The 144,179-nt window shown below is 46.9% G+C and overlaps 2 protein-coding genes across 4 annotated transcripts in view; one reads left to right on the top strand and one right to left on the bottom strand.

The window, feature by feature from the left end:
• Positions 1 to 2,801, top strand: part of LOC139060416 (uncharacterized) — a 15,967-nt gene extending 13,166 nt beyond the window's left edge. The window contains exon 2 of one of the 2 annotated variants that reach the window (XR_011514795.1): positions 1,193 to 2,801. Coding sequence is in view for 1 of the 2 variants with exons in the window: in XM_070539537.1 (XP_070395638.1) it covers positions 1,193 to 1,664 (472 nt within the window). In the remaining variant the exon portion in view is untranslated. The remainder of the gene's footprint in view (positions 1 to 1,192) is intronic. The other variant, XM_070539537.1, reaches the window with a different exon arrangement.
• Positions 2,802 to 24,540: 21,739 nt separating this feature from the next.
• On the bottom strand, positions 24,541 to 113,995 carry LOC135913847 (uncharacterized). 2 transcript variants are annotated; one of them, XM_065446547.2, is made up of 11 exons: positions 113,545 to 113,993; positions 92,592 to 92,762; positions 89,005 to 89,206; positions 71,809 to 71,912; positions 60,335 to 60,537; positions 57,110 to 57,278; positions 51,079 to 51,216; positions 36,390 to 36,518; positions 32,779 to 32,923; positions 30,845 to 31,096; positions 24,541 to 24,962 (listed from the first exon to the last, which is right to left on the bottom strand). In XM_065446547.2, the coding sequence occupies exons 1-11, from the start codon at positions 113,545 to 113,547 to the stop codon at positions 24,829 to 24,831; spliced, it is 1,650 nt and encodes a 549-aa protein (XP_065302619.1). In that variant the 5' UTR covers positions 113,548 to 113,993; the 3' UTR covers positions 24,541 to 24,828. The 2 variants fall into 2 exon arrangements, with proteins under 2 accessions (XP_065302619.1, XP_065302620.1); XM_065446548.2 differs by having other exon boundaries at positions 24,824 to 24,962; positions 30,845 to 31,013; positions 113,545 to 113,995.
• Between the last annotated feature and the right edge of the window lie 30,184 nt (positions 113,996 to 144,179).

The raw sequence follows: 144,179 nt of genomic DNA, 5'->3' as shown, positions 1-144,179 counted from the left end.
CGGCCTGCAGCAAGAGGCACGCCACGCAGCTTTCGCCTTGCATTTTTTTAAGTTTATCCAGCAAGAAACGGTCAGATTTATCTTAAAAGAACTTCCTGTTGGGCTAGTTTGTAGCTGTTCATTATAAAATATAAAGTTGCCAAATAAACGGACACAACGCGGTGCCCTATCCCGTTCTCTTCTCTTGTGTGTCCGTTTATTTGGCGTCCTTAGATATTATAATGGTCAGATTTTTTTTCACGGTTATCGGCGCGCTGGATTCCTCGATAGAATTGTTATGTGGTTCAAGATTACCTACACTCCAAAGTAGAGGAAAACTGCCTCACTGTAGTTTTTACGTGCGTTAGCGCACAATTACTTTAATATATACATCATAGATACGTTGAAACGAAGTAAACAACACACACACGTCACGCTCATGATCTCACACTTCATGAACGTTCGTGCAGCAACACATTATTCTTTTTTCCGAGGTGCATGCCAGAATGAAATGGTGTCGACCGGCTAATAGCAAAAGAACATAGAATAGGTGACTTTCTACAGCTAGTGCAAAGAAGAGTTTAGTTTGTACTTACTGATGAGCTTGTAAGCATAAGGGATCTATTTTTCCTATCTTGGTATATGATTATGTTCCTAATGGCATGCTTCACATTCTTGTATTTCTGCTTACTGTTGTATTTATATCCTAACTTAGAAAGTTGCTTATGCCTATATTATGCGAACTATACTACGCTTACACTAGTACTATGCATAGCGCATGCCTTCTCTTCCTTTTGTTTTGTTTGCATTTCGGCCAAGTGGTTTCTCCCTGCTGCCTATTATAGTTCTTTATGGGTATGCTGTGTTGAAAACCGTCCTCCTGTAATCACCCTGTCAAATGGTTGACAGTATGAAGAAATAAAATAAAGAAATAAAAAAGAACGTAAGGAAAGGTAGGAGCAACTTTAGTGGTTGAATAATGTAACCATATAACCTGCTAATACGGTATGGACAAGCACACGCATACGTAAATAGAAGCACAGACCCACGGAGGTGCCGACGCTGACGGTGACGACCACGGTGAAAAAGGGCTCGGAGTGTCCGTACATTTTCTAAGGCAATAACACACTAAGGAAAGACAATTTTTCGTAAGTGTACTTACAATTTCTACAAGACCAGTCAGCATTAATTATACATTTCGATTGGCTTGCAGGCAACGGCCCCACCTTCCCGACCCATCGAGGTCCAGGCTTTCCAGCTTCCCATTCCAGTACGCCGCATTCATCGGGCACGCATCGCGCAGTGCCCGAACGTGTAGCGAGACTTACGGCCGCTGTCGTTTGAGACCAGGAGAGTTGATCGAGATGTACGCCGCTAGGGGGCAACCGAAACTTAGTGTCCAAGGTTCCAGTGCTGCGCTGTCGATCCTGCCGGCTAGCGCTCCTCTTGGCACAGCAACCAGCGCGCCAAGCATTCTGGGAGCCAGGGACAGCGCGAAGAAAAACGCAGTGAATGTTGCCATGGCGTCACCGTACCATGGCTTCAACAAAGGATCATCGGGATATGACATGCTCAAGAATATGCTCAAGGATGTTCTGATGGGCCGGAAATCCTTCAAGCGGCCGACCTCAGCTCAAGACGACGAGAGTAGGGCACTAATCACAATTCAGTTCTCTGGTCGGTAAATAGCCATGGCTAGACATTTCGAACGCACACGTGGATGTGGTGGTGTTTAAATGCAGAAAAGTTCATGGAGTGCAAACTTCATTGTGGAGCTCGAAAAGGTCATGTACCTTTTGATAAGGTAGACATCTCATCGGTGCTAGAGTTCCAATACCTCAATCTAGTTATCTCGTAGTTCCTCTAAATCCTAATTACGAGCGTGTACTGCTTGTTCTATACTCCGTGATTGTGCGCAGTTATTTCACAGAATGACTGAGGGGGAAAATAAGTGATGCATTGGTCGCGGTACTTTTACTTGAACAGCAATTACAGGACGTTACAGGACTACCTGAGCCATACCCGCCGCCATGCTATCCCTGGTTGGACGACGCTTTCACGGCCAATCACGTTGAGTGGTTGAGGTGGCAGGAACGGCAGGCAGGTACTACGATCAGTATATGACCCCGACAGCATGAGCAAGAAGCTTAGGCGCTGGTGAATCGGCGAGCGCAGTGTTCCAGCGAGCCGGATGTGCGAGCTGACGTGTTCTACGGACTATCGTGGGCACGGCTCCGTGAAGAAGCGACATGAACTTTATCAAGGAACATTCGCTTTCGGACGAGCACGCGTGCTGCCCGCCGGCGGCGTTCTGGCCAAGAGTGGTAGCGTGGTGTTCTAGTAAACTTAGTTTACGTTTGTCTTTGGGTGGGCGACGGCCCGCATGTTTAGTCAGTGCCTTTGTGGGAGTTGGAGAGCAAAATTTTTAGGGAATGCACTGCATCAGGACGGTGGTCAGGGTTTATGGATAGAAATGGCCTTCCGCGAAAAACCGAAGGATAATAATAGTAGTACACGAAGGAAAAACCCACCAACAAATCAAGTTTCTTTCAACATAGTAGCTTCTTTCTTACGGCAAATTAGGATAATAAATATATTGTAAATGTGGAATCGTAAACTGCGTGCTGTCAGAATGGTTTAACGAACGTTACGATACGCAGAATGGCGCTTTTCGTTACACGGAGTTAACGCTTCAACGAAGAGACGAGTTTTTCAAGCCAGCAGCTCCTTTCCCTAGAACCTTTTACCAGCTCGCTATGCCCCACTTGAAGTGCTCAGGGAGAATAATCAGCTGCGAAGTAAGGTAAGTCGAACTGCTGAAAAAAGGCTGCCCATGAGTTTACCTCAAAGGATGTTCCTTGTGAGATCGTTGCGTCTGTTTCTGCTTGATTGTAACCTAAGAATGCAGGCTAAACCGGACGCTTGACCTTCAACACTTATGCAGTGATTTTCGTGCATTAGAACTTCAACATTGTTCATATGAAGTCCAAATGCATGCAAGTTCTGAATGAAGGGCACGAACAAAAATTCTGAAGTTGCAGAGCACCTAATTATATCAAGAAGCCTGAGCGCACGCGCCAGTGAGATATGTAAAGTGATATACAATATTTGATAAAAATCTGCCTCATTGAGCGTAAAACATTATTCTCAAGTGTCTCACTTTTATGCAGTTTTCTAAGCAGTTAATCGTGCACACTCGACGCACTATTTTACCATACGTTGGCTGAAGGAGCGCATCCCACCGTTCAATTCAAAGCTACATATCTGTTGTGGCTACTCACAAGGACATATATAGCGTACAATATGGGAATCTGAAGCACGCGGGTAAGGTTTTCGCCTCTCACTCCATTTATTTGGTGAGCACGAGATTACAGGTGCGGCGCTAGTTGGAGACGATGTGTTCCTTGCCATGCTTTTTTTTAATGGGTTCCTCTCAAGTGCTGTCACGTGCAGTATTTATGATTGGGGAAACCATTTCCCTTTTAAGGAAATAGCGCAAAAGACGGAACAAGGGGACTGGCAAAGATGCAGAGCATTGCCACTCGCGTTGTGCCATCTTGTGCGCTGTTTCGTTCAAAGGTATATCCTTACCAATAATATCAGGTTTAGACCATAGTGCAGAGCACTAGGTCACGACGATAGTGACACGTGGTTCGGAAGCTACGTGGAAGAGGATGATTTCTGCCCGGCGCTTTGGCTGACTTGCTTGTCGATAGATGATTTGGATAGCAAGTACGGCTTGATAACTTTTCCATTTATTTTGCTGCAGAGTAATTGCAAATGGAGTTGACTGCCAGACATATGATGTGTTCCGGTTCGGTCACAGTGCAATGTGTTGAACTTTTGTTACCTTTTTCAGGAAGATGGACTTTTTTGTAGTAATTTACGTCATGCAAGGCCTGGCTGGGTTGTCCAGCATTTCATTCTGTAATTTTTTTGCGCTAAGATTGACCACCTAACTGAATGCATTTCTCATCTGTTATTATTGTGGCTAGCGTCATGAGAAATGAATTTATGTTTATGTTTATGTTTTCGAGCTGTATCATATTGAAGAAGTGGGCTAGTTGAAAGGTATCCGCGATAGAACTGTGCTTCAGCGTGCTTTTCCACATTAGAAAGGAGGCATCATTAGAAACCAGAGCTCCGAGAGAAGAAAATTCAATTCGGTTCGGGCTAAGGAGCAACGCGCTCCAATATTGTTCCAGTTCTTTTCCTGTTTGCAGAATGAAAAAAAAAAACTACACTATGGCTGTTCGGGACTCCGTTGGCAGCAACAGTACATCATCCTGAGCATTTTAGGTTGTTTCGGGAATATACGGCAGACAAAGGCTGTTGAATTACACAAGTGCCAAAATGTTTGTTTGAAACTGCAAAGATAGACACAGCGGCCTCGGTGGGACAAAAGCTGATGTTTTTTGGATCAATATTTACAAATAAATTCAAGGTTATGTAGGTAAAATTTACACAAACAAACTGTTATGCTAGGTAGCGGAATCGCTTCATCATCGGGACAACGAGAGCGCTCACTGATTCGTGCACCACAGTAGGCGCGGCTCACAATCTCGATTTAAAAAAAAAAAAACTTTTGATTTAGTGATTGTGGCACTTTTTCAACCACACGTAATTATGTTGTTTAAGCTATGCCTATTTCGAAGGTTTAGGTCGTATTGTGGCGTATTTCAACGAGAAACAGATATGAATGCCACGAAGTCCATTATATTGAAGGATTTTTATTACAGCTTTTGGCTTCAGTTCTCAAAGACAGACCGTGTTTCGCACGTAAACCCTTGAAAACTGGCCCATGCTGCTAAAGCAACAGAGCCTCCATTATCAAACTGCAGAAACTGAACACTAAGCCAACTGGTCCGACTCAAGTTCTTGTTAATTGTAGACACGTTTCATGTAGAGGCTTAGATGAAATGACGTGGTGTTCCACACAATTTATACCCTTGGACAGCATTCTGGGCCAATGAAGTAAGGAGAAACTATCGAGACGAATAGTGCGCGTGTGCGAATGCTCCTGAAACACCTCAGTCTCTTTCGAGTTTTTTTCAGGCAGGGGGTACACACAACATATACGTCTTATTTACAAAAGGAAACGAAGAAATGCCGGCTGCGGCGGCTGCATTCCGATGGGGTTGAAATGCAAAAAACACCTGTGTCTTGTGCATATGGGGCACGTTAAACAACCCCAGATGGTAAAAATTACTCCAGAGTCACCCATAACGACGTGCCATATAATCATATCATGGTTTCGGCAAGTAAAATACCAGAATTTAACTCATTAAATTATTTTAAATGAGGCGAGTCACACAAATAAGTGGTAAAATTGAGTTGTTAAGGCGAAAGCCCTAAATGTCTCGTTGCAATGGCTCATACCCGAAAGAAGCGGCGTCTGGTCCAGTGATACCACAAAAATAGAGGAGTGGTACAAACAATATAATCATCACCAATGGCTCGTAGCCGAAAAAATACAATCTGGAACGGTGCATACCCCGTAAACAAGCAAAGATGCAATGGCTCAATATGAAAGAAAAAAACAAAAGAATGAAAGAAAGAAGAAAAAGAAAAACAAAAGGCCGAAAGAAAGAACAAACGAAAAAACAAAAAGCGAGAACAAGGAAAGGAAGGAAGGAAGAATGAAAGAAAGAACAACACGAGAGAACAAAGACAGGAAGGAAGGAAGGAAGAATGGAAGAAACAAAAAGACAGAAAGAAAGAGAGAACGGAAGAAAGAATGAAAGGATCCTTGGATGGTGCATCATGTTTTCGCATGTGTCGTTGATGAGATCCCCCTGCAATGCAATATGTTTACTTCACACTACAGCTCGTTATATCTTGCAAGAAGTGTAACCCTTCCGATCTAATAACTTAATGGATTACCACGTGTGCAGCAGGATGTCCCTTTCATGAATTACAGGACCGTAACATGCTGCGAATTTGTCGCTGCTGTTCTGTTCCGGTATCGGGAAAATGTGCAACCGTCATGAGTAGAAGCCAGGCTGATTCTCTATGTATTGCGACAAACCAAAAGTGTTGTCAAGCAGGGCTGTAATACTTGTTGCTATAACACATGGGCAGAAGCTCCGACCCTGTAGCTTTCTCTTTAGTGGCACGGAAGCTTGTCCGTGAGTATAGCAAACCACAAAATTGCTGCCAGCAGTTGAGGTTCATGCGAACGCGACTCCATCTGTCCCTTGGGCGTGGCCTCGGATAGCAGAAGGCCAAACAATCTGTCTCGAGAGTCTAATTTCGGCTGCTATGACAGAGGCTCGTCCGCTGCGGCTGTACGCATGCCACGGGACTGCAATTGAGATGGCAGCCAAAACTGTTGTCTATATCAACCTAGTATTATGCCTGATTTGTGATACGCACGTTTTTAGGTGCTTTGGTACGCATCCTGCACGACATAGAGATTCGGTGATGTTTTATTTTTATTTCTCCTTCTTGTTCCTTGAAGCAAATGCTTATAGTAAAACAAATACAGTCGTAAAGCAATCAGGTTGTTTTGCATTTCGATTTAGGTCATAAAAATTGTATTAAAAATTGACCAAAATTGGAAATCTTCCGAAAACGAAGCTATCAAGTTTACAATTCTGTAACTCAACAATGAAAAAAAGACACCAGAATTCTGTGAATTGCATTTAATAGTACATCTAAAGTGGACAAAATTGATATGTTACTCATCAATCTAAAATAAAATTAGTAATATGAAGATACAGCTTTTGCAGAACCTCTGTACACTACCTAGCAAGTTTACACAAGATATAAAGTTACATGTTGCGTTTGTCCGCTTTCAAGGATCTAATGGGTGCCGTTTACAGAATCGCGATATATGTTCTTGATGCAGAGCTAATAATTTGCAAACTTTGTGCTTCTATTACTTTATATTTTACATTTTTAAGAATTATCTTGGGAAAATGGAGCCAATAAATTGAAAATACGCTTGCAGTGGTCACTAGAATATAACTTTATCTCTCTAATGCGACCAATTTCATTAATGTCGGTGAAGGGGTTATCTGAGAAAAACGTTTTGTTTTACGTTTCATCTCTATTTGAACAGGCCGCGTCGGAGTTGGGCCCGAAGTAAAAAGTATCATTACGTCTGTCTCCAGCGTCGTCGTCTTTTGCAGAGCCCCCGTGGTCGTCGTCACCATTCTTTAATGAATTGAGAAACGCAATGATGTAACCAATTTTACAGCTGTATTTTTACGGGCTAGTACCCCGATGATCCTCTTCGTATGTAGATACAAATCTTCCCATACGTTAGCCGATCCCGAAAACAGTTCAATGCCGGGCCAATTCACGGCGGAGTTGAAGCAAGCATTAAACACTCCCCCCACGTGGGCCGATCCCGGAGATAGTGCGATGCCGGGACGACACGCGGTGGAGCTGCAATTCGTGGTTAAGGGTTCCACATACACAGCTTCGCTGGTCATCCGTTTACACAAAGTTGAAGGGCACTGATAACTCTGAAAAAAATTTATCAGAGGTTTTTCATTATCATGATCATTATCATCATCAGCCTATTTATTTCCAATGCCGGAAACACGCCTCTCCCAGCGATCTCACCCAACCATCCCAGCGAATTATCGGTGCCTAGTGCCAGCTGGCCCCATCTTATGCCTGCAAATTTCCTCTGAGGTGTATGGAACTTCTTTAATGTAGGGCATTGGGAGTGCCTTCGCTACTGCCGAGGATTTCTGTTTCTGTGTGGCACTCGTGAGTTCTAGGCACGTGTACATTCCTCTCCAGTGCTATGAACTAATAGACACGAAGGAAACAGTGTACCTTTTACCGAAAAATATACGCACGCACACACGCCCGCAAATTCATCGATCGCACTGAAGTATCATTATCTTGACCATAATGAATGCTTAATGAATTGAAGAGAAGGCGTAGATTACTGCATATGAGACGCATACAGTGTGGCAAAAGGTAACGCAAATATTTTGTTAAGGACTAAACTTCCAGATGGATCATTCATAAAAAAATGTGCTTGATGTCAGCGGTGCCACGAAATACTTACTGTGAAACAAGGTAGGCAATGCCCTGCTTACCTCAAGAATGAAATACCATCTAGCCCAGCAAACCGTCCTTGTGAAAATATTACGCATCATGAACTGCAGTCACACCTTCCAATACTGGTAAAGAGCTGTGGTTCCTTTCTCGAGAACTCGAGAATGGTTGGTTGCCGACCATCTTCAGAGGTGCTGACTTTAATGGCGACATATCGGCCTTCCAGTCTGTCGTGCGGTATTTCCGCTACCACCCGACCAGCCACACCACATTCGTTACAGAAAAAAATATATAATTGATCATGGTTACATTTGCTTCATTGCTGCTAAATGGTACCAACTAAGGTAACTGCGAGACTTACTGATACGTTAAAATTACTCTAATAATGAAAAACAGCATGTGGAGAAAAAGGAAGGTCATATTTGTGAAAGGGCTTTTTTATATAAAAGCAACGTGGAAAACGTCTAAGCGCAGTTCAAGGACGTCCCGTTTTACTAATATTCAGGCTCTGGCAAGCGCCAAATACCCTAGATGAAGAGACGGCTTAATTGTCTCCGTGTGGAATCTTTGCCATGAGTGAGTTAGGAGGTTGTTTTAGAAACTGTGAGAAGCTACCTCAGGTACATATATTTTTTCGTCACTGGTTAAGGAGGCAAAAACCAGAATGAACAAATTATGATCCAGTCAAGTGACCATTCGCCATTAACGTATGTTTCACCGTGCTTAAAAGATATGGTATCAATTCCGCGAATTATGTAAACAGCGTATTTATTTCACAACCTAATTACTGACTTGACAAATAGCGCATATGTACAACAAATAATTTCAGGAAACACTTGCTTAGATTCACAACTTGATTTCCAGCAGGAGCGCTTCGCAATCAATGAATATGTTCACATGAGTTGGTTTGTTCGTAGTGCATGCTACAATGGAGAGCTCAAAAAGGTAAAGAAAACATTCTGCAGATCTCACGCATTGTGGAAATCGACGTAAGCGAAGCTTTGTATGCTGTTCACTTGGAGTGACGACGATTAGGGGTGCTGTTGGCTGTGAATTTATGATTTCTTCAGCGTTTAGTCCAATACGAAATTGGCGAGTTGATGTTAAACGTTACCTTTCGTGCACCACTGCTTGCCTGCGTAGTCCACAGAACTCACAGGGCGACAGGTTTGCTTTAAGCGTTGTTGTGCGTCTTGGTTCATTATCTTTGAGGGGTTTCAGCATTATCATTGCCTCACATGGCTTGTCACATCGTAGTAGAAGCGTTAAAGTTTATTTGAATAATGAGGCTGTACGTTATTTAGTCAACTATTCAAAGTGTATGTATGCATTGCGCACACACATTCGTGGTCTACAGCAGGTTTCCCTGCGTAGCGAAGGCATTCCTGTTCCGCGCGATGCTTATTTCGGGCCTGGGTGCCCTCGAAGCTGAGAGCACGCGTTGGAGCAATCTTGCTGGCGCATGCTTACGTGCTCGTTTGCATAAGTGGCCAGCATGCTCTTGAGACGCCAGATCTAAGCACGGTCTTCAGGCTGTGGATGATTGTAGTGTTTGGACTATCACAGCCAAGCATGTGACCTAAACAGCCTAGCACCAGCCTAGCACCAAGCACAACACGTCCCGTACGTCCAAAACTAGAAAACGCTGCCGCGGCGGCACCGGCTGGGATGGATGGATGAATGCTACGAGCAACCCCATTGGAACGCGGTGAGGGGTTGCGCCACCAAACTCATAAGGATGAATGAATGGATGGATGTTATGAGCGTCCCTTTTAGAACGGGACGGTGGATTGCGCTACGAAGCTCTTGCTGGTATACTGCCTAATTTCCTCCCTAGGTAAAAAATAATGAAGAAAAAGAAAAAAAACAAGCACGATGAATTCCCTCAACCAAATTTTCCGACCCCCTATTGTGAACTTTGTTGTTGTCCGTCTCTGTTTTTTGTCGTTTCCCTACTTCCACCAATCTTTCAATCGCCTCTTACTAATCTCTATTGCGGACACGTTTGCTTTCCTCCAGCCCTCGCTGAACCCAAGGGCTTCAAAGAGTCCAGTGGTGCCTAAATACACCGCTTGTCAGATATCTTCACATTCTAATAAAGCATAATGTGAATTGTTTGATCCCCAAGATGCACAAAGTCACTCTTGGTGTTCCAATTATACCATCCACACAGAGGGTGATGGCCACAGCCACACTAAATACCCTTCAAGAATTACCCGAAGCACATCTAACATCGCAATACCACAGACTCACTACCGCTGAAGCTGGGCGTGAGATCCTGAGATAACTTCATCATGCTCCACCATTCAACGAGACCAAGTGACATCAACTTACTCCGATCATACACGGCCAATACCACATCCAGCTCCTACCCAGAGACATGCACCCCGAATTTCACGTCAAACGCCGCAAAACTTCGTGCTAAGGCGCTACAACGCAGCTATGGACAGGCTGAAGGAGTCTACTATGTGGACGCTGCAGCCTATACCACTAGGCATCGTTATTCTCTAGCGGTTGTACACAACCAGGCCAACACTGTTTGTTCAGCATGAGTCAAGACCCCCCTGGCGGGTGACGCGGAAGAGGCCGCCAATTGTATTCGCATCGGGCTACCCGAGTGCGACGTCATCATTAATGACTCTAAGACTGCTATCTGGAACTTCAGTAACGGCTACATTAACAACCTCGCGCACTCTCTACTTGTCGCTCACCCACCAGAAAACGACATCACTCTCGTATGGACTCCAGCCCATCAAGGACTCCAAGGCAACGAAATGGCTCATGCCGCTGCTTGAGGATTCACGGATCGAGTGGCCGCAAATTTGGGCTGAACTCTAGAACTCAATGAATCCCAACAACACACCAATAAACACATGCTCGTCACATTCCATGAAATACGCACACATTACAGACACCAATGCTTAATGTATCCACTTTACTCTGTGCGTAGAACGCGCCAGAGAGAAATACGGTGGCGCCAACTACAACCTCGCATTTTCTTAGCCCCCGCAATTTGCAGTTATTCTTTCCCGTCACAAACCCGACACCGAAGTGTCACTTTTGCCCTGTCCCGACAGCAGATCTGTCCTATATCATGTGGCAATGCCCCATCAAAAATCCCCCCCCACACGCTCAAACCATTAATTAGTAGCGAGCAGCTGTGGGAGACTGCCCTGCCCAGCTCCGATCCCACCCTACAGGACCGAGACCTCCTTCTCCCCCCACGTCTCTTCCACTCTTAAAAGGGAAATAAATTTCATTCATTCATTCTCCATCCTTTCACTAGCTCTACCGCAACAAGAACATGATTCTTCTTCGCCGTTATATCTCGCTTTTTAGGTGCGTGTTCTAAGGCATCCTGACCTTGCTTCGAAATGTGATGAGCTTCCGTTTGAGTTATCATAAATTGTTTCTTTTCTGATTTCGTTTTTTTCTCTTAAGTAGTTACTCATCGCAGGCTTTTTTTGTTCATTGCTGCCAACCATGAGATTATTTCCGTCTCTCTGACTTTCCGCTTGACGTTACTTATTGCTGTGTTGCTCACCATACAGGCCGCATACTTGCTGGTAAGTTTCCTAATGCTTTTCCTCTAGTGTCAATGAATGTTTTTTCTGTGGAAATACCTCAACACTCTCCCAGCCCATTTATTTCTTCCATATTGTTCAGTAGTTCTTCATAATCAATTTTAGTGTGAGCTTGTCTCACTTCAAAACTTATCCAGCCCATATCACCCTGCACAGCTTCATCTGTAGTCTTCCCGTGAGCGCCCAGTGCGATGCGTCCCATTGACCTTTGGTAGCCATCGAGTCCTGATTGTAACCCTGATGTAAAACAAACAACAGCATTTCCAAAAGTAAGTCCTGGAACCATTACACCTTCCCATATACACCGGACCTTCTCGTACCTATTTTATCCCCAGAGCACTGTGTGCTTCAATATGGCTGCATTTAGCTTCCCCTTTACTGTTATTGTTTTTTTCCTGTATTTCCATATATCTACTGCCTAGGTTCCTCCATATAACAAAATATTTATTTTTACCCGAGGCCCTTCCGGGGCTGTATTTCCACTGTCTTTCCACAGTTTTCATTCAATACCATAACACCTGATTTCCTAAACCTAAATTTCAAACCGAAATTCTCGCTTCCTGTTCACACATATTAGCCAGACTTTGCAAATCCCTTTGCTTGTGAGCTAGCAACAATATGTCGTCCACATAAAATAAACCTGGAAGCTGCTGTTCTACTTCTGTGCCCACCTGTTTGTATAAGAGATTAAACTCTATATTACTTCCTCCCAGCGCCCTCTCCATCCTAACAATGTATGTACAGTCGCGGACAGAATATTACGGACAATGAAATTTAAGAAAAAGCTGAATATGTCCGCAACCTCACAACGCAATCTGGTAGTTGCATTTTGGACCTCGACTAGAATTTGCTAACAACGTTGTCGTGGGCAGTTTTACTGGTTACTGCTACAGGCTGCTCTGGAATTTGAACGTTTTCGGAGATACCGTGGTCCATTTTATTCTGTCCGCGACTGTACATCATAAAGAGCAGTGGGGATGAAGGGCACCCCTGCCTCAGTCCCTTGTTGATATCAAGTTTCTCCTCGCTCGTCATGCCTTCCCATTCAACGCAAAAGGTATATTCTAGTTAAATATCTCTCAAAAGCTGTAGACAATCATCACCTAAGCCTTCGCCTTCCAGATATACCACGAAATGGTGCGGTCTACGTTTTCATAGGCTCCTGTAATGTCTAAAAAGGCGACATATAACGGCCTGCTTTCTACTCTTGATATTTCAATACACTGAGTAAGAAGAAATAAGTTGTCACCCAAACGCCTACCTATTCTGAAGCCATTCTGAAGTTCTCGCAAAATGCCTTTATTCTCCCCATCTTTGCAGCTTTAATTTGATTGCCTACGTTGCTAGCCTGTATATTACCGATGTAATGGTCAACGGTCTATACGAGTGAATTCTTTCTCCGCCTTACGTTTGTAAATTAAGTTCGTTCTACTTCGTCGCCAATTGTCTGTTATTCATCCATTTTTTCAAGTTTTTTCCACAGTTTTCAGCAGAGTTTCCTTACATTTAGGTCCTAGTTCAATAATCAGCCCAACGGGAACCTCGTCTAGCCATGTGGCGGTGCACTTAGGAATTTTCTCTTCGGCTTTCTTCCAGTTGAAATTTGTCAGCACAAGCTCCTTTTCCACCTGTGTCTCGTCATTTCCTTGGAAAGATTAGGCTGTTATTTTTCTGTTGTAATTGAATGCCGCTTCCCCTTCCAGTTCGTTTCCATCTTCGTCTAGCATATGTTGTATTCTTGTTGACTTCTTGCGTAATAATTTTATGTTCCAATATATGCTAGGTGTGGCCTTCTTTTTCGCACGTATTTCTGTCAACCAGCGTTCACTTTCACCTTTTATCTTTGCTTGCACCAGTATTCGAACCATCGACTTTTCTCCCGGTATATTTCCTATTTACTGGCCACTTCATCCTCCGGCAATTGTGCCTTCTTCACCTGCCTGTGCTCTCGGGATCCTTTCTATCAGTCGGCGATCTCTTCTCGCATCTCCCTGTTCTACCAGCTTTTCGGTTTCTCTTTCCGTATTTCTGTCGTTGTTACACTTGGAAGATTACTATATTCTCACTATTTACCTGGCCGTTTGGAAAGTTCTTCCTCGACAGTTGTGACTATATTTGTTATTCGTTCAACGTTCAAATTTGCACTGGCCATTTTGCTGTCCTTGGTCTCTTTCCGAACTACATATCCCATTTTCAAAATGACGTGTTTATGGTCACTCCCTATGCTGCTCTCCCCTTCTCGTCGATGACCATATCTCTCAACTTATCATGAATTCCTCTTATCATCAGACAGTAATCAATGGTCGATTGCCCGGTTCCCACTTCCCGCGTGATCTGTCCGTCACACTTAGGCCCTGTATGGACGATAACGAGGTCATGTTTCTCACAAAGATGTAGCACTGACTTCCCGTTGTTGTCGGTATAGCCATCTAGATCCTGTATGTGGGCATTCATGTCACCTAATAGGGTTATCTAGGCATCGTTCCCGAAACTCTTAATAACAGCACTTATGTATTCCACTAACTCTTGATTCTTCTCTGCAATTACTTCCAGTCCACTAATACGTTGCGCCCAGCGAAGTTTTTTTTTTCACTCATTGTACATGATAACAAAAGATGCTCTTCACATTTGTAATTTACTCTTTTTCATTTGGCTCCCTGATGAATGAGCATTCCGATTCCCACTCCCTTTCCTTCCGACTTAGTTCTGTTGAAGAAGCATATTTAATTTTCTGATGCGCTGCTATATTGCATGGTACACAAACTATTGTAATCCCGCACTGCTCAGGAAGTAAAGTTCTGGTTTTAAGGATGCGCGGAAGCTGAGCGCAATCTGGTGGTGTAGAAAAAAGACCCAGTGGCGCACAAGCAAGACCACACCAGTAGCACCAGCAGCGCTCGTAAAGTGCGGAAGAGAGGCAAATGACGCTTTGTTTAAAAAGATAACCCGAACACTAGCTGTTGAAACTGAATCGAGAAGTTTTAAGAGGACAAATAGCGTTAAAGCATGCCTCGTCGATCAACTTCCAATTGTCTTTTACGTTACGGCTACAGCAGCTCAAACCTCGCAGTTGCTTTGCAGTATCTGAGTGTATGTCCACTTACGCTGATGTCGACTGCATCAACGCATCGGCATCGTCAAGGTACCTCATGATCGGCAGCGTCTTTCTCGCCATAAATTGAAGAAAGAAGCTTTGCGCACCAGCATCACTGGAAGTCAAGTTCTTACACTTGCGGTAAAATGCGTTTTGAACAGGACGTGCTAAACCCTTGCCTGCAGGTAAATTTCTTAGATTGGTATTATTTTTTATTTCCAGGCCTGCTGCATTAAAGCATAGTAAACAAAGTATTGCAATCCCGCACTATTCTGGAAGTCCAGTATGGCCAGGTAGTGACATTCATCTGAACGATGCTTGCTGAAGTCATTATGCCGGTCACGCGAGAGGCCAAGCCGTCTGAGCAAGAAATCCCGGATGGGTCGTGAGCCTGAGAGTCCACAGTAGGCGGCACACATGAGTTTCTTGCGCCAGTTTCGCAGATTTCCGGCAATGTTCCTCGTCCTTGACGAAACAGCCACAACTCGCAGGTGACGGCAGTGTTGAGTTGTGCCTGAGCTCACATTCTCCTTGAAGAGAGAGATTCTTAAGAAAAAAATTTTGTCGAGATGGTGTAGCTTGACTATCTTGAAATGTAACGGAATAAACAGAGCAGAAGGGAAGAGTATGCACACAAGGGTTGTGAGTGTTGCAACCGTGTGTGTGCTTCTTTTGTGGTCCATTTTTTTCCACTGGAGTGGAAAATGATGAAAGAGATTCTTGTTGTTGGGGAAGAAAAAATGGGCAGATACAGTGCAGTAACAATCTCTCAGGTGAGAGGGCTGAGGAAAGTTTCCTTGAGGTGTCTTTTGGATTGAGCCACCTTTTGAACAAACCTTCATTCAGTCTTGTGAGGTTCCGGGAAAAAGTGTGGGCCCATGGGGGCATAGATGCAGGTGTGTGGTGTTCGAGGGCATTTTTGGAAGCCAAGAATAATGGAAGAAGAGCCCCGCGCAAGAAGTGTCTGTCGATGTGTGTTCTTGGTGCTGTATTGTGCTTTGCTGGTGTGTGAGGAATTTCTTGCATCAGACCTAGCTGGGAGAGTGGCGGAGTCTATACTTATATACCCGTGAGCAAAAGTGCATAGACCAGGCGTAGTGCGATAACATTAATTTTCTCCTCTGTCTGTGAATGCAACTTGAAATTAAGATCGCACTACAAACTTGGCATTACGATTTTTCGAGTGCACTCGTAAGTTTCCGTTAACGCTTGTTAATAACAAAGAAATTCTGTTTTTTCGGCGACCCTGTGGTCCGTATACTTTTTCTCATGGGTGTACTTCTGAGGACAAAACCGGCAATATTGTAGAAAAGAAGGGTGTCACGTGCATTCCAAATAAGTCCTTAAACATCAGCGGATCTCCGTTGTGAGAGCCTACAGATATTGCTCTAAATAAGGTATAACGAGATTCTGAAAAGAACGGGCACAACATATTTCCTGCCAAGTTGGATGTAGAATTAGCAGACGTACATGATGTCAAAGCACGAGTATTTGCCGCAGTCTGCTGGTATATATATTTTTTTTACGCAAGGGAGAAATCTCTGCGGTGCCCATGCTCCTGCCTATGGGAAACAGGACAATTGAGCCTCGGGCCTGGCTTCCCCACATGATAGCTGCCAAATTTACACAAATTCCCTAGATAGCAGTGACCAAAATGAAGAGCCTTGAATCCTTTGTGCTTCACATTTTTTTTAAATATTCATTAGTCAGGTGTTCAGTGCGCGAGTCAGACTTCTATTGGACTGACAGAAAACGAGATTCCTTATTTAACATGTTCGTGACTGTGTGAGTGACGCCGTTTATTGCATTGATGCCTATTCGTGTATTTCAGAAGTATCGTGTATGGCTTATTTCATGTGGGTTGTTTTTTCAGTCAATGTTATCGACTGCCCCATAATAAATGTTCCTTGGTTCTCTCAGTGCCATGTCATTTTCATTTCTCGCTTATTGTGTACGTTATATCGGACCTTTCTCGAAGTAAAAGAAAAGAACCAACGTGAAAAGTTCAGCCAGTAGTAAACATTATGGCGAGAGTGCCTCACGAAGGCTTCGACGAAAACCAGTGCCTTTGTTGAATCTGACTCTAGTTTTCGTTCGTTCGCCCACAGTAGTGCATCAATGCCTGTCTGGGTGCTTTGGTCCAACTTGGCATTACGTTAAGCAGTCAGCCCCTAGAAAACCAGCTTATTCTTTCAGTAAATATTTGTGCTTCTTCCATTATTACTTTATGCATGTAATTCTGTCCCTGCGTCACAGAGCTCACTAGGACTCATTTTTGTATGTGCCTTGGAAATCTACAGTGCCCTTACTCCATAAATGAGAGCTAGTCTCAGTATAGCCTGCCGCAGAGACGTAAACATAAATTGAACCGCAGGTAATTGGGTTATGTGGCTAGCTAACTCCTACACAGTGGGAAATTGAAAAAAAAATGATAAAAGACGCAGGACTCTCCAGTAGCACAGTTGTCTGAATAACTGGGGAAACAACGGTCATTTAAAGCTGTTGCATAAAAAAAAACATAGCAAATAATATTGTAAAGTAAGCAAACGTCCCGCAAACACGCAAACAACGAACATGTTATATCGATTAGAAAGGGACACTATAGCTGGGGCACCATTTTGGCCTTAGTGCATAATTTCAGATTAAAAATACTCATGGAATCGCCGATACGTTCATTTCATTATCATTAAACTGCTGTTTGCAACTGCTGATTGACGTAGTTTTGAAAATTTTGCGAATGTGTTAGTATAGTCTTATGATACACTACACATTTACAATGTACTCTTTCCATTTGCGAGGGGTGTAACAAGCTACGTGACGCATACTTTTTATGTATTTAGTTAAGATGGTCTCCCGCTGATCTGACACCTAACACTATGTGCTTAAAGTCATCTGTTCATCTTAATATGTGATAAAGAAAGTGAGTAAATTAAATTGTGCAATATTGTTTATTTGAGCCCAGTCGTGATGTTGGTGACCTTGCAATCCATAGCCAGTGTAGGTTCAGAGCACTGTCGTCGGCGTGATTGTAACAGCGACATGAATTACTCTGACGTATTGCAAACCTCCTTAAATGTTCATCGTATGTACTTGTACTTTTCCTACAGAAAGGAAACTTTTTGGTGATCAGTTACATATGAGCTGACTAAGAGGAGGAAAGAAGTAACTAGACCCAAGATGCAAACATTCGCCCTCTTGGACGAATAGAGGTCCTTAATTAGGTGTAAAGCACAGCGCCGTCATGCTTGCATACGCTTTATCGTCAATGTGGCTTAGGCCAGTTTTATTCACGACGCATGCGACGGCTATGGATATGAAAACTTGAAGGTCAGTGATACTGCCAACCACAAGAATTATTCACGTATTACGAGATGTTTCATGCTGACCGCTCGCAGAAGGACGTCCTCGCTTTATACATCGCCCAGTAGTCCCTCAGCATTGGGCGCAAATGTCTTTTTCGATCTTCGAGGTCCAATACTCACCATCTGTCTGCAGGGTCAGGAATCTTTTTTGAAAGCTACAGTTCATAAACACGTGCACCTGTTTGTCATATGAGGCACTGCGTCCAGGTAAATAACCATAAAGGTTCGTGCAAAATTAATGTGAGTGGTCTTTATTATCGTGGCACTTATATGTTCGAAGAGAAATGCGGGCGAGCTATTTAGTTCTCTAGCCCGAAGAGCGTCTCATTAACACACTTGAAAACAAAATGTAAATGAACTGCAGGGCAAGTAGAGGTTCTCAGAAGATCTCGAAAGAATGACGAAATAGAACCAAACTGATCAAACATGTTTGAGAATAATCAATTTTAAGGTTGATTGCTTGTACGATTTCAGAACGAGACGCCTAAAAAGCCACCAGATATGTTTAACCAGAGCGAATTAAGCTTCGCAGAGGAAGCGAAACGCCTTTTAGATATATATTCGTCCATTTCTCATTGACAATATGGTAAAGCTGTTGTGACGTTTATACTTGAACCAAAATCAATCATTTGTTTTTGCAATCACCCAGGACAGCTCGCTGTGTGTTGAAGCCGCCGTACAATACAAGCTTCGACGCTGGATATGTACTTATTGAGAGCGGGAATGAGTCCTAGTAAGGCGTAGCGATGCATTTCAGCCGATGCTCGCGTGTGCCTGCTGCACTTTGTGGCTGGGTGGCTTGGGCAGAGCAGAGACGCCATGGTGACCATATACTGACATCATACCTTGCTGGTGAAGCAGCGCACTGACATGGACACAGTGAAGACAAACAGGAAAAGACGACACTCGCTGCACTCGCAGCTATCTTATTTCAGAACACATACTTCATATTTATATACCTGCGCACCCTCAGGCGTCAAACACAATTTCTCTTTGACGCCTGAGGGTGAGCAGGTAAATAAATATGAAGTATGTGCTCTGAAATAAAATAGTTGCGAGTGTCGTCTTTTCCTGTTTGTCTTCACTGTGTCCGTGTCAGTGCGCTGCTTCACCAGCAAGGTATGATGATCACTCACCAACTAGCCCAACTTTCCACAATATACTGACATGCTCGGCAAATATCTGCAACGGTCAGGCCGATATCCTTATGCAGCTGGGAGTGGATTCTGTGTGCATTGAGTTCATTGTTAAAATTATGACGGAGAGCATTAGTTGCCTTATTGCACTGACATCAAGGTTATAGAGCTAAGTATTCCTCGGGATAACAAGATATCCGTTGGCAAAAGATGTCGAGGGATCTCACGTTTCCCCTGTGTTTTCGGTTTGGAAACCTGAAGCTAGTGACAAAACTTCTGCATACCCCACACATTATGGTACCACTAGTACTGCTAGGTTGATCATTAGAAAACGGAGAAGACTTTCCGGACTCTATTGCATGGACTCATCATGCCTTTATTCACAATGCTGTCACATCCACCATTGAAATGCTGCAGGAGAGTTTGGAAGCACTTCACCCTGCGCCTGTCTGGAGATAAGCGCCATTTTATATTGACACGTGTACTTATCTTTATCGGGCGACACGTTTTAGTGGGCCACGGAAGTTCGACCCTTCTTCCACCCCGAGAATTGGTCGGCGTTGTGCTCTCGAGTGTTTCGACGGGCTTTCAAGCGCGGGCTCCTTTCCCAAGCTCATTTCACCCCTGCGGAAGCCAAGTGCCAAGGCCGGGGGACGCTTGTTGCCATTGCGGTGAACCGGTGGGTCACCGGCGGCCGCGAGATTCGAACCCGCGACCTCCCGCCGACATGCTAGCAATGCACGTCGACGTCGAGCACAAGACGTGGGACGCGGTCCTGCCGTACGTGACCTTTGCATACTACACGGTGGTGCAAGAAACAACACAGATAACGCCATTTAAGCTGGTTTACGGCGGGCTTTCAGGCGCGGGCTCCTTTCCCAAGCTTAATTCACCCCTGAGGAAGCCAAGTGCCAAGGCCGGGGGAGGCTTGTTCCCATTGCGGCGAACCGGTGGGTCACCGGCGGCCGCGAGTTTCGAACCCGCAACCTCCCTCGCCGACATGCTAGCAATGTACGTCGACGTCGAGCACAAGACGTGGGACGCGGTCCTGCCGTACGTGACCTTTGCATACAACACGGCGGTGCAAGAAACAACACAGATAACGCCATTTAAGCTGGTTTACGGCAGGAACCCGACGACGACGCCCGACGCCATGCTGCCGCACGTAACTGACCAAGAGAATGTTGATGTCGCTAGCTATCTCCAGCGCACCGAAGAAGCCCGACAGCTCGCCCGCCTGCGGATCAAGAGCCAGCAGAGGACCGACAGCCGACACTACAACCTCCGAGGACGCTTCGTCGAGTACCAGCCTGGCGACCGTGTTTGGGTATGGAACCCGATACGCCGACGAGGACTCAGTGAGAAACTACTCCGACGCTATTTCGGACCCTACAAGGTCATCCGACGTATTGGCGCTCTGGACTATGAGGTCGTGCCAGACGGCATTTCGCATTCACAGCGGCGTCGCGCACGATCTGAAGTGGTCCACGTGGTGCGCCTTAAACCGTTTGACGGACGCTGACGAACTTCGTCATTTTTGTTCTTTTCTTTGCTAAGAGTGCTTTTGTTTATTACTTTTGCTTGTTTGCAGCATCGGGTCGATGCTTTTAAGAGGGGGTGTAACGACACGTGTACTTATCTTTATCGGGCGAGACGTTTTGCCGCCTAGCAAATGTTATCGCACAGCGCGGGATGTGCCTGCAAGAATCCGAAGTTTCTGGAAAGTTGTCGATGCTTCTATCCGCTGTCTGTTGTCACCGAACCTTGTGTTATCTGATACCATCGCTTAAAGGGAAGCTGAAAGGTTTTCCAGAAAAAATGAGTGAACATCTGTACATAATGGTTTTCAACCCTCCGAATTCGAATATCGTATCCAAATTGAGCGAAAGAAAGCGCAAATATATTTTATTTTGACGAAAAGTGCAGCAGCGGACACGCCCAGCTCGTGCGTCTCGTTTCCGCCTGTGACGTCAACTCTGCGTCGTGACGTCAACTCTGCCGCTGCCTACCGCTGCCGCTACACATGAAGCGCGGTGCCAGGTAGTTTCGTGCTGTTTTCTGAGACGGTAATGGAAAATTTAGAGAGACTGCGTCTTTCTGAGGAGTTCGGCGTTACTCCCTACATGTACGAGCCGATTGCGAAGAGCCGGCCTCTCGAAGAAGCAAACGATGCTGGTGCGAGCAGTGCTTTAGACGCGAACGAAAGCAAAGCCTTGTGATCTCCTCGTGTTGGAAATGCTCTTTAGTGAGTGTGTTTTTTCCAAAGCGATCTAGTGATCTCGGCGATCTTTCGGTGATCTAGTGAGCTAGTTTCCGGTCAAACAACTGTAGTGTTGTGTTCCTGCATGCCTCCTCGTGGAACGTAAGCGGGGATGCGATCGTCGGCATTTGTGCGCTGTCCAAAGCTGTCGGCAATCTACAAAGACGGTTTAAACGCGCGAAAAGCTTCCCGGTTCATGCGGTACGTGTAGCGACCTTCATCTGTTGACTACCACTCACGTTGACTACCACTCACGTTGACTACCACTCACGTTGACTACCACTCACGTTGATTACCACTCACGTTGACTACCACGCACGTTGACTACCACTCTACATACACGCAGACGCACCAACAAAGGAATGCAGGGTCGATCGAAGCAGATACACGATGGCACGCACGCAGAAACAAGCGCGGTCAGGCACGGTCGCGGACGCTGCGAAGGAACGAAGCAGAGTTGACGTCACAACACCGCGGTTTCCGGTCTCCGCTCCGCTCGCTCACTCAAAGGGGGGCGGAGCTACAGCGCAATTTCAACCGACGATTACGTCGCTCCTAATTGAAAAAAAAAACCCAAATTTTACCGACATGGTTTATAAGGTTCCCGCATCCGTATATGAGCGTCTTATTGAATTCGACAGACTCTTCAGCTTCCCTTTAACGCGAATGATGTAGAACTTTGTAGAAGGCATGCGGATCCCAACGATTAGTCTGGAACATTCGACGACTGCTGTATAAAAGCAGACGCGCTTGACCCGCTGATCAGATTTACGACGATCGCCGACTGTGTTCACCGCTCTCGTTGTGCTTTAAGTGTAGCGTGTTTTGTGGGCACAGGTTCGCCCAATAAAAGCTAGTTTTTGCCTTTCACAGTATTGCTACTGTGTTCTTTGACGTCACGACCACGTGACAATATGCATTTCATTTCATGAAATTCTATTTTATAAGCGTTTTTTCGCATACGTCTAACGCGATTGCGCACAGATTAGCGTTACGGGGTTTTCTTTGTTTCGAAGTAGAAAAAGAGGAAAATAGAAAAATAACACGAGCTGCATCGCATGAATAGTATTCTAGCTTGAGTGAAATGAATTGACCACAATGTGACACCATGGTTGTTCTGGGATGAACATGTTATTTATCGTCATCATCATTATCATCATCATTACTATCATCATCATCAGTATGGCTACGCCCACTGCAGGGCAAAGGCGTCTCCCATTCAACTGCTCCGAACAGCGACCCAAAAACGCGCTCATAATCGCGCTCGCTGCTGCACACCGTGCCCTCCCGCACCACTGCCGAAATATCGACGGCGATGTACGCCAAATGTGTGTCGCGGCTCTCGCCCCACAGGAAGCTATGCCTTAAAATGACTATAGCATGTCGATGGGGGCGAAATGCGAAAACACCCGTGTGCTTAGATTTAGGTGCACGTTAAAGAACTCCAGGTGGTCAAAATTTCCGGAGTCTTCCACTACGGCGTGCCTCATAATCAGAAAGTGGTTTTGGCGCGTAAAACCCGAAATATTATTATTATTAAAATGACTATATTTTTGTTTATAGGTGCGACATAGCGCCACATACGCCGAGGCTATAAACTCGCCCCACGCACGCCCCTCCCGCTCCGGCCGCCTCCGCCACATCTCTCCCCCTCTCACCCCTCTTTCCATTTCCTTACCCTCTGGCCAGCGTGGTCGAGGTGTCGTCTGCAGAGACAGTTACTGCGTTGCACTTCACCCCATATTTTCATCCCCCCTTCTATAAGAATCTCCTCTCTCTCCCATGGTTCTCCAACTACCCCGGTCATGTGCTAATTGTGACCATGTCGTCCCTGCAAACTTCATCTCATCCGCCTACCTAACTTTCTCCCGCGCATTGCTACGCTTCCCTTCCCTTGGAATCTAGTCCGTAACTCTTAATGACAATCGGTTATCTTGCCTCCACATTACATGCCCTGTCCATGCCCATTTCTTTTTCTTGATTTCAACAAGGATGTCATTAACTCGCGTTTGTTTTCTCACCCAGTCTGCTCTCTTCTTATCCTACTTAACGTTACACCCATCATTCTTTTTTCCATAGCTCGTTGCGTCGTCCTCAATTTAAGTAGAACGCTTTTCGTAAGCCTCCGGGCTTCTGCCCCGTAGGTGAGTACTGGTTAGACACAGCTGTTATAGACTTTTCTCTTGGGGATAGTGGCAACCTTCTGAGAATGCCTGCCAAACGCACCACAGCGCAGTCTTATTCTTTTGATTATCTCAGTCTCATGATCCGGATCCGCGGTGACTACCTGCCCTAAGTAGATGTAGTCCCTTACCACTTCCAGTGCCTCGCTACCTATCGTAAACTGTTGTCTTCTGAGACTGTTAAACATTACTTTAGTTTTCTGGAGATTGATTTTTAGACCCACTCTTCTGCTTTGCCTGTCCAGGTCAGCGAGCATGCGTTGCAATTGGTCCCCTGAGTTACTAAACAATTCACTATCATTAGCGAATCGCAAGTTACTGAAATATTCTCCATTAACTATTATCCCCAATTCTTTCCTACCAAGGTCTCTGAATACTCCCTGTAAACACGCTGTGAATAGCATTGGACTGATCGTATCTCCCTGCCTGACGGCCTTCTTCATTGGGATTTTCTTGCTTTCTTTATGGAGGACTACGGCGGCTGTGGCAAACGTGCTCTCGTAGGAATAATTCTTTGCGAGATATGCACTTTTAAGTGAAGCTGCCGGTTAGAAGAGAGAAGAGGGTCACTTAATGATATATAGGACCAGTGCAATTGCAGCCTTTCCATGAGTAATCAACATTTGGAGTTTATTGTCCAGGTGCGCGTGTCTCCAGATGAAGAATAATGTCTCGAGAATACCTCATTCCTTCGAAGTGCTGATAGCACACCGCCTTGACGGACTCATTTATGAAAAAACTGGGCCTCGAAAATCGTGCAGTCAAGCGCTCGTATGTGAAAAGTCATTTTCAGTTGACACTGAATAGCCAGACACCTGAAATTGAGCTTGCATATGAGCGCTATGCGTTTTGCCGTTGAGTGCTTACCACAGTACAGAAAGTCTCTTAAGCATTCTTTCGCACAAAAAATAAACCACGCGGAATACCAATGCACATTCTTTTATTGTACGTAATAGCGTAGTGATGCAACTTCCTCCTCTGCTTAGCGCTCATAATGTAAACGTGTTTATCAGCAGATACAGTGATATAGCCACTTCGAACAATTTCCGTTGACTCCGTGCTACAATGAAATGCGGGCTGCTGTAATTTTACCACACGTGCTTTATAGTGAGTGTATTCGCTCACTGCATGTGTATTTCTCACTATCCGTATAGATAAATGGGTGTTATATACACGTAACGAATGTGCAACCAAAGACTACCTACGAAAGCCTACGTGGCTTTTCCAAGCGTCGCCAGATATTGCGATCGCAGCTGTCGTCGCATGTACTTTCCGGTGTCCGTCTTGGGAATGCTGTCAACGAAGACGACTCCTCCGTGCAAATGCTTGTGGAAGGCGGCTTGTTCTGCGCATAAAAATAGAAGCCTATCTTAAGCCAACCTTCTCGCTTGTGCAGTGCATGGGAGAACAAATAAATACGTGTATTTAATGCTCCAAACGTGCAACGTTACAATCGGGTCACGCATTTCCGTTACTATAATGAAGCGCGTTTATAGCTGGCGAGCGATAGTGAGCGACCCGCTGCCATGGCCTGTGTTTATCGTCTGGTGCTGCGCTTCTTAACACCGAAGAACTTTTGCGAAAGAAGGAGCTCGGGCGGATCAATTGCCTGCATATGCATTGCCAGGCTAGATCTACCAACAGTCTACAACATCCTCCACCTCTTTAGTGGCTTACGCGTTCCAATGCAGAAAATGCACCCACGCGTTTAATTGCATGTACGACGGCTGGATATCTCAGGCAGTGACATTTAAGAATGCTCGTGTACCTAAATTTCGGCGCACATGAAAAAAACACACTGTCGAAATTATTCAGCTGCCTTCCACTAGGGTGCCTTTCAAGTTCATCTCGTTGCTTTGCGGGACGTTAAACTTCACGAGTAAATCAATCTGTCGATGCACAGAAACCACAAATAAACAATTGAAATGCCCCTGAGACTACTATTCCTGTGAGGAGTGAGTGAGTGAGTAAAGACTTTATTTGAAAACAAGGTATTGACACATGACCTTGTTAGGCAGCCACGAGCCCCTGGGCCCGGGCGGCTTCTTCAGCTTTCTCGATGACCTTGGCCTGCAGTTCAGGGTTGGAGGTGAGCAACACGGCCTTCCACTGCTCAGTATTACTTATTTCGTGATTGGTGTGATTTGCGGCTGGGCACGACCACATAATATGGAATAGATCCGCTTTTTGCTTACAATGCTTACATGTATTAGGGTATTGGTCCGGGTAGTAGTAGTGATAGGCCACGGGGTTGGGGTAGGTGCTCGTCTGAAGTCGTCTCCAAGCTACTTCTTGACGCTTGTTAAGCGATTTGTGTGCTGGCGGGTACACTACACCGGCTAACCTGTAGTGCTGAGTTATTTCCTGGTAACTGACCAAGCGATTCCTCTCTGATCCTAGCGTGAGCCGTCCGGGTGCTCGGTTGGCGAGTCCTCGAGCGGCGCTGTGGGCGGCATCGTTACCGGGTAGGGAGGAGGGTGCTGGTGCCCAAATGATCTGGATCGGTCGTGGGTGTTGGTTGATGTCTACTATGTGTTTTACAGGAGCCGACACCCGACCTTTCGCAAAATTGCGTACGGCTGCTCTGGAATCGCTAATAATGTAATGACAATGTGTGGAGGCTACTGCCAGAGCGATAGCCGCCTCTTCCGATGTTTCGGAGCTTCTGGTGCGAATTGTACCACCAGCGCGTATTTGACCTGAGGAGTCCACCACTGCAAGGGACATACACTGGCGTTCTGTATATTCTGCTGCGTCGACATAGACTACGTCTTTGAAGGCGTGGAATTTCTGATGTAGGGCTTTGGATGACATTTATACTCCTCTAATTTGAGGCACCTTAAAAACAGTTTATTTTAATGCTAGGTGTGTCCTTATACTTGCGTCCATATTACACGAGCGATCTACGCGTCGATCTACAACCTACTGCAGGAAAGAAAGCTCAAGTATTTACGGTCTATCAAAAAAACTAACCAGCTCTGTCGAGAAGCAGCATTTATGTCTGAGTTTTCGACTCGTTATCGTGTACCAAAGCCCCACCATTCTAAATGTGCAACCTATATAAAGGATTATTAATAGTAAGTAGAATAAACATGAGGGCTTAAAATGTGACTGCACATGAACTGCAACCCAATGTTTAGAAAAATACCATGCGGGATCCCCAGAAAGCTTCACACAAAAAAAAAAAAACTCGTGCTGGTGTCGGGATGGAACCCGCGGACAACTTCTTTACATGCTCGACGCTTTACCACCTGGACCAACTACGACGCTAGCACGCGGTAGCACGGTAGCGCAAGGTAACGTGATAAAGCGACTGCCAGGCCTGGCGGAAGCGAAGGGCGAGCGTCCCTTCTAGTCCGGCAGGTGGTGGCTGTGCATGGATGTCAGCCAGGCAGAGCGCTTACGCCCGCCGCTGGCCCTATCTTGCAAGTAACTTGCAGCTGGTGCAAAGCCGACATGGTAATGCTTAGCTTCGTATGCGCTGTCTTGCTGGAGGTCGCGCCATTGCCAATTTTGAAAAAGCGTTCAAGTGAGAGCCAGGCAAAGCGTACGCTCCCCTCTGACTGCGATCTTCACGACTGCGTAGTCCCACTGAGGACGTCACTGTCAGCTAGCGCGCACCCAAACTAGCTCGCACCCAAACCTTTCTGAGTCACTGTCAGCCGCTGCGGTTGACTGGACGTGAAAATTTCACAGGCTTCACCTTGTACCGCCGGTCTGAAGATATCGTCGACACGGCATGAAACCGCAGTCATTTTTGGTTGCCAACTCTCGAATTGAACTAAACAACTTTTTTTGCCATTGAAATTAGTTACGATTCCCGGATAATTCAGCCAATTCTACGCCACCTTCTTTGTGTGAAAAAAAATACGTCTGCGAGTGTACTTATCGCATAAAAATGGAATTTCAATGAAACGGAGCAATGTGCTGATTTAAGGACATTGTTTTATCGACGTCCTGCTGTATGTGGTAGTAAATATGGCCCAATTTTCGCTTAATACACCAAAATGAATGTACGACTGTGACACAAAGGGTGTAGAAGCCACATATATTTAATATATGCGTCATAATTCACTGTGCATAGACTCATAATCAACACCGTTGCAATGACAAGCGTCATACATTGCCTTCGTCTTCGTAAAAAACACAGCTAACAGCTACAGGCAAGGAGACCTTGCTTGTGACATTCGCAACTGTGGCTGCCTTGTTAGTTTGCCCAAGCATTGTGTCATCTATTTTCTAACATTGCCGTGGGTAGGCATGTACTTTTTTGGCACCGTTTATGTATAATATTCTCCATGGTAGAACCAAGTAGCCCGAGTGGGTATCAAAGAAAGCATAAATTCATGCGCTGGTAATGGATATGGAAATGTTGACAACGAAAGAATAATTGTAATATTGACGTTAAAAAAGGCAGTACACAGGGATATGTTTCAGACTCTTCAAATGTTAGGTATGAAATTGAACGGTATCACGACCATCATCGGCGTGCACTACTATGTCTTTCCAGGAAAATCCGTTGCAGGGGCAATGAGCCTGCAATCAGTCTCTATTGAGATTTGCGCCGCAGAGTTTCGTAGAGTTCGTTGGAGGAGGAGCTGGACACTGTGGAAAGAAATGTCCATCGACTGGCGAACGCCGTGCCAGGCTGGGTGAGGAAACCACGTTGTAATGCGAGGGTTGTCCGTAAAGTAAGGTTCGCAATAATATTTCAAAATGAAAAACATGTGTACTGACATTGAGTAACCCATTTTTGGAATGCTTAGACTTTCCCCTATATTTCGATGTAATCATAGTTGAAATAAAGGCGTTTTTGAATGCGGTGTAGCATCTTCTTTCTGCCTGAATCGTACAACTCTCCCGCCGTGCCGTGAAGGTTGTTTAAAACCTATTCTTTCCGCTCCTCACTGGTTCTGAAATGCGTCCCACCGAGGTGTTTGTTCCATTCGGGGATGAGGGCAGGTGTGGCACAGTATCCTATCCAAATTTGTTAGTGAGATCGGTTGTTATACGGGCGATTTGAGGACGAGCGTTGTCCTGATGCAAACGCACTCCCTTCGTGAGCATGTCTCTCCTCTTGTTTGGCGAAGGTTCTACAAAGCCTCACAGTAGCGGACCGCATTGATTGTTGTACCGGTAGGCATGAATTCGCACAACAATAACCCTTTCATGTCCAAAACGACCCTCGCCTTTACTTTGCCGGCAAATAGTGTTTAAACTTCCGTAGTTTCGGCAACTTTGGATGTTTCCACCGACGGGCTTCTTCTTTCGTCTCCGTTGTCCTGCAGTGGGCCCAAGTCTCGTCCCCAGTGACAACAGAGGCCAAGAATTCCTCGCCATAAGTTTTGTAGGCCTAAAGAAGCTTGCGGGCCGCTTCAACACGGCACCGGTTGTGGTCTTCGGTAAGCATTCTCTGGACCCACCTTGCACGAACATTGGCATACCCTAGAGGGTCTGTCGAAATTTTTGTCAATGCAGGCCTTGCTGATATCAGGCATCATCTCGCAGAGCTCCCGAACCGTCACCCTTTGATATTTCAGCGTCGTTTCTTCTACTTTCGCAATCGTTTCGTCCGAAACCGATGGCCGTCCAGAACGCTGTACGTCCGTCTTTGAATTCTCTGCACCGTTTGCGCACGTGTTGTACGCTCATACACTTTTTTCGGTAGATTTCCCACAGTTTGAAATGAGTGAAATGAGAAATGAGGAATGAGGAAACATTACGAAGTGTGCTGCACGTACGTAACGGCACTCCCATGGAAACTGTCGAAGCTAAATAAAATCCGCTCTCATTTAACTACATCATAATTTGCACTAGGTGCGCTTAACTATAGAGGTACTGCAAGGATATAGCCTCTGAATTGAATACCATCGCTATTCATATTAGCTACTCGTAATTCAGGTGAGTAAAAAACTGGTGCTGCTATGCGACGAGGCAACATGAGACAACGATAACACAGACATGTAGGCTTTTGGCTCTTCGAATGAGAATTAATTGCGATGAAGCAAAACACAAACACGCTACATAGGAGAGGGAATTAACTTTTACATCTGGTTAATATTCAGAAAGTGTCATAAATTCACGTCAGCGAGCACACTGGCTCGCCTTGCGAGAAAATAACTTCCGAGCGCAACAGGTCACCTCTTCAGCAGGCGCTGAATTTTCAATATGGACCGGAACCAACTTTCTAAGGATACTCTGTTCCTGAAGACACAAGGGAAACCATGGCGCCAGTACAATAGTTGAAGGAAACGCTTCTGCGTGTCTGCCTTGCTGCACTAACGCGCTTTTTTCATTTTGTTCAATCAAGCTATGGCCGCAGCCATCGCGTACCCTGTGGATCTTTGGATGATCTGTTAGGACTGATCTTTAGAAGTTATTTGTTTGGTTAGCACAATATTAAGCTAATATGAATCCGCGGGCTGGTTGGTTAACATTCATCAGGATAACTTTACAGCGAAACGGAAGGACGAAATACCAATGGATAAAGCATTTACTTGCAACCAAAAGAAAATATTCAAGTAGCTGTTTTATTATTTATTTCCTTCTTTACTTATTTATTTATTTCTTACCTACTGCCTACACGCAGTGCACGCAGGGAGGGCAAAAATAAACAAAGAATGTAACGAACAAGAGATGCGAGCACTAAAAGCACTAAGATGCGAATACAACTGCCACAAAGCAGCCTGCACAATCTCTTCCACTTGTGTGTAAGTGAAGCTTCTTTAATTAAATTTTCAGGTGCAAGTTCTTTCTCTTGTGTCTCCTCGCCTTTTCGTTATGCTAAAAGAGTTACCATAATGAACAACATTGAATTGGATTGAAGCAACGTTGCGCGTTTCTCTTTAATGTCATCCCTCTTCATCGCACCTTTACCTCCTCCTGTGGGAATCCCTAGTATGCTTAGAGAGCAAGGTAAAACGTAGACATATACAAGAAACGGCATGGACAGCGTTGCGTACCTCCTTGTCTCTGTCTATGCTGGCGTCGCACTGTAAGCATAACTAGAATGACCCACAAACTGGCCCAAACTTTTTGCGTTGCTAGATGTACCTCCTGTGCAAAGTAGAAGCTAGAGCGCGTAAGCTAATGCCGACCTCACGCTTTCCCTCCTTCAAGTACCCTACCCTCGTCAATCTGCTGGGCTAAAAATTTAACCAAATGAATACTATCAACAAGTTGGAGTGGTAACCATATAGTGATTCAGGACTGTCCCAAAATGCTCACCGGACACGAGTTGCCTCAGCTCCTCTTCAATGCGTCCTTTTCCGGATGGTTCGGCCACCACGAAGGCGGTCGGCGCCTCCCCGAAGTCGGGATGTTCGATGCCTACTACCGCTGAGTCCAGAACGAGTGGATGGCGAGACAATAGAGCCTCTATTTCCGCTGGTGCCACCTGCTGGTCGAGACACTTGATCATGTCTTTGACACGTTCCACCACATACAGGTTGCCATCGTTGTCATAGTAGCCAGCGTCACCTAGACCGTCACAATGAGAGCAAAAAAAAAAGGAAGTTCATGGGCTCAATACTTTCCATGATGAGCTGTCCCTGCGGACTGTGAAGTGCGACAATTTTCGCTTAACACGCCCATGGCACGCAGTCTTATGCATTCGACAATCGGAGATAGTACGGTGTAGAAATGTAGTGCAGAGCTTGGCCTCTTTAACGGCCGTGCTAAGATATCGCTCGAGTAGAACTGGTAGAAGCATCGAAATTGAATGCTATGGTTAATTCCACTATGTACTGACTGTCATCTTTTCAGGAATTTGATGACCATGCGCGTTGGCGCCATAACGATCGTGCTAGAATATGAGCTACCTCAACAGCTGTCAAAATGCCGGAATCACGCATGTTTACGAAAAGAATGGCAGTCGACATCGCAAAGCAACCAAGAAAAGTGGGCTTCGTACCTTCTCTAATATTGATGCTGGCCTTTGTTTATTGCTCCTAACCATTATTTGCGAAAGATTTAAGAGTTGATTTCTACTATTCAGCAAATTATAGTACACAAATACAGCCACGAACAATTCGCTACTAACTAATCGTCATTTCATGCCTTCTACGATAGCGCAAGTAATACTTAGAACTCCGTTCTTGCCGCACAAAAGGCTTCAGTAGTGCATTTACACGAGGGTGACGTGTAGGGGCGTGTATCGGTCATTATTAATATCTCGATCAATTGAACTATAACTGTTCTTGCTCCTTGAGAGACAAAAATGGCATATATATTTAGACATTAAGTGCTGTTGTTTTGGTGTGGATGAAGGTGCCACCTGACCATGCTCGTAAATTTATCCGACGTATACGGTTCATTCACGCCACGGCGAGCAGAACCACCACCCCTATCTAACAACTCCGCTTCCGTCTGGCATCCATGTTCAGTGCGTGCTGGCTCGCTTTAAACAATAGCGGAAATAACAACACGGACAGAAGTGAGACAAGGCGTATGCGCTAACTTGTAATTACCCATGTATTCGTTTGCGCTATCCTTTTCCTTTTGCCGCACCTACAATGCTTAGACTCTACCGCTCTCAAATGTTAAATATTTTGTGTTCTTTATATTATAGATGTGACTTTCTTCAACTACCAATAAGGCTTAAACCTTAGACCTCATAATAAGCAACCTATTTGAGTAAGTAAAGAAATATTCGTAATTTGCGCAGTGTGCACCTGATTCCACGTGCTAAATACTTTCTACGGTTATCGGTGCTTGCTTGATTTTATTTAATTATTTTACAGCTGTAAGCCAATTACCTAACCAATATGTTCAACGGTTTCATTAGCAGGAGGCAACATCACCAACTGTAATCTGTGTTTGAAAGTCTTTCTACCCAAGTAATTAGGCCATGCATCGAATCTGCGCTTTTACGCCCAAGAAATAAAATATGGTTATGAGGCACGCCGTAGGGGAGTGGAGGATTCCAGAATAATTTTCATCACCTGGAGTTATTTAATGTTCACGCAATGCATAGCACGTGGGTGTTCTTGCATTTTATCCCTGGTCCTCGGGTTTAGCAGGGCAACGCCGTAGCCACTACGTCACCGCGGCAGTTGAGCAGGAAAGCGTTGCCGTTGCAGATTTGGTTTTCTTTTAATATGTACTGTCTAGTCGGGCCAACTTTTCAGAGCACTCTCGGTTCGAGGATTCATGGTGCTTACCACTTCGAAACCAGCGATGTTCATCAATCACCTCCGCAGTTGCACCGGGTCTGTTGTGATAACCTCGCATCAAATGCGGTGACCTAAAGACAATCTCTCCCGTTTCACCAGGTCCCAGTGGTTTTCCGGTGTGGCTGTCCACTACCTGCGTTATGCACTTGCAATTAAAAAGTGGATAGTCGAGCGAGTTTCTGATATTGTGTTTTAAACGAGAATGCGAAGAGCACGGCAATGAAACAGCACAGAGAGCCGAATTTTTCTTACACGGAATGGCGCAATTATGCGTGGGGTCAGCACCACGTAGGTGCGCGTTCTGTCCTGTAAGAGCGGGGCACTCAGTGTTTGTGCAAATATTGCATATCAGCATACAAAAGTTTCGTTTCAAGTTCATCGCTTCTCAGTCTGTCTCATCTTTCGAGCCTAGCCGGTTATTTTTGTGCATGGGAGCTTTCAAGTAGTTTGATATACCGACACTGTTATCTCAAATCACCACTAAAGTGCTTATAGCGTTCCTGCACAGTATAGGCCTCCACGGGACTCCGTGGATACCTTTTTGTGTTGTCGCATTTTTGTGTGCGCATAGGTGTGTAGGTATTAGGACTTATTCACACTGGTGATTGAGCAGCGAACGACTGACCGAAAACAGTCGCTTTTCAACAAAAGTGACCATTTGCAACCCCACCGCCTTATTTCTGTCATTGAAATGAAAAGTGAACAATCATTGGATTCTACCGGTGCTAACATACGAGGCCGAAACCTGGACGTTAACAAAGAAGTTGGAGAACAAGTTACGGGTGGCGCAAAGAGCGCTGGACAGAAAAATGATAGGCGTAACGTTAACAGACAGCTAGAGATCGCTGTGGATCAGAGCGCAAATGCGGATGGCCGATATTAACGCGAAAGCATTAAGGGCCCCTTGTCACAGAAAATCTGGCACTCGACGCCCGGCGTCCAGCGTGGGACGTCCCATCGGCAAATATAATTTCGGATCACGCAAACTCAAATTAGATTCCGGCGCTATCATGTCTGTAGGTTGTGTGTAAGTCGTACTTTTCGTATTTCATCTTGAGAAATTCAGTTAATTCAGTAGCTTGCTTGCGCCACTTGGAGGGCCTGGGTATGGGCGGTGCGAATATGATTTTGCCGAAACGACGTCCGGCGGTGGACAATGGGTGCCAACGCTGGATTTTCTCTGACCCGGGGCCTTAACGCTATCCCGTTAAAAGAACCACAATGCTCGCCTTCGTGCACAGTGCCCGCCGCCAGCGCATCCCGGTGAACATTACGGTTACATAAGCGGCAGTTGCCGGGAAGTGTGAGAAGCACTCAGGGATTTTTGAATGCTATCGCGTTCCGCACTTAAAGGTGAAGTTTCACCATACTCCAAATTTTCGTAGTTGGCATGTATTATGAAAAAAAATCAAAGCTGGGCAGGGCCATGTAACGCGTAGCGCAGATAACAGGTTCACGAATAGAGTTACAGAATGTGTGCGAAGGGAACAGAAGCGCAGTCGAGGACGGCAAAAAAATTAGGTGTGGCAATGAAACGAGAAAACTCGCAGGGGCAAGTTGGAATTACCTAGCGCAAGATATTGATAATTGTAGATAGCTGGGAGAGGCCTTCGTCCCGGCAGGGTACACAAAAATAAGCTGCTGCTGATGATGATGCGACCAGTTTCTTTGCGGCGAACTTGGTCGTGCGATGTTTCTGAGCCGCTAGTGTAAATCAGCGCTTATTGTGTGTGGTTGGGCTTTGATTTTTTAATTTTTCATTGAATCGCTTTGTTTCGTCCCTTACCACCTGATATGCCAAGCCTGTCGCTGGGCAAACCTCTCCAGATATAATTAAACATTCTCTCGCTCCCTACCTAAAATAACCTGAAAATCATATGCTTGAGTGAGGGAGTCTAAAACAAAATAACAACAAAAGAATAAAAAAAATATTCATGAAACAAAACACGTAATGAAACGCAATCTTCGAAGGGAGCCTGGAATTTATTTCATATACATTACGGCATCGAAACACGTTGGCTTTATGAAGTGCTCATTTGCAAGCGCTCATGAACCCTGTTTTCTACTAGGGCTGGTCCTTGCTGCAGAGAACAAAAGTCAGAAGAAAAATTATGCAAATCAAACGCAGACTTTAGAATATATCTGAAGCAAAACCTCCGTAAATTGGTTAATGAAATGCCACACATTTGCCTGTTTCATTCCTGCGTCACTGGCGTAAAGGAAACTGGCGTACGCGGACATGTGGTACCGCGCGCCCCTGCTACGCAATGTGGCAACCTTTGTATGATCGCATATTTCTCAATTTCTTCTAAATTATTTTAAATGTGCTTACCGCTTACTTCCCTTCTACCCATAACGGGGGAGGGCCGGTTCCCCGTTGTGGGTACTTGCCATAGTATGGAAATTATTATCGTCATCAACACGTACCTGGCGATCACTTGAACGACGGAGTTTAAGTGGCATGATAAATGTGTGCGTGTGATTGTGGCCTAACGTTTACAAAAGTAGGCACGGAAATGCTAGAAAGCTTGGCTTTATGAAAAGAATTGTGCTCGTGATAACGTATATTTTCTGCAACAAGTATATTTAGGCATAGTCCATAGTAAGCAAGGCCAGCTGCCTCGGCAATAAAAAGGGCGTGAAGATGGCAGTGCTGCACTGCATGCAAGCAGTTCGGCAGTACAATAGCGACGAACCAGCAGCCAGGGTCAGGAAAGCCCTAGAGGGTTCCCATTCTCGGAGCATGAAGTCTGTCGACGGTTGATTATTGTCGTCACAAAAGTTCTTAAGGAATCACTTAACAAATACATCGAATGGTATTCATATTTACACAATTATTAGAAACTAATCTCTGCGCAACCGTTTGGTTCATACTGAAGGTACAAAAAAAGACAAGTACTTATTCTAGGAGTGAAAGTATTTATACATTGTTCACGTCATCCCAAGGCACATTATTTGATTGAACAATGCGAGGTGTGCTTTTCTAGGTTCTTAGCTTTCCTGGGCTCACTAGTCTCAACAGGCACGTCTACTATTCACAGTTTGCATTTACAGAAAGCAGACTGTGTAGTACCAAAATTTAATTTAGCTATTCGCAATTATTCATCGCCTAATCGTATAATTTCTAATTTCTTTTTGACTTTTTTAAGCTCATAACAATAAAGCACAGCTGTGACCACTACCAGCCGGATCGCCCGAGAAATTTTCTGCGTGAAGCTCCAGGAGAAGATCTCTTAGCTTATTCCCCAGAGTTCGGCAAGGGTGTAGAAATAGAACTACCACCGGAATGTGACAGGAGGGAAATTTGCCCGCGGGAAGCAATGAAATACCACTACACTATTAGGTAGGGCAATCATGTTAGGTGTAACTGAATAATGAGCTTTCCTATCGTTCTCTAAATAATTGAAGTGCATGTGGTTAGACCTCAGTACCAGCTTAGAATGTCAGTCAGATGACGGCGCAGTTCTTCAGCAGTCACGAATTTGTTACTTATGTCGGCCATCTCTAAACCAATGGTGAACTGATCACGAGTGTCACAAATTCACGTCGCCAATCACCGGAAGCTAAAGTTCTCGTGCGATCATGCATAATTTTCATACCTTGTATTCCACCATCGGCAGTGGGTGGCCTACGCTGCTGTGACTATGTGTGTTCGGCGGAGTGACGCAGGCAAAGCCGATGATTTCAGACAAGCCGTAACCATTTCGCAAACTTGTCAATTGGAATACCTGCAAGAAATTTGTGCAATGTTTTTCATAACCAATATATGCATATAAAAGTTTTGAAATGAACTCGATCAACTAATTTGCAGACAAGACCGTAGCTCAGTGCAAGAAATTTAATAAGTCAAACAGTTAGACAGCCGCATAACAAATATCATATTATCGAAACCGAAAAGAAAAATGCAGCAAATTGTAAATATATAAGAAGTGTTCAAAACGCCACAGTAATTACTTCTATGTGAAAGAACTCTCCACTGCAGTGGAAACCCGACTGGCGTTGTGCTTGCTCCATGTAGTCAACTAACATGAGCATCTATAACTAAGGAGAAAAACATTTGCCCAAATGAAAAATGAAAGATGATGAGGATACAGCATAATGCGAACCTCCCGGTTATAATGATGAGTTGCTGACTTCTGAGTTGCTGCCTTGTCCGTACCGTTCTTCCGTTGTGCACGCCTGACATTATGCATAACTGGTTGTTAAGCAAATGTTTACTGCATTATAGATGGCGCTTGCTACTACAAGCCTTCGTGTAATTGTGTAATAACTTGCTATGGCACTGAATGTTTCGCCTTTCGAACAGAACTGCCTTTTCACTTTAATGCAGGCATAATTCCTCGCCAAATGCTTGGTTTTTGGAAAAGACAGGAAACGCACTTCGCTGTCCTTTACTACTTTTGTACGGAGTCAAATTTTAGCATGAAATAAGGCTAAGGTAAACGTGTCGGCAAATATTTAGTTGGCGTACTTCTCTAGTCATCAAAGCACCTCTCCGATGTCAATAATTTTGTCAGCCCGTTAGTTACTAAATTATCTGCACCAAGCAACCACTACTCATTTGCTGAAGTAATTTTCTCGCACAGCCACTGTTTGCATAGCGGCTGTTCGCCCTTGCACTTTTTGAACAATATGGCCCAAGTGTCGACTTGAGAGCCAATAGGCATCGTATTATGGAGGGCAGCAGCGCAAAATTCGAGAGTATGCGCATGCTGCCAAAGCGCCACGCATTGCAAGTGTCTTCGGTCAGGCGGTTCCGCAATGCGGAATCGCCCCCTGCGCTGACAGGTTTATGTTAGCCTGACAAGGATGAGAGAAACTGCATGCAAAAGCAGTATTGCTTTTAGGTTGGACAGCAAATCCCTATCGACGCTTGTCTCAACATTTCTCTCCTAAGCAGCTGAGCATATGACAAGGGATCATTTAAGAAGACAGTTTTACCCTAAAGGCTAAGCATTGCTAGCTACAGCGGAATCAGGGGTACTATGGGGATATTACACGCCGTATAAATTGCAGTCAACGTTTGCCTAACAGGAGGCAAACATGAAGAGATCTCATTCGATGACCGCGAGCACTTGCTGTCACACTTGTGGGGTCTTCGGGTCTCACAGGAGTACCAACCACCGCGGTTTCGAGCTCAGCGAGCCACAGGGCGGTATCAGCCGTCAGCCTCTAGCACCGCTACGCGGGAGCTCAGGCCACAAGGCGCTACCGAGGGACGCACGCAAGAACACAGTATTAACCTGAGTAGACGGAAATTGTTTATTTTATCTGGAGGTACCCAACACTGCACAAACGTTCAGTCCCGGGGCGACAGGCAACCAAAGGGATCCTGCACCAAGGGCAGAAAATACAGGCTCAAGCTGGGACACGCCTCTAGGAAAAGTCACGGCGGCTACGCTACCTGCTCTCGCGATCACCAATGGGCCAACTGGCGAGAGTTCGGGCAATCTCATTCGGCTTGGGTCTCCCATAACTGCGGCTCGGCATGGTACGACCTCGCGCGAACACTACGCACCCCTTCTTCGGTTGAAGTTCCAAGGAACTTATGTTCCTTAGAAGTTAATCAGTTTCTATTGTGTACATGTTGCGTAATATACATTTGTATAGTTCTACGTTCGACGCATGCGCAGCAGGAGTTCATTGACGATGACTCGCCTTCCCTTTCATCCTTTCTCTCTTTCAGCCCGTTGCAAATAGCATATATTTGTGCGGGCTTCAATAAAGATGCATGCTCACTGACCTGCAAAGGCAAAGTAGAAGTGTGGGTCCAAAAATTATTCTGGAGAAAACTAAAGTAATGCTTAACAGTCTTGCAAGGGAACAGCAGTTTAGGATAGATAGCGAGGCACTACAAGTGGTAAGGGAACACATCTAGTTAGGGCACGTAGTGGTCGCGGATCCAGATCATGAGACTGAAATAATCCGAAGAATAAGAATGCGCTGAGGTGCGTTTGGCCGGCATTCTCAGATCATGAACAGCAGATTGCCATTATCCCTGATAGAGAAAAGTGAATAACAGCTGTGCCTTACAAGTACTCTCCTACGCGGCAGAAATCAGGAGGCTTACGAAAAGGGCTCTGCTTAATTGAATACGATGCAACGAGCTATGGAAAGAAGAATGATGGGTGTAACGTTAATGGATAAGGAGGGAGCAGATGGGGTGAGGGAATGAACGCGAGTTAGTGACATCTTAGCTTAAATCAAGCAAAAGAAATGGCCAATGGCAGGGCGTGCAATGAGGAGGGAAGATAACCGATGGTCATTAAGGGCTGTGGACTTGATTCAGAAACAAGGGAAGCGTAGCAGGGTGCGGCAGAAAGTTAGGTGACCAGATGAGATTAAGAAGTTTGCAGAGACAACATGGCCACAATTAGCACATGACCAGGGTAGTTGAAGCACGGGAGAGGCTTTTGCCCTGCAGTGCATGGGCGTAGCCAGGATGATGATAATGAGGATGCCGACGACGACGACAATATAGCCGTTGGCAGTCAGCGCTTGTCCTGTGCTCGTCCTGGCCCGTGCGGATTTCTGGCGCTGTTTAAAATTAATGACCCGTACCAAGTAGCTCGTACCCAAACCCTTCTAAGACAATAAACCCCGTTAATGTGTTCTGTAAGTTCTGTTCTTGCTTAAGGCGAAAATTTATGAAGCTAATATTAAGAAATATTTTTGCCTTCGCAGCTGTGCCATGGGAAATTCGTGTTCGCACGACTCTTCTGCTGCTTGAAACGTACCAGAAAAAAGAATTAGCATCCAGTGTGCGCAGATAAAAGACACAAAGCTAACGAAATCACCAGGAGCCGCCGACACAGTATTCGTGCAAAGGAGTATAGTCGTAGCGATTTGACGAAGTACATTCGCAATATCAAAGCAGGGTTTTTGCGTGCCTTGTCTTGGGCGCAAATGAAGGCTGTCAGAATTATTGCGCATGTGTGTTTGCCTAGTACAAACTAGTACCTGAAACCTAAAAATTATATCCTCAATTAGCAGCGCACGTGTCTTATGATTTCAACCATTCCCATATAGCTTCCCAAATTTAAGAAGTACTAAAGATTTTCATATCTTCTTACTATGACGCACGCAGAGGAGTAACGGAAATATTATGCGAAATGACACAGGGACGGTTTATTGTAGCCTCTCGTGTAAAAAGAGAACGATTGCAGCTGCAGACCCTTTTTTTAGTTATGCCCGCAAAATTGTGCAAGAAGGCTTTGTCTTCTGCTACAATCACCACAGATGCTATAGCATTTCCTGTTCAGTTCTTGACTCGCTCTATTGCTGAGTCAGGTTACAGCGCCGTGATATAATTACTGATGCAGTTCTTCCGAAATTCTGTGACAATAGTCTTTCATCCAAAATTTAGCATAATCGAACAAGGGAAGAAACACAAGAAAGGGCATTGAAGACCCAGGGCTCTGGTAGGACAATAAATGATGATGATGATGGCGATGCTTTGCTAGAAATGTTCCTTTATTACGATCGTTTATGACCCATATCGGCACGGCCCTTTTATAATGATCCCGACAGCACCCACTGAGCGCCATTTATTGATTTTTCCACTGCCTGTAAATAAAATCTACAGGTGTCGTTCGTATTGCGTGATTAGCACAATGGTAATTGGACCTTTCATATTGTCACGTGGTAGTGACGGTGAAGAAAGAACACAGTAGCAGTACTGTGAAAGACAAAACTAGCTTTTATTGGGCGAACCTGTGCCCACAAAACAGGATACACTTAAAGCACAACGATAGCGGCGAACACAGTCGGCGATCGTCGAAAATCTGATCAGCGGGTCAAGTGCGTCGGCTTTTATAGAGCAGTCGTCGAATGTTCCAGACTAATCGTTCGGACCCGTGTGCCTTCCACAAAGTTCTACACCATTCGCGTTACGCGATGAAATCAGATAACACAAGGTTCTGCGACAACAGACAGCCAGGTAGAAGCATCGATAACTTTCCAGAAACATCGGATACATTCAGGCGCGTCCCTCGCTGTGCGATTACAGTTGTTAAGCGGTGAAACGTGGTCGCCCGATAAAGATAAGTACACGTGTCAATACCCCCCTCTTAAAAAGCATCGACCCTATGCTAAATACAAGCGAAATAAAAACACCCGTAGCAAAGAAAACAACAACAAAAAATAAGGAATTTCGTCAGCGTCCGTAAAAGGGTTTAAGGCGCACCACGTGGACCACTTCAGATCGTGCGCGGCGCCGCTGTGAATGCGAAATGCCGTCTGGCACGACCTCATATTCCAGAGCGCGAATGCGTCGGATGACCTTGTAGGGTCCGAAATAGCGTCGGAGTAGTTTCTCACTGAGTCCTCGTCGGCGTATCGGTGTCCAAACCCAAACACGGTCGCCGGGCTGGTACTCAACAAAGCGTCGTCGGAGGTTGTAGTGTCGGCTGTCGGTCCTCTGTTGGTTCTTGATCCGTAGGCGGGCGAGCTGTCGGGCTTCTTCGGTGCGCTGGAGATAGCTAGCGACGTCAACATTCTCTTCGTCAGTGACGTGGGGCAGCATGGCGTCGAGCGTCGTCGTCGGGTTCCTGCCGTAAACCAGCTTAAACGGCGTGATCTGTGTTGTTTCTTGCACCGCCGTGTTGTAAGCAAATGTTACGTATGGCAGGACGTCATCCCAGGTCTTGTGTTCGACGTCGACGTACATCGCTAGCATGTCGGCGAGGGTCTTATTCAGCCGCTCCGTAAGGCCATTCGTCTGCGGGTGGTAGGCCGTGGTCCTCCTGTGCCTTGTCTGACTGTATATCAGAATGGCTTGGGTGAGCTCCGCTGTAAAGGCCGTTCCTCTGTCGGTGATGAGGACTTCTGGGGTGCCATGTCGAAGCAGGATGTTTTCGACAAAAAATTTCGCCACTTCGGCTGCGCTACCTTTCGGCAGTGCTTTAGTTTCAGCGAAGCGGGTGAGGTAGTCTGTCGCCACGACGATCCACTTATTTCCGGTTGTTGACGTCGGAAAGGGTCCCAGCAAGTCCATCCCGATCTGCTGGAATGGTCGGCAAGGAGGCTCGATTGGCTGTAGTAATCCGGCTGGCCTTGTCGGCGGTGTCTTACGTCGCTGACAGTCTCGGCATGTTCTGACATAATGGGCGACATCGGCGGTCAGGCGCGGCCAATAATACTTTTGTTGTATCCTCGAGAGTGTCCGAGAAAAACCGAGGTGTCCAGCGGTCGGATCGTCATGTCGGGCGTGCAATACTTCTGGACGAAGTCCTGACGGGACAACAAGAAGGTAGTTGGCGCGGACTGGTGAAAAGTTCTTCACGAGGAGATTGTTTTGAAGCGTGAAGGAAGATAGTCCGCGCTTAAATGCCCTGGGGACAACGTCGGTGTGCCCTTCCAAATATTCCACCAGGCCTTTTAGCTCCGGGTCTGCCCGTTGCTGCTCAGCGAAGTCTTCTGCGCTTATCATGCCAAGGCGTCGGCATCTTCGTCATCTTGCAGCGGCGGGTCAATGGGGGCACGTGATAGGCAATCGGCATCGGAGTGTTTTCGTCCGGACTTGTAGGTTACAGTGATGTCGTATTCTTGTAGTCTGAGGCTCCACCGCGCCAGTCGTCCTGAAGGATCCTTTATACTCGCTAGCCAACACAAAGCGTGATGGTCACTGACGACTTTCAATGGCCTGCCATAAAGATAAGGGCGAAATTTAGCTGTAGCCCAAACGATGGCGAGGCATTCCTTTTCGGTCGTAGAATAGTTGCCTTCCGCTTTTGACAGCGACCGGCTAGCGTAAGATATCACCTGTTCGACTCCGTTTTTCCTCTGGACTAGAACGGCACCGAGGCCTAGGCTACTGGCATCAGTATGGATTTCTGTATCGGCGTACTCGTCGAAGTGCGCAAGTACCGGCGGCGACTGCATGCGTCGTTTGAGTTCTTCAAATGCGGCGGCCTGCGGCGTTTCCCACTTGAACTCAACATCACATTTAGTTAGACGTGTCAACGGCTCGGCGATGCGTGAAAAGTCCTTGACAAAGCGCCTGTAGTAGGCACACATGCCAAGGAATCTACGCACTGCCTTCTTGTCGGTGGGCTGCGGGAACTTTGCGATGGCAGCTGTTTTCTGCGGGTCGTGGCGTACTCCGGATTTACTGATGACGTGGCCTAGGAACAGAAGCTCGTCGTAAGCGAAGCGGCATTTTTCTGGCTTCAGAGTGAGCCCTGATGACTTGATGGCCTCTAGTACTGTGGCAAGCCGCCTAAGGTGATCGTCGAAATTTCCGGCGAATACAACGACGTCATCCAAGTAAACGAGACAGGTCTGCCATTTCAATCCCGCTAAAACCGTGTCCATCACGCGCTGGAACGTTGCAGGCGCCGAGCACAGTCCAAATGGCATAACCTTGAACTCGTAGAGGCCGTCTGGGGTGATGAAGGCGGTCTTTTCGCGATCTCTTTCGTCGACTTCTATTGGCCAATAGCCAGACTTGAGGTCCATCGAGGAGAAGTACTTAGCGTTGCAAAGCCGGTCCAATGCTTCGTCTATCCGTGGAAGGGGGTATACGTCCTTCTTCGTGATCTTGTTCAGACGACGATAATCGACGCAGAAACGTAGGGTTCCGTCCTTTTTCTTCACCAGGACAACAGGGGATGCCCACGGGCTTTTCGACGGCTGGATGATGTCGTCGCGCAGCATTTCGTCGACTTGTTCTCTTATAGCTTCGCGTTCTCGCGGCGAAACTCGGTAAGGGCTTTGGCGGAGTGGTCGAGCGTACTCCTCGGTGATTATGCGATGCTTGGCGACTGGTGTTTGTCGAATCCTCGATGTCGTCGAAAAGCAGTCTTTGTATCGTCGGAGCAGACTTCTGAGCTGCTGTTGCTTAATCACTGGGAGACTTGGATTAATGTCGTAGTCTGGTTCGGGAACCGTGGTCGTCGGGGTAGATGTTGCGGAATCCGAGAGGACAAACGCATTACTGGTTTCCACAATTTCCTCGGTGTACGCGATCGTCGTGCCCTTGTTGATGTGCTTGAACTCCGCGCTGAAGTTTGTCAGCAACACTTCAGTTTTCCCTTCATGCAGTCGAGCGATCCCTCTTGCGACGAAAATTTCACGGTCTAGCAGGAGGCGTTGGTCGCCTTCGATGACACCTTCTACGTCAGCGGGTATTTCGGTGCCGACCGAAATAACAATGCTGGAGCGGGGTGGGATGCTCACTTGGTCTTCGAGCACACTCAAGGCGTGGTGACTACGAGGGCTCTCCGGCGGTATCGCTTTATCTTCCGACAGCGTTATTGACTTCGACTTCAGGTCGATGACTGCGCCGTGTTGGTTCAGGAAGTCCATACCGAGAATGACGTCTCGAGAACACTGTTGGAGGATAACGAAGGTGGCAGGGTAAGTCCGGTCATGAATGGTTATCCTTGCCGTGCAGATTCCAGTCGGCGTAATCAGATGTCCTCCAGCGGTGCGAATTTGAGGGCCTTCCCATGCAGTCCTAACCTTCTTCAACTGGGCGGCGATGTGTCCACTCATGACGGAGTAATCAGCACCGGTGTCCACTAAGGCGGTAACTGCGTGGCCGTCGAGAAGCACGTCGAGGTCGGTGGTTCTTTGTCTGGCGTTGCAGTTAGGTCTTGGCGTCGGATCACGGCTGCCTCGTTTTGAACTGAAACTGGAAAGTCGCGTCGTCAAGTCGTCTTTCGTCGGTGTAGTCTTGGCTTGCTGACTTCGTCGGGACGGCGGCGTGTCGTCATTAGGTCGTCGAGAGGGTTTCTTCATCGACTTCGTCGGCGGCGGAGGATCTTCGTCAGTTCGACGAACAGCAACCGCATCTCCATCGGTTGCTGCTTTTAGTTTTCCGGATATGGGCTCGCAGAGCGGCCCCGAGCTGGACCAGTATACGGTCGGCGCTGCGGTGACAAAAAGCGGCCTGGTGACGGTGAACGGGATGGTCGTCGAGAGTTCCGCTGAGTGGCGGCTAGGTAATCGGCGATTTCACGTGGGCGCTCACCAAGCTGTGGACGCGGCGCGTTGACGGCGAACCCTCTCAGTCCCAGGTCGCGGTATGGGCATCGGCGGTACACATGGCCGGCTTCTCCGCAGTGATAGCAGAGCGGGCGGTGGTCGGGGGCTCGCCAAATGTCCGTCTTCCTCGCGTAGGTGCGCTGGGCGACGTATTGGCGTGCTGGCTGCGGCGGCGGCGGCGGACGACGGAATTGCGGCGTTGCAGGACCCTGGCGCGGTCGCGCAGGGGGGCCTTGACGGCGGGCGACGGCGGCGGCGTAGGTCATTGCCTCCGGCTGCGGTGATTCTGGTTCCACCTCAGGAACTCCAAGGGATCGGTTCACCTCTTCTTTCACGATGTCGGCGATCGAGGCCACTTGAGGCTGCGACGAAGGCAAGACCTTGCGCAGTTCTTCGCGCACAATGGCCCTGATGGTGTCGCGCAGATCGTCTGTGGCCAGTGATTGAATTCCTGCGTAGTGGGTAGAGCTCGTACGGCGGTTGAATTGCCGGTTCCGCATTTCGAGTGTCTTCTCAATGCTGGTTGCCTCGCGAAGGAACTCTTCTACGGTCTTCGGTGGGCTTCGTACCATTGCGCCGAAAAGTTCTTCCTTCACACCACGCATGAGAAGGCGGACTTTCTTCTCTTCGGGCATATCCGGGTCGGCGTGGCGGAAGAGACGTTTCATTTCTTCGGTGAAGATAGCAACGTTCTCGTTCGGTAGCTGCACTCGGGCGTCCAGCATGGCTTCGGCCCTTTCCTTGCGCATGACGCTCGCAAAGGTGCGCAGGAAGCCGCTACGGAAGAGGTCCCATGTCGTTAAGGTCGACTCCCGGTTCTCAAACCACGTTCTGGCGGCATCTTCTAAGGCGAAGTAGACATGCCGCAGCTTGTCGTCGGAGTCCCAGTTGTTGAATGTCGCGATTCGCTCGTAGGTCTCCAGCCAGGATTCCGGGTCTTCAGTCGCTGCTCCATGGAAGGTCGGTGGGTCCCGGGGTTGTTGTAAGATAACGGGGGACGCTGGGGCAGCCATTGAGGTTGTCTTGACCACGATCTTCTTTGTCGCCTCAGGTAGAAGTCCGTGCTCTGGGGGCAGTCCTTGCAGTCTGCGGCTAGCACGCTGGTCTTGGGCGGTGTCGGTTTTGTCCTCGGGCTTCGGGCTTGGATCGCGGCTTTGCGGGGGCGTTCGGTACATGAACGCACTAGCACCTCCACCAGATGTCACGTGGTAGTGACGGTGAAGAAAGAACACAGTAGCAGTACTGTAAAAGACAAAACTAGCTTTTATTGGGCGAACCTGTGCCCACAATACAAGATACACTTAAAGCACAACGATAGCGGCGAACACAGTCGGCGATCGTCGAAAATCTGATCAGCGGGTCAAGTGCGTCGGCTTTTATAGAGCAGTCGTCGAATGTTCCAGACTAATCGTTCGGACCCGTGTGCCTTCCACAAAGTTTTACACCATTCGCGTTACGCGATGAAATCAGATAACACAAGGTTCGGCGACAACAGACAGCCAGGTAGAAGCATCGATAACTTTCCAGAAACATCGGATACATTCAGGCGCGTCCCTCGCTGTGCGATTACAGTTGTTAAGCGGCGAAACGTGGTCGCCCGATAAAGATAAGTACACGTGTCAATATGATACCACTCAGATGCACATTTCCTCTTCTGCCATGGTACCGCAAGACATGTCCATTTCACCTTCGAATTTCGCCTTTTCAGTTTCCCAGAAAGCTGAGGGAGGTACACGAGATGAGCTGGGGAAGTTTTGAAATAGTGCTGACATTGTAGGAATAATTTCATAGGCAATTTTATTATGCTGTAATTGTTCACTTATTTATTATGTCTAATTGATGCAAGTAATGATGTAATACAAGAGAGTTGAGTTATTATACTCAATACGCTATGTTTGCGATGGCCGTCCTGAAAATTAGCACCGGCTAAAGCACTGCATGACGGTGGCTGGAAAGGCATTCCTTAAAAAGAATTGTGTGCAGAATAAAGAAAACACAAGTGCTCACTTGCACAGTCGCCGTCAAAGTGTTACGTGGTGAGGTTCTGCGAATAAGTTAATTTTCAACGCAGCTAGACCCGCGTCCAGGGATGATATGCAAAACTTTTTACTCTAGATCAGCGCATGCTGAAAATCCGAATAGCACGCTGCGTGCCTAGGCTGCAGAAACATTGGCGTCTTCTTGAGGATTCACGCTGCGTAAGCTATTGGCACTGACTGTATGTTCGGAGAGCGAGCTGCTGTTTAGCTTATACGTGATGACCAGCGCCGAGCTCTTGATGGAATATTGGAGGGTAGAATCTTAGAACTTATGCAAGGTCAGGTGACTTCACGACGCAAGTCTAGCGATAGAAGCTCAACAAGCTTTTTGTTTAGTAACACTGATGATCAATGAATAGTCAGAGTAAAGTGAATCTTGCCGTCCGATTTTGTACAGACACGCGGGTACTGCATGGGTTCTATTTCGCTGCAGATTCCATACTAATTCCGTAATGCGCATTCCTAGTGCAATTTTAGCCTGTCTTACGCCTACCGAGTGTTTAGCAATGAGAAGAGGTAGACAGCTGCTCCGTGGGACGTAGCTGTGGCTATGGTAGATGTGATTAGTAATGCTGCATGTGCGAGTAGGCTGTCCTGGATTATAATATGAAATACATCGAGGTACCTACGTTGAGCGATGCTCGAAACTACAGAGCCCCTTATTGTATGTATTAAACCCATCTCAGAGTGCCTCCCATAAAAAGTTATAGGTTAATATATTAGCACTTATGAGCATTCTGTTAAGCTATTTGGAAAAGCAATGTGTGCGAACTTCGGTTGTGTGTTAAATTTGAACGTTTTGATCACTTAAAAGATGAACAAGAAGTTGACGACAGATACTTTAGATACTGGATAATGTCCAGTATATATTAATTACCAACTGAATTGGCAGCCGTTTCATTGACGGATGCTGATAACAGCAGCATTGCGAAAGAAATTAACAATTGCTTCCTCGCAGCAGCAAATCAGCATTCTCTAGGTAGTTATTAGCTTTGCAGAAATTAGTAAATACTGATTTTTTCCTATTTGTATAGGCAATACAAGGCACGTAGTCGCCATGTCCATTGTTCTCGGTCTGCGTAACTGGGAAGGGACTTCCTATTTCTAGAAATGACGCACATTACATCAGTCATGCGTGAAAAGTTTCATCCCATTCCGTTAAGGACAGCTTTACGCGCGTTATACTCATGTTCGTATGCGTCTCGGGAGAAGGAGACCTGTTACTGTATTCGGTAGGGAGAAAATGGGGTTCAAGCGTGCGTACTTTGCAAACTCATACGGAGCCAAACTTTTAAACTCTGTGTTAATATTACTAGCCATTCAAATTCCTACTGCAACTGCTCGACAAAACTAACTTCGCTCGAAATCTTGATTTCTTTAGGGTCGCGCCCAGGCTGTGCATTTATTACATTGTCTGGGCGTATCTTGACAATAGTTCAGCCGTATATTAAGAATAATTAGAGAATAACAGAAGGCCTGTAATGCGACTTGCAGCGTACCGTTTTCCAATATTTCAGTACTCACTGAAGTTACACCTTCTAAATTATTTGATCTAGCAGTTATCTCATTCCAGAAGTAGGCATTTAGTAATTTGTAGCCAACCAAACGCTCTTCTGAATAACCTTCCTGCTTTATCCCTCTCTTTTCTCCTCTTCCTTCCCAGGCATCTTTACAAACGCATTCTACGAACAAATATACTATTCTAACTCGAACTTAGGTTCGGGGCCTCCTATCCAAATACATGCGAAAGGAGAAATCGTTTTTCTCGGCAACCACTGCACCAAATTTGATGAGGTTTGTTGCATACAAAACAAAGAGCTAAAATGAAGTGATTTTTTGTAGCGAATTTTTATTTTGGGCTGGAAATATTGTAATAACGCTTTTTGAAAATCGCACATCTAGAGAAAACGAAACTAACATTTTTACAACTCTGTAACTCAGCAAGGAAAAACCATATCACAATTCTGCAACATACATCTCGTAGTACGTCTAAAGCGCGCAAAATTGATGTATATACACCAGTGTCAAATTGAGCCCTAATATGCCAGTTGGACTTTTGCAAAACCATTCTAAGCCATGTAACAGATACACGTAATATATAAATTGATACAGCAAATTTGTCCACTTTGGATGATCTGACGGATGCAGTTGACAGTACTACGTAGCTGTTTTACGAATTTGTAAACTTCTTGCTACCATTTTTTTATTGTTAGCCACTTTTGAAAGTTTTTTTCAAAAATTTGGGCCATAACTCAAGATTGCGCTTGCAACAGTCACTGGAATATATCTTGCTCCCTCAAATGCAAGAAATTTCATTAAAATCAGGCCCGTGGTTATCTCGGAAAAGCATTACTGCGTTTTACATGTATTACAATAAGCAGTATCGGAGTTCAGCCCGAGCTATAGGTTTAGCTTGGGGCTCCAATCTAAATGCATGCGAAATCGGCAATAATGTTTCAGAGGAACCAGTGCACCAAATCTGATGAGTTATGTCAATTTCAAAGATAACGTTAAAATGTAGTGATTTTAGAAAGCGATATTTTATTGAAGCAGCCTGCTTGCTTTACGTAAATGAAAAAAATCGCAAGATTACAAGGAACAGCACTTGACGTCCACATTTCTACCTCAGCAACTAACAACGATATCGGAATTCTGTAAACTGCATATAGTAATACATCTAAAGCGGACAGCTATGATTTATCATAAGCCACCCTGAAATATGCTACTAATTTGTGAATTTTGATTTGAAAAACCTTTCCAAACTATAACGAATTCACATAAGTCGTAATATCATGCATAAAATTTGTTCAATTATGATGCTCCAACGGAAGCAGTTTATGGAAATGCGTATTTGTATTACATGGCTGAGTTTCAGATTTGTAAACTTCATGCTTCGTTTCTTAGAGTTGATAGATTTCCTGCAATTGTTGTGAAAAACCTAATTGTATAAATGAAAATTCTATTTGCTGGAGCGACTGCAATTTTGCTCTCTTTCTTACATTCAATAAATTTCGTTCAAATTGGTTTGTGGTATTTTCATAAAAGCATTCCTGTGTTTTGCATGCATTTGAGTACCCGGCATCGGAGACAGGCCCGAGTTAAAGCTTCTTGTTCAAAAATGGGTCACGCCACTTCTATAGGAAAACCAAGAAACAGAATTCCCCACGTATCCGCAAGCCCGTAGCCCCCGTGGTGCAGAAATAAAAAAAAAGAACGCTCAAGAAAAGCATATTCAACGGAAGCTGAGCGGGAGCCGTTACCTCGACCATCCGGAATGACGAGCAGCTGTCTGGCCATTTTTCTAGAAAAATAGTCGATTCATTGATAGTAGAGCAAGTAGGTATCCGTCTTCGACATAACGCTGATACATAAGCGAACTCATTTCCATATGCCAAGGGGAAGCGACAGTCTAAGGGTGTGCTTCTTTTTATTGCGTTCTTTTTTTAGTTTTGCGTCATGGCCTACGTCATGACGCAATTTTAGAAATATTTAAGGTTGGTATGCCACGCGGTGGCGAGAAAAGGAAACTGAACGAAATGTCCCTAATTACTGGGCATGATACGGCCACGCAAAGAGTATTATTACGCGCAAATAAACACATGCTCTCCGGCAGGTGGGAGTAGCCAGTGCCTGAGCGATCGGCGGCAGCCTTCTATTCCGTTCGGAGCGGGACAGCCTCCGGCTATTAAGAAAGCAACTCAGTTTAGTTCGGCACAATAATGCTTGTTTAACGCGTACACGTCACGTTGACGTGCTGAGTTCTCGCGGTGTTGTGACGCTGCGTGATAGACTGGCGAAGTGGGCATAGTCCGAAAACTTCTGACCAATAGCAGAGGGCTAATGGCAAAAAGGCGTCGAATCGGAAATACTTCTTCTTTTGCTTGGTCGAATCAAAATTAGTGGGAACACGTCATAACAGATGGGGGGCTATCGCGGTTTTTCTTGAGGTCACGTGACAGACAGGCAAAAAAGTGTGGGTGGCCCCATAAAAGCTGTTGACCAATCGCTGAGGGCTGATTGCAGAATTGGAACAGAAAAGTTCGAAACAGCTCTAGGTTATAGGGCACTTGCTTTCAGCGGTAACTTGATGAAGAGCGCCGATCTCGGGGAGGGAAAGCTTCGTGCTGCCGCTTGCTTTAAAGCGTCACTAGAACTCGAGTATTTGATTCATATTCGAAATGTGAAATATTCGCACTTACCTACAAAAACGTAAAGGAAAGAAAAAAGTAGTGAGCTGTAGGTGGCCAGTCGCCAGACATACCTGCATTATTCTCCGGTAAAGGTCCTCGTGGCAAACGGTGCCACACATCAAGATTCTCTTCAGCGATGGCGCCAATCCTGGTTCCAAACTGAAGACCAGCTTACGAAACGCAGTGGGAAAGGCACACAGGGTCGTCACCTGGAAGTAAACGCGTGTTTAGAGGATGAGTGCTAAATTTGACACTTTTTTTTTTTTACACACGAGAATTGAGTTTCTGGGTGCAGCGTTTCAATGTAAGTGTGATTTCTCTATGGGTAAACAAATAAACATCGTAAATTCCTTAAGACACTAGCCGGCATAGTCCAATGCTCAAGTATCTACATGCCCTCCGAGACGCGATCTCTTCTATATTAGAAGCAACATACACAAACAGTGAGCTTATACAGGAGGCAGGCGAAATAGTTTCAAGCTAATAAGCCTAAGTCGAGCCTGTTTAAGGAGTACTGGTCGCATTGTTAGAGGTGTTTCTGCTTGTGTAGCTTGAATAGTGCTATACATGGAGGCGCCCTTAAGATGCACCCGCAGGCAGTATACATAACGTGTGTCCTAGCTAACAGGGCGCCAAGTTAGTTATACGAAATGCTTAGGATATGGGACGATGAGACCGATGGTGTGTTGTCACCTCGCGTACGCTCGTAAATTTTTCTGCTAGTATTGATTAGCTAATTAGCAAAAATTATTTTTAAAATTTATTCTTGCATATTTTTGTTTTCTCTATTGTAAAATTGTTCTTCGCCCTCGAAATCATCATATACAAAACTTAGCAACTAGCAAATTTTCCAAAGTACGATCTTTTCGAATGCGTTGCACATTTCAAAATTCGAATTTACATGATCCCGCAACTAATTATAAATATAGGTAATTATTTTTGCGCAATATGTAACCAATCATAACAGTAAAAAAAAAAAAACTCTCCAGCGTGTGCAAGGCGACTGGTGGAAAGACACGTTGGTTCCGTCATCATTTCTTGCAGCACTTTTATTTTAAAAAGCTAGGCCCGCGTTAGCAGGGACCAGGAAGAAGTATTCGAAGGGAGGAATCTGCCAGGCTGCTACGCCGCGATGGCGGGCCCAGGCAGTGCGATTAAGTCACGGTCGGGCGAGGAGAAAGTGCAGTTTTCAACGCAGTACAGCAGATGATGCGTCCGGCGCATTGCCGTTGTTTACATATTCTTCAATGGACGCGACGCACAAAATCACTATATCGTCTCGTATGTTGTAAATTTTCCCACATTTCAATCTGTAACTTCAATAAATCGAAGTGACGGGCAAAATATTTTACCAACAGCTATCAACGAGTACTGTCCTTATTACATGTCGTACTGCGCTTTAAACGAGCTACCAGCAGTAATTGCGGAGCAGACGACGTCTGCCGACGCTGCCACAGTTCACTGGCTCGCATGTGGTTTGAGCGCATGCGTAGTTCACCTTGGGAGGAAAAGCTCCCAATTTTGGACATACAAGCTAACACGTTGCTTCGCAATCTGCAGGCTTTCCGTCTTTATCAAAGCTCTCACGGTCTTGCACCGCTGGCTTCTCGAACTTCGCGTGCACTTTTCACGTTGCAACAAAGGCGGGAGCTTTCCATCCGTGCTTATTTAAAATGGGGCGGAAATGTGCTGTGCCAAACTACAAGAGTGGCTACACATCCTGCAGAGAAAAGGTATTTACCTTCAAAGTTCCTGCTACCCTGTACGACCGAAATGGTGGGTTCGTGCAATTCTTAGCCCGCAACAAGTACTTCCGAATGAAAGCTGTATAGCAATTACCAAGGGGACCAGCAAGAGGTTGGTGGTGTAATATTACACTTTGACCAGCAGGGTGGTAAGAGAGGAAACGGGAAGCTCCGGACAAACTCGCTGCCTTCTCGCAGTATACCTAATTAGATAGCAGTGGCAAAGAGATCGAATCGTTATGTTCGAAAATAGACCCACAGGATGCAGAGCTATACGTAGTGCACTGCGCGCATTTTCCTTTGTACCAGCGTCCTATGGATGGTCGGACACCCGAAGCGATGCTATCGCAGGAGTTGGCGGTTCCCAGCATTGTCATTAACGATTCTTTCAGTCATGTAAGACATGATGGGGAAGAAGTTAGAAGAACAATCTAAATATGAACAAATGGCATAGAGGGTAAGTACCATCATTCGGTGGAACAAATATCATACCTAACTTATCGATTCCGCGTTGAAAAAAAAAAAAACGTACATTATAGTTTTGGCGTTCTAAGAAATACATCACGCTTCTAACTGCTCTGTAAGCGACAATTTCGACTCATTTGGAACCGGCGAAGAGGTGCAAGAAGCACACTCATTCGTGCGTGAAGCGGGAGTGTTGAAACACCACCAAACGGCTTTGAACCGGCGAGCCTCCATGGTGATCGCGCTGCGCCCGTTCTGCCTTCTGGACGAGGAGACTCACGACAAAGGGCGCGTCAGTGCGGTGCCCGACGCCTTGACTTTATTGGGACGCCCGACGGAGCGCTATTTCGCCTCCTCAAGAATTCTTGCTTCGTGGCCGGGACACGGGACATAACGTGTTGCTTTTTATTACGAAAGCAATACTGCTCGCACTTTCGGCCCATCGGTGGTAGTGGCGCCTCCATACACAGCTGTGCGTCACGTGACCGTGTGACGTCACGCCAGACCGAGAGACGGGGCCCCAGCTCGTGGCGTCGATGGTGGAGGCGAAGCCTTGCGCGCCGCTGCTGCGGTGCTACCTAGAGAGGGCGCTCGCTGGTGTGACGTCACGCTAGGAGGATGAATGGGGCTACAACTCGGCTCCTCACAGTGGTCGGCGCACTGCTTTATCCTATGTCGGATGATGTATAGCCATAAGTTTAACAAAGGGCAATCATGTCCACACCATCAGCCGAACCAAGGCGCAGCCAAGGGTATTGCTTTCGCAATCTTCCAGGCTTAACCAAGCTAAGCCTTCAGCCAACTTTTATATCCCTAATGTGTTTTCTACTGGCAGTCTCTTTGTGTAATGCCTGGCTTTATGTTCTGTTCTAACAGTATGGCCCCTTCCCTGTAATGCTTAAACACCAGATGTATTAAACATAAAAGCTAATAGAGGTATTTATATTATTTCAATGACTTAATAATATTGAACGAATAAAAATATTTCTATCCACATAGAGCAAAGCTAAATGCTGCACAAAGTTGTATTTATAGGCGCATAAGTAGTGCAATAACGTTACAACACTACGCTGTAAAAATGTTTGCGTCCTTAATGGTGTTTTCTTTTCGCACTGGTAACACACTTACCGTTAGGGTCTCACAAAAGTTTTTAGAGGACGACAACAGAGCTCTAACTAGACGTGCGAGGACGGAAGACGTAGTTGAAAACTATGTAATTATTATATTATGTGATGTGTAATATGCATTGTGATATTCCACAGCAGAGTTTCATATGTCTCCCTGCGAAATTTTCTTGTCGGATATTTCTGCTTACCCTAGGTTGTCAGAGCGATTAGTTTTCAACTACGTGTCTTGTCCTCGCACGTCTATAGTTATAGCTTCGCTGTCGTCCTTTATAAATTTTTGTGAGGCCCTAACTGTAAGGCTGTTACCAGCGCGGCAACACACTATAAAGAGTGTAAATATTTTTACATTGTATCTAGTTCTTAATGCAACATCTTTGAACGAAGGGGAAGGAGGAAAGAAAGGGAGGAGGCAGGGGACGTTGACGTGAAAACAGCGCAAAAAGAACGGCACACGGCAAGCGGCAAACGAACGCAGAACACCGTGCGCGTCCGCCTGCCACTCAGGAGACAATCGGCCTAACGCCTGCAGGAATAGGAACGCCACGACCCGCACACCCGTCAAATGTGAAGTCGTCAACGAGGTAACGCTTTTGGCTGTGGGAATTTGCATCGGTTGAACCGGTCGATGTCTCAACGATCGACTGAGAGCCCACGAAAGGAATTTCAAGACAAAATCAGGCACCCAAAACATTGGCCTTGAACTCTTTGACGTGTGGTTGTACGCCGTTTCTTGACCATACGATTATAAGATGTTACCGCGATCAAAACAACCGAGAATTTGTCTGTTGAACGTGGTGCTGATTGTTGTGTCACCCTTAAACCTGCTTCTATTTCTAGAAAACCGCTTGATTATTTTTAATGTTGACTGGTAGAGCGCAATTCCTTTCCCGATTCTGTTGTTTCGTTTCTTTTTTTCGTCTTTATTCTTCTCTTTCTTTATCTTATTCATCTAGTGGGACGTGCGTAACTCCGAGAGGCGCCAGGGACGCAGTCTGCTGGGGCACAAGCGAGTTCCTGAGGTTCCACACACTTACTCGTCTCCTCAATCGCTAGGTACACTGCCACGCACACAAAAGCCACCAAGCTATTCTCCACAACACCCCACCCACATTCTACGTTGAATAGTCCGCCCACGCTCGTGTACCTCGTGATCCCGCGTTTTGTTGCTAATTGAATTTTATTCGTAGTTTTTAGGCGCCCAAAACCAAGATATTCTTGTCAGACATTATAGCGGGGGACTTCGGATTAATTTCAACCACCTGGGGATATTTCGACGTGCACCAGTACAGGGTACACGGGCGTTTATTTCCGCTTGGTCATTATCGAAATGCGCGGGCCGCAGCCACGATTTTATCCTACGCTCCCGGTATTCACAGTGCCACGACAACGCCATTACGCCACCACGGCGGCTCGCTTTGCAGCTCCCCGTATGTAATAAGCTCAACGGAAGAGATAAATTAGTGGCTGTTACTTCGATTACGTGGCCACCTTGAAATGCACAAATGTAACTTGATTGGTATTGAAATTTTTCTAAACTTTCGAACATATAGTCGTCGCGTAAACTTTGTAATTAAGAAAAACTTGGTGTAAATATTCTGCTACAGAACCAATTTCCTCTCTTTCCAATTATGCGCGTCTGGGCAAGTAATTCGTCTGCATCTGCGTAATTGGAGCAGCATTCGTAAGCTATCTGATAAAAGGTTTTCAAATTTCGAAAACAAAGTGATGTGACGACACACAGTCTGAATATTATAAAATCGCATTTTTGGGTGGTCAGTCTCACTCTAAAATGCTTATTTTTGTTTTTCACAATGGGAACATCGGAAATGTCCCTGGAAATAAAACTTCCGCTGCGTCTGTTGGTTGTTCATGACACAAAAATGGATGAGCGGAAATATGCCAACTTGGCATAATCATGATCTAATCTAATATATGAAGTTTAATGCGCCAAAACCACTTTCTGATTATGAGGCACGCCATAGCGGAGGACTTCGGAAATTTCGACCACCTGGGGTTCTTTAACGAGTACCTAAATCTGTGTACACGGGTGTTTTCGCATTTCCCCCCATCGAAATGCGGCCGCCGCGGCCGGGATTCGATCCCGCGACCTCGTGCTCAGCAGCCCAAGGCATAATCGTGATGTTTCCCAGCTTCAAATAATGGCTTTAATAAACTCAATGATTTCGGAACACCTAGTGCTGCAGATAATTAATTCTTTTTTGAAATTCAGTACATGTACACACGTTTACACACACAGAAGTTGTGCCTCTGTGCCGTGCTTTGTTGCTCTACCACTTAAAGCGGGCTACCTTGGAAGCTTGCAAGCATCCTTGACATTATTTGTGGTCAAGGTCCCACACCTAATTACTTGTGACTAGCATGACACACTTATGACTGTCTATTTAGGAATTATAAATGACACAGGTGGTCTATAATATGAAGTCTATGACTGAAGGATTCGATACAATACGCAAAATTATGCTCTGAATTTATTCTTTCTTTTTTGTTTTGCATTAAGACTACAGAAACGTACAATATAGGAACAAAAATCAAAGTTATTACCAGAAAAGGGTAAAAGCTTGATACCAACATAAAATGTCCAACTTTCATCTCTAACACATGCAGCAGGGCCTAATGTCTTTTTTTTTTTACGCTACTAGTGCCTCGTATGTTTTTCACAATGACTCGGTGACAGCGTTACAACTCCAATTTGAGCATTCGGAGAGATATCTTGCAATAATTAAGTGTGCAAGTGGAAATTTTACCTGATGCTCGTTTACAACTTCGACGAACTCATTGGCGGAGAGTCCTCCACGTGAGGGAACTACTTTAGCTCCACAACACAGGGCGATCATTGGCAGGATAAATCCTGAAGCATGTGACAAAGGATTCCATCCAAGAAACACTTCTTCCTCGTAGAACAACTCGGCCACCCTGTTCGTCCCCCGAGGAAAAAAAGAATGCCAATGAACATAAAACGTAGAAGACCCGGTCGAGAAAAGGAAACAAGCTGTTAGATTGTTTACGCGATCAAAATGTATGCCACCTAGAGCACCCGCTTTTGTGAAGGTCGCTACTAACTGTGACGCCATCGAAGGAGACGTTTATCGTATTACATGTTTATCCTAAAACTTGTTCTAAACGTAAGCTATCGTATAGTTTTCTCCATGTGCTATGGCGAACCTAGTTATGGGCTCGTAGAGTGGTTTACATATAGATAAGCTACAAGAAATTTAAACCATCTATCAGCTTCTGCAGTTCTTATAAGACTGCTAACTTCAAGAAAAAACTTAACGAAGAGTGTTGGGCGTTCTGTCAATTGTTTCATGTTTTCATTACATCGGTTTCAGCAAGCAGTCCCCTTCAAGCTTTTCAAGGGCATTTAATGCGAAATAAATATTTAAAAACAAATACATAAGCAAATAACACCAGTGGAAGAGGTGCATGTAAAGAACCCGAAGATGGCACAAGTGTTGACTTGTCCCTGTGAAGTTTTCATTCTGGAAACCTTAAATATAAGCAAAAAAAAGGCTGTGAACAACAGAGCAGCAATATCTAAATACTAGAGAACCATCCAGCAGATACATTTTCCAAAATTTTACGTGTTCTCGAAAGAAGTGCATTTGAAATCGTTCTCCAACCATCACGATGCCCAAATATTTGCCAAGTACAACATTATTATTGCGATTAACCTTCCCTGTTCTCCTTACCCACTTTTCTGAGCGGTGTTCGTTTCTACGCCACAATTTGGGCGATTGGGTATGTGCGACTAGGTATGTGTAACGGGACATTGGCGCATTCTTGATAAATTTCCCAGAATGCGTATCTGCCCCACCGTTAAAAGAAAATCCTTCAAAAAATATCCGGCGCTATGGGGAATTAAGCCAACAAGCACATCAATCCGAATCTGCAACGTGCTGTTCCACGAATGCGTATGGACAGCAAGGAAACAGTTCTTAACGTCCCTAAGCACCGGCACGCCTCCCTGCATCCTATGGTACATCAGCTCTGCGGAAGCCTACAAGGTAGATGAATGCTCATGAAAGGGAATCTTTTTTTATAGACCCCAGTATAGCACGACGCTACGAAAAAAGTAATACAGCGTACTCAGAATGAAAGCTTCGCCGTTGAAGAAAAATTTGTTCTGTTCCTGGAGCTTAACCCGGGGCCAACGCCTGTCCGGCACGGTCTCTCACAATTCCAGCTATCCAGGTGGTTAACATCCGGCAGTGCGAGGCCGAATTATTCGACACCTCATAGCCAAGGAATCAAATATGGCAAATGAATTCGGCGCGATTCCACAAGCTGGAGGAAGGTTCATGAAAGAAAAATTAGTCATCCACCCGAATGTAGCGCGACTGCACCATATTTTCCGTGCTCATTCTGAAGCTGAACTTGCACTTGGCCACCAAACTTCGTCAATTGCCTGTTCTAAGTCATATGCAGCGTTATTAAAAACTGGACAATAACCTCTATAATGACACATCGGTCGAGTACTATGCACACATCATCCTTATTATTACCACATCTTGAATCATCGTAATTACCTTATTTTGATGTACACTGCACGACGAAGGTCTCTTCCAAGTGATCTCCAATTACCTCGGGCTTGAGCTAGCCGATGCATTTGCATACTTACAAATTGCATCACCACACGTAGTTTTCTGTCGTCTTCGACTGCGATTCCATCCCCTTCATACCCATTCTGAAACTATCACGGTTCACCGGTCATCTTCCCAATACGCATTACATGACCGGCCTTGCTTCACCTTTTTCTCCTAATGTCCACTAGAATGTCAGTTCTCCTCGTTTGCTCTCTGATCTACACCGCTGTCTTCCTGTCCCTTAAGGTTACGCCTAAAATGTTTCGTTCAATCGCTCTTTGCGCGTTGCTTAACAAGTTCTCGGGCTTCTATGTCACCCTCCAAGTTGCTGCTCGGTATGTTAGCACCGATGGAATGCAGTAACTGTACACCTTTATTTTTAATTATAGTGGTTATCTCCTAGTCAGGATATCATAATGCCTGTCATATGCACTCCAACACATTTTTATCCTGCTGTACATATTTTTCTCATGATAAGGGTCCCCTGTCTGATTGAGCTAGACAAACGTACTCCTGTACAGTCTCTTGGAGGCTGTATAGTACAGGCTGTACAACGCTGAAGTATTGATCTCTTGCCAGGCTATTGAACATTACCTTTGTCTTCCGCATTGTAATCTTGAACTACATGGTTACACTTTTTCGGGTAATGTCCTCAATCATTTTTTGCAATTCATTCCAACTTTTGCTAAACAGTACAATGTCATCTGCAAACCAAAGTTCGTGCAGATATTCTCCGTTTATCCTCACTCCTAAACCCTTCCATTCTAATTGTTTGAATATTTATTCTAAGCATGCAGTGAATAGCATTAGTGAAATAGTAACTCCTTGCCAGACCCCTTCCTTGATTGGTAAGTTTCTACTTTTCTTGCGGAGAAGCAAGGTATATAGTTGTGGCATCTTCGTAGAAATGTCGGTAGTGCATGTTCACGAAGCTCGTGTAAATACTCTCCCTGCGAAATATTAGACGCTGGTGCCTACTGCAGAAGATGAGAATAAAGCTGCCACTTCCCCTCTACTTAATTCGGAAATTCGCGGAGTATGCACCATAGCTTTGACGCTTACTATTTCACATGCGCACTGGTAAGGGACGCGGGGGCTCCAGCTTATGCCGACTGGAGTAGAAATATCTTATTAGTGTGACTTAGCTACTTCGAGGTAAACGTTTTCACTGTTCGCCCAACCGCATTGCGCGTCACCTGTTCTGAATAATGTGCTACAGTTGCTATCCATCCTCGGCCAATTTTCTATTTCATTTTCTTTCAGCGCGTAGAGTAAAAAGTATTCCTGCTTGCTGTTCTGTTCAAGATTCTTGCGACGGGCGCTACGTCTTCTTTAGGGACCAGGAGAATTCTTTATGTGTGAATATAAGGCCCCAATGAATCTGACCTGCACAACTCCACGGACGCGATGAACGCGTACATGCTGATCTCCACTCCTTTCGGTAAGCCTGTGGTGCCTGATGTATAGGTGTAGACCATAATGTGGGCTCGGGCATCATCGACGAAAGGCTCCTCGAAAGAGCTGCCATCCTCTTTCTCGAAGTCTTGAACGCAGTGGAAACCGTCTACCCGCTCAATCGAAAACAGGCCCTGCAAAAAACAAAACAAAAATTCGCCGACTATACGATACTCCCAAATGCGAAATTGGGGCGTAGCTCTGTAGATGTTTACATTGCGCTATGTATTGGCTGGTGCGGAAAATCTGTCTGGTGCGATATACTGCAAACGGAGCAAAGTTTGGCGCGATTTCCTCGTTAATCGAGAGGTCGTGAGAGGCAGCGCGTGGGTGACGTGTGGGCGCGATTCACAGCAGCCGCCATCGGCAGACCTCCGCTCATGTAGCGCTATCTTTTCATGTATTGTACCGGGGTACGCGCTCGCCACATGCCATGGATGAAGAGACGACGGCGCGCTACTTTGGCTGCATCTCATAGCAGTCGTCACCGCAGAGCCCGTTTTGCACGGCGCTACGCTTTTCTCCTCACGTTTTCCCCATACCCTCCTTCCCCGTTTTCATCCTCGCGCTCTCTTCACTACCACCGTCTTTCATAGCGCCCTGCGTTCCGCGCTCACTCTTTAATCCTTCGTTCTGCTCGTTGGCTCGGTTGCGCCGAGGGACGACGCCTACGCGACGCAGCAACAGGTGCCTCAGTGCTGCACTCTAAAATTAACAGTCTTAACATAATGCGCAGACAAATAGATTGTACAAATAAGGAAAGTTAAGTTGATTGATGAACATCTATATTATATGGCAAAACTATTGTTCTTCGCAATGATAAATATCAAGTGGGCATGTTCTCAGGAACACGTGTCTCATTTATACATTTTCAGTGACAATGTTTAGGTGGGATATACTGCAAGGCGGAATCATGTATGTCCTTTTCTTTTACTACAATTTAATTTGTCTTCTACACAAAGTTATTGGTACGAGTAGAAGCTCTGAAGAACGTTTTATGCCTGTTTTAACGGCATTCTAAGAAAAGAAAATTACTCGCTGAGTGCACATATTAAGGCAATGCGATAAATACTGGGGGGGTAGATGCAGTAAAATTACAAAGTGCGTGTGTTAAATTTGAAATCAAGGGAATTAAACCTTCCTTTTTGGCCTGTTCAGAGGTTTTATACGGGGTGGCGATTTTGAAGTTTTACGTAACTTTGAAGTATTGCCCGATGCAGATAACATAATTCTAGTCCTTGGTTTCCAATATTCACAGAGGCGTTGATTAGTTGCAAGAGAAAGGAAATACCATTTCACCAGATTAAGAAGCAGTCACTAATGAACTTAATAATTACGTTCCTTAGGGCATATATTAGAATTTACTAATTGCAGCCGGTGAGTTTCCAAGGCGTATGCACTTGAACGGAATTCACAGAATAACACAAGTTTGGCTATATGCGCCCTCAAGCTCACCTTAAAAATGAACTGTTGTTCGACTTACTTCTTTTTAAGGAAACGCTCTGTTATGTATTGAAACACAAGCGTAACTGGAACGCTCAGGTATCTTTTCTCACACTTTGGGAAATAATACTTCGAAACTGGTTGCTTGTGGCTCCAGCCATTAATTCGTCTTTTTATCAAAAATGAAAGAACATCACTGATTTTATTTAAATGGAAACTTAATTTATTTTGTGATTGCGCGGACTCAGTAAAAAATTCACAAGGGATCATGCTGCCATATTTATCCTGTTTCAGTGGAGCCTCCAGGTATTCTGAGGGCCAAACTAGGCCCTAGGGGCCTACGGGAGCGTCCGCGCATATCGCTTAGTACAGTTTTTCTGGGGCGTGGCTTGCCACATACGCATGCTGCGAGCAGTATTTCGGAACTTAGAATGGCATACTCACTCTCGAGTACACTGACTCACACTCTTCACTCATTCACATTGGCGAGCGAGCTTTGTTGGAATATATCAGAACGTAAAAAGTCCGCAATGAAACGCCATATTGGATCAAAAGTAGGCTACATTTTAGTACCGAGGGCATAGCACAAGCAAACAACATGAAAACACGTTTGGAGCAGGTTGCGTCACCCATAGAGCCATTCCTTACCTGGTATACTGTGGTCAGTCGCACGCTCAGAAAAGTACTTTGGAGGTAAAAAAAAAGAAGTGCTCATTTGTGCCTACTACTCCATTTCCGCTTTTATTAAACGTTATTATTATTTATTATGAGGCGCAATAGAATGAGAGGAACTTGTGAAAGTTATAAATACTAAGGCTTGACAATTGTGTTATATTACAAAGTGTATAAAGCAACGTCGTACGCACGCGCGAACCATCGAGTTTGTCGCCTTAAGGATACGGCGCTAAGGTTGATGCATAAAGAGAACGCCCTTTCCGCGAAATATGCAGCACCTCCATCAACGACACAGTGCTTAAAATACGTACTGAGCTCCTTATTGTGCTCGCATACCTGCCCGTTATCACAAGTGCAAGTTGTGAAACAGGAGGAAGAAGTAGTGACGTAATGCACTTGAACGGGCAAGCAGTACTGGCGCGGCGTAGAGCCCGCTACCCTAACAAGAGACAGCATTTACAAGTTGCTCTGGGTGCTAAATACGGTATACATAAAGAGCAAGCTGATTGTATGTAAAATGCGCAAGAATTAGCCGTCAAAACATCGGATTCGCAATAACAATGCGGCACAAGCCAGAACAATCTTTAGGCAATGTTTAGCACTGCTACAGAAGCAGTTGCTCATGATATTGCGGTGGCGCTGAAGTAACGTCTGCCGGAGAGCAAGTTTGTGGCTAACGAAAGTCTCTTGGTAGGGCTGTGTTGTGGCGACGAGAACGTCTGCATTGTTTTGATGCATGCTTTGAGCTTGCTTCTGTTTTTAGACTTGCTGTTTTCCTTTTTTTTCATTTATATGGTAGGTAGGAAGCGGCAAAGCTATCAGCTACTAGAACATTTTTTTTTTCGAATGTGCGTTTGTGTTTCGGGTACATTTGGGCTTGTAGGACAACCTGGGCGTTCTGTCGGGCCACTTGTTTGAACACGTAGCACGAGGGCGCCCTCAAGCTCCGCGGGCTGCGTCGAAACAGACACACCGCACCGAAACGCACACAGAATAAGTGCTGTCGTGAGGGTGACATGTATACAGCTGTTTCAAGTGCTTATAGCCAATGTATGCTAACGTCAAACATGGTAAAACCAACGAGAAACGCCGCAGGTACACCTACAAAAACAGTTCCGGACCGTCCAACGTACCTGCCAAAAATAAAAATTTTTGTGCGCGATGTATGCATGGACATTTGTGACTTCAAGTGGTTAAAGATTCAATTCAAAGTCAGCAATGGTTCTGTTTTCGTGTGTCTCTATTTTGCCCTTGTCTAGTTCAAGCTGAAAAAAATTCGTTTACCATAAACCGAGAGTCCTATATTCGTCCGGAATGCTGGATGGAGACGGCGGACGTAGTTTTAGCTACAGCTTTTATATTGATACCGCGCAACCAGGAATGGCGCCAGCAAGAAGACGATTTGATGTGTAGATGTGTAATTGGTGTCGACAGCCATCTTATTTATACATGGTCGCCGCTTTTGTGAAATATTTTAATTACATCTTTATATGTAACTTCTGCTACGTAACAAATTGATGGAGGTGCTGCGTACCCACAAGAACAACAATGGAGCTCCGCGGTGGTTGTAACGTCTGACTGAAGAGCTAGCGGCCCACATCAGCACCTACAATCCCGACGGATGTGCTGGCTCAGCCACGGGATCCAGGATTGTTCTGCCGCACCAACCACTTCGACGTGGAAGACTGGATCGCCACGTATGAGCGTGTCAGTGCCCACAAGAAGGGGCATCTAGCGATTATGTTGGCTAACTTGGTCTTCTACCTACATGACACGGCGAATGTGGGGTATGACAACCACGAGGAAGACCTTAACAGCTGGGACACCTGCAAACAGAAGCTGAGGGACTTATTTGTCCCTCCCGCCGAGCGCAAGAGCACCACTAAGAAAGAACTAGCGACCCGCGCCCAGACTTCCACAGAATCATATGTCTCTTACATCCAGGATGTGCTCGCTTTGTGCCGCACGGACGACAGCCATATGGCTTAGGCAGAAAAGGTATGGCATGTACTGAAGCGGATAGCTGACGATGCTTTCAATCTGTTCATATGCGAAAATTGTGAAACAGTACAAGACATCATAGAAGAATGCCCACGCTTTGGGCAGGCCAAGGGCCGCCGCATTGCCACGCCGTTCGCGCGTCTGCCGAACACAGCTGTGACATCTTGTGACGACAGGCTAGGAGTGCCGCGACCATCATAATCTGATGACCTGATACCGATAGTGCGGCGAGAACTTGAAGCCATGCCTCCTGCAGCCCTTTTTCTCCATCGCAGTGAACCGAACAACTAGCCTACAGCATCATTTCTGCAGGCCAAAGTCCGTGAAGAACTCGCTAATCTTGGAGCTCATTCTGCATGTGCCGTTGCCGCTTCACAGCTATACCATGCTCTAGGTCCATCGAGTGGTCCGCGGTATTCTGCACGCTACCGAAATGCAGCCAAGTGGCAAACTGTAGAAGATCGACCAATGTGTTTTCCCTGCTGGCCTATTGGTCCCGTTGCTCGCCAATGCAACAACAGTACTTTCTCGTCCTCTCTGCGACTGCCATTCACCAGTTATTATCGCCCTCAAAAGAGCGATAGTCGTTACCACCTTAAATTGGCACCGCAACAGCCAAACAATGACGCTCGTTCTCCTCGGAAGACTCGGTCGTCGTCATTCCTACGCCACCAGTCCCATTCGCTACCAGCTCGTCTACCATCGTCCCTATTGCCGCAGGCTCGTCGCCCACCGTCCCCGATGCAGCCCCGACACCCGTCTTCAGAATACTGAGCGATGCAGCTCCCGGAGGTGAGGCTGAATTGACGACTCTACCGCAGAACCCTCCGATTACTTTGTCGACCAAGCAAAACTTAGTGGACGTTTTAGTCGATGGCGTCAGTGTCGCAGCGCTCATCGACAGTGGCGTACACGTAACGGTGATGAGTGCCCAATTGCACCGAAGCCTGGACAACCTTCTTACACAAGCGGCATCACGCACCCTCCGCGTCGCCGACGGAGGAACGCTTACCGTGTTTGGTATGTTCACCGCTCGCATTGGCATCGTGGGGCGCCAGTGACTGTTTCGTTTGCCGCTTTGGAACAGTGCCCTTATGGCGTTATACTTGGCTTTGACTTTTTATTGTCCCATTCAGCCCTTTGACTGCTTGTCTAGTGTCATACAGCTTGAAATGCCCCACGGCTGCTATAGTCTACAAGCCACACAACCACAGTTATCCCCCCCAAAAGACATCCGCCTGTCACCTCAAGCCACTACATACGTGACTCTACTGTTACTCCGATCTGTTCCTGATGGTTTCTATGCACTATGTCCCACCGCTGACATACTGCTTGAGTGAAATTTGGCCGTACCCCCTACCATGCTCACTGTTACAGGCAATGAGACTTCACTCTCTGTCCTTGATTTTAACTGCTCGACTCAAGTTCTTCCCGGTGGCATAGTGTCCCAGTAGCATCTCGCCTGTGAACGATTGCAAGATAACGGCTCTTGATGCCGAAATTTCGTCGCCCTCTACAGCAACCTCCAATTCAGCGTCTCTCAGACGAACTTGCAAGACGTTTGCAACTGATCTTTTTCCCGTACAAGCTGCTGACTTCCGCCGTCATTTGAAAATTTCGTGAGACATTTTATACCTTTACCGCCGCCCTTTAGCCCAGATATCGACGGTCACCCATCATATTGTCACGTGGTGGTGACGTTGAATAAGACAGTAGCAATACTGTGAACAAGAAAACTAACTTTTATTGGGCGAACCTGTGCCCACAAAACAGGCTACACTTATAGCGCAACGATAGCGGCGAACACGCTCGGCGATCGTCGAAAATCTGATCAGCGGGTCAAGCGCGTCGGCTTTTATAGATCAGTCATCGAATATTCCAGATTAACTGATGAGACCCGCGTGTCTTCCACAAAGTTCTACACCATTCGTGTCACGCGATGAAATCTGATAACACAAGGTTCGGCGACAACAGACACGCGGATAGAAGCGTCGATAACTTTCCAGAAACGTCGGATACATGCAGGCGCGTCCCTCGCTCTGCGATTACAGTTGTTAAGCGGCGAAACGTGGTTGCCCGATAAAGATAAGTACACGTGTCAATATTTACAGCGGAGATGCCAATCCGATACGCTGCCGGCCATACCGTGTTTGGCATGCTGAATGACAAGCGATACAACGAGAAGTGGATAAGATGTGGACTAAAGGTGCTATCGAGCCATCTTGCAGTCCATGGGCGTCCCCTGTTGTCCTTTTCAAAAAGAATGACAGCAGTTGGCGCTTTCGTGTGGACTACAGACACCTCAACAAAGTCACACGCAAGGGTGCTTACCCCGTGCCACGTGTTTATAACGCCTTGGACTGGTTGCACGGAGGCAAGTACTTTTCAGCGACAGACCCCCAATTAGGCTATTGGCAAATCTCGGTAGATAACAAGGACCCTGCAAAAACTGCCTTCTTAACACCTTATGGCCGCTACCACTTCAAGGTGATACCGCTCGACATTTGTAATGCCCCAGCAACCTTCGAAGAACGGTCCATATATCTCTGTTATCTAGATGATGTTACAGTCTTTTCAGCTACTTTCATGAATCATCTAACGCGTCTATCGGCTATTTTTGCTCTCTTTTAAGCATAAAATTGAACTTGTCGAAGTGCCGCTTTAGACATCGTACCTGACAAGATTCGTTCTGCCGAGAACTTTCCTGTTCCCTCGATCACCACAGAGGTAAGAAGTTTTGTTGGGCTATGCTCATACTTCCGTCGTTTTATCAAGAATTTTGTCGAAGCCGTTCGCCCACTCGCCGACTTACTCATGAAGGACATTGCTTTCACACAGGGCCTTTCTCAAACCAGAGCCTACTCCGCCATCGTACGCTTGCTCACGGCACCCCATTCCTGGCTCATTATGATACATCTGCCACCACTGAACTTCACAAGGATGTCAGTGGCCATGGAATTGGGGCTATATTTGTTCAATGGCAGCGTAACCCAGACTGCGTAATTGCATACGCGAGCTGCCTCCTCTCACCCGCAGAGAGGAATGTTTCAAGTACCGAACGGGAGTGCCTGGCGTTATGTTCGGCTTTTGCCACATGCCACTCCTACTTGTACGGCAGCACATTTTCCGTGGTTACCGATCACCACGCCTTGTGCTTGCTCTCCTCGTTTCTAGACCTCACTGGATGTTTGGCTTGATGGGCGCTACGGCTCCAAGAATATTCATTTGCTATTTTATATAAGTCAGGCCGCTTGCACAAGGACACCGAGTGCCTCTCCCGTCATCCTGTCGACTGCCCTGAATATGATGCGCATGACACCGACTCTTGCGTCCTGGCCATTTCTGATCTGCATGACATCCGCGCTGAACTGTTTACGTGTTCCAATTGATCGCCTCATCTCTGGACATTCAGAGGACACGCTGCGCATGTTCGTTTCCGCGATGACGCTCTCTGCCATCGCCGCTTACGCCCTGAAGAACCGGAATTTCCAGTCGTTTTACCACGCCATCTCCGGACATGAGTTCTTCAGCGGTTGCATGACGCCCTTACTGCATGCCTCCTCGGCGTTTCGCGTACTTACGAGCACGTTCGACGCCCTTTCTACTGGCCAAACCTCTACCGCTCCGTGAAACGCTATGTTGTAGCCTGTGCGCTCTGTCAGCAACGCAAATATCCGGCTGTGCTGGCCGCTGGGCGCCTTCACCCCCTATATGTGCCCTCAGAGCCATTCTTTCGCGTTGGCCTCGGTCTTCTCGCCTCTTTTCTGGCGTCGAAATCTGGCAATAAGTGGGTCGTTGTCGCCACTGATTACGCAACCCGGTAAGCAATCACGCCAGCTTTGCGCACAAGCTGTGCAACTGAGCTGGCAGATTCTTTTTTACATGACGTCATCCTACTTCTCGGCACAATCCGGTAGCTCTTCACAGATCGCGGCCACACCTTGTGCTGAGTAGCTGAAGACAAACTTCGCTGCTGTTCTGCCGAGCACAAGCTTTCCACCGGCTACAACCTGCAGACAAACGGACTGACAGAGCACCTTAATCGCTTGTTGACAGAAATGCTCTTCATGTACCTTTCCGACGACCGAAGTGATTGGAACTGCACGTGTAATTGATCCCTCCACGAGACCACTGGCTTTTCACTCTTTTACCTTCTGTTCGTCCGCCATGCTTCTTTGCCCTTTGACATACTCTTCCTTACTCGACGAACATCCCCACTAATTACGCTCGAGATGTCTTCGCCCGGGCTCACACGGCGCACCAGATTGCCGGCTCCCGGCTCACTGAGTCTTAGGCCGCACTGACGGTCCGGTATGACAGCCGACATCTAGACGTTCAATTTTCTCCTTGATTCGTTGTCCTCCTATGAATGCCATGTGGCCACGTCGACTTGTCTGAAGAGCTGCTGCAGCGCTACACAGGGCCCTACACGATATTGCGACAGCTTGGCGATGTCAACTACGAGTTCGCTCCACTGAACTCGCGTGTCCTACCGGACGTTTTGTATATGTCCCAGCTGAAGCCTTACTTTGCCGCGAATTCACTTCTAGTATAGTTAGCGCCGAGGCGACGCTACTACAGGCGGGCCCATGTTACTTCACAACCAGGAGTGGCGTCAATCAGAAGCCGATTTGACGTGAAAATGTGGAATCGGACTCGACAGCCATCTTGTTTATGCATCGTTGTCTCTCTTGCAAATATTGTAAATACATCTTTATATGTGCCTCTTGCAACATAATATTACTTGTGCTAACGGCACTTTCTTATGGTGAAGCTTTTCGAAAAGTATACCACATTCGATTCGATTTACTTCTGGAACTATTCGATTTGTGTTCGATTTGGTCTAAAAAGTAATATATACACATTCCAAGCAGAAAGTGCTGAATAGGGGTCCCGACATAGATTTCAGAGGGCACAGGGCACCCCTTGGCCATTCACATATGGCGTTCTGGTAAAGCATCAGCAACGCATGTGCGAGGCAGACGGAAGCTACCACCAGGTACCTATCGGTAAAATTAGTCTAAGAGCGTTCCCAGCCGGTCGCTCTGCCGGACCTCAAGCCTCGAAAAACGATCCTACCCGTAGGTACCCCTCCCTTGGTGGCTCCCTCGATGCCCCATGGCAATGTCGTTGCTAGGCACGTTACTGACACATGTGTGTCACTTTCTCTTTATTTCTTCTACCACAAGCATATCGGTCTCTCCGCGCCTCTTCCGAGCAACGCACCTCTCGAAATTCAGACACTTGACAACGAGCTTCTTGTATCTGCTTTATATGTATTGCCAAATGTTAAGAGCACAATAAGGGACGCAAGTTTGAGAAACCACAGGACGAGTGCAAAACGAAAACTCACCCAACTTACTGTATGATTGTCATACATGTATCCGTGGGTGTCCGGTGGCGGAGAGTGAACCACGCCTGCCGCACTGCCGTGTTTTGTGCCCTTGCACTAGGCTATGGCTGTCAACTGAAACTCTGCGTCCTCTATGATATACTCGTACATTGTAACAGTATTGTTGCATGCAAATGAGTAAAACCGAGTTCCACATTATGTTTGGTGCCACACCGGTATGTAAAAAGTATTGTGCAGCAGGCAGTTCTATAACACGTATTGGTGACGTCTCGGAAGCAACGCGGCTCCGTATAGAAATTTTGACCTTGTAATTTTGACGGCTGTTGCGTCGCTGCATGAACATTCATTGCTATGCGAAATCAGTTACCGCGATCTCGATGGATGCTTTACCAGTGCACTTGCCGTAACCACGTGCGACCTGGCTATTTGTGTTCCAGTGACCATCTTTAGCGCGACGATGACATTCGTCAACCAGCGAACTGATGTGACGAAGAAAACGGGCAGAGAGCGTACTACAAGCTTTAATGGTTAGGAGACAATAAATAAAGACTGCCACTCACTGCGTCTGAATGCCATCGATTTATCCACGCCATTCTTCGACATGCAGAAAATAGTCTCACTGATATGAGCTGCGCGATACATCGCCCGATTCCTTCCTAGGTACCAAAGTCACCTTTGTTTATAAAGACGTCTTCACCATGGACGCAGCGGCTGGTTTTCATGGATGTGACGCATAGACGGGACAGGCGCTGCCCTGTCTTTATGTGTTCAATAAATGACATTGAACAAATGAGACAAGAGCCTCAAGAGGAAACCTCTAATGGTGTTCGTTATAATGAAACTTGCAGCCCACACGTGCAAATTGCTTATTTTCTAGCGCTTAAATAAACTGCAATCATCCCTCATTCTTTCTCGTGTGCACACGTAGCGCAACAGCTGTCGCCCTCCGTTTCTTTGACGCTTCCTTGTAGTTTATGCACAACAACCAGATGCCATTACACAAACATGTTTTAGTTTTTTCTTTCACCGCTTATTGCTTGGCTTGGCCAGCAAATTCTGTGTGTTTGTTTGGTCACGAATAAACTGCATGGAATTTCTCGTGCTTTGATTCCTAGCCCCAGCGCGTGTCTTGAGCCCTGACGCGGAAATAAAAAGCACAGTGTTTAGCGTACGTGAATTTACTTCTTGAATAAGAATTCTCAAAACACAAGACACGGAAACAGAACGATCATCATCATCATCATCATCTTGGTAGTCAATCTTGGCCATCTGCTATAAAACTACGCAAGACAATAGCCGCTGATAATTGCGAACAAAATTCTACACCTCCTGATTTCGTTTTTGTCAATTTATCGCTTTATGCCATACTAGAATTTGTTTCTTCGGGTTTGTCTCTTTGCTTTAGTGCATAAATGTTCTTAATTGGCGATAATTTGAACTTATCCTCTCGACATCTTACCTGTGCAGAACCGTAAAGGCTACCAATATGCGCAGTCTACAAAGCGTGGAGCCTTTGTAGGACTATAGTAAGGACTACAAAGAAAAATAGGACTATAGTAAGAGTTCTCACTAGAATATGATGAAATGATGGACGTCAATAGCAGCTATTTGGGACCCAAAATATGGTCCCGGTGCTGAAAATTCTAGGTCGCGAAGAAAGGTGATCCCTTGTTTACCAGAAAACAGCGTAACGGAGTGTCTGCTCTTGCCTCCCATTCGCCCTTGGCCCACGCGTATGCCTGAGATATTCAAATACGCGTTGACTCGTTCGTCCGTTCGGAAACCTACCCAATGCACCGTGAGTACAGTGTGCCGCAAATAACGGGTGTTGGTCCCATCAATAACGACTGGTTGAAAAAAAAAGTGACCGAGTAGGCTGCTGACCAACACTTTCATGGAAGAAGAAAATACTTTAGGATATTGGGGCGCTCACCTTAAAAGGACTAGTCTGGTGTATGTTCAAAATCTTGTCAACGTTTTGTTTCTCTGTCAGGATGAATGTGGCTCCACTATCTTGAACTTGGTACAAAATTTCACCTGCGCATAGAAAAAAAAGACGCCGTTTCACCTGAGAACGAGGCATAGATTACGACAACAATGGATTAGACATCAACGTTAAGCAAGGTTCATAGTTTCATTAGTCGTATAAATTGTAGTTAACAATCGCTTGCTAATTAGGTTACCAAGCAGGGTGCCATGTGTGCGCAGGTGAACAAGAGCAGGCGGCACCTGATGACCGTCAACACTCGTTATGAATACACTAGCTCAACGAGGAGCGGCAGCTGCGGAGAGCAAATTGACTTTCCGGCTGCCTCCTGCTTGAACTCGAAGGCTGCGCAGGAGAGCACAACGCATGCGAAAGCATCAGCCCATGGCGATCATTAATTACCTTTGTAGCCACCGCAGATTACCACCGAGATAACGCGTGCGCAGTCGTGCTCAGCTGCGCTATTCGCAGCTGCACACGCACTAGAGAAAACGCAGCTCCGACCCCCTCCCCCGCCTTTCTACCGCGCGCTCACCTCCTCGCTCCCCCTCTTGCGCACACGGGGAGACAGCGCGCATCCGCCGGCGAATACACGCAAAACTGCCATGTGACTGGCCGATCCAGGCACTTTGCGTGTATTCGCGGGCTCCTTTCACGCTTGGAAAAACACTTTCATGTAGCACGTATTGAGCAACAGAAAACTGTATCGGCATGCTTCTCATGTTGCTCTACAATTTTCTCATTGACACTTTTCATCTAACTATAGTTATTGAGAAGCTTATTAATTAATTAAGACTAAATATTCAATTAGGACAAAATAAAGAAGAACACTTACTATACCCAAGCGATGGCAAACAACGTTATCTTGCTTTTGTCGAGCTATGCGAAAATTTCATATTTTTAATGTTTGGCTAAACGACAAGGCACCAATGCGAATGCAGAGAAAAAGAGCCACTAGTGAAGACGATGACATTAGGATGGAGAGCCGCTTACTAAGAATGGCAACTAAGCAAATCTTGATGGTCAGTCAACCTCATCATCTCGCTTCAATTGGTGGCAGCGGTGCGATCCTCCTAACGACGACTTCTACAGCTGCATACCAGGAAAGTTCATCACCCCAGCCACGTACGGCTGCAAGCCATACGATTCCGCATTCCACAGCTACAGTGACGTGCCACGTCGGCTCCTGTACCCACAACATGAAATTAGCTTTGCGGGTGAGGGACGTTTTCGCAACTTCTCTGAAGCACACGCATCCTCTCATGAGGTTCCTGCTGGTTTCAACCCAGAGCCCTGTGTGGCCTCGTGGTTGCACCTTATACGAAGAGGCCAATGCTACGTCAGTGTTCTCCCCGAAGCCTTAATGCGTGGTTACGAAACTAGTGCTTGAAACTTTCAAACTACCACTAGTTTTCTGGATCGTTTGTCAGCAAAGTTGTCCACGCTTCTGTTGAATGTGTCGGCGTACGTTTCTAATTTTTTGCACCGAATTACTCCTTGGCGCCACCTTACTAATAATCCTGCATATATAGCGGCAGAGTCAACATTTCATGCTCAACAATCATACCGCCTCTTAGCGTAGCCAAGGTTCCCGCTGCCTTGAAAATTCCACACAAGAGCACCACCTTCTCTGAAGGAGGAGGAGAGAAAGAGGAGGAAAGACAGGGAGGTTAGCTAGTGTAAGTACCGGATGGCTACACTGTGCTGGGAAAAGGGGTAAAGGGAATAAAAGGAGTAAGACGAAGGGTGACTGCAGGCCGCCCGTACACGTGAAACTTTCACTGCGGTGTCTGCTTTTTCTGTCGACAAGAAAACTCAAGATTTCTGGCTGAATATCATTACCATTCATGTCTTTCTGCACAGCTGCGAACGTTTGGGCATAGCTTTGTCCCTTTATGCAGCTGCAACGCTCTTCTCTTGCTTCTCTAAACGAGTTGCACGAACTGCACGGCGTTCGGTTACTAGTGGAAGGCCGTCATTGGGAGACCATCAAAATTAAACAGCTAGCGTTCTGTCGGAGAGTTAAAATCAGTGAAAGTGCCGCTTCACGAATGCTGTCATTGCACTGTCACATGCAATGGAAAACTCTGACGCACAGAGCTAATCGGACACCAGATCGGCACAGAAGGGCGGCGACCCATCCGCCGCCAGGCACGTCGACTGTCGCCTGCTGAGCGCCGGCTTATCAGTAGAACACGTCGCCGACAGGCTCAACCATGGCACATCTCCATGTTGCAGTCCGTGGTCGGGCCCAGTACCATTCCGCGGCGACATTGCAGGTGCTTATGGACAAGGTCTGAGGCTATCTCAAGTGGACTATGGCACTTCTCCAACTTGTCTAGTAATAGTGTGTGCGGAAACTTGTGACAAGTACCAGTATCGTTTGAAGTTAGCATAGGAAGCACTGTAAATCTGAAGGCCTAAGTGAAGTGGCTTCCGTTAAGTTACGTACTCTGGACATGCTTCGTCCAGTTATAATGTCCCTTGCACTGTGAAAGAACTTAATAATTTCTTGGGTGCGCCTGCTACTTTCGCCAATTTATTAGAAAATTTTCTGACCGGGCAACGCTTCTCACATCCTTGTTGAAGAAAAATGCTGAGTGGTTCAGAACATCTGACTAGGAAACTGCATTTGAAAACATCAAGCAAGCTTTGCTTGAACCACTGACACTGGATAATTTCGATGAAGACGTCAGCCAGGAGGGACAGGGCGTAGTGCTCAGAGACACTTCCGGACAACAGCGTGCCTTTTGATATGGCGGCCAGCAGTTCACATACGTGGAGCGGCGCCACGATTCTTCGGAGCTGGAATGCCTTGGAGCAGTGTGGGCCATCGAGAAGTCTCCCTGGAACCTTTACGGCCACCACTTCGCTGTTTTTACGAACTGTGTCTTTGCCTAGCTGCAATCAGCCAAGCATTTAACGTCCTAACTTGAATGGCGGTATCTGCATCGGCCAGAAGTTACTTATACGGTCGGTCGTTTATCGTGGAGCTGCAAACCACCAAGATGCTTACTTCTTGTTCCGCCTTACCGTTAGTGTGGCGCCCATCGAGGATTTCAGGATTGCTCAAAATAGGGGCCCGAAGCTTTTCCCCATCCCTGAACTACCCAGTGCAGATGAGCACAATGACTGTTCGTGCTACCGCTACCATAAATTGTGAAACTGCTACAAGGTGAACAATAAATTACTGCTGCACATAAGGCAGATCCGCGGTAAAGCACCTACGTCGCTCTAAGTTCTTCCGCACTCTATACGGGTGCCCGTGCTGAAAATATTGCATGGCACACCCTCTTTCGGGACAATTCTCCAGCGCTAAAACTTACGCAATAAATTTCCGAGGGATTCTGGAGCCGAAACATGACCCATGACATGAAGCGCTACGCAGCCTCCTCCTCCTCCTCCTCTTCATCATCTTCATCAGCCTGGTTACACCCATTAACGGGAAAAGGCCTCTCCCATACTTCAACTACCCCAGTCATGTACTAATTGTGGCCATGTTGTCCCTGCAAACTTCGTAATCTCATCCGCCCACCTAATTTTCTGCCGCCATCTGCTACGCTTCCCTTCCCTTGGAATCCATTCCGTAACCCTCAATGACCATCGGTTATCTTCCCTCCCCATTACGTGTCCTGCCCATGCCCATTTCTTTTTCTTGATTTCAACTAAGATATTACCTCGCGTTTGTTCCCTCACCCAATCTGCTCTTTTCTTATCCCTTAACGTTACACCTATCATTCTTCTTTCCATAGCTCCTTCCCTTGGAATCCATTACGTAACCCTCAATGACCATCGGTTATCTTCCCTCCTCATTACGTGTCCTGCCCATGCCCATTTCATTTTCTTGATTTCAACTAAGATATCATTACCTCGCGTTTGTTCCCTCACCCAATCTGCTCTCTTCTTATCCCTTAACGTTACACCTATCATTCTTCTTTCAATAGCTCGTTGCGTCGTCCTCAATTTAAGTAGAGCCCTTTTCGTGAGCCTCCAGGTTTCTGCCCCGTACGTGAGTACTGGTAAGACACAGCTGTTATAAACTTTTCTCTGGAGGGATACTGGCAACCTGCGGTTCATGATCTGAAAATGCCTGCCAAATGCACCCCAGTCCATTCTTATTCTTCTGATTATTTCAGTCTCATGATCCGGATCCGCAGTCACTACCTGTTCTAAGTGGATGTATTCCCCTACCGCTTCCAGTGTCTCACTACGTATCGTATACTGCTGTTCTCTTCTGAGACTGTTAAACATTAATTTAGTTTTCTGCAGATTAATATTTAGACCAACCCTTCGGCTTTGCCTCTGCAGGTCAGTGAGCATGCATGGCAGTTGGTCCCCTGAGTTACTAAGCAAGGCAATATCATCAGCGAATCTCAAGTTACTGAGGTATTCTCCGTTAACTCTTATCCCGAGTTCTTCCCTATCCAGGTCTCTGAATACCTCCTGTAAACACGCTGTGAATAGCATCGGAGAGACCGTATCTCCCTGCCTGACGCCTTTCTTTATTGGGATTTTGTTGCTTCCTTTCTGGAGGACTACGGTGGCTGTGGAACCGCTATAGATATCTTTCAGTATTTTTACATACGGCTCGTCTACACCCTGATTCCGTGATGCCTCCATGATTGCTGAGGTTTCGACTGAATCAAACGCTTTTTCGTAATCAATGAAAGCTATATATAAATGTTGGTTATATACCGCACATTTTTCTATCACTTGATTGATAGTGTGAATATGGTCTATGTTGGTTATATACCGCACATTTTTCTTTCACTTGATTGATAGTGTGAATATGGTCTATTGTTGAGTAGCCTTTACGGAATGCTGCCTTGTCCTTTGGTTGAAGAAAGTCTATGGTGTTCCTGATTCTATTTGCAATTACCTTAGTAAATACTTTGTTGGCAACGGACAGTAAGCTGATCGGTCTGTAATTTTTCAAGTCTTTGGTGTCGCCTTTCTTATGGATTAAGATTATGTTAGCGTTTTTCCAAGATTCCGGTACGCTCGAGGTCATGAGGCATTGCGTATACAGGGTGGCCAGTTTCTCTAGAACAATCTGCCCACCATCCTTCAACAAATCTACTGTTACCTGATCCTCCTCAGCTGCCTTCCCCCTTTGCATAGCCCCCAAGGCTTTCTTTCCTTCTTCCGGTGTTACCTGCGGGATTTCGAATTCCTGTAGACTATTCTCTCTACCATTATCGTCATGGGTGCCACTGGTACTGTATAGATCTCTATAGAACTCCTCAGCCGCTTGAACTATGGCATCCACATTGGTGACGATATTGCCGGCATTGCCTCTTAACGCATACATCTGATTCTTGCCAATTCCTAGTTTCTTTTTCACTGCTTTTAGGCTTCCTCCGTTCCTGAGAGCATGTTTAATTCTATCCATATTATACTTCCTTATGTCAGCTGTCTTAAGCTTGTTGATTATTTCGAAAGTTTTGCCAGTTCTGCTTTAGCTATAGGGTTAGAAACTTTCATACATTGGCGTTTCTTGATCAGATCTTTCGTCTCCTGTGATAGCTTACTGGTATCCTGTCTAACGGAGTTACCACCGACTTCTATCGCACATTCCTTAATGATGCCCACAAGATTGTCGTTCATTGCTTCATTACTAAGGTCCTCTTCCTGAGTTAAAGCCGAATACCTGTTCTCTAGCTTCATATGGAATTCCTCTATTTTCCCTCTTACCGCTAACTCATTGATCAGCTTCTTATATACTAGTTTTTTCCTTCAGGTCTTACTTCAGGTCTAGGCTAATTCGAGTTCTTACCAACCTATGGTCGCTGCAGCGCACCTTGCTAAGCACGTCCATATCTTGTATGATGCCAAGGTTAGCGCAGAGTATGAAGTCTATTTCGCTTCTAGTCTCGCCCTTCCGGCTCCTCCACGTCCACTTTCGGCTATCCCGCTTGCGGTAGAAGGTATTCATTATGCGCATATTATTCTGTTCCGCAAACTCTACTAATAACTCTCCCCTGCTATTGCTAGTACCAATGCCATATTCCCCCACTGCCTTGTCTCCAGCCTGCTTCTTGCCTACCTTGGCATTGAAGTCGCCTATCAGTATAGTGTATTTTGTTTTAACTCTACCCATCGCCGATTCCACGTCTTCATAGAAGCTTTCGACTTCCTGATCACCATGACTGGATGTAGGGGCGTAGACCTGCAGAACCTTCATTTTGTACCTCTTATAAAGTTTCACAAGACCTGCCACCCTCTCATTAATGCTATAGAATTCCTGGATGTTACCAGCTATATTCTTATTAATCAGGAATCCGACTCGTAGTTCTCGTCTCTCCGCTAAGGCGCGTTAGCACAGGACGTGCCCGCTTTTTATCACTGTATATGCTTCATTTGTACTCCTAACTTCACGGAGCCCTATTATATCGCATTTGCTGCCCTCTAATTCCTCCAATAGCACTGGTAGACTCGCCTCACTAGACAACATCCTAGCGTTAAACGTTGCCAGGTTCATATTCCAATGGCGGCCTGTCTGGAGCTCTTAGCACGCTCTGCTGCGTCGCAAGGCTGACCGCCGCCGTGATCAGTTGCTTCGCAGCTGCTGGGGACTGAGGGCCGGGGTTTGTTCATATAGGAGGTTGTGGCCGTGTACTGTACCAGAGTGGCCAATCCTGCTCTGGTGAGGGAGTGCGTTAGCTGTCCTGGTCACCGGGATCAGGCCACGCTCCAGGCCTGTTTATGCAGTTTTATCAACACGCGGGTTTTTTCTTTCTTCTTTAAATCAGTGGATTAATCCGGTGCAGCGGTGGTGTAGAGGTAGAACACCCGCTTCGCGTGCAAGACGTCCGTGGTTCGAATCCCGGTGCCACGCAATTTTCCACGCAGCCTCCTCACGACTTGCCAAATCCGCAAGGTGTCCTCTACCCCGTGCAAAACCATCGATGCAGAGCATACACATCGAAGGACTGCTAAAACATCGTTGACATGCTGCTGATGGATTGATGAGTGAATAAATATCATGTTTCAAAAGTCATGGAACTCACCCAAGCATATTCTTTTGTTGACCATTTCACATGAATAATGTCATGAACAAGATCGGATCAAAATATTAATGGGTTATAATTGAGTATGACCAAGCCATTAAAGTAGTTCTTGCGTCATTGTATATACCATTAATTAACAGTAATGTGGCAGGCAGTTTCAACAAGGTAGATCACCCAATACATGTCGACATATATGTTTGTAAAAGACATTGAACTTACTCCACAATAGTTGAAAATTATTCCTGTTGAGCACTTTCAGTGGAAATATCATTGACACGATTGTGTTCACATTCAGTAACAGCGTTTTGGACGTGTTCGTATGACAAGCTAAGGCTTAAGTAGCGCATGAAAGGACGAGGACACAGAAAGACGTGGTACACACAGGCGCTGATTTACAACAGTGTTTATTTCGAGAACAGTCCTATCTGCGTTAATATAGGTGAGCCTGGCAAACTGCGCACCTGTGACGATTCCTGATGTTGCCTGTATATGTGGCTCTCTCACTCGCAATAAACACTGGTGTAAGTCAGCGCCTGTGTGTACCACGTGTTTGTGTGTCCTCGTCATTTCATGCGCTTTAAGCCTCATCATATGGTTAAATGTTGTTAAAGAATTATTTAATGCCAATGCACATACACCGCACATACCTTATTATATTGGAACATAATTTTATATCATTTAAAACCGATGTGAAGACTTCACCCTTAGCACCCTTTGCCCCTTCAACGCGCGCTCGCTGTATGGTAAGGTAGATGGAAGAGTCCGACAGCACATTCACATAAATGGTTTACTTATGTTTATTTCGTAGATCTCTTGCAAGCATTACAGCAGGCGGGCGCCGTATGATGTCGTATCTGAGAGCATGAACAGCGTCGGAAGCGTTACTACATCATCTACACCCCGCATTTTACTTCTTCATGGCCAATACGCCTCGCTTGGACGTGTCTTATCATCTTATCCCCTGAGGCTAATCTGTCGGCAAACCACTATGGTGTTCACTACAACCGCGCGAAGACAACTTAGGTGGCGGCGCAGTACATCGCAGTGAGCTCCTCTTCGCCACCACAACAGAGAATAATGTCGACAGCGATTCTAGCGTTGATTTACGCGTCCTATTTCAAAATGAAAGCAAAAGAGGACATTCTTTCTCTATGAATATCCCAGCAACAGATGTTGCATTTTTAAAACCGCGCAGGTTGCTCTAGTCACCCGATAATCCCTCTTGCAATGCTGCATTGCAACATGGACCATAAAACAAGTAAAGAAGGTAATTAAATAACTTTTGTTAATTAGTGGGTGACTTACGAAGGATTCTCGACCACCGTGCACTAAGGGGCGAATAGTGGAAAAAGTCATCGCCGATTACGGTGCTTCTTAATGCGAAATTTGAGTGCAGCGAATTACGTGTTTTCTTTTCGCGATATATTCGTTGGTGCGGACAATCTGTTTCGTGCGGCACGTTGCAAACGGTGCGAAATGTGGCGCCACCAAACGATCAATTTTCGCTCGTTTACGCTCGATCACCATTGATGCTCTTCGATTAGCAGTTTGGCACGCCGTGGAATCGTCTCGTTGACTCCCCACAAGCGAATACTAACCACCGCTTACAAGTCAGGCAGAACACAGAATGATTAACGCCGGCGCTCGTGTTCAAGCGTCCTTGAATATATACGTGAGTTGTACGTTCGAGTAGCTTATTGATAGCAGAGGACGCATGCTTTGATTAACATATTCCACAAGCACTCACGTCCGTGGTTTGCTTTAGAAGCCTGTAGTAAAACAATTAAATAAACATGATGGACGTCATGGTATGGACTGCTTATGCGAAATTTTGCGATGCCGAACCTTCATGTAAGACTTTGTTATGATGTCACGGAGAGGGAGGCAATATCAACATTATATTCCTTTTGTGTAGTGCGGATTGCCTACTCGCGACCTGGTACCAACTGAATGATGAAAGCAGGCATGCAGGACCGCACAAACACATGCGGTGCCCATGCTGGCAACTTTCACAGACGCCTACCTGAGAATGGCCCAGGTGGTAAATTGCGTTTGCCATAAATATTACGTGGAGCAAGGCGTCCTTGAAATTGACTATGAACATATTGTCTAGGCGTGTGAGAATATCCAACGCTTTTGATAACGCTTTCGATATTGCCCTATAGGGCTCAGTCCTCGAATCGAATAGCCACTATATTAAGGTACAAATATTTTTCGAACAGTGCCCGAATATTTTACTTCCTCGAATATCCACAATAAAACATAAAATTGACGCAAAATAAGTCAAAGGCACTTAGGTATCCCAACGTGAATGAATGCGAAACCAGTGAATTGAACCCACTCGCGTTAAACGTAATGGCATTGTTTTCACGTTGCCTTCTATTATTTATGGCATCCCGTGCTTTGACCTCGTTCAAGTACTTGTGTGGGCGTTCAAAGGAGCCGGGCGTTGCTACTGACTGAGAAGTCGAATTCGCTGGTTCTTCCATCGGAGTGTACGACAGAATTCGCCGAAATCGCCGCACCGAATGAGAGTAGCCAGAGACAGCAGCGGTTCTTTATGAAGAAGGGAAAGGTCAGCACTGCTGTCTGCAGCCTGAGCGGTAGCAGGGCTCAGCGTCAGTGCCGACAGCGCCATCGCAGAAGGCGCAGTCTGGGAACACTGATATGATGAGCCGCATCGTCGCCAGCTGTAGTAGATGACGACTACGAACGCATGAGCAGTGCCACTAGCACGTCTCTGCGACCAGGTGACTTTCTTTATGATCTCTGGCCACACCACCGGATTTTCCGCTTCACGAGCCATACATTGCTTTCGCCTTAAAATGCTACACTTTTCGTCCGATCTACAGGGAACACGATGTAATACAGTATCCTGCGTCTCTCAGTCCGACCCACTTCTTCGGCTAGACACCATCGCCCGAAATAAAACCTTGTTTAGACGCGACATTCGGCAATCGGTATTGCTTGGTGCAGTTTATAAATGCCCACGTGCGTCCTATTACAAAATGAATCAGAAAAAAACATTTAATGCAGCATACCTTACACGTTTCTGGAATGGTCTGCCACAACAATTCGAACTTGAAAAATGTGCTTTTTTTCAACCTTGGTCTCGTTGCAGCCGACTGTCATGTGTGGGCGATACGGTATACTCAGAATTATGTGGTCCGCAAGGTTACTTTTATAAACCGATATTCTAAATGACCGCTTATTCGCTTATGAAACCTAAGTTTGTTAACAAACTGCTTTAGTGTTCCTAATTCTACCCGAGTGCATGCACCCTCTAGTCTCGTACCAAGACATCACACAACACTACAAGCTAACCTGCAGAACATATGCACCCCCACACAAGTCACTACCTAGATGGATGGATGGATGGATGCGAAACTTTAATAAGGTCCTGAGGTACGCGACTCAGCGCGCTGCGGGCCGCTCCCACGTTGGGACAGCCAGGCCTTGCCCGACCGCCGCATCGTGGGCCCTCTGGACAGCCCATAGTTGCACCCCAGCATCAGGGCTCTTGATAGCGGAGAGCCACTTTTCTTCATTGATTTCTTCTGTGCCTCGTAACGAGGGCCAACGCCAGAGCATATGATCTAGGCTAGCGATGTCATTGCAATGCCTGCAAGAACTAGTGGCATAGGTGTCGGGATAAATTTTGTGGAATAAAGCCGGGCTGGGATAAGAGCCTGTTTGCAGTAATCTGAGGGTCAATGCCTGCGCTATATTTAACTTCTTGTGTGGAAGGGGAAACTCTCTCCTGCCGAGATAAAAGTGCTGCGCAATTTCGTTATATGTGGTCGGTTGATCTCTATTCTCCACCGCTGCGGGCCGGCGTTGGAGTTCTCCATGGTCGCGGAAAGTGAGACCTCGCGCCTTGGAGTGGGCCAGCTCGTTGAGGTTTCTGGGGCCTCCCGTGATGGATCCCATGTGAGCGGGGAACCACGTGAGAGTGTGGGTGGTGATGATTTTGCCGTCGAGGATGCGACAGGCTTCCTTACACACGGCGCCAACGCTGAAGGCGCGGATGGCTGCCCTGGAGTCGCTGAAGATGTTGGCATGTCCGTCATCCAGGAGGGCCAAGGCAATGGCCACTTGCTCCGCCGCACGCGACGACGTGCTTCGTATCGAAGCCGCGTTAACGGTTGAACCCCTGTGGTTGATTGACACCACCGTGAAATTGTCGCTGTTTCCATACTGGGCCGCGTCAACGAAGCAGCTGCCGCCAGGGAGTTCTGTTGCGCGGCGTAGGAGCGCCACCGCTCTGGCCTTTCTTCTTTCTACGTTGCGCTGGGGATGCATATTGCGCGGGGCGGGCGATATGATGATATTATCTTTCTGCTCTTTCGGTAGGCCTTGGTAGGCGTCTTCGACAGTGGCCGGGGGGACGCCCATCTCAGTTAGGAGTCGTCTGCCCGCCCTGGTGCCGGAGAGCCTGAGAATCTGTGCTCTTTCTTGTGCTTCTGCAATCTCTTCCAGGGTATTATGAATACCCAACTGCAGGAGTCGGTCGGTGCGTGTGTAGTTTGGTAGTCCGAGCGCGCTCTTGATGCCCCTCCTTATCATGGCATTTAGTTTGTCTCGCTCGGCCCTCTTCCAGACGTGCATGGCCGCTACGTACGTAAAATGGCACAACAAGAAAGCGTGGACTAGCCTTAACAGATTCTCTTCGCTCAGGCCTCTCCTTCTGTTAGCTACCCGCCTGATTAGACCGATGACGCTATCCGTCTTCTTTGCTAATTTGTGAATGGTGATGCTATTTGTGCCTGTCCCTTCGAGTGTCATTCCCAAGATTCGAATGGACGCGACTTTGGGAATGGGATCTCCGCAACTGGTGTAGAGATTAATGTCAACTTCAGGGGACGGTTTCCAGTTCTGTGGCTTGCGGCCCTTTCTACTTGGGCTGTAGAGAAGGAGCTCCGATTTCTTTGGGGAGCACCGGAGTCCCGTGTTGGTTAAAAAGCGCTCTGTAGTGTCGACAGCTTCCTGGAGAGCGGCTTCGACTTGTCCGTCACTGCCACCCGCGCACCAGACAGTGATGTCATCCGCGTAGATCGTGTGACCGATGCCCTGGACCTTGCCTAGATACCTTGAGAGGTCAACCATTGCGATGTTGAAGAGGAGTGGTGAGATGACTGATCCCTGGGGGGTGCCTCTTCTACTCAGCTCCATTGTCTCCGATTCCAAATCTCCAGCCTTGAGGATGGCGCATCGGTTGCTCAAGAAAGACCTGACGAAGGCATGGAAGGACGAGCCCAGGTCGAGCTTGGAGATGGCGTCGAGGACGAACTCGTGACGGATGTTATCAAAGGCCTTCTCCAGGTCCAAACCAAGGATGGCTCTCGTGTCCCGAGTGCAGCGTTCCAGGATTTGGATCTTGATAAGCTTCATGGCGTCCTGAGTGGAGAGGCCTGGCCTGAAACCTATCATGTTGTGAGGGAAAAGGTCGTTGGTCTCGATATACTCGGCAATTCTGTTATGGATGGCGTGCTCGGCCACCTTCCCTACACATGATGTCAGTGAGATTGGGCGGAGGTTGTCCAGGCTCGGCGGTTTACCGGGCTTTGGGATTAGTATGACCTTCGCCAACTTCCATTCTTCAGGTACAATTCCCTGCTCCCAAATCCGATTTATCTCATCTGTAAGAAACTCGATCGATGCGTCCTCTAGGTTTCTGAGAGCCTTGTTGTTAATGTGATCCGGGCCGGGTGCTGACCTACCATTGAGGTCGTGTAGGGCGCGGCGGATTTCACTGATTTTGAAAGGTTCGTCCAGCGCGGAGTTCGGCTTCCCTTTGTATACCGGGTATGCCGCCTCATCGGCCACAGTTTTGAGCGGCAGGTACTTCTTAGCCAACATCTCCAGCATGTCCTTTTCCGAAGACGACTTCTTGGCTTCGTGGAGCGCTTTAGCGAGGACACTTCTCTGGTTTGACTTGGTGCCGGAGTCGTCGAGCAAGTGTTTGAGAAGATTCCACTTCCCTCCCGTGCGCATCTGCCCGTCAATTGAATTGCAAATTTCGTCCCATTGCTGCCTAGACAGGGCTTGGCAGTGCTCGTCGATCTGCTTGTTGATCTCGGCTATCTTTTTTCTGAGCTTGCGATTCAAGCGTTGGCTTTTCCACCTCTCGAGAAGTGATTGCTTAGCCTCGAGAAGGTGTGCTAGCCTGCTATCCATTTTGTCTGTCTGTAGATCCGTCTCTATGGTTTTGGTGGTGGAGCAGACATCTTGCAGAATTAGTGCGCACCACTGGACGAGACTCTCCGGCTTTTCTCCACGGGCGGCGCGGGCCTTGCGAACCTCACGGAATTTGTCCCAGTCAGGCACCGAGAACGCCTTCTTTCTTTTCTGCTCCACTTGTAAGCTGGTGACCGTGATGTAGTGATCACTACCGAGGTCTATGAGCAGATTCGACCACATGGCTGAGCCAGCGTTTTTAACAAAGGCGAGATCCGGGACAGAGTCCCTGGTCGAGGAGGTGCCCCGTCTGGTGGGAAAGGCTGGGTCCGTCAATAGAGAGAGTCCCGCATCTCCCGCCTCCTGCCACAGGCTTCTGCCCTTGACCGTGTCGTGCGTGTAGTTCCACGCGTGAAAGGGGGCGTTGAAATCGCCGGCCACAACCAGGGGAGAGTTTCCGGCGAGTTTCGTTGCTCTAGTGATGATGGTTTTGAAACGTTGTCTGTGATCGCTCGGGCTGCTATATACGTTAAGTATAAAAATGCTAGAGGTATTGGATTGGCTTGGGATGACTTCTACTAGGGAGCGGGAGCGATTCCTCCGAGCTCTACATATTAATACATTCCCCCAACCAACCAGAAATCACCTCATAGTCCCTACACAATTCTCTCCGCTATACCGCTTCTGCACAGAGCCCATGTCCCTCAGGCACATAGTAGGGGGTGGCAGAGCGGCACCATTAAATCATCCGAACCCTTAACCCACTAACGAGCTTTGGGAGAGAGCCTTGGCCAGCTCCGACCTCGAGGATCAGCAACGACTGATTGCGAGGGCCCAGGACACGGCCTGAGCTCAAGGAATTCTGGAATGAGGACGCCTCTCCAAAGCTGCATTCACCCAATAAAAATGTTTATTTTCTTTCTCTCTCTCTCTCTCTACTTCTGTTTATAATGAATCATGTTTATAATAAATAGTGCAATTATGGAACTCTATTATTGTAATAGCCATGTTGGTAAAATTGTTTGATAATAATGGTGACAATGCAGCGCATTATTCGCCAACTTTTTGAAAAAACTTGAGTTTTCGCTTAGCGCTTTGGGCTATCTGATTCGCAGTCGACTTGTTTGTGGCACAATTTGATTCGGTCTAAAAGCATGCTGCGCGCCAAACCGCTGAACGACATTGTCCACGACAAATTTGTCCGAACGATTTGTCCACGACAAATTTTTCGAACAATCCGCCGTGGTTGCTCAGTGGCTATGGTGTTGTGCTACTGAGCATGAGGTCACGGGATCGAATCCCGACCATGGCGGCCGCATCAAGGTCGATCCAAATAGGTCGCGAAGCTTCGGGTGAAAAGCGGTTCAGTACAGATTGTCACCGACATCAGCAAGGGGGGTTATGGAAGCAGCGATTGAAGCGCGACTATGTTTGGAGGGAACAAACATTGGGGAAGAAAAAAGCGTTTTTTAATTCAAGCGAGACACAGTTAGAATAATTCAACGAAAATAAAATTCCTGGTCAATTTTATTATTCGTGACGAGTTAAGAAAATAATAGTTTATTCAATATTATTATTAATAATAAATGCATTTATTTTCGGCGCCCATCGTTACAGGAGGCGTTGACGCCACTATCACTCGCAACGCAATGCGCGTCTTGAAATGGGCAGAAAGGCGCGCTCGTAGTAAAGTTCACCTGTCGAAATACGCCCCCCTCACAGTTCGTGCTTTCTTGCTAGTTGAAGTTTGTCTAAATTTGGCGACATGGGTAGCTTCATCGCTTCTTAATCTGTTCAGTCAAAAGTAGTGAGCTATGACCACCAGATAAGTGTGTAGTTGTTTTCGTGCAACTGCGCCGGCCGACGAGCTTTGCATCCGATGATAGGATCAGCACCGTACACCTAAAGCTTTCGGCGGCCTCCAAAGAAAGTATGTTCTGTGCAGGGGTGCGATTTCGACAACCGTACGGCTGCCTTTTCCAGCATCGCTTTCCACGCTGAAAGCTCGAAACGCCCATCAAGTTCGTGGGGCATTTGAATATATAGCTCCAAAAGCAGGCCAACAAAACAAATTTCGTGCCTTCGAAAACAAAATGACGTCACTTCTGCTTTTAACGGACATGGCGTCAGATTATGTTTTCTTCCGCCGGAAGTGGTCCCACCACATACAGATGGCGCTAAGCCCCATGACCCGCCGATGGACCACCATGTTTTGAACGTATGGGCTCCTATGGAAGCTTCGCTACCAGGTATATTTACCTTGGCCGCATTTCGATGGGGGCGAAATGCAAGAACACCCGTGTACTTAGATTTAGGTGCACGTTAAAGAAGCCCAGGTGGTAAAAATCTCTGGAGTCTTCCACTACGGCTTGCCTCATAATCAGAAAGTGGTTTTGATGCGTAAAACCCTATAATTTATAGTTAATTTTTCGAAAAAGGAGAATGCTGCAATAAAAGTCCGAGAAGTAAGGCGGCCAATAAATTGGAATCCCGATGGAGAAATAGATTTCGTTGTTTTTTTTTTTTTTTAGAGCGCGAGCGCAGAATAAAATCTGTCTACACACTTTGGCTTAGTGTTGTTCTCTCGTCAAGTCATCCTTCATGCGCCTCTTTCTTTCCCTTTTCCCCAACGCGGAGTAGCTGGCTAGAGGAATACACCTCAGGCCGTCCTCTCTGCATTTTTTACCATGAAACTTCTCTCTCTCGCGTTCCAATAAACTCAAACTAAACTTTACATGAAACTTCGAGATGGCCGATGCCATGGGCGCGTTCTGCGTTCAGCAATTGCGCAGTGCAATGTGCCTGGCGGGCTGTCACAAAATGTAGACATCACACACGAGACCTTGACTCCCACCACTTTCACTTTAGCCTGCGCTGAGCGAAATTTGTTTTTAACTTTATTCGCATGCGAGCCTGCGCAGTTTCTTCGACTAATCACAAAGAACGAATTTGGCAGGGGTGCGCGGTATTGCCGGCAGATCACCCGTGGACCCAACTCCGCTTCACGAACGGGATCGTCCGTCGAACCCCTGCACTTGACATCACGCCCGATTGCCGATGCGGTACATCCTGTAGGGGCTTGCCGCCCATCGCACCCTCCGGCCATGCCTAACCAGAGCTGCCGCGCCGCAGTCGGCGACCGCAGTCGCCAAAATTGCTGTTTCATTTTGGTGTTGAGCGTCGGGAGGTACAATAATGATAAGGCCATTGTCGGCAGGACCACTAGTGCTACGTAGTAGCTGCTTGCAGAAATGCAATAGCGCGCGGGTTTGCTTAGCCAGACTCTCAGCGAGACATTTATTTTAGGGACAAGGTCTTATATTTAACAACTTGCTATCTATATTGGTTTCGTGCGATGAGGGTATCTAGCTGCCACTTCCTGTAAGTTTTTATTAAAATAAGACCATTTCAGGCCTTGTGGTGCACGTAGGACGAAGAGAAAAGGTGTCGAAATGAAGCCTGGAACGAAAAATACGCACAGAGCTAGCGTAAAGCTTTGTACGGAGCCCTATTAACGCTTAGTTAACGCAAACAGGTCCATATTAAACAATGTGTGCACTTTAATACTGCGCGCATCTGAAACCTTAAACGGAACTGTTCAACAAAGCTTATTAGCCGATTCCGGAGATAGGGCGGTCCACAAATGGGCCCTGCAAACTTTTGCTTTCGGACTTGTTCCCCCGATTGTACTAAATATGTGGGCCGATCCTCAAAGCCATGAAGTCTAAACAACGAACACCATGATACACTAAAGTTTCTTTTTTTTCTTTTTCTTGAGCTTTGTTATTGTAGCCTTATCCGTGGCCTCCATCTCGAACTTATTGCCTTCATATTTCATTTTTAAACATCTTAGGAAAACAAGAAAACGCCAAAGAAACAAGCAAGCAATACATTCGTAGACTGTTGTATTGCTTGCTTCGTCGTATTGCTTGTATTGCAGCAGTGATCGGCTCACGTTCTGTCAGCGACGGTTTGGCCAGCACGACGGCCGCTCCTGTGCAGCAGAGGGCGTAGGATGCGAGAAGCGATGCCGCCGAGTTGGACACGTTGACGCAAACACGGCATCCTGCTGAGACACCCAGCCTCTGGAAGCCGCTGGCAAAGCTCTCCATGAGGGATAGAGCTTTGGCGAAGCTGAGCCATTTTCCATCTCGTTCCTGCATGAAAGTCACTCAACTGCTGTGACCAAACGTGCTTTTTATGTCACAATTATCTTATTGCATGTCGGCCTCTTGTGTTTGTGGTTTGCATCGGAAAGGATTGCCGTGATAAGAACTTGGAAGAATGATTTCAACATTCAATTGTATCTCAAAATTTTTATACCCTGCAATTAAGGTAAAGCGCGGTGTATTTGATAATAAATTCTCCTTTGTAGATGAGAAGCCGCAATGCAATTTCGCCTTAGGCGTGACTGAGTTATTTGAAGCAAAACTATGGCTGGCGTTTCACCGGCTGCTTTAAGAGGCTACTGAAAATACTGGGCAATCGTTTGTCCCTTTTGAAGCAAAGCTTTCTTTGCCTATTTTCCCGGGTATCGCATGGCTTACTGGCTGCTCAGTCGGTTGCTGTGTCGACTGATATATTTGTGGATGGGTATACGAAAGTAATATGAAGCTGGTTTTACAATCCTTGTATGTTGACCAAGCATGCAGATATAAGTTTCATTTTTAGATATATTACCTTGCTGCATAAAACATCAACATATAATGACTGCTCACAGGCACGTCTACAGCACAGTAACATAAGTTAGTAGCATGGTGATTTCTATTTTTTTAGCCTTTTCCTCTCATCTTTCTAACTCCTATCTCGCGTCCCTAGCATAGGGTAGCAAACCGGCTACTCAAATCTGGTTAGCCTCCCTGCCTTTCCTCTTTATCTCTCTCTCTCTCTCTCTCTCTCCAGTTAACGGATTTTTCAATTCCCTGCCTTTTCGTCGATTTGCGCATTCGCTATCTGCAATCGGTTTATGCCCATTTTCTTGGTGAATCCTGCAGAATACAATACTACAATTCTAAACAAAACCTGGGCATTTAATTTTGGCTCATGGATATCTCTAAACACCGATTTCTTAACAAAATGATGCCTTAAATTTCGAAGATTATTTGATTTACTTCATTTATTTAGCCATTCGGTATGTGCCACTGAAGGTGGGCCCGTTTTGGGCCGATTCTCCAGAAAAGAGATGCCTCCACTGTCACGCAAGAGAATCCCTAAATGTTGCTAGATACGTGTCGTACTTTTGTTTGCATACACCTGTCATCACCTTTCTTCCCGCAACAAGCTTGGTACATTCCATTCGTCCTTGGAATATATCTAAGTAGGTGTACGTCTCACACTGTGCATCTGCCAGAATTAGATTTCGCGTTTCGGTATAGCCTGTGATCGATGTTGTGTGCAAACGTAGAAACAGCATGACAATTAATAAAGCTGGGAGCTTTTTCGTGGATAAACGTGAGCCTTTCATGAGATTACTCATTCATCAAGATGAAAATATTCAAAATCCTTGACTGTAAAAACGTAATTAAATAGTCTACTAAGCATTACTTCACACAGATCTGACATCTGCGTGGGATCTGCAAGCCTTTTGTCTGTATTTTTCTCTTTTACTCGCTGCGGTAGCTTAGGACAGAAGGCATTCGCCTTCTGAAAGCGCGATCACACGACAGACTGGTGCAGGAAATTTCGCAACGGATAGGTTTTCACGTGACGTGTGTGTCACCACAAGAGTCTGCCCTCGCCCAGTCCGACCTGCTCCACACGTCTGCCAGATGGAAAGGTCGAGCGGCACTTTCTTCTCCTTGGCAAGGTCATCTGCGGTGTGTTAAGCGTAATCAGCGATAAGTCTGACAGCATCGGCTGAATTGGTCTGATTTACTGGACCAGCTATCTGGTGGGGAATCGCGTTTGCGATCACAAAGGCGTGTATTTATTTTGTTTCTTTGTTGACGATGAACACACGTGTGATAGTTACATCGCACGGCCCACATGGACTGGCACAATGAGCAATGTGTAGAGAAGAACGCTGTCACCACCCGTGTCAGTTGCTATACCTTCTTTTCGTGGGAAACGCGCATAAAGGTTAAAGACTAAACATAAGGATTCCGCTAGCACACTCTAGCTTAGTGTCTCTGTGTATATATCACACACAGCCGCATTGGCGCAACATACCCTATTCAGTACTCACGCTTGTCGAAAACGCGGCGAGCGATGGCCAGAAGTGGTAACACAGGAGTGTGTTGTTTGTGCCGGCAGAACGCGCGAAAGATAACGCCGAGGAGCTCAAAAACCAAGAACTCAAAAATTCCGTCTTCTGAAGGACGGAAAACATGCTTTGCTCCCACGCATTTGTCTTGAGTGCGAGTAGAAGACATTCTGTGAGGTCTAGCGTGGGCTGGTTAAGTGCCTGTGTTGTGGTAACTTCTATGTATGTAACGTACCATCCTGTCGGCTGCGACCAAGTTGTTTTGTAAATGCGCACTCGCCCGTGTATTTGTGCTGTTAAAGTGTAGGAAATAATGTCCGCGAATGGGGGAATGTTTGGAAATTAAACGTTTTGTTCATATTTTTTTGGTATTGTTATGGATGCGTCGATTGTTTTCTGTGCCATGTATGTAAAAGTGAGCTGCTTTTGCTTGTAATGCTGCCGATTCACCACTTTCACACGTTTCGCCTCTACACGCCTACTTCTAAAGGTCTGAATACCAAACGACACATGCTTGCAATTTACTTCTTTCAGCTGATGACGTCCGGTGGAGCTTCGTACCGGAGCTAATGCTGCCTACCTGGTGCGACAATGTTGGATGAATCCAGAGGAATCCCGGAACGGGCATTTATATAGAGGGAAATAAAGATTTCCTCATTTCACAAGGCGTCTTGCGTCTACTTTATGAAATTGCACTTGACACGTACAAATTCGATGGAGGCTTGTAAAGGTCGTTCGAAATAATTTTTACTAAATAATAAAACGATTCTTCACAAAGACCGTGCGTGGTCAAGCAGCAGAAGCAAGAACAAATGCCGCGCCGATCAGCACAGCCGGCGTAACGCATGACAGCTAGCGTTCAAAGCCGAAATCGGAGGTGGGGTTCAGGTGCTAATCCCATCCGCTCACGCGCTACAGTCAATTCGGCCATCAGGCTCTATGGGAGTATCCGCTCCTGATGCATGTCCTTCTCTGTGGTATAAGGTTGTCTTGCTGTTTGCTTCCCCAAGTTTGCGAGGTGCCCTTTTGTGTGGGCGATACATAGGAGGAGTGTGCGTGCGTGGCGTGTCATTGGTCCCCAGCGGCATATTCGCGGCCACTGTTGGCACTTAACACGGAGTTTGTAACCAAGTGCGCGTTAGGGTCGCTGAGCCCATGGTCGATAATTTTGCAGTGTAGTACTTTGTGTTCACAGCGTCCGTTAAGGTTATTTGGCACCAATGTATACCCACAAAGTACCACGTTAAATGGTGTACGCGAGAAATAGAAATTGTATTGTCCCTTGATCATCGAAACACAAAACGGCAAACCGGGCAACCAGCGGCGAGAAAATCACCTACCAGTGCTGACTTATCCGGGCGTTCCAAGAAGCGCCTCTGGACGTGCTGGTAGAAGGATTCGTCTGGAAGCAGTTCTAGGGCCGGGTAAGGTGAAGACACTACGCATTCCTTGATGGGCGCCCTAGTCTCGGCGGTGTTTCTTCTTTCGGCCAAAGTGAGGCAAACGCTGCCCTGCAGGTTGTAACGCCAAGTATCAACGCCAATTTCACCAAGGTTTTCCTCTGGGCACCGACACGCCACATCAGAAACGTCACTCATTATAGATATCATGAACGAATGCTGCCAAAAGAGGGAGTGCCGTCTATGCGCGACAGCGTGGCACAGTTTGCCCGCTATTGCCCTTGCAAATCTGGCACGTGATGCGTTTCTTGGAAAAAGAAGACCTAGATATCGCTAGTGTTTACTGAGAACGACAGTAAATTTTCCCGAGATATTCTTATCTTGAGTAGGAGTCAAAGTCAAGGGGCATTGAAGCTGGCGCTTCGTTTAATCTGGAGTATTTCGCCAGGAAAGCTTGGACTGTTTACCTGTGCACCAGGAACATGTTCAATCACCAACTCGCCCAGCTTGCCGTCCTAATACACCATAAAAGACCAAGACGGGTGCTTATGCAGGCCATCCACTTTCTTTGCAAACGCCGGTGCTTTTCGCTTTTCATGCACTTAGACAAACAAGATAACGTGATTGCTTGCTTCGTCATAGAGGCAGTCATAATGCAGCTTGTGTGATGCTTGCCAGGCGAGTGTGGCTCGCTGCGAGCACGTGCCGAAAACCTTATGTAACACCATGAAATGAAGTCCTATACTTATTTTGCTTATTTCCAATTGGTAATAACATACACTTCCCAAATGCAAAGATGAAAATAAATTCGTCACTTTCAGGAGCGACGACCACGTGCCGCTTCACGAATTGTCGTGTACAGGTAGGCTGCATCGTTGCATCATTAGGTATACCACTGCACGCCGTAAATACAACGCTTCATTGACGGCATATCTACTTAGTGTTTCTTTCTTAGGATCTACGCGCATATCAAGCCGCCATTTTTTTCGTACTTGTGCCCATCGCCCATCCGCGCCAAATTGTTTCTGTGGAAATTGATTCCTTGGTGCTTTTAGAATATTTTATTTCGAGACTCTTTTAGACAACTCAACGTGATGAAGGTGAAAAACCTAAAATAACGTATTGAAGCCATCGTAGCGCAAAGTAACATGGATAATGAAAAGGACAGGACATCACGGGCGCTATTTTCGGGCAATCGAGCACTTCCCCGCTCCAACGTCCTTGCGAAAGGCGCGCTACAATGGCTTCAATACACACTCACCAACTCGCCAAGAAGTTTTACTGCGTTATATAATAACCTACACGGGAGAGATTCCACTTTGTTGCAGCAGCGCTGCCAACAATTTTAGCGGCCCTGATCCGAATGGCCTGTAATGCAAGCTAGGTAAATTGGGGATCTTGTGGAGTCCGTGTTTATTGTTGGTATAGCGAAAACCCTTATCGTTCTCAGAGATATCTGGGTGTTCATTTCTATGGCTTTAGAGGGAACAGTACAGTAAAATTAAATAACATCTCAGTCATGCATAGAAACTACAATGCTCGTACTTAAACCAGGGGTGCGATCTTGTACGCGTTCCAAAATACAACGGAGGCGGTCCGTTCCACCGAGCCGCACACGCTTGGTCAGTTTGAACGGTGACGAACGCCATGACGTCAATTGTGAAGTGATATCTGCTGTCAATCATTCCGTGGTGTCTGCTATCGGACGAACGCAACGGAACGGACCGCATATTTCGCGACGGAAAGAACGGACCGCCTCCGTTCGAGTTTGGAACGCGTACAAGATCGCACCCCAGGTCGCTGAATTATACGGCGTTAATATGCGCTTACAAAGTTTCAAACATTACGAAAAAGCCACTGAAATTCATCTACTCTTAACGCGCTAACTTGTAGAAAGGCGCAAATCCTCACTCAGCAATATAACCGGCACTCTGTTAGGTTGAATAAATGTACTAAGCGCGGTGCTTCGACGCTTTTGTATATATGCGGTCAGGCATAATTCGATTATGTGTTACATCATGCGCGAACAGCGGTGTGCAGCTTTTAAACACACAACTGTGTCACTGGAAATAGGCAAAAATACGCGCCTGTCCTTGCGTTTTGGCCTTTGTCCCGCTAGCGCAGTGGGATTTCGCTAGTTTATTGCAATGAAAGGCTACGAAATAAAGAGTACACTAATTGCCGCCTTGATTATGTCACTAAAACACATATCAAAAGCTTGGAACACTAGTGTACCGCAAACAAGACGAGGACACCAGACGAGCGGATGAGCACACCGACACGGCCATAACTTCAAAAATATCCTTATATCCAGGAAGCATGCCGTAGACATGCCTTCTGCTTTGGGCGTCTCACAGGTCACGTGCATACACGTAAAGATTTAAAAAATGGCCACAAAAATAAAGAAATGAACCTGCTGAAACATTTAGTTTAACCTCAGCTCTCGCGAAGGAATTAGAGTTCTTTATTCGAAAAAGAAATGGTACCAATACTGAGCTATGCATACCCAACCCTGTGGATCAATTCCGCTTTTATAATCAGCTGAATATATAGCTCAGTGCAACGTTAAATAGCATGAATCAACGGATTGAAACGTGTGTTCATAATTCAGGTCATTCACAATAGACGGCTGATTTTCAATATAACATAATTGCACCATTATTTCCCAAAACATAAATCTGCTTATGTGCGACTCCAGCACTCATGAACCGCTTTGTCTGTAATGCCCGTCTCCGCTTGCTTTTGCTAACGAAACCGGGTGTCGTGTGCCAAGACAAAGAAATAAAAGAAACAGTGAAAGCACCGCAGTGCTGTATCTTATCTTGTAGCAGCGACAGCAGTTTATGAGTGTGATGACTGTCCCGACACGTTTTGTTACTACATTCAAAGGTTTTTTATATGTTGGAGACCTTACATCGGCTATGCAGGTGCCTTCTACGATTTTCCTATCCTATATAAATAATTTTAAAGTGCAGCTCTAAGGCACCCGCTCTTGCGTTGAGCAACGGCGTGCCTTGGCGTCATACCTCGGCGTAACCGAGTCAACGAGCACAGCGAAAGACGAAAGCGAACGCAGAGCGCAGCGGGAGATAAAAGGAAAGCGGGCGAGGAGGAAAGTGTAGGAGAAGATTGCAGTGAAAGCATGAGGCGGAAAGCGGAGGACAACCGCAGGGGAGATGGCCTACGCATGCGCAGAGTTGCAGGCGCCCACGGTCGCCGTTACTAGACTAGGTTCAGTTGCGTGACGCTCCGTAGGCGTAGTATATGGCGGGCACCCCCGTGCCTTGGTTCGCAACTTACGAACAAAGCAAGTGTTTTCCCAGATGCGTATTTTAATGTTTGTGTAGTGTCGCGTTTAGCAGGTTGAAAAATTTTACTGCACTATGAAAATGCTGCTGTGCTCCCCCAGAATGCGCTGATTCAGCCCTCAGTCAAGGGCCCCGGCAGCCCTGGCTGTCCGCTGCGTTCTAGTAATGAGCTATTGCTGATTATGACTAATTAATCATGCGAACGCAGTATATGGCTAATGGGGGAGAAAATCCGGCGTAGGCGTGACTACATGATTTAAAAAAAAGTGAAGGGGGCCGAAGTGAGCCATTGGAGGCAGGTGACCATGCCAGTTAGGGTAAAGTTAATTCAGGAAAAGTTAATTAACGCAGTGTGGATCAAGGCGAATGCAGTTAAGGCACAATTAATTAAGTCGGAGTTATTTAATGCACTCGACCCCACTATCATTAGTGGAAGTAGAACCCAGGACCGTTGGTGCTAACGAGGTCGAACTTAATTAAGGCCCAGTATTTAAGATAGCGTTAATTGAGGCACTCGAACCCATAACCTTTGCTAGAAGTCGAACCGAAGGTCCTTGGTGTTACTGAAGGTGAAGTTAATTAGGCTAAATTTATTTCAAGTAGAAAAAATTAAGGAACACTTTTAATTACGATGGAGTTTATCACGACACTCAAACCCTCCGCCATTCGTAGGAGTGCAATCCACTACCTTTGGTGTTAAGTCGAAATTAATTAATAAAGTCCCAATTGTCTTAGCTATCGCCTAAGAGACGCGAAGGTGGAAGCCTTGTAAAGCCTACTGTAATTCAACGTATTCATTCTTAATCCATCTTATGGACATAGTCCCGCTTAATCCCCCTTAATCCTCCTTAATCCTCCTTAATCCTCCTTCATCCACCTTTAGTCGGCCTCAGTCCATCTCAACCCACTCTAATCAACCTTAATCAGTCAAATACGCCCCAATACACCTTAATCCATCTTAATGCACGTTAATCTACCTTGACCGACCTCAATCGTGTCACTAATCAATAATGAATTAACTTTGCTAATTAATAATAATCTCTTATACACAGGTGGACGTTTTTGGGTTTGCTTCTGGCCTTCCTTGAGTCACGAGTCATTTCTGTGCTTGTCAATGCGACCTTAAAAAGGTCTAAGGCTTTCGCCATAATATAGCTAATTATTGCACTCGAACCCTCGACCTTTGGTGGTGGCAATGATTATGCGTTATCCACGTAGGGATAAACAAGTGACCATTGAAAGCTAAGTTATTATTCATGTAAATAAATGATGGGTTCATTAATACAAATAGTTGCTGCTAATCAGCAGTTGTAGCTGTCAGCAGGCCAATCGGTGAATTAAATTTTTAAGTACTAATCTTCCACTTTAGCAACATTGTTAAAATAGAGAGTTTTGGCAGAGCGTTTACGGTCCGCTCCGCTCAGACCGGCCTATCACAACAATTGGCACGCAGCCGCTGAGCAAAACGCTACCGGGAACACTGACGCGTGTGCGCACAGCACACATAGCGGCAGCGGAACGTGGGACGCTGACCACGTTCCGCTAGGAACCTCATTTAGCGGTGCGTCAGGGAGCGTGTAGTTGCTTTCCTAATCGTTTTACCGCCAAGCTGAGAGCACGTCGGTGTCATCTCTGGAAGACGCTCTTGTTAGATAAGCGAAATCAATGCATTCTGTGCAGCCACCGGTGCGCGTGAAACGTGTGCGGAGCGGAGCGCAGGCAAACGCTCTGCTAAAACTGTCTAATAGCTCGAGCAAACGTTTGCGACAAAATATTGGCAGCAGCGCCACTAGGTCGGTGATGAAGCGCCGGTATGCAGCGGTTTGAGGCATGAACTCAGCGTCTGCGCTGGGCCCTATCTCTATTCAACGGGATCAACGTCTGCTCGAACTAGGTGTGGGTAGCCGCCAAGCGCTGCGCATTCTGGGTGGCGCATCATAAATTTGAAAGCACGTTTTGAATGATATTGAGTAGGAATAACTAAAAATGCGGTGGCCTCTGGCACGATGACTGCCTGAGTGAGCCGATGACAACTGGTGGTGGTCGGCCGCACCGACGTCGGAATCCTGCTTCAAAAGCTTCGGTTTATCCAAAACAAGAATTACTACAACTTCTGATAAACACACAACATGCTTTCAACTTGCTTCCTGTAGGTTACGAGTAGGCTGTCGCGATAACTTGACGCCGGCCATCGTGTTTCTCGTGGTGTTCCCTAAGGGGTGCTACAGAAGATGCGACAGGTGGATCCACTAGCTCCAGTGGCGTTGGGGCAGGGTTGTTGCGCAGTGAAATTCTTCTTTGGGCTGATTTCTTAACGGACACGATGGGAGTGACAAAGAAATATTTGAAAAAAGAAAGTTGGGAGTATCCCACGCATTTCTTAAATGAATGTTATGCTAAGCATTTAGCGGGTAGATGGAGATCTAGCACAGAATAATGTTCCGCCACGTGCGTCCAAATGATGGAACAGTTTCTCGTAAAGGGAGCAATGTTGTATGTGACTTTGTGACTTCTTTAGATGCGGCTATGGGCAAGGTGAAATTGCAAATCCATAGTAGCTTTCCGCAATGCACAAAGAACAAACATGGGAGCGAAATATAGACATACCGCTCTCGTCCAACGGATTTTCATTTCCACTCACGCCGCGTATGCGTACTCATTGTCTCATCTAGACAAGGAACATCAAGTGAACCAAATAATAAAACGAAATTGTGTATTACGCTAGCGTGTGTGTCACATCAACGGCAAGGCGATGGTGTGACGACAATCGCAGCTTTACAGTAACGTCGACTGCGGCGATGAAAGCGTGACTAATGGTCTGTCATATCATGCGTTTGGGTGGACGCGTTGCAAGCCTTTTTATTGCGACATGGGTTGATTATTCCGAAGGCGTGACAATGTACCATATGATCTGAAAGTACTATATCCATTACAGGAAAGGACCGAGGAAACTGGATCGGCCCTGAAGTTGCTGCGGTGTCAGCGTCTCGAAGTGGTAGCTGCCAAATGAGAAGAAGGATAGCGGACACTGGCGCACTCTCGCATCGATAAGCAGATTGCTGCTATGCGGCGTGCCGCACGTGAAGGTCGATAGTAACGTTGGCTGTTATTCACACCTCCCATGTCTGTCTCTGTGGGCCAATGAAACGGGCTCGGACACACTTGCTCTGGCTTTTCTAAGCGAACTGTTGCCGCACGAATTGACGCACGCGCCACGCGCCTAAAAGCACTAATTGGCGCGACAGGTATGCATGCGTTTATGGCCTAATAAGTAGTGATTCGGGACATTTCGCGAGGATAGCGTCCCGCTTACATGGGGTCCCGCCTGGATGGGACAATGTCACCCACTCCCTTCTGCAATGCCCCGGTGATTGAGTGTGTGGAAAATAAATAAATAAATAAATAAATAAATAAATACGTAAATACATACGTCAATAAATAAATAAATAAAATTATTCAAGACGCACTGAAAGAGGCAAGACAGATATCGAGCACATGTCTCGTATATAAACAAGAATGCGTCGCATTAAACACAGGTGATGCGACTGAGTGCTACATTCTCCATTGCGAACAAAGAAACTATACTTTATTAAAAACGAATCGTCCAGCAGTGTTTTGTTGTGGTGGCCTCAGGTGGCGGCTCGAAGTCCTTGAACTCGGGCCGCATCTTCGGCTTGCCGGAGGGCGCATAGTTGGTCTTTCAACTCCTAACTTTTGAGAGCCACCTCCCAGCAGCGGCGACGCCGACGGAGAACGTCCCCGGCGACCCCCGCTGCTTTCCCTTTCATGGAGTTTTATCCACCTTCCGGGATTCCGCAGAAATGGTTTGCCATTCTCGTCTTTTATTTTGTGACACGTACACTTACATTGGTGGCACGCACACTGGCTTATTCGGATACAGCATCGAGAGGGAACGTGTAAATTATGAGATCATAACTTCCTATTCATTTTGCTGTATTGCTACACACCTAGAGATGAGCCTATGTTTACCGTGTATTTGATGTAAAATGCTCTGAATAATTTCCTCGAATTTGCACTTTGGCTTCTATTTGTCACGTTCACTTCTAAAAGAATCTTCCACGTGCACGCCTTGTAGTTACAGCACAGATGAGTGCCAGTTTTATAAAAGAACAACCGTTCGGGCGCTCTTAATCTGTCGTCAGTAAGCCAATCAATCAGTTTCAGGCGACGTTTCGACAAGTGGACTTGTCTTATCCAAGGCGAATATACAAGTAAGCAGTATTGTATGTTAGAAAGAAAAACTGAGTGATGTTGTAACATCCTAATGCTCATAGGTCTTTATCATCATCATCAGCCAATTGTTACGTCCAATGCCGGACGAAGGTCTCTTCTTGCGATATCCAATTACCCATGTCTTGCGCAAGCCGATTCCAACTTGAACCATAAAATTGGCTATTTCGATCACCTTACCTAGTTTTCTGCCATCCTCGACTGCTCTTCCATACTCTGGCACCCATTCTGCAACTCTAATGATCCACCGCTTATCCTTCCTACGCATTACATGGCTCGCCCTGTGCCATTTCTCTTTCTTAATGTCAGAATATCGGCTGTACCCATTTGCCCCCTGATCCACACCGATCTATACCACTCCTAACGTTAAGCCTAACATTTTTTCATTCTATCTCTTTTTGCACGCTACCTAACTTGTTCTCGAGCTTGTTTGTGAACCTCAAAGTTTCTACCCTTTATGTTAGTGCCGGTGGAATGCAGTGATTGTGCACCTTTCTTCTCAATGATAGCAGTAAGCTCCCAGTAAGGATCTGAGAATGCCTGCCGTATGGGTATTTCATGGGCAGTACATCTCTATTCCGATAAAGTGAACCTGGTATTGGCTACAGCCTTGTTATTGTATGGTCCAGCTGCGTATCCGGGGAGGTGGCGGTTGGGCGATCGCCCCCTCCCCAAAGCCACTAACTAATCGACCCCCACTCCCCTTCCACCTCTCTCGCCAACCATTTCTAGGCACGTGGAAATTTTCAGGCCGCTGCGGTGACCATGTTTATACTCGGCGAGCAAAGCACCCCTCACTTCCATCTTTCTGTTCACGCGAAACTGGCTATTGCAACCGCCACCTTTGTGGAAGCGAGCTAATCGCTCCCTTCTCACCTCCAATTTCGCCCCTTCAGAGGGTAGGAGATTGTCTCAAAAAGCGAGGCCATCAGCGCGGCAGCAAGGAGGGAGCCTTCCCTTCTCTCTCATTTACTCAGGGACACGTGTTCCCTTACTCTGCACTGCTATGCTAGGAGTCCGTACTGACACGAGGCACAGTATCAATGATGTGGGAACCGTTCAGTGTCATTCAAATTCACATCTTTCGTCGTCGAGAGTGTGCTTCACTCATGCTCCACAAGAGAGCAGCACGAGCCACCTTCAGCTAAAGCCCCTCAATCTCCCAAAGTAGCGCCATTCGCTTCCCTCCTCCTCCGCTCGGCGCGGCCTCGACGGTGGCGCCGCCGGTGGTGGGCCTGCCGTAGCAGACCACGGCTAACACGCTACGGGAGGAAATCCGCAGAAAAGTTCGTTCGAGCCCTACGGAGCAGTTTTTTCAATCGAGATCTTTCTTCGTCAGTCGGTAACTGGCCTTTCGAATTTCGTGTTGTAATTGCGAAAGAAATAAAGAAAATGACCATTACTCAAGGCGTATTTAACGCGTAAAGCGTGCGACGTTGAGAGTTCATGTTGCTGATACACGACGCAAGCTCGCGGTGTACTCAAACACGCGCGTAATTACCAAAGTTTCAGGTGTCGACAGCGTGAATGTATGTGTACGTGGTTTCGTAGGTTCATTCACGTATCTGCAGGACACTTTTGTTCGGTCGGCACGTGAGAGATTACGGCTGTGTGCGGTCAGCAATGCCTGGCAACAGGGACGTTTTTTTTTCATTGCGGGGTGCTTTGGTAATCGTGACGATATATTGTTTTTTTTGCAAGTACTGCTCCAGGAGGGCACATGTAATGGCTAATGGAGGCCTCTGAAGAGCACGTAACATTACACTAATGCAGGCGTCGCAGGGAGTGTTCGCATACAAAATTGGCTGTCCTCGATTTTATACCCATTGGCATGCACAGGCTTCGGCGAGCCCCATTCAGTTCTGGTTCTAGCTTTGGTGTTCCCGTTGCCGCTTTGGTGCCCTGGAGGCACCGTCAATAATACGAAATAATGACAAGTTGTTACAACTAGTAAATAAAATTTATTGAAGAAATACAAACGCGCCGAGCAGCGCTAGCGCGTGAGTATTATGAAACGCCAACGAGGAATTTACCGGCCCACGTACGACTCTACGATCAAAGTGCACGTTCAACATCACCCGGCGAGCTAGATAAACTTATCCGGATCCATCCACTACGACCTCCATCCTAGCTTTAGTCGCTTCGGAACGTTAAAAACGTTAATCACCATAAACCAAATCAATACATGCGGGCATACATTCGAAGCTAAAATACTGCATCGTAAGTCATAGTGAGCCTTGCAAAAGCGTAGAGAATGTGCTAACTTCTGGTGGAGCTCAAAAGACACCCTGAATAAAGTCGCTTTTATGTCACAGGCCAGCTACAGATGCGTACATTTCACCGCAAGACGAAACTACATGAAACAAAGAGAGCACATTCGAAAAAAAAAGTCAAACAACGCGCTAAAAACCACGCAGAGCATGAACACACACTTTTTCGAAGCGGAATGAGTGAACTACACTCAAAATAAGAGGTTGTGAGTAGCCGTGGCCCTTACTTCACTATGCCGTGCGTTCTTTGCCACTTCCTCGAAGTCAGCCCGCCCGATCCTGCGAATCCACACTTCTTTTGGCGTTGCGCCCGCCGGACGGCAAAGCAAAAAGCTTTGCCGTCCAGCAAGGATGGCAAGGATGGCAAGGATGGCGCCACACACCCAATTTAGGATTTGGCAGTGGAACTGCAGGGGACTCCGCCATAAAAGATGCACCCTGCAGCAGTTTGTTCGCACTCACAAAGAAAAGCCACATGTTATATTATTGCAAGAAACGATGACTGATCAGGTTTCACTCCAGGGATACAAAGCTCTTACTCTCCGTGGGGATGGGAGAGGAATCTGCACATTAGTCAGCAACAAGTTCACTTTCGTCGCACACGATCTAGGGGTCCGGCCTAGCAAGACGGAGACCTCCCTAGTAGAAGTCATCCCAAGCCAATCCAATACCTCTAGCATTTTTATACTTAACGTATATAGCAGCCCGAGCGATCACAGACAACGTTTCAAAACCATCATCACTAGGGCAACGAAACTCGCCGGAAACTCTCCCCTGGTTGTGGCCGGCGATTTCAACGCCCCCTTTCACGCGTGGAACTACACGCACGACACGGTCAAGGGCAGAAGCCTGTGGGAGGAGGCGGGAGATGCGGGACTCTCTCTATTGACAGACCCAGCCTTTCCCACCAGACGGGGCACCTCCTCGACCAGGGACTCTGTCCCGGATCTCGCCTTTGTTAAAAACGCTGGCTCAGCCATGTGGTCGAATCTGCTCATAGACCTCGGTAGTGATCACTACATCACGGTCACCAGCTTACAAGTGGAGCAGAAAAGAAAGAAGGCGTTCTCGGTGCCTGACTGGGACAAATTCCGTGAGGTTCGCAAGGCCCGCGCCGCCCGTGGAGAAAAGCCGGAGAGTCTCGTCCAGTGGTGCGCACTAATTCTGCAAGATGTCTGCTCCACCACCAAAACCATAGAGACGGATCTACAGACAGACAAAATGGATAGCAGGCTAGCACACCTTCTCGAGGCTAAGCAATCACTTCTCGAGAGGTGGAAAAGCCAACGCTTGAATCGCAAGCTCAGAAAAAAGATAGCCGAGATCAACAAGCAGATCGACGAGCACTGCCAAGCCCTGTCTAGGCAGCAATGGGACGAAATTTGCAATTCAATCGACGGGCAGATGCGCACGGGAGGGAAGTGGAATCTTCTCAAACACTGGCTCGACGACTCCGGCACCAAGTCAAACCAGAGAAGTGTCCTCGCTAAAGCGCTCCACGAAGCCAAGAAGTCGTCTTCGGAAAAGGACATGCTGGAGATGCTGGCTAAGAAGTACCTGCCGCTCAAAACTGTGGCCGATGAGGCGGCATACCCAGTATACAAAGGGAAGCCGAACTCCGCGCTGGACGAGCCTTTCAAAATCAGTGAAATCCGCCGCGCCCTACACGACCTCAATGGTAGGTCAGCACCCGGCCCGGATCACATTAACAACAAGGCTCTCAGAAGCCTAGAGGACGCATCGATCGAGTTTCTTACAGATGAGATAAATTGGATTTGGGAGCAGTGAATTGTACCTGAAGAATGGAAGTTGGCGAAGGTCATACTAATCCCAAAGCCCGGTAAACCGCCGAGCCCGGACAACCTCCGCCCAATCTCACTGACGTCATGTGTAGGGAAGGTGGCCGAGCACGCCATCCATAACAGAATTGCCGAGTATATCGAGACCAACGACCTTTTCCCTCACAACATGATAGGATTCAGGTCAGGCCTCTCCACTCAGGACGCCATGAAGCTTATCAAGATCCAAATCCTGGAACGCTGCACTCGGGACACGAGAGCCATCCTTGGTTTGGACCTGGAGAAGGCCTTTGATAACATCCGTCACGAGTTCGTCCTCGACGCCATCTCCAAGCTCGACCTGGGCTCGTCCTTCCATGCCTTCATCAGGTCTTTCTTGAGCAAACGATGCGCCATCCTCAAGGCTGCAGATTTGGAATCTGACACTATGGAGCTGAGTAGAAGAGGCACCCCCCAGGGATCAGTCATCTCACCACTCCTCTTCAACATCGCAATGGTTGACCTCTCAAGGTATCTAGGCAAGGTCCAGGGCATCGGTCACACGATCTACGCGGATGACATCACTGTCTGGTGCGCGGGTGGCAGTGACGGACAAGTCGAAGCCGCTCTCCAGGAAGCTGTCGACACTACAGAGCGCTTGAATGCGAAGCATATTACGAGGGCTCAACCCAGCTCCTCAGGCGCGGCGGTGTCGCCTTGAAACCACGTGACACCGTGACATCACGACAGAGGAGAAGTGGCTTTGCTCAACTCTTGCAAGATGGGCTGGGTGGGAATCGAACCAGGCTCTCCGGAGTGTGAGACGGAGACGCTACCACTGAGCCACGAGTACGATGCTTCAAAGCGGTACAAAAGCGCCTCTAGTGAATGCGGTGTTGCCTTAGAAACGAGCTGTTTCTAAGGCTCAGGCGTGCGTCGCTTGCTCAGGCGCACATTTCGTTGCCGCGCCGAACGCTGCGTTGCTCGACGCTCACCGCGTCCAATGCGGGGCGTCCAAGGCTAAGCAGAGTAACGCATGAGTTGTTTCTTCGTCTAGCCGAACCATATATAGCCAAGCAACAGCAGTTCACCAAGCTAAACAGTGGTTCAACAACTAAAATAAAGGCTAGTATGCTTCGCATCCTGGGCTTAACCTTACCCAAGCCACAGCCATTTTTTAACCAACACGGGACTCCGGTGCTCCCCAAAGAAATCGGAGCTCCTTCTCTACAGCCCAAGTAGAAAGGGCCGCAAGCCACAGAACTGGAAACCCTCCCACTGAAATTGGCATTAATCTCTACACCAGTTGCGGAGATCCCATTCCCAAAGTCGCGTCCATTCGAATCTTGGGAATGACACTCGAAGGGACAGGCACAAATAGCATCACCATTCACAAATTAGCAATGAAGACGGATTGCGTCATCGGTCTAATCAGGCGGGTAGCTAACAGAAGGAGAGGCCTGAGCGAAGAGAATCTGTTAAGGCTAGTCCACGCTTTCTTGTTGGGCCATTTTACGTACATAGCGGCCATGCACGTCTGGAAGAGGGCCGAGCGAGACAAACTAAATGCCATGATAAGGAGGGGGATCAAGAGCGCGCTCGGACTACCAAACTACACACGCACCTACCGACTCCTGCAGTTGGGTATTCATAATACCCTGGAAGAGATAGCAGAAGCACAAGAAAGGGCACAGATTCTCAGGCTCTCCGGCACCAGGGCGGGCAGACGACTCCTAACTGAGATGGGCGTACCCCCGGCCACTGTCGAAGACGCCTACCAAGGCCTACCGAAAGAGCAGAAAGATAACACCATCATATCGCCCGCCCCGCGCAATATGCATCCCCAGCGCAACGTAGAAAGAAGGGAGGCCAGAGCGGTGGCGCTCCTACACCGCGCAACAGAACTCCCTGGAGGCAGCTGCTTCGTTGACGCGACCCAATATGGCAACAGCGACAATTTCATGGTAGTGTCAATCAACCACAGGGGTTCAACCGTTAACGCGGCTTCGGTACGAAGCACGTCGTCGCGTGCGGCGGAGCAAGTGGCCATTGCCTTGGCCCTCCTGGATGACGGACACGCCAATATCTTCAGCGACTCCAGGGCAGCCATCCGCGCCTTCAGCGTCGGCGCCGTGTGTAAGGAAGCCTGTCGCATCCTCGACGGCAAAAGCATCACCACCCACACTCTCACGTGGTTCCCCGCTCACATGGGATCCATCGCGGGAGGCCCCACAAACCTCAACGAGCTGGCCCACTCCAAGGCGCGAGGTCTCACTTTCCGCCACCATGGAGAACTCCAACGCCGGCCCGCAGCGGTGGAGAATAGAGATCAACCGACCACATATAACGAAATTGCGCAGCACTTTTATCTCGGCAGGAGAGAGTTTCCCCTTCCACACAAGAAGTTAAATAGAGCGCAGGCATTGACCCTCAGATTACTGCAAACAGGCTCATATCCCAGCCCGGCTTTATTCCACAAAATTTATCCCGACACCTATGCCACTAGTTCTTGCAGGTATTGCAATGACATCGCTAGCCTAGATCATATGCTCTGGCGTTGCCCCTCGTTACGAGGCACAGAAGAAATCAATGAAGACAAGTGGCTCTCCGCTATCAAGAGCCCTGATGCCGGGGTGCAACTATGGGCTGTCCAGAGGGCCCACGATGCGGCGGTCGGGCAAGGCCTGACTGTCCCAACGTGGGAGTGGCCCACAGCGCGCTGAGTCGTGTACCTCAGGACCTTATTAAAGTTTCGCATCCATCCATCCATCGCTGTGTCTGTTGCGGCAACCGAAGGCGCAGCAGCATGGCTTCGCAATTAAGTTCTCGGCCCTGCACATTCTATTACGCTAACGCACTCCGTCAGTCCGCCTGCCATACTTTCGTCGCCCAGGGGCCCAGGCCCAACAATGGAGGTCGGCGCGCGCTGGAAAGAAAAAATATACAAAAGCGCGGCGCCTGCTCCGCACAAGAAAGACAAAAAAATATACGAAAGCGCGGCGGCTGCTTCCACGTGACACAGATTGGCCAATGGGGGAGCGGAGGAGGCTGGGGCACCAGGAGGCGTGGAGGAGGACGCGCCATGGTGAGCGGGGTGGCGGAAAGATCTAATAATGGCGCTACTTTTGAAAAATTGATGGGCTTTACCTTCAGCGGCTGATATAAAACAAATTGGCAGCGACCAACTCGCGCAGCGCACGGCGTCGAAGGCGTAAGTTATTCATATTTTCGCAATTAATATTTCTTGTAACTGGAATACAGCGGGTAAAATTTATGGCACTGTCCTTTACGAATCACTCAACAAAGTTTCAATGCACTAAAAGAGAAAATTCGCATGACAGGATGTGGTGAAAGTGCGTCCGCGGTTGTGGTCAGACGTCGTGGGTGTGGAGATTTGGAGCGTCTTTTTCCGCGTTTCGCAGCACGTTATCTCGCGTATTTTGTTTCAACCTCCCCGGATGGGGTAGTGCTTGATTTTTTTATATTCACTGGGAAAGGTACAGTCCTCTCTCATGACAAGCCAGTGGCCCAGGCTAATCAGTGTGATTGCAGCTTGTGGAGACAACTGTGCACCAGTAACATACTTTCAGGAATTTTTATTTTACAGCACTGAAGATTTTTTATTGCTTACTTCAGGAGAAAGCTTTTATGCCCAGAAGAGTAAATCCAACCGCGCTGAGGGCGCAGCTGTAAACTTTCTCAAGGACAGCGAAGTAATAATAATAATAATTTATGGGGTTTTACGTGCCAAAGCCACTTTCTGATTATGAGGCACGCCGTAGTGGGGGACTCCGGAAATTTTGACCACCGGGGGTTCTTTAACGTGCACCTAAATCTAAGTACACGAGTGTTTTCGCATTTCGCCCCCATCGAAATGCGGCCGCCGTGGCCGGGATTCGATCCCGCGACCTCATGCTCAGCAGCCTAACACCATAGCCAAGCGAAGTAAGCCGTACAGAATCGACCCCCTTCGTGTGTGAGAACAGAAACGTGTGCCTGGCAAATGGTAAAATAACGAAGGCGTAAATTTCTTATGGAGGGTTGTTGGAATAGACCTTATGGCTTCATGCAAGTGCTGATTGAAGGATCATACGCAAAACAAATTATTACCACACCTGGAAAGTTTATCGGAATATAACCAATCGACAATGGGAGTGGACTCCATCGACAAGTAGACAAAACGAGCGTTTGACAAAACTAAATTTTTGAAGTTTGGAAAAAAAAACAGGTTAGAGCGGGAAATTGTGGAAGACTATTTCATCAAGAAAGAGGGAAACACATGCGTTAGCAGCCGTCCATTGTGCTTAGTGACAAGGAGACTACTTTTATGGAAAGTTTCATTTAGGCCTCATGTTAGAGTGATTTCATTTAGGTTTTCCGTCTGTCTTCCTTTTATTTAACTAGTTTTTATTTTGTTGACGATTTTCTAGTGGCAGTTAAGCTTTTTTTTTGACGCAGACGCTGTACTTAGACGCCTTAATTCATGTTTTTTCCGTGCTATTCGTTGGTCATTATTCTCATAGTCGTGCGGGTTTTATCACTGACGGGGCCTTTGGTGTTTGAAGTGTGTTATGTTGTGGATAGTTTGATAGTGAAGCGTCGACGACACTTTTTATGTCTCGTTCTTTGTCCCCGTTGGCTTGGAAAAAGGCTATACTCGATTAATTGTGCTGCTCCACGTGTGGTTCTTGGTTGCTCAGTCGATATTTTGTGCCAGATATGATTTCTGAGTGGTCGATAGATGGCTCATTTTATGCGAAGCATATTACGAGAGCTCAACCCAGCTCCTCAGGCGCGGCGGTGTCGCCTTCAATACCACGTGACACCGTGACGTCACGACAGAGGAGAAACCGGGCTCCAACTCGCGCCGTCGCGGCGGAATATAAGCAGCTGCGCTTGCCTCTGCTAGACACTCACGAGGTGAGATGCCTCCTGGAGACAGAGCTGCTCGTTGGAACGAGAAGCGAAGGTTGCGGCGTACTACAGAGACTGATTTTCTAGGTGGCTTTGGCTCAACTCTTGCAAGACGGGCTGGGTGGGAATCGAACCAGGGTCTCTGGAGTGTGAGACGGAGACGCTACCACTGAGCCACGAGTACGATGCTTCAAAGCGGTACAAAAGCGCCTTAATGAATGCGGTGTTGCCTTAGAAACGAGCTGTTTCTAAGGCTCAGGCGTGTGTCGCTTGCTCAGGCGTACATTTCGTTGCCGCGCCGAACGCTGCGTTGCTCGACGCTCACCGCGTCCAATGCGGGGCGCGTAGTCGCTGCGCCGAAGCCCATTGTCCTACACCCCTTGGCGGGTCGACGGGAACGCTGTCGCGTTCCACTCTTGAAGGCGAAGCAGAGTAACGCATGAGCTGTTTCTTCGCCTAGCCGAACCAAATATACCCTAGCAACAGCAGTTCACCAGGCTAAACAGTGGTTCAACAACTAAAATAAAGGCTAGTATGCTTCGCATCCTGGGCTTAGCCTTAGCTAAGCCACAGCCATTTTTTACTTCTAATGTTTCATGTGTTACTCGGCTAGATTAACCTACATAAGGCAGGCTTGTCGCGGAAATAATCCTTAGTTGTGAGTGCCGCCGGTCCTGTCGTTGGTGTTCTTCTCGAGTCCTGGTCTTCTGCGCCTTGCCTTTACTAATTCATACGCTAGGACGAAAGTGAAATCTGGGAAGTGGGCCGTTAGGCTGCTCACATATTTTCTCGGCAGTGCTGTCTGCAATGCGTCTGTGAAATACCGTCGCGATGCAATAGCTTTATACTGACAACAAAAAGAAGTGTGTTCTTTCCTAGCTTATAAGCAGGACAAAACATTAACCGGATCTAACCCAAGTCAATATGGTAGCAGGGAATAAAGGTACGAAAGTAGACCACCAGCTCCAGAGACAAGCCTAGCTATCTGACGGCCGGCAACGCGAGAAAATTGTTTTGAGCACTTCCGAGAGTTTGGTAAAACTTAAAATACAATGTTATGCAAGAACATAGATTGCAGAGCAAAGTTCAGAGTTTGGTGCATGAAACTCAATGCGTTCTTCTGCCTCGAAGAGTAAAATTTATTCTTTTATTTTTATCGAGCTCCCAACTAATGTCCATACTTATGGACAGTCACTTCTATTGGAAAATGAACAAATTTTCAAGACTTTCTTTCTCTGCACTTCTGAAACCATTTCAAATGAGACGTTTAAAATGTTTATCGCGCCTACATTTTTTCGGTAGTGAAAATGTGAATTGCGATTTGTACATCGCCTTTCCGCCCCTTTAATTTTTGTTTTTAGTGTTACTACAAGGTTTGGCTATGCCCACCATTGTCAATAAATTGTTTTCAAATTGGGCACATGGTTTGTGTGCAAGATGGTGATAAAAAATGCACTAAGGGATGCAAATGATACCAAATCATGACTATGGTTACGAACGTGCGGTTAGCTGCGCAATCCCCTCAACCACATTGAGGAACCCCCCCCCCCCCCCAAAAAAAAAAAACGTAGGCACCTGGATCCGGCCCTGATATAATTGGTACCTATGCAGGCTTTTGTAATTAATAATGTTAGCTTTGCAAACAGGTCCTAGTTCTCCTCGAGATAACATTCACGAGCATGAAGGTACTTATGAGGAAAAAGTGAAAGTTCGGTATTCATCCCTTTAATGTCTGCCTTGTTGTAGTCAAATATAACCTTTAATTTTCTTCGTAGCTGGGGATGTAATAACGCATAGGTCAAATTTTAGTAAAAATTTATCGCTGGGTCAAGGCACGAAAGTTATCGTGCCTACCATATAAAGGTGAGTGGTCGAAATTGGGTCATGGAGGTTAGCAGAACTGCTGAGAACGTGTGTATGTCCACGAACAATATGAGTAAAATTGAAAAGAGAGCAAGTATCAAGGAACGCTTGGGGGGGAGGGGGAGGCAATGCAAAGAATACGACGTGAAACATGGTAGCGCCGTTGTCCAGTTTATTGTAGGGTAGTTAAAGCCGCCAAGACAAGTTACTGAGGTTGTTGAGTATCGAATGAGTGCTGAGTTAATTTACGAGCGAAATGTGTGCTGGACGTTGACGGTAAAACACTCCAGTAAAGCGTGTTTCATGGTTCGAAATGACACAACACGAGACAGATTCGATATCACATGCGATATTAATGCGGAACGATTTCAGCCTGGCAGAAACAGTGAGCAATGTCCCTCCCCCTTGTCTTCCATGCCTATCACAACGACAGACACTGAAAAGCTTGTTATGAGTAAACATTTCCCCGTCACCTACACGAACATTTTTAACCATATCTCTGTAAGTGCTACTATGGCAGCATCGCACCTGTTATAGCTTCGCTGACATAGTCTATTTTACTGAAAACACTCCGCACATTAGTGTAGATAACAAATACAGGTAGTTGATAACCACTGCCCATCCCTGAGTGTTAAGAAGCCTGACGCGCATGGTTATGCGCGTTTTCCACGAGGCGCACTATCGGGAAGGGAACGATGATGCGGCCGGGGAAGCTCGCGAACAGCATCTGTGTTGGGGTGATAAACATATTGCTTTTGAGTGACAGCAAGTTTATTGTACCACAGCTTAAAAGTTGGTTATCCAGCCAAAGATTTTGCGAATGCAATTAGCCTTTTGCGAGCGAACCTGGTGGCTGCGCTGTAGTCATCAGAAACTGAACTTTTGCCACTTTTGAACCTCGCAAGATCTGCCATCAAACTACCTTTCGCTTTGAAATTCAAGAATTTCGTTATTATAGATCGGCACTTATCTTGAATGAAGGGGCAATCAAGAGAGTTCGCTCGTTCTATCGTGTCAAGTCTAAATTCGGAACCAATATTTGTGGAGAGGAAATTAACCACTTTTTTTGTTTCTTGCCAGGATTCATGACCAGCGGGGGCGCCATAAATTAAATTTCTTCTGCGAGACCTATCCTCTAGATTGTTGCATCGGGAAAGAAGAGCAGTGTTTTGTTGGGTCCAGTAATTAATGGTTTTGTTCGTTAGCTGCAGTTCATGTTCTAGACCACCAACAACGTTGACCTTTCAACGGAATCAAGTCGTACATCAATATTGGTCAGCCTCCTCGCTAAGAACTCTTGATTGGCTTCCATTCCTTCAACAGCCAAAATATCAGCCTCTGCGATTACCATTAACTTTTCCTCATGTAAATAGTTGTGCATACATTTAAGCATCGGGCTTCCTCTTCGTAACAATATTAACCTTATTGAAGTTACGTAATCAAAAATTAACTAAAAGCTTCTCAGTCACCTTCCAAAAAGGTAAGGTCATCAGGTAGTTCACACTTTAGTGTCTCATTTATCAAAATGGATGTCCTGTCAACAGTTCGACAAAGGCGATTTATGGAAAACACGTTTAGAGCCAAATTCTTAGATGACATACTTCTTGCTTGCATGAGCACTCGCTCTTGAAGAAAGCAAACAGATGTAAACGATCATTACAGTGAAGAGAATCACAACAGGTTACTCTTTACCGCTTCTTGAAGAACTGAATTGGTAAATATGATAGAATGACGATTAGATAGGCATGCATAACAATGACCACGCCCACAACTACCCACTGCAGTAGTTTGCCACCAGCAGAAAACAAGCCACACCCGAATACATAGTAATCTTTCTCGCTGAATGTAATCGCTTGCCCGGATGTTTCTGAGGTGAATAGGTGGAAAAAGTAGAAGCATGTCAAGGACCGCCGCATTGAACAAGGCCTCTTTGCTGTCAAGCGGTGCACTTGTACCAAGATTTGTATAGCACCTATTTTAACTTCATAGCAGCGGTCAGTCGTGAGACCTCGATTTTCCCATAATTCGGGCAAGCTACGCAGCCGTCACATACCGATGAGCACAAACAATGCCTGTGACTTCGCTTAGATGTTCATCACAATGATAAAAGTAATTCTTTTGATGAAATATACAGGTATCAGAACATCTGCTAGAGTATCGTCGAGCCCGCGGTCTTCGATGCTGAGCAGTCTTCTGATAAGCTCCAAAGCTATATTCAATAAATATGCATACGCTACAACGGACATGTGCCGACAACACGCGGGATCAGGTGACTAGAGCTTGATGTATCTCTGCATTGAAATATGTTACACCTCTAAAGACTCGAAGTCAGCACGCTGTGACATAGTTGCACAAACTATTTTTTAAATTCACAGCTTCTGCTTTAACTTTCTCAACGAATCACTAAACGATGACCTGTTCACTGTTCACGGCACAAAGCATTGCAGTTACCCAGGAAACCGCATGCTAAGTGAAAAGAACGGGTCCACCCATAGCAAACGGCACTTACCATGCTACACTGTCACAAGCACCACCTGATCGATGCCAAACGACCCTCCTCTTGTCTCTCGGGGATCCTCGGTTGTCACGGCCACGGCTAGCCAGCTACTTGCGGCTGGCGGCAGAAACACGTCACTTGAAGTCTGGGGCTCGGCACAGAAATGATGTCCCGCTTCCACCTATTTAGCGTGCTCTGACAGGGTCCTGTGACCAGCGTAGAAATTGTTTCCGTTCGGCCCGGTAATCCATGGCGCCCCTAGCACGCTACTACGGGAGAGCAAGATATGATCAGTCATTACGAGCGACCATTCTGGCTGGCCGCCGGAGCATTGCGCAGCCGCGCGAGCAGTGGCCTTGCCAATCAATGCACGCGTGGTCAGACAACTTCAGAGGTAGTATCGAGCGTCAAGTGCGGGCATAATTCCAAACAGCTGCGCAAACGCCCGGCGCCCGCGAATGGAATGACCTACATGGTCGGCGCCCCGACGCCCAACTGATATCCGAGAGAGCTTCCGACTGCGATGAGAGAGGAAAACCGGTTTCGCGTAAATCTGCCTTTGGTGTCTATGTAAACTAGGTCTCGAAGAAAACAATACAAGTAGTACAGTACGACATTTTCTTTGTTTTGGAAACACGGCACGTTAACAGCAAGATGCAAAGCCCTGCATTTAAAGCATGCACTGCCTAATCGTGCAACTCTGAGGTTAATAAACTACATCGCTCCCGTCAACCCTATATAACAATATTCAAGAAGGGAGAAAAATTTCGAAAACAAATATGATTGAACGGCACCACTTCTAAGAAACGTGATAATTTGGTTCAACTTATTCTCAAACTTATGAAGAACCACCAAGAGTGTTTTTGCTAACATTCCATTTAGGTTTCAGTGGCCTACTTTCTATTCCTTCAAACGCCACATAAGAGTGGGGAGACCTCGAGCAGATCTACATATTCCTTTGGCGTATGCGGGAATATTGAGCAATGCAGCCCTGCAAAAGCCCAATTTTCTTGCAGAAGATCCATAGAAAAGGAAATCCTAAATTACGTAGAAATATGAATCACATTATAGCAGCCTAACAAACCAGATATCAATTAAATAAGTTTTTGTTTAACAAAGCCACAAAAAGCAAGGAAGGGCGGTGAGGAGCTCAAATATCTCAGACAAAGGGTATCAAGGTGTAAAGCGCCATGAGATATCTTGGCAGGGCCAAGTTTGGTGCGTCCAAATGATAGAAACTTCCCGTTCAAAGCGATTATAGCGCTGTGCCTTAACATGTCTGTAAAAGTTATACCTTCCCTAAAGCTGCACAGAATTGTTCTGATGAATCTCACAGAGCGAAGCAAAAAGAACACACAAAGCATGCAGAAGAGCATTCCGCAATCCTAATGGCAGTACTCGTGCCACTCTGCTATTATCTCCGGCACAGGTCTCGGGTGATTAAGCCAAGAACGATAAAGAAAACACAAGAGTGATGCTTCTTTTCAAGGGCGTAGCAGTTGCGCAAAGACTGCGCGGGTAATTTAATGGGACAGCCCCGTATAAAGATGGAAGTCCACGTCGGAGCAGGCTTCCTTTTCGACACCAATTCTTAACAGCGTGATAAAACCTGCAGCAGTGCTCTGTTCCTCAGAGATACCGCGAATAACATTCTTCAATCATTATGAGCTCTATTTGATAGTATTAGCACAGAATGCAGCAGAAATGTATTGCCGACTACTGGAAACGTTTGTAAATTTGAGCGGCGGGATAGGGACAAAAGGTCATATCGCGACGGTTTAGGAGCAAAGCAAACTTTATCACATTAGGCCAGATGCTGCCACCATTAGAGATTGGGATGCCCAATAAAGAGCAGGAGTTATGGGCTATTAGTATGCGACACATACGACACATTACACATGCTACACTATTGTGATCTACAAGTGCTCCTGGTGGCCCCGGTGTAAGTTTTCTTGGGCTATACACACACACTGCCGCGTCGGTGGGGCCGTGCCTTCCAGCAGCTTTTGTGTGTGCACCCTAGCTCATGGAAACTATCATAATTTACACGTGTACTTGCTTATCTTTTTCGGGTGACCGCTTTTCGCCGTCTAACAAGTGATATCGCTCAGCGCGGGACACGCCCGCGCATATTGGAGGTTACTCGAATATTATCGATTTTTTAAAAACTTTTTTTCTATTGTCAGCGAAGCTTCTGCAATCTGATTGCGTGCGCGACGCGAATAGTGTAGAATTTTCTGGAAGACGCGCGGACACCAGCGATAATCTGGAGCCGTAGATGACCCTTAGATGACCCACTGATGAAATTTTCGACGATCGCCGACTGTGTCCGCCATTGTTGTTGTTCTTTGAGTAGAGCCTGTTTTTGAGGGCACGGGTGCGCCCAATAAAACGATTGTTTCGTCATTGCCAGTTTTGCTGGTTTCTTCACCGTCACTAGTACATGACAATAGGACTACAATATGCGCCAACCTAATGATGCCATCGGCGCATTCGGATGACCGAAAACGACACGCACATCATAAGCCACCTCGAACCCACATCGAGGGCTTTGTTGGAAGTAAAGGAATTAGCGTTCTCTTAGTTAACTGTAGAATCATCAAACAATGGACGAACGATCTTGCCTCTATGGTTGAAAGTGTGCAGCAGCACGTTGTACTAGGAAGCGATTCCGGGTTCGATACGACTATCGCGAACAGCCAAGTATTCCCCACCGGGGTTTACAGTCCAACGTAAAGATTGACACCAGCAAGGTGGAGGCGGTTTTATTTTAATGGCAGACGACTTGCGTAGTGAAGTAACTTCATTTTGATAATGATGCGGAAGAGGTATGATGCCGCGTGGCCCTTTCAAATGGGTATGAACTAGTATTTTGATCTATCGCACACCCAATTGTAAGGAAACCCCAATTGACAACTGTTGACATTTTAACAAGGCTCTAATACTGTTTTGATGGGCTGCGGTTTTTATGGAGATCGATACCCAGCACCTCTACCTAGTGGAGGTGCTGTGTACCGGCCCCTGAATCTCTCCCAGATGTCAGGTTGTAGTGACAATGAAGAAAACACTTGTAAAATTGTGAACGGCCAAGCTAACTTTCTGTTGGGCCTACCTGCGCCCACAAAATAGAGTATGGATTTGCACTTTAAACACGACGAGAGCGGCGAGCGCCGTCGGCGACCGTCGAAAAACATCTGCTGGTCAAGCGCATCCGCTTCTGTGCATGAGTCACCAAAGATTCAAGAATTATCGCTAGTGCCCGCGTGGCGCATACAGATCGCACAAGGTTCTGTGACAACATACAACGAATAGAACCATAGATAACACTCGGGAAACTTAAGATGTATGCAGGCACCTCCTGTGCTGAGCGATAACATTTAACCTTCCTTTGCCCGTGAAAAAGCGGTCACCGTCGAAAGATAAACATGTACACGAGTCACGTGTGCGCTCAACGTTGCAGTGCGTGATGGACGCGGCGTGGACAGACTTGAAGTGGCAGACCTATCTCGTCTACTTTCAGTCTAGTCGAGGCGACGGGCCTCTAGATTGATCTACAAGGCGCTGTTGCGTTCAATGAACACTACTCCCCGTTTCCTCTGCCGAGATACGCCTTGAAATCGGGCCCTCGACTCGAGTGAAGTGCACCGAGCGTGAAAAACGTCTGATATCGTGGCTATTACAAAATGTGCTTAGCAAAAGCCAAATCATTTAAGACATATGTGTTATCTTTAATTCGTCTCCCTAATGAAACGACTACATGGCGCAATGCGCAACTTCAGCACGGCAAAGCAGCCACTGTGAGCGTTCGACTGATAGATCAAGCGGGAGCTGTGTTTAGGTCTGGCAACAATCGCACCCCAACAGCTGAGAGCATGTACCACGGCTAAGTACGAGAAAAAAATTGTGCCTGCATTTGTCTGCTGCTCTTAGTTTCCACTTGCTTCATTGATGGTTCATGTTGTGGTTGTTAATCGCGGCTATTGTGGGTGATTTTATCCGCGTGTCTGTGGTGACCGAGCCGAATTCACTTCGAAGGAGGCCACAGATAGAAACGGCCGATGGGCAGCTGTGTTTACCTTCAAAACCGAGTTCTCCATAACGTTTGGCTGAAAGCAACAACTGGAGAAAACATATGGGTGAGTGAGCCATTTTTGCATGGAATCGCATTATGTTCGTGCTGTTTTCAAGAAGTTGGCGCTCTGCTCTCAATAAAAGTTTTCCCATGTGTCCAAGTGTTACTGGCTCCAGTTGCTGATTCTGTCAGTAGTAGCACCTGAAGCATGCTATTTGGGGCAGCGTAAGCTTGCGCAAAACATTTTTTTTCTAATTAGAGCTTGTAGGAGATTCGGCACAATCTGTTATTGGTTCCGCTTTTTAAAACAAAAATACAGAAGGTACTGGCCTGCGCCTGTGTTCAACGATCTTTCCAGTATCGCGTATGAAATCTTTCAATAGAGGAGAAGCAGCTATAGTATACATGTGACATAATGTATACGCTTGAGTGCGTAGCTCCGGCAGGTTGAAGAAAACAATCGTTTTCGAGTTCCGTACTTTATTTTAAGAGCCACATTGGTTAGTCGATTTCTTCAAATTGTAACACATATGGTGAATGAACCAGCACTGCTGCCTGCATTTTCTGTGCTTCCTTCACTTCACTTATACGCTACGCAAAGTGTTATTCCTCCGAAAATTCACTTGTCAATGGTTCATTACCTGCATTAGTGTTTTTTTGCCTTAGCCTTTTCAATGGGTTATGTGGTAGCATCTGATGCACGTTCCACAGACTGTGCTTTCGAGTTCACGCAATGGCCACAGTCTTTCAGTTGTGCTATGTCTTTTCATTTCCATTGCTTAGGTACACTGAATATATTTGGCGCGAGCGAACGTCCTGTGTAAACAAAATTTTAGGAATTCTGGTACAGATGTGGGACTTGGAAAGACCAGCTGATGAAGAAAATCGTCTGCTCTGCACAGTAAGGCTTGCGGTAGACCTGAAAGCACCGATAGAAACCGTGCCTTGCGCCAACCCGCGTCCCTGAAAAAGAAACCTAGGTACTGAAGAAGTACTTGCCTTATCTACCCGGTAATTAGTCTGCGCTTATTTAGCAGCAAAGCAGTGAAGGGCTGCTTTCCCCACTATCGTGTCCACGTGTAGCAATAAATACCGCGCATAGTGCAATACCAGGCCGACCCACGGCAGAGGTGAAGTAGGCGTTAAGCCCTCCCCTTACATGGGCCGATCCCGAAGGCAGTGCAATGCCGGGCCGACCCGCGGCAAAGGTGACTATATGCTGTATTTATGAGCGTTGTCATTTTGACAGTCTGCATCACCGTTTGGCTTAATTTGGGATCCCACAAGGCACACTGCAACCCTGGGTTTTGTTCCTCGGTCAAATATTGAATTTCCGCAAGCCCCATGGATGTCAGCTGTGAACCCTATCCAATAGAGAAAATTCCTTGTTCCAGCCCTCCCAATTCATCTTAAGCTGAAGCTATAACCAGAGCAGAAACAGCATATATTCTGCAAGGATTTACCATTACATACCCTCGGGTGCCTACACACGACAGACTACTGTCTAGAATACAGATGATGTTTTATTCTAGAATATATTCGTCAGCAGTACTACCGCTTTTGTTTGTAGGATCAGTGCACACGCTATATTTGAAATCCTGACAAAGTTGAGAAAGACGAGGATAAGGTTAATTAATTGGTTTAGAAAAAATGGCACTGAGATCGACCAGTATAGTGAATAAGGGGTACATACTGACACGTGTACTTGTCTTTATCGGGCGACAAGTATTGTCGCCTAAACAAATGTTATCGCACAGCGCGGGACGCGCCTGCATGTGTCCGAAGTTTCTGGAAAGTTATCGATGCTTCTATCCGCTGTCTGTGGTCGCCGAACGTTGTGTTATCTGATTTCATCGCTTGACACGAATGGTGTAGAACATTTTAGAAGGCACGCGGGTCCCAACGTTTAATCTGGAACATTCGATGATTGCTGTATAAAAGCCGACGCACTTGACCCGCTGATCAGATTTTCGACGATCGCCGACTGTGTTCGCCGCTATCGTTGTGCTTTAAGTGTAGCCTGTTTTGTGGGCACAGGTTCGCCCAATAAAAGCTAGTTTTGTCTTTCACAGTACTGCTACTGTGTTCTCTCTTTACCGTCACTACCACGTGACATCTGGTGGAGGTGCTTGTGCGTTCATGTACCGAACGCCCCCGCAAAGCCGCGATCCAAGTCCGAAGCCCGAGGACAAAACCAACGTCGACCAAGACCAGCCACCAGCCAACCAAGACCAGCGAGCTAGCCGCCGGCTGCAAGGACTGCCCCCAGAGCACGGACTCCTACCTGAGACGAGCAGGAAGATTGCCAACAAGTCCTCCCCAATGGCAGCCCCAGCATCCCCCGTCGTGCTGCAGCAGCCCAGGGAGCCCCCCACGTTCCGCTGTTCAACATTCGAGGACCCGGAAACCTGGCTCGAGACGTACGAGAGGGTCGCTGCATTTAACAGCTGGAACAGCGACGACAAACTGCGACATGTCTTCTTCGCATTGGAAGACGCTGCCAGGACGTGGTTCGAGAACAGAGAAGCCACGTTAACGACCTGGGACCTTTTCCGAAGCGCCTTCCTGAAGACATTCACAACCGTCGTTCGCCGAGAACGAGCCCAAGCACTACTGGAAACCCGAGTGCAGCTGCCCAACGAGACGCGATTTTTACAGAAGAAATGAGCCGCCTATTCCGCCACGCCGACCCGGAAATGTCCGAGGAAAAGAAAGTCCGGCTACTAATGCGTGGTGTTAAGGAGGAACTTTTCGCCGGTATGGTACGAAACCCGCCGAAGACTGTCGACGAGTTTCTTCGCGAGGCCACTAGCATCGAGAAGACACTCGAGATGCGAAACCGGCAATTCGACCGCCGCACCAACGCTACAAACTATGCCGGAGTTCAATCACTGGCCTCCGAAGACCTGCGCGAGGCTATCAGGGCAGTCGTACGAGAGGAGCTTCATAAGATCTTCCCGTCGTCGCAGCCTCAAGTGGCCTCGTTCGCTGACATCGTCAAAGATGAGGTTCAGCGGTCGCTTGGAGTCTCGGAGGTGCAACCTCAATTACCGCACCCCCAACCCGAAGCGATGAACTACGCCGCCGTCGTACGCCGTCAAGGCCCTCCTCAGCGACCGCGCCAGGGCCCTGTAACGCCGCAATTTCGTCGTCCGCCGCCGCCGCCGCCAGCACGACCACCCGTCGCCCAGCGCACCTACGCGAGGAAGACGGACATTTGGCGTGCTCCTGACCACCGCCCGCTCTGCTACCACTGCGGAGAAGCGGGTCACGTCTACCGACGATGTCCGTACCGGGAGATGGGACTGCGAGGTTTCGCCGTCAACGCGCCGCGTTAACAGCTAGGAGAGCGCCCACGTGACATCGCCGATTACCTCGCCGCTACTCAGTGGAGCCCTCGACGGCCATCCCGTTCGCCGTCACCAGGACGCTACCTGTCGCCGCAGTGCCGACCATACACTGGCCCAGCCCGGGGCCGGTCAGCGAGCCCATATCCGGAAAACTAAAAGCAGCAACCGATGGAGGTGCGGTTGCTGTTCGTCGAACTGACGAAGATCCTCCGCCGCCGACGAAGACGACGACGAAACGATATCGACGACATAACAACGACACGCCACCGCCCCGACGAAGTCAGGAAGGCAAGACTACACCGACGAACGACGACTTGACGACGCGACGTTCCAACTTCAGTTCAACACGACGCAGCCGTGATCCGACGCCACGACCTAACTGCAACGCCAGACAAAGAACCACCGACCTCGACGTGCTTCTCGACGGCCACGCAGTCACTGCCTTAGTCGACACAGGGGCTGATTACTCCGTCATGAGTGGACACATCGCCGCCCAGTTGAAGAAAGTTAAGACTACGTGGGAAGGCCCTCAAATTCGAACCGCTGGAGGACACCTCATCACGCCGTCTGGAGTCTGCACGGCAAGAATTACCGTTCATGACCGGACTTACCCTGCCACCTTCGTTATCCTCCAACAGTGTTCACGAGACGTCATTCTCGGTATGGACTTCCTGAACCAACACGGCGCAGTCATCGACCTGAAGTCGAAGTCAATAACGCTGTCGGAAGATAAAGCGATACCGCCGGAGAGCCCTCGTAGTCACCACGCCTTGAGTGTGCTCGAAGACCAAGTGAGCATCCCGCCCCGCTCCAGCATTGTTATTTCGGTCGGCACCGAAATACCCGCTTACGTAGAAGGTGTCATCGAAGGCGACCAACGTCTCCTGCTAGACCGCGAAATTTGCGTCGCAAGAGGGATCGCTCGACTGCATGGAGGGAAAACTGAAGTGTTGCTGACAAACTTCACCCAGGAGTTCAAGCACACCAGCAAGGGCACGACGATCGCGTACATAGAGGAAATTGTGGAAACCGCTAATGCGTTTGTCCTCTCGGATTCCGCCGCATCTACTCCGACGACCATGGTTCCCGAACCAGACTGCGACATTAATCCAAGTCTCCCAGTGATTAAGCAACAGCAGCTCAGAAGTCTGCTCCGACGATACAAAGGCTGCTTTTCGACGACATCGAGGATTCGACAAACACCAGTCGCCAAGCATCGCATAATCACCGAGGAGTACGCTCGACCACTCCGCCAAAGCCCTTACCGAGTTTCGCTGCGAGAACGCGAAGCTATAAGAGAACAAGTCGACGAAATGCTGCGCGACGACATCATCCAGCCGTCGAAAAGCCCGTGGGCATCCCCTGGTGTCCTGGTGAAGAAAAAGGACGGAACCCTACGTTTCTGCGTCGATTATCGTCGTCTGAACAAGATCACGAAGAAGGACGTATACCCCCTTCCACGGATAGACGACGCATTGGATCGGCTCTGCAACGCTAAGTACTTCTCTTCGATGGATCTCAAGTCTGGCTACTGGCAAATAGAAGTCGACGAGAGAGATCGCGAAAAGAGCGCCTTCATCACGCCAGACGGCCTCTACGAGTTCAAGGTCATGCCATTCGGACTCTGCTCGGCACCTGCAACTTTCCAGCGCGTCATGGACACGGTGTTAGCAGGATTGAAGTGGCAGACCTGCCTTGTTTACTTGGATGACGTCGTCGTCTTCGCCGAAAATTTCGACGATCACCTTAGGCGGCTTACGACAGTACTAGAGGCCATCAAGTCATCAGGGCTCACTCTGAAGCCAGAAAAATGCCGCTTCACTTACGACGAGCTTCTGTTCCTAGGCCACGTCATCAGTAAATCCGGAGTACGCCCCGACCCCCAGAAAACAGCTGCCATCGCAAAGTTCCCGCAACCCACCGACAAGAAGGCAGTGCGTAGATTCCTTGGCATGTGTGCCTACTACAGGCGCTTTGTCAAGGACTTTTCACGCATCGCCGAGCCGTTGACACGTCTAACTAAATGTGATGTTGAGTTCAAGTGGGAAACGCCGCAGGCCGACGCATTTGAAGAACTCAAACGACGCATGCAGTCGCCGCCTGTACTTGCGCACTTCGACGAGTACGCCGATACAGAAATCCATACTGACGCCAGTAGCCTAGGCCTCGGTGCCGTTCTAGTCCAGAGGAAAAACGGAGTCGAACAGGTGATATCTTACGCTAGCCGGTCGCTGTCAAAAGCGGAAGGCAACTATTCTACGACCGAAAAGGAATGCCTCGCCATCGTTTGGGCTACAGCTAAATTTCGCCCTTATCTTTATGGCAGGCCATTCAAAGTCGTCAGTGACCATCACGCGTTGTGTTGGCTAGCGAGTATAAAGGATCCTTCAGGACGACTGGCGCGGTGGAGCCTCAGACTACAAGAATACGACATCACTGTAACCTACAAGTCCGGACGAAAACACTCCGATGCCGATTGCCTATCACGCGCCCCCATTGACCCGCCGCCGCAAGATGGCGAAGATGACGACGCCTTCCTTGGCATGATAAGCGCGGAAGACTTCGCTGAACAGCAACGGGCAGACCCGGAGCTAAAAGGCCTGGTGGAATATTTGGAAGGGCACACCGACGTTGTCCCCAGGGCATTTAAGCGCGGATTATCTTCCTTCGCGCTTCAAAACAATCTCCTCGTGAAGAAGAACTTTTCACCAGTCCGCGCCAACTACTTTCTTGTTGTCCCGTCAGGACTTCGTCCAGAAGTATTGCACGCCCTACATGACGATCCGACCGCTGGACACCTCGGTTTTTCCCGGACGCTATCGAGGATACAAGAAAAGTATTATTGGCCACGCCTGACCGCCGACGTCGCCCGTTATGTCAGAACATGCCGAGACTGTCAGCGACGCAAGACACCGCCAAGAAGGCCAGCCGGATTACTACAGCCAATCGAGCCTCCTTGCCGACAATTCCAGCAGATCGGGATGGACTTGCTGGGACCCTTTCCGACGTCAACAACCGGAAATAAGTGGATCGTCGTGGCGACAGACTACCTTACCCGCTTCGCTGAAACTAAAGCACTGCCGAAAGGTAGCGCAGCCGAAGTCGCAAAATTCTTTGTCGAAAACATCCTGCTTCCACACGGCGCCCCAGAAGTCCTCATCACCGACAGAGGAACGGCCTTTACAGCAGAGCTCACCCAAGCCATTCTGAAATACAGTCAGACAAGGCACAGGAGGACCACGGCCTACCACCCGCAGACGAATGGTCTTACGGAGCGGCTGAATAAGACCCTCGCCGACATGCTAGCGATGTACGTCGACGTCGAACACAAGACCTGGGATGCCGTCCTGCCGTACGTAACATTCGCTTACAACACGGCGGTGCAAGAAACAACACAGATCACGCCGTTTAAGCTGGTTTACGGCAGGAACCCGACGACGACGCTCGACGCCATGCTGCCCCACGTCACTGACGAAGAGAATGTTGACGTCGCTAGCTATCTCCAGCGCGCCGAAGAAGCCCGACAGCTCGCCCGCCTACGGATCAAGAACCAACAGAGGACCGACAGCCGACACTACAACCTCCGACGACGCTTTGTTGAGTACCAGCCCGGCGACCGTGTTTGGTTTTGGACACCGATACGCCGACGAGGACTCAGTGAGAAACTACTCCGACGCTATTTCGGACCCTACAAGGTCATCCGACGTATTGGCGCTCTGGACTATGAGGTCGTGCCAGACGGCATTTCACATTCACAGCGATGTCGCGCACGACCTGAAGTGGTCCACGTGGTGCGTCTTAAACCATTTTACGGACGCTAACGAACTTTCCTTATTTTGTTTTTTTCTTTGCTATGAGTGCTTACTTATTACTTTCGTTTGTTTGCAGCATCGGGTCGATGCTTTTTAAGAGGGGGGTATTGACACGTGTACTTGTCTTTATCGGGCGACAAGTATTGTCGCCTAAACAAATGTTATCGCACAGCGCGGGACGCGCCTGCATGTGTCCGAAGTTTCTGGAAAGTTATCGATGCTTCTATCCGCTGTCTGTTGTCGCCGAACGTTGTGTTATCTGATTTCATCGCTTGACACGAATGGTGTAGAACATTTTAGAAGGCATGCGGGTCCCAACGTTTAATCTGGAACATTCGATGATTGCTGTATAAAAGCCGACGCACTTGACCCGCTGATCAGATTTTCGACGATCGCCGACTGTGTTCGCCGCTATCGTTGTGCTTTAAGTGTGGCCTGTTTTGTGGGCACAGGTTCGCCCAATAAAAGCTAGTTTTGTCTTTCACAGTACTGCTACTGTGTTCTCTCTTTACCGTCACTACCACGTGACAATACTGTCCTAATAAATATGACGGAATAAAAGAAACCTTGATGATAAATACAATGATTTAAGCTACAATGTGTCTACGAAGGCAAATGCATGCAGTCAAACTGCTTTCAGTGGTGCTGTTTGAACTGGTGAGATGTCAGAAAGGAGATAGACGTCTTAGCCACAATAGTGCCATTGTAATGCAGCAGGACATATTAACTTGAGCTCTTAACCACGTCTACACCAATGAAATTACAGCAACCACAGCACATTGAAAACGAGATGCTCTGCGTACTTGTGTTGGCAGTCTGGTTCCTGCATAAGAGAAGGGGTTGGTTATAAACATAGAATTATGTTAAGGCCTATGAAAGCTAACCTAGGTGCCGTATTCGTTTTCTTTATTTATTTTTTCGCATTAATCACATTCGTTCAAGATTCTTGTGTTCCTGAACACAATAATTTTGCATTATCGAGCTCAGAATGGTTTAGGCTATATTTTCAAAGAAACATTTATCAGCTGTGCTGGTGCTTGCGCCAGCCAGACCGACATACAACGATTTAACACTTATATAACGAACCCTCTAGAGAGCTGGAATGTTGCCAACAAGAATATGAGATATATTTGCTACTATCCATGATTATATTACGCTTAGTGTTACACTGACGATTTTACATGAAAGACAGGACATGGGCGTACGTAGCGCATGTACGTCCACGTCCTGTCCTTCCCTTAATATCGTCAGTGTAACACTAAGCGCAATATAATCATGAACGTCCACCAACTAGCCCCCTTCATTGCTTTACTAAATCTGCTACTACTTGGTAGCAATGTATATATTAGGAGCTGTCACTGCACTGGTATAGATTTTTTATGACAACAAAATTAATGTGATGTACAAAAACTGTTGCATTGTTTTTCTGTGTTTCGTATTCAAATGAAACATTCCATTCACCTGTGTATACATGCAGGTATAATTCTGAATGTCATTTTATGGCTGGTCACTTACTCGTTGAGCTCGGATGTTCATACGCGTGATAAGTTAAGCTGAATATTTCGAAAGAAGGTGCATGTAGTTGCTGGCAGCTTTAAATTTAACCAGCTGCACACGTACCACGTAAAAAAAAAACAGTACGTTTTGTGTTTTTGCTGGCGCAACTAGCTGCATGAAATTCAAGAAAATGTCAAAAATTAAAGCTGATGCACCCTAATCGTAAATAGAGAAGCTCTCCTTGTAGCGGTATGCTACGCCGTCCTTGGATGAACGTAGACGGTGACGATCTACGCGAGTGCAAACCACTCAAGCGGGACGAATCCCGGCGATCTCACAGCCAAATCCACACCCAGCAGTCAAACACGCAGGCAACACACGCACTAATGACATGAATCTTCATAGTTGTGTTTTTGTCGTAAGTTAGAAGTCCACGGCAGTTAAGTATCGCGCTGTGCTTGAACTGATGTGGCTCTGTACGATCAGCCGCGAGAAACACGTGAATTCAGTGTCGCCGATAGTTGTTTTAGAGCACTTGTACGAAGAATACCCACATGCAGGTCAATAGCTGCCTCACGCACAGAGCAAGACGACACATCAGTGCACTAGCTCGCAGTCTTCTTGACAGGACGGCCGATCTTTCTCGGCGCCGCAGGGCAATAATTCTGTTGGCGAAGCGCTTCAGAGGATTCCACCAGCCCTGAAAATGAAGCCCTTGAAAAATTGCAGCATCATTAACTAATGAAAAGCTACGGAGGAAACTGGTGTAGATCGGAAAAAGCTGACGAGGTGAGCGACAGATAACAAGGCAGCCATGTTTACGCACTTCCTTCACCCGAGGAGCGATTCAAGGTAGGGGCGGGGCTACCTTGCGATTCTTCATTAAAACGCTCGCACTTTCCTTTACTGAAGGCGCATTTCGAGGGGAGGGCGCTTTGTCAAATCGAAAACCGCCCTCACCCGCCATGGTTGCTTAGTGGCTATAGTGTTGAGCAGCTAAGCACGTGGTCGCGGGATTGAATTCCAGCCACGGCAGTTGGAATTCAATCCCGCGACCACGTGCTTAGTGGTCGCGGGATTTCACTGGGGGCTAAGTGCGAAAACCCCCGTGTACTTACATTTAGGTGCAGGTTAAAGAACTGCAGGTGGTCCAAATTTCCGGAGTCCCCCACTACGGCGCGCTTCATAATCAGATCGTAGTTTTTGCACGGAAAACTGCCCTCAATGAGCATTTTGAGTGGAGGGTTGAGTTGAGATGCGTTTGTGAATAGGGGGTGAGATGACATCGTCATCTTCGCCGGCAATTTCGACAGTCACCTGAGGCGGCTTTGGACAGTGGTAGAGGCCAGCAAGTTATCAAGGCTCGCTCTAAAGCCCAAAAAGTGCACCTTGCTTACGACGAGCTTCTATTTTTGGGACACGTCATCAGGAAATCTGGAGTCTGCCCTGATTCACAGAAGACATCTGCCATCGCTCACTTCCCACAGCCGACAGACAAGAAAGGAGGGCGCAGATTCGTTGGATTGCGTGCCTAATACAGGCGCTTCGTCAAGAACGTTTCACGAATCGCTGAGCCATTAACTTGTCTCACGAAATTAGACGTCGGTTTCTAGTGGCAAGCTTAAGCTTTCCAAGAGTTTATACAGCAACCGCAGTCACCATCAGTGCTCGCGCACTTCAACGAAGACATCGGCAATGAGGTCTACATTGACACAAGTTGCCTAGGCCTCGGTGCCATCCCAGTCCAAAGGAAAGACCGATTTGAAAGGGCCATTACTTACGCTAGTCGGTCGCTGTCTAAAGCGGGAGCAAATTATTATTTAACTGAAAAAAAATGTCTTGTCATCATTTGGCCTACCACAAAATGTCATCTTTACCTTTAGGGCAGGCCCTTCAAAGTCGTAAGCGACCACCACGCCTTGTGTTGGCTGACAAATTTAGAGCACATTCAGGAGGCCTAACAAGATGCAGTCTGAGGCTCCAGAAATTTGAGATAACCGTTGTCTACAAATTCAGACGGAAGCACTCAGATGCCGACTACCTATCAAGCACGCCCATTGACCCAGCGCCGCAAGACGACGAGGATGACGACGCCTTCCTTGGAAGAAGAATAGCGGAAGAGTTCGCTGAACGGCAGTGAGAACACCGGCAGCTAAAAAGCCTCGTCGAGTATTTGGAAGGTAACACTGACGTTGTTCCAAGTGCATGTAGGCGAGGAGTATCTTCGTTTTCCTTGCAAGACGACGTCCTCATAAAGAGCTTCTCACCAGTCCGTTCCAACTAACTTTTTGTTGCAATCGTCCAGAATCGTCCAATGCGTCCAGAAATACTGCATACCCTGCATGACGATCCTACCGCTGGGCAGCTTAGTCTCTCCTGGACGCTATCACGGACCCAGGAAAGGGTCCGTGATAGCGGACCCTTTCTGGGTCCGTGAAACTTGCCAAGCCTGACCACCGACCTCGTGTATTACGTAACACACGCCGAGACTTTCAGCGAAACAAGACACCGGCGACAAGGCAAGCGAGTATTACTACAGCCGAATGAGCATCCTTCCCGACTGTTCCCACAAATTGGGATAGACTCATTGGGGCCATTTCCGGCGTCAACATCCGGAAATAAGTGGATCCTTGCGGCCACCAATGACCTTGCCCGCTACGCCGAAACGAAAGCCCGGCCTAAAAGTAGTGTAACGGAAGGGGTGAAATTCTTCATCGAGAGCATTCTGCTGCGACACGCTACCCCAGAAGCCCTTATCACGCGTCCGAGGAACGGCTTTTGCAGCGGCGCTCACGCAAGTCATTCTGTAATACAGCCTGACAAGCCACAGGAAGACAACTGCCTCCCACCAGCAGACGAATGGTCTTACCGAGAGGCTAAACAAGACCCTCGCCGACATGGTGGCAATGTACGTCGACCTCGAACACAAGACGTTGGATGCCGTCGTTACGCACGCAACCTTCGCCTATACCATGGCCTTCCAAGAAAGAACGCAGATCATACCATTCAAGCTGGTTTACGGAAGGAGCCTGGCGACGACTCTCGACGTCGCCGCTTATGTCCAGCGCGACGAAGAAGCCCGACAAGTCCACCGCCTGCGCATCAAGAATCAGCAGAGGACCGACAGCCGGCACTACGGTCTCCGACGACGATAGGTGGATTACCAGGACGACGACCGTGTTTAGGTTACGAGGTCTTAGTGAGAAACTTCCACGCTACACCCACGGGGTCTTAGTGAGAAAATTCTGGCACGCTACTTCGGACCCTACAAATTCGTCGGATGAAGTGGTGCACTGGACTATGAGGTTGTGTGTATTTCATGAGAGCATTTCACTATCCTACCGGCACCGCTGACGGCCTGAAAGAAGTCCATGCTGTGCGGCTTAAGCCGTTGTACCAGCGCTGACAAATTTTAGGGCTCCTTTCCTGCGTTACTTTTTCTTTGCTAAGTATGCTTTTGCTTTTTTGCTTTCCTGTTATGTTAGTAGCATTGGGATGATGCGTTTTAAGAGGGGGGCATCAAAACGTGTGCTTGTTTATCTTTCTCGCTGTCAAGGAACGGCGCTCCCTTCAGTCATCCACCGCAGATTTCTTGGTGTGATAATAGACTGCAATCTTTTTTGGACCAAACATCTTACTGACTCAGAGCTAAACTGAGAAACTTCATACACGTTCTTCGTGTTATATTTGACTGAGATGGGGCGCCTCTGAACAAATTTTGTTTCAGGTGTACCAGTCACGTTTTGTCGGCTACATGCGCTACAGCATGCCTGTGCTCGCTAACATGGGATCACCTGTATGCACACGCTGGAGGGCTTTCAAGCACAAGCACTGCGTATATGCCTAGGCTTGCCACGCTGCACGCCAACTTAGGGCAGAATAGCAGAAGCACGAGCTTGTTCAATCGACACATACAAGTGTTGTGAACCTGTGCAGACCTATCTTCGCCTGCTGACCAGACACTCACACCATCCGCTGTGAACGCTTCCACGAAACAACCTTGACTGTGCTTTTTCTAAAACAATTGCATGTCGCGGAAGCATTATACCTTCAAGGCTCCAGGCCACCGACATCCCCGAGACGTCCTATCGTCATGACCGAGAACACTGGAGAGGCTTGAAATACCCGAAATTACGGAAAAATGCCACGTTCGTTCCGTTGGCTTGAAACAGCTCACCCTGTCCCATACATTTTCATTATCTAGTGGGACTGTACATGTATATGCCGATGGTTCGGTCATACCATCAGCCACAAAGGCAGCATTTGTTATCCCAAAACTGGGAAATAGTCCGCGATTTCAATGACACCACAAATCGAAATCTGCGGCCGCGGAACTTGTGGCAATACGGGAGGCGCTCTGTTTTATGAGAACGTTGATATCTCATCAAAAGACGGTATTCTGCGAAGTCAAATCAGTGCTACAGGCCCTAAAATGCTTTTTAAAGAAAGGACCCTATTACCTGCGCGAGCTGGAAATCGACAATTTACATCACAGTGCCAGGTCAGGTGGCCACGTGATCACTTTTCTATGGGCGCCTAGTGTTCGTGGTGTGATTGGCAATGAACTCGCTGACGATGAGGCAAGATCGGCCTTCTCTTCCTCTATATGTAGTACAGATTGCCTACTCGCGACCTGTCACCAACTCTATGATCAAGGTACTCATGCAGGAGCTCTCAAAAGCTTACAGAACCCATGATGACAACCTCCACAGACGCCTACATATGATCGACACAGACGGTAAATTCTGTTTGCCCCCGTAGGTTACACGAACAAAACGTCATTGCTACACAGGATTCGTCTGAGCGTTGCTTTCACGCGTCGCTACGCAAACCTAATCGGCCAGTCGGGCAGCCCTGATTGTGAGCGCTGCCAAACACCTGAAATGCTGGAACACATATTGTGTGATTGCCTGGCATATATGCTGGAGCGAAGCATGGTGGAAAGTTCCCTAGCCAGCCCTGGCAGGTAACTACTGTTGGAGGACGCTATTTAGGCCCATGACCTGCCACTGCAACTTCAATGCGAGTAACTAAAGCACTGTTGCAGTTTTTGCAGGACACCAAGCTACACGAGCGGGTCTAGTATTGCCACTGTCTGATATACATAAGCGCTCATCACTCCTCTTATCATCATCATCACCCCCGTCCCGTACTTTCCCTCTCCCTTCCTCTTCCTCAGTGCAGAGTAGCAGACTATAGCGAATTTGCTCAGGTCGGCCTCTCTGACATTCTTGTCATTACATTCTATCTATCTACCCTAACGAAGGCTTAACCATAAAGAAATAAATTCAAGAAAAAGGGACACACTGCGAAAACTGGCAACAGGAAATACGTCACGCTAGTATTAATGTCGACCGTATGCTGTCGCGAGCATAGGAAAAAATAAGGAATGTGAAATGAGGTTAACATACATTGTTTTATTTTTGTCAATACTCCTGGCCTAAAACTAAAGATATCTGCGTGTAAATTAGGTTATACTTTACGACTTACTTTTCTCGCGTTACTTAGCGACAGGACAATGAAGCGCCAGATCCGTGCGTCATGCGTCAGACATTCCGAAGCGAGAGACGCTGGCAGCGCATGTGAGCGTGGGCCTGTTCGGCTACCCGCCTGCCTGTTTTTCTTTTTTTCTGCTTAGCCTGATTTGCTGGGCTCCCGGCGTATTCTTTCGCTTCTTTTGCACTTCGACACGGCACCAGTTCATTATTCGACTAAGGCAAGGCGAGAAATTTGGTTTGGTATTCTGCGACGCACTTCAAGGTATTAGGCTTACGGCACGGAGCTCGGACTTGTGACGCAGTTAGCGAAAATCAGCTTAGCCGTCCTGGCGTAGTTTAGTTAATGACTCGTACTGCGAGGTGCTTGCGATGCTTTCCGTGAATCCCACATTAATATAACCAATTTCTTCAGTTTTTGGGGTGTGCTCGCTGCACCTGATATTGTGTCCCAGTTAGCAAAATGCAGCTCCACCGTCTGACGCAGTGTTTTCGCGTGAACTGAACCTTACCGAGACAAGTTAGTGACGCTTTCTCTCACCCCGAGCATTATTGTGGTTAATTCTGTTGCATTTTCGAATAATCTTGAGCAACACTCGCTGCACCTCTCGCGACGCAGCGAAAAGCGACTTGTCCATGGTGACCAACCTAGTTTGGCGTGTACTGAAACTTACCCCGTATTCACCTACGCACCTCGACTCGACCCTTCACTCGAAATGCTCCTTGAATGCGGTTGTTCGTTTCACAAATCGCCGCCCACTTGAAACGTGCTTTGAGTGAAGGAAAGCTAGAGGATTTTACTTAAGAATCTCAACGTAGCCCCGCAGCTACCTTGAATCGCTGCTCGAGTGAAGTTGGTCCTTAACCATGGCGGCCTTGTTATCTGTCGATCGTCTCGTCAGCTTTTTTCGATAGACGCCAGTTGCCCCCATAGCTATTCTTTAGTTAAGCGCAACTCCTGCTATTTGTTTATGTCCACTCATCTTAATAACATTTTGAATACATGTTCTGTTTTGAACTCTGATTATTAGTGCTAAACTAGATAACTCTAGGTCATTTAGTTTTCCTGAATATGAATTTTAAAGATTGGTTGAGTTCCCGACTCATTACTTTCTACTGGCCACCCTGTGTTTGGGACGCCAGAGATTACACCGCCACTGCCGCTGAAATCGTCACATAAATCACCCCTGTCCAGTTTGAAAATTCTGTAAAAGCTCCCTGTGTCGTCGAGAGACATCATCAGCATCGCTTCTTCGCAGTTAGCGTCCAGTGCACTGCGTGTCTAGTACGCGTTGTGCGTGTTTACATTATGGTAGTGTAGGATCTTACGTCATCGACTCATTGTGCCGTCACACGAATCAGCTACCCGCTTCGGTTTCGGTATCTCGTTGATTGGTTATTTAAAATTATTCATGAATTTCGAAGCAAATTGAATCACCTCGCGGTGACAGGACTATCAATGCCATTTGAATATGACAATATCCTAATAGCGTAAAAAAAAACGGTGCAGTGGCCCTTTCACGATGCTGCGAATTTTCGAGGAGTTTGTTTTAGGGACCGGTGTAGTCTTCTTGGGCGCTTCGGCAACAGATTTATTCCACTGCGGTGCAGAGAAAGGTCGGCCATCCTGTCAAGAAGACTGCGAGCTAGTGCAGTGACTGTCGTCTCAGTCTGTGCATGAGCCAGATGTTGACACGCATACGGGTATTCTTCGTGCGAGTGCTCCAAAACTACTATCGGCGCCAGTTCATTTCACGTGTTTCTCGTGACTGATCGCACAAAGCCGCATCAGTTCAAGCACGGCGCGATACATAACTGCGACGGACTCCAAGCCTATGAAAATAACTAAGAAGATTCCTCCAATTAGTGCCTGTATTGCTTGTGCAAGCGCCGGCAGTAACCCCCGTTCGCTCGGTTTGCACTGGGGTAAATCGTCACTGACTAGTCTAATCCAAGGGCGGCGAAGGACACCGAAACAAGGCGGTCATCTGTATAAACTAGCAGGTGTGCTCACTTTAATATTGTTCAGTTTTGTTTAATTTCAATGAGCTAGTTGCGCAACAGAAAAATTTACTGTCATTTTGCATTGACCGCGTGCAGTTGGTGGACTTTAACGCTGTCCCCAATAATTACGTGCGCCTTGCTTGAAAATTGCTGGTTTAATTTACTTATCATGCCTATGAACATCCGAGCTCCATCACTTACCGTCATCCGGAATCATACCTTCATGAATACACAAGTGAATTGAACATTTCATTTGAATACAAAGCACAGAATAACGATACAACAGGGTATGGTTCTTGTACATTAAATTATTTTTGTTGTCATAAAAAGTTATAGCAGTGCTGTGACAGCTCCTAATACATATATTCCCAGCAAGTAGTAGCAGATATATCTATTATTTTTGTCTCCAACATTCCAGCTCTCAAGAGGGTTCATTATGTAAGTGTTAGATCGTTGTATGTCGGTCTGGCTGCGCAAGCGCCAGAACAGTTGGGAAATGTTTCTTTCGAAATATAAACAGCAACAGTCTGAGCTCGATATTGTAAATTAATTTGCTCTGGAACACAAAAATCTTGAACGAACGTAATTAGCGTGAAAAGATAACTAAAGAAAACGAATACAGCATCAAGGCTAGTTTTCATGGGCCTTAACATCATTGTATGTTTATAATCAAACCCTTCTCTTGTGCAGGAACGAGGCTGCTAACACAAGCATGCAGAGCATCTCTCTTTTCAATGTGCTGTGGGTGCTGTGATTGCATTGGTGTGGACGTGGTTAACAGCTCAAGTTTATGTGTCCTGTTGCATTACAATGGTTGTCGCACTATTCTAGCTAAGACGACTATCTTCTTTCTGACATCTCACCAGTTCAAACATCCCCAGTGAAAGCAGTTTGACTGCATGCATTTGCCTTCGTAGACACATTGTAGGTGAAGTGATTGTATTTTTCATCAAGGTTTCTCTTATTCAGTAATATTTATAAGGACAGTATATACCGCTGATTCATTACTGGTCAATCTAACTGCCAATTTTATTCAAAACCAATAAACTAATATTATGCTTGCCTTGTTCCACTTTTTTAGGGTTGCAAATACAGCGGGAACTCTGATCCTACAAACAGAAGCAGTAGTACTGCTGACAAATACATTCTAGAATAAAACACCATCTGTACTTTAGACAGTAGCCTGTCGCGTGTAGGCACCCGAGGGCATGTAATGGTAAATCCTTGCAAAATATACGTAGTTTTTGGTCTCGTTATAGCTTCAGCTTAAGATGAAGTATGAGGGCCTGAACAATGAATTTCTGCCATTGGATAGGGATGACAGCTGGCATCCATGGGGCTTGCAGAAATTCAATAATTGAGCGAGGAACCGCGAGGGTAGCAGCGAGGGTAGCAGCGTTGCTTGTGGGATCCCAAATTAGGCCAATCGGTGATGCAGGCTGTCACAGTGACGATGCTGAAAAACACAGTATAGAGTTTATGACTACCATTATTTTAGAGAAGCTGAGGGCAATCATAATATTATGACACATTTGATATTGTGCACTTTTTTTTTTTTATTGCGATGAAGGCTTGCCCTTAAGGCATAATTGTTGGAGCGTATATGTGTATTATATGTGTGCTGTGAGGCCTGTGTTGTGTATGAATTGAAGCAGTGTTTTGTGAAATTTGTTATCATGTATCCAGCGGTCATAGCTGGTTGTCACACTGTAGCGGAGGCCGGCTTGCAGTAGGTGACGCGAGCGTTCCGATTGTAAGCCCGTACATGTCCATATTAGGTGGTATGCATCTGATTCCACCACAGGAACGGAGCAGTATGGACACGTAGCACCCAGTGGTAAATGCGACCAGTTCCACCTTGAGACAACAGCCGGTGTAAGGGCCACCCCGGCCCGAAGCCTCCTAAGCACAACTTCCTGCCCTAGTAAGGTGAAGGGGGAGGGAGCAGACACACGGTGGGATAAGAGCGCGTGTGTCCTGCCGGAGAACATTTTTACGGGCTCGCAGCGAGTTACGGGGTTGGGGTGGGAGGGGAATAGGTGGAGGATCAGGATTAGGAGGGCAGTGTGCCTGCTGGTCAGCAGCAATGTTGTGAGGGTTCGCTGAATGGCCTTGAATCCAGTGTACCTTGACGCAAGTAGCTGTCTTACTATTCATAGTGTGTATTCTCTCGCAGATTTCCATCGCCTTATCGACCTTCGTGAGTTCCTGAATAGCCGCTAAAGAATCCGTGAAGATGTCTAGTTGCTTGATGGTAGGCAGCTTAGATGTCGCATCTTGCATAGCGTCGTGGATGGCTTGAAGTTCCATTACTAGAGCGCTGGCTTCCGTAGATAAATAGCGCTGGTGGCCGCTGATGAAATTATGCGTTGTACTCAGCAATGATGTCCTTCCGCCGTCTGGGAGAATGGCAGCATCCGTATAGACTTTGCAGGTGTTAACGCATGATGCATCGACGATGTTGTGTTCGTCAATAGTACCTGTTGCATCGCTGCATCGTAACTTCGTTGGCTTATTAGTTGTGATGCTGGTGAATTCCCAGGGAGGCATTGGACAGGGCTGATTGTCAATCCGAGAGCCGCGGTGAAAATGAGCATGCAGCGCAGCGACAGCCGGAATAAGTTGCTTTTTTATTTCACGTGCTTTTTCACGTTGCAAAATTAGCTCTGCAATTGTGTTGAGCTGGGCATGTTCCTGTAGGGCTGGTATCGGAGTGATGTGGGGCAGTGCTGTGATTGTGCGCATAGCATCGCGATTAATCGTCTCCAACTGTGCTAGCTGTGCCAACGTCAGCCGTTGAAATTGTGCTTGATATAAAATTCGTGGCTGCAAGACTGCACGCACCAACCGTCGAGCTACGTCAGTACGAGCTCCAGCTGCTTTTGCTGCAATGCGACGAATAAGGTGAAGTGTTTTTGTCGAACTCTGTCTGGTTTTACGGAGCCAGTGTGCACCACTGCCGGATTGGTGAATATCGAGACCCAGTATGCGGACCTCAGAAGCCTCAGGGATTGTCACTGCGCCGAGTCTAAATGTAAAGGGGTGCTGAGTGATTCTTGTGCGTCCTTTCTTGTTGGCCACCACAACATAGCTTGATTTTTGGGCGGAAATGTCTAATCCTGCTTTCCGAGCGTAGTTGTTCAGCACATCAAGGGCTTCTTGAAGCTGTTGAGTTTGTCTAGATATATCTTTATGCACGGACCACAAAGTGACGTCATCTGCATAGATTAAGAACCTCACATCTGGAATCCGATGTAGTTGCCAGGCTAGAGGTATTAGAGCAACGTTGAAGAGAAGAGGAGCCAGAACCGAACCATGTGGGACTCCTCTGTTCGATGTGAAGTATCCTTCTTGCCTTCCATCTACTCTAATCGCAAATGTGCGATTCTGAAGGAATGAGTAGATGAATCTTATCACCCGCGGTGGAAGTCCCAGGTCGATGAGGTTGGATATAATGATTTCATGGTCTATATTGTCATAAGCTTTCGTTATGTCTGTTGCTACTACCGTGCGCACAGCGTGACTGTGTGGAGAAACCTGTAAAACATCGTCTGATAAGATAGAAAGTCCGTCTTCAGTTCCCAAGTAAGAACGGAATCAAATTTGAGCAGGATGATATTTATCGTGGCGTTCAAGCCACCAGGAAACTCGTGTGGCCAGCATCTTTTCAGCGAGTTTGCAGACAGTTGAGGTTAGTGAAATTGGGCGTAAAGATTGCAGGCTATTTGGACACTTTCCTGGTTTCGGAATCGCGACAACAAGTGAGTGCTTCCAATCAAGTGGAACGTTTCCAGTCTCCCATACTTTATTAATAGCCTGAAGAAGTGCGTCGAGAGCTGCTCCTTCCATGTTCTTGAAAACCTCATAAGGAATACCATCGGGACCAGGTGTTGTTCGTTTCTTCGAAGTTTCAATCGCCGCTATTAGTTCGGCCATGGTGAAAGGGCTGGATATATCGGATATGGAAGTTGTGTCACACTCATCAATTTCGGGGCAGTTTATAGGTGACGCTTGATCGTATTTCGGGAAAAACGCTCTAGCAGCGTGTTCTGCAAATTGATGCGGCGAACTCTGCATCGCTAACCTAACGCTCGCTGCAGGGTCAGGTTGCTTATGACCGCGTTCCATTGACCGGAACGTGCGCCAAAGTGCTCTGTTTCCAATGCCCGATCCAAGATTCTCGCACCACTCATACCATCGTCTTCGAGAAAGTTGCTTTTCGTGCTGACGCGCCTTCGCCGCTATATGGTTAGCACGTGCACGGCTACCTGGTGCATCGGAATTTCTCGACGCATACAATTCTGCCTGACGTCGCTTTGCCCAAAGTTGCAAAAGGTTGAGGTCCGGTTGAGGTTGTCCCGCGTCAACTGTGGTTACAGTGGTGTTCCTCCGTATCAGTTCTTTCAAAGCGGGAAGAATTTCTGAGGGCTCTGAGGGTACTTTATCAGTCGATGATTCCCGAAACTTATCCCAATGCGTGACTGTTACTCGTCGTCGAATTTTCTTTATGCACGTTCTGTGCAAACCAATTATTATTGGCATATGATCACTGCCCCATGTATCTGGTTCCACCCGCCACTGCGGCATTCCAGGACCCAACCACCACGTGAGGTCTGGGGCGTTTGTTCTAGATACTGCGGGTACAGTACAGGTAGCCACAGCATGATGGTTCAGCAGTGTAAAAGTGGCATCGCTCATGATGTTTTTAACTTGGTATCCTCTTCGGGAGTTGTACTTGTACCCCCATTCTGTATGTGGGGCATTGAAGTCTCCACCCACGAGAATAGGAATTCCCGGGTACGTAGACCGGAGATGGGCTATCCACCCCAAGTTCAAACGTGTGCGCTGCGGTCTGGCGTAGAATGACACTAGAATGACAGGAGTCTTCACTGGTCGCGTCAGGACCCCGACAACTTCTTGATTACCACTACACCATGGCTCCAGGTCAATCACTGTGTGAGCAATTTGCGATGATATATAAACTGCAGCTTTTCCGGGAGCTGAAGCCATTGTAGTAGCACGTCTATCTCTAATAGATGGGTTATGGTACCCATTAAAATTGGTTAGGGAGCATAGCTTATTATGCTCTTGAATAAGCAGTGCCCACACATGTAGCTTATTGTATTGAAGCTTGGTTTTAATTTCTCCTAACTTGGAGTTTAGGCCCCGACAATTCCACTGAAGAATTCCATCCTGTGACAGCTGCTGCAGAGAATTAGCCATGATGCAGGCAATTCTGAATGAGTAACGTTAGCTGAGCAAGTTGATCTAAAACTGCTGTCCAAACAGCTTGGTTGACCTGTGGTGCCGGACGGGATCCAGGCGTAACGGTGGCATTAGCAGTGGTTGAAGCGTCACGTGTCGGTCCTATTTTCTGACGACGCAGAATTACCAATTCTTTATGTTTGCGTAGTCGCTCAATCTCTCTGGCCAGTGCGTCTATCCGAGCGTCAATGTCATCATGGTCATCATCTGACTGATGCAGAGGTTCCGGTAATTTCTGTTTCTTTGTCTGCGACTGCTTGCCACGTTTAAGAACAGAAGAATACAGTTGTGTTTCTGGGGCTTTTTCTTCTTCTGCCAGGAGCATCTCTGGCTCTTCTGCGAGAACCTCATAACGATTGTGTGTTGTTACTATAGTCGTTTTTGGTATAGCCTTTCGTATCCGGATTGTGGCCTTCTGTTTAGTCGGACAATTTGTGCTTGTCAAATCGTGCTCATCAGATTTACATAAGCCACATCGATATCGTGGTTGGCCTTCTGGTGTGAGCTTTTCTGGATCAATAGTACGCTGTGGGCAAAATGCCTGCATGTGTCCACGTTGAAAGCAGCGGTAGCAGAATATTGCTCGAGGGAGGTATGGTTTAGGTCGCAATATGCAACCATAGTAATAAAACCGTTCTGGGATACATTGAGGGCCCTGTACCGTCACTAAGCATGTACGGCTTTTGCCCATGAATCTAGCTGCGAGCACCCTGTGTGTCGTGGAGGTCAATTCACGACATATTATCTCAGGGGTGTCTTCTGGGTCAATGCCATAGACAACACACCTCTGTAATTAGGGCCCGATGCAAAGTAGCACTGCACAGGCAGGTGTTGATCTTCTGACAGCGGGATAGATGTTAAAGTGCACATTTTCTGCACATCACTGAGAGATGCCAAGTGCACAGTGATCGAGTTGGTAGATTTATATGCTGCGAACCCTTTGTATCCGGTGGTTTCAAGAGATTGGTCGATGACCCTTTGGACATATTTTGTGGCTACTGAAGTTATGTCGTAGCATGAAAGGGGCCGTATGTGAACTCGATATGATTGAGAAGGGGTGGGCGTTGGGTAAGACTGAGAGGGAGCGGGCGTAGGGGAGGCCGTGGAGGAATAGTCTGGGGTGGCCCTTACCTTTTTTGCCGGTTGCTCCGATGCGATGGCGTCTTGTTGAAGCACGTTGATAGGAGGACCTCGCTTGGCTGCATTCGTCGAACCGCCAGAGGGCTGCACGTCCATAGGGTCACCAGTGTCCGTCGGCACGACTGCGGATAGGTTCACATTCACATCACGAAGAGGACTGTCCTTCGGTGTTTCATCTTGGGTATTCGAGCTATCGGATGCACACTTCGGCTGCATGGTTGGCATGGATGTTGTCACGCGCAGCAGTCCGGTGGAAGGTACAGATGAGGAGCTCACATCTGGCACAAACACTTCTTCTTCGTCGGGCGAGCGCGGCGGCTCGGCCGCACTAAGCCTAAGCGCCAGCCGTGCTTGTTTTGAGTCTATCAGACGAGCAGGATCAGTAGGACAAGGCAAAGAAGAGTCCTCACCAGAGTCCACAGGTCCCCATAGGCTTCCGATGAGCTTCGTATCCGGATAAGGGCGAGATTTTCTTTGCTGCCGAGCAATTTCCAAGGAACACAAGGAAACCACGTCTGCGTGGAAACGTCGTCGTCTTCCTCTCCCTATTGTGCACTTCCTCATGCTAAATTAGCTTCAGCATACTACTAAATAGTAAAGTGCTGGCTGGAAATGTTACCAAACTGCTGCATCACAAATTGTGGGCTGTAAAAAGCTCACGTCGCAATCGCAACATATCACGGTCAGCTGATGAATTCGCACATCAAAATCATGAATATATGCTTCCAACAACAAGTTTATATGACCGCTGTAGAGGAATGAAATATGAATTTCATTTCATTACAGCGGTTTAGTATAGCTGTTTGTAGAGCTTATAGTATAGCTGTTTCATGTTTGTGATTCGAAATAACACGGTGTCCATTTCGTCATTTTGTCAATATGCGGAGACGTAACATCAATATTATAGCAAAGTTTAGGAAGATAAGCGAAGACTAAATACAAGGTAGGTTAGTTAAGTTTGTCATGAGCACCCTAAGTTTTTTCATGGAAGCGAGCCGGAGCAATTCCAACAGGCAGGCAACGTATCTATCGATGATTTCAGGTCAGCCTTAAGCCTTACTGTGCAGCACAGAAGTTCATTTTTTCATCAACTGGTTCTTCCAAGGCTCACATCCTACTCCAGAATTAAAAAAAAATATGTTCAAAGAGCGTTCGCCCGCCAAGTAAATTCAGTGTACCTAAGTATTCAAAATGAAGAGACATGGCACAACTACAAAAAATGTGGCCATTGCGTCAACTTGAAAGCACAGTTTGTGGAACGGTGCTTGAGATGCTACCACATAGAACATTGAAAAAGCTAAGGCAAAAAAAAACACTAGTGCTCGTGATGAACTACTGACTATGGATTTTCAGACTACTAAAACATTCCTTAACGTATATGTGAAGCGAGGACACACTGGAAATGCAGGCACCAGTGCTGGTCCATTGACGACGTCTGCTGCATTTGAGCAAACAGACTTACCACTACGGTTTCTAACTCAAAGTACAGTACTCATAAACGCTTTTCTCCAACCTGCCGGGGCTACGCACTCAACCACATGCATTCTACCTCGTATATACAATAACGGCTTCTCCCTACTAAAAGATTTCATATGCAATACTGGAACGATCATTGGGCACAGGCGCCGATTTATATATTCTGCATTTTTGTTTAAAAAGCGGAACCTATACCTGATTGTCATTCGAACCTCCCACAAGATCCAACTGGCAAAAAAAAAATGTTTTGCGCAAGTTTACGCTGCATCGAATAAAATGTTTCGGGTGCTAACGCTGGCAGCATCAGCAATGGGAGCCATCATGCTTGGAGAGATCGGAAAGTTGTATCGGCAGCAAGCACCATGCTAACTTCACGAAAACCGCATCAACATTATGCCCTTCGATGTAAAAAGGACTCACTCACCCACATCTTCTGTCCTGTTGTTGCTTTCAGCAAACTTTCGGCAGCACTCAGTCTTGAAGGTGAACAAAGCTGCCCATCGGCCGTTCCATCTGTGACCTCCTTCGAAGTCAGTCCGGCTCGGTCACAATACACACACAAGCAAAATCACCCACAATGACCGCGATTAACAACCGCGACATAAAGCACCGGTGAAGCACTAGGAAACAAAGAGCCGCGGACAAATGCCAGCCCCAATTTTCTTGGTTTTTGTAATGCGCCATGCTTTCAGTTGTTGCAGTTCAATTGTTGCCAGAACTCAAACACATGCTCTCGCTTGATCTATCAGTCGAATGCTCACATTAGCAGTGTTGCCGAGCTAGAGTCGTGCATTGCGCCATATAGTTGTTTGATTAGGAAGACGAATTACCGAAATCACATATTACTCTTCAATAAATGTAGTTTTCAGGAACACATTTAGGAATAGTCTCGATATCAGACGCTTTTCTCGGTCGGTGCACTTCACTCGAGTCGAAGGTGCCTTTTCAAGGCGTTCCTCGGTGGAGGAATGGTGGAGTAGTGTTCATTGAACGCAATGGCGCCTTGGGTTAAGGAAGCCCCGTCGCCTCTACTTTGCGGAGTCAAGGAGATGCGTTGAGTGAAGGCGTGTTCAAAAATAGGGGGTTAGTAGGACAAGTTTGTGACGCTTTTTCTGCTCTCGCAACAACACATGCCTTCTTTCGGCATCACGCTTGTCGAAAACCCGTTGAACGATTGGCAAGAGGGATAACATTAAAGTGTATTGCTTGCGCCGGCAGAACGCACAGGAGTTAACGCCAAGGAGCTGTAGCACCATGAACTTGTAACTCGAAAATTCGGTCTTCTGAATGACTAATACCAGGCTTTGCAGTGACACATTTGTGCAAATTTTGGGATGCTTCCTGCGCCACACCGCATATCAGGTTCTGGCCCTGCAGATCACCGAGCTACTTTCATACGCTCAAGAAAAACACCACCGCATAGTGTTCCAATGGATCCCGGGACACTGTGGGCTCAACGGTAATGAGATGGCCGATGCTGCAGCAAGGCGCGCCCTCAGCAATGGCCTGCGAACTGTAGTGCCATTCTCCAGACCGGACATCACATGCCTCCTGTCGGAATGAATGAGGAGTGCGACGAGGAGATGCTGGGCCCAGCCAGACGCTCGTCACGTCCGCCTTAAAAGCCTGGATCCCGATATGAAATTTCCTATTCTGCGTGGAATTCCACGCCCTCATACATGCCTGATACACAGACTGCGATTAGGCGTCGCCTTCACGCGCAAATATTTGCACATTATTGGACGGACAGACTCCCCGGACTGTTCAGTGTGTGGCGCTGTAGAGACTATAGAACATGTGCTCGTGGTGTGCCCTGAGTATGCGCGAGAAAGACTGACATTGGCAGATACATTGAGACATTTACACAATGGACCACTGTCGGAGGACCTCTTGCTAGGCGCGTGGCCACAGAGTTGGCAGACGGCAGAGACAATGGGTGAACTTTCAGGTTTCCTAGGTGACACGGGCCTGGACTAGCTCACGCCTGTGATACCAGTTGTGTAATGTGTCATTCACCTCGTTCCTCCCATTATCATCCCCCATTGTGACCCTTTTTCTTCCCCTCTTCCCCTTCCCTTACGTAGAGTAGCAGGCCAGATGCTCCATTATCCGGCCGACCTCTCTACATTTTCCATTCATTAAAATACTTCTCTTGTCTTGACGACGAGTAGAAGGAGTTCTGCGAGCGCCTGGCTTGGTCTGATTGAGAGGTTATGTTGTCGCCACCTCTGTGTATACGTAGCTTACTATCCCGTCAGTTGAAGCCAAGTTGTTTTTAAAAGGCGCAGTCGACCTTGCATGTGCGCTCTTAAAGTGCAGGAAACAATGTCCGGAAATGGTACGATGCATGCAAATCAGTTGTTTTCGTGATATGTACGGTAATGTTTAGGATTGGTGGGGTATCTTCTATGCCATGCATGCAATAGGTAATGAATTTTGTTTGTATAATGCCGCCCATTTACCTCTTTCGGAGGTTTCGCCTCTACAGGCATTATTGCTGCAAGGTGTTAATACCAAAATGACACATGCCTATAAT

Source organism: Dermacentor albipictus, chromosome 5, assembly GCF_038994185.2.
Source record: "Dermacentor albipictus isolate Rhodes 1998 colony chromosome 5, USDA_Dalb.pri_finalv2, whole genome shotgun sequence".
Lineage (NCBI taxonomy): Eukaryota > Metazoa > Arthropoda > Arachnida > Ixodida > Ixodidae > Dermacentor > Dermacentor albipictus.
This window is presented reverse-complemented; position numbering and strand designations above follow the sequence as displayed.

Excerpts from the sequence above, each read along its gene's own strand:
- LOC135913847 (XM_065446547.2), bottom strand. Across the intron at positions 71,913-89,004 it reads CAAACCGTCGCTGACAGAAC|GTGAAATTTTGTACCAAGTT; the intron begins GTGAGCCGATCA and ends TTCTATGCGCAG. Across the intron at positions 24,963-30,844 it reads GCTGAGGCAACTCGTGTCCG|AACAAGCCGCCTTCCACAAG; the intron begins GTGAGCATTTTG and ends TTTTATGCGCAG.